The following is a 137,127-nucleotide window of genomic DNA, read 5'->3' as shown; positions in this document are numbered from 1 at the left end:
GGACGATCTAATAATACCTAGGGTTAGGGCTTCAGTCACCTATTCCTCCATGGCCTTCTGTTCTGGTAGGGAGAGCGGGTAAACTCGGCCCCTTGGAGGGGTGATTCCGGGCAGGAGATCAATGGCACAGTCCCATGGGTGGTGCGGAGGTAGGGCAGATGCATGCGATTTCTTAAAGACCTCAGCGAGGTCTGCATATTCCTTGGGCACCGTCAGAGGCTGCTGGGTCCATGTGTTTGGTGGAATCTTCTGTCACACAGAACTGAGGACGCCGGGACAGCTGGACCCAAGTGCAGGATTGCTCGTCTGGAATCAAAGGGTTAGGCTAATTCTCCTTGTGGGGGACAGGCGAAAGATCAGTCGATCGGCGGTCAGAGTGAGAGCGAGGATCCAAGGACGTGGTCAGGGGACGAAGCAAAGGGTCAAAAACCGGAGAACGGATACTAGAAACAAGGGATGAGGAAGAATATAAAGCAAGAGGACGGTTGTCTCAAATGAGATTCCGCAAGTTTACGGGAGCTAAGGAGGGTTTTTTAAAGGTGAGTGATCAGTCAGGTGCTTGACTGATGTCAGGTGCTGTCGACTGTGGTGCAGGTGTGGACGTGACACATTGGAGATTAACAACCTAAAAGACATTGAAATGGAGACAGTCCAATGGACAAGGGGGGGGAGAGAATTGTGGACGTACTCTGCCCAAGGCAGAAACCTCAACCACTGATCTTGATTCTGACTGTAGTAACTCTGTAAGAAGTGGCCCAGGTCCAAGTTCAGGCACTCCACCTGTCCATTAGCCTGGAGATAGTTGCTCGAGACTGGCAGAAACTCCCAATGTTCCCTGTTGAGAGAATGGCTACAGCCCCTACGACCAAAGCATCTACCTCCACTACAACGGGTAGAATTCAATACGAGTGTTGGAGCACCAAGGCTGTGGTGAACCATGTCTTTAACTCCCAGAAGGTGTCTAGGGCTTCTAGGGACTACACAAGCTGGATTCCCTTTCCCCGAAGCAGGGAGGTGAAGGAAGCTACTATGGAGCTGAAACCCAGAATGAAATAGCAGTAAAACTTGGCAACCCCCATAAACATCTGTAGCTTTCACCGATTTCTACCTAGGCCAGTGAAGCATAGCCTGAAGTAAAAGAGGCACTTTTCTCCTTTCACTAAGAGGTTGTTGTGCAGGAACCTCCACAGCCTCCACACCACGAGCTTGCACCACGACATGTGCACCACCTGCACGTGCTCCTCCACAGAGCCAGAGAAGATCAATATGTCATCTAGATATATGAGCACACATTTACCAGATCCTCCAGCAAATGATTACGAAAGGTCTGGAACACTGGGTTTTGCATTTGCTAATCTGAATGGCATCACCAAATACTCATAGTGACCCCGAGGCTGTGCTAAACGTGATCTTCCACTCATCATTCTCCCAAATCCGGGACAGGGTATATATATATATATATATATATATATATATGTATAATATATATACACACACACACACACACACACACACACACACACACGATCTGAAACCGCTTGTCCCAAACGGGGTCACAACAAACCAGAGCCTAATCCGGCAACACAGGGATACAGTGCTGGAGGGTATGCCAGTCTGTCACCAGGCATCCCAAGCAGGATTCGAACCCCAGACCCATCAGAGAGCAGTTCCTGGTCAAGCGCGCTGGAAAAGGCCTTTCTGAAGGACAGCACAGAGGCTCTGATCATGGCAGCACAAGAACAGGCTCTAAGCAACAGATCCATAGAGGTCAAGATTTACCATAGCAGACAGGACCCAAGGTGCAGGCTGTGCAAAGACTCCTCTGAAACAGTCCAGCACATACTAGCAGGGTGTAAGATGAAAGCTGGGACAGCATACACTGAGATGCATAACAAAGTGGCTGGGGTATTGTGCAGGAACATCTGTGGAGAGTACGGACTCGAAGTCCCCAAGTCCAAATAGGAGTCACCACTAAAGGTGGTTGAAAACAGCAGAGCTAAAGTCCTGTGGGACTTCAAGTTCCAGACTGACAAGCAGTTGCTGGCCAACCAACCAGAAACAGCAGTGGTCGAAAAGGAGAATAAGAGGGTAATTGTGATAGATGTGGCAATCCCAAGTGATAGCAATATCAGAAAGAAGGAGCATGAGAATATCGAGAAGTACCAAGGGCTGAAGGTAGCATTAGAATGGATGTGGAAGGTGAAGTCCAGAGTGGTCCCAGTTGTAATAGGAGTGCTCGGGGCTGTGACCCCCAAACTGGGAGAGTGGCTCCAGCAGATTCCGAGAACAACATCTGAAGTCTCTTTCCAGAAGAGCACAGTCCTGGGAACAGCTGAGATCATGCACAGAATCTTCAAATTTCAAGGCCTCTGTTACCTATTTTATAAGGTATTATATTTAAGCAATTATACATAAAATAATGGAAAAGAACCAGGAGCAACAATTGTGTTTGGCTATGTAGCAATGACTTCAAACTTAATGCTGACATAGCATAAGCATTTATTTAACATGTATGCATATTTCATCATTATTTTCATGGGTTTTCTCCCACAGTCCAAAGACATGTGTTTCAGGTGAAGTTGTGACTCAAAATGATCTGTCATGTGTGAGTGACTGTGTGTGATTTCCCTGCAATGAACTGATGTCTTCTAGTGTGTTCCTTGCTCTCTGTTTCTTGGAAAGGCTCTGAACCAAAAAATTTGGACATTTGGCGGTTATTGATAATTGTCACTCGGAACAGAGGATGCGAGGATGGCTGGATCCAAGTGCAGGATTGTTCATCAGGAACCGAGCGGTCTCATCGGGAATGCGCAAAGAGTCAGTCGATCAGCGGTCAGAGTGGGAATGAGGATCTGTGGGCGTAGGCATGAGATGAAGCGAATGGTCAGAAGCCAGGGACCAAAGAACTGGGACTAGGAATGAAGGTGATCGGGCCATGAGCGCAAAGGGGACGGTTGTCTCAGTGAGACTGGAGTGTCATTACACTACTGCTGACACGCAGCACACGTGGCAGGAATTACAGAATATCACAGACTATCAGAGCAGAAGCAGGTGTGAGATCACTGACAGCCGCATCACACCTGACAAACTCAGCGAATTCTTTGCCTGTTTCGAGGTCTTGAACAACAAACGACTGGGTGTTAAACTGACTGATGGGAACACACAGAACCCACCATTCACGGTCACATCTGAAGAAGTGGCAAAGACTTTTGGAAAAACAACAAACCCACGGAAATCAGCCGGACCAAACAACATCCCTGGACGCGTACTTAGAGCCTGCTCATCGGTGCCAGCTGATATCTTTACAGATATATTCAATTTGTCCCTTGCACAAGCTTCAATTCCCACCTGCATAAAGAGGACCACTATCCTGCTGCTGCCAAAAAACAATAAAGCATCCTGCCTCAATGACTACCGACCTGTTGCACTGACTCCAATAGTGATGAAGTGCTTCGAAAGAATCGTCATGAGGTACATCCAGACCATCACTCCGGATACTCTGGACCTTCTCCAGTTCGCATACAGATGGAACAGATCCACAGAGGACGCCATCAGCGCACACTGCCCTCACCCACCCGGAAAACAAGAACAGCTATGTTTGAATGTTGTTTATTGATAACAGGTCAGCATTCAACACAGTGATACCCTCAAAGCTCATCAACAAGCTTCACAATCTTGGTGTGCCACCCACCCTCTGCAACTGGGTTCTGGACTTTCTAACAGGCAGATCCCAGTCCGTTAGGAATTGGGAATCACACACACACGTTTTCAGAACTGCTTGTCCCATACAGGGTCGTGGGGAACCGGAGCCTACCTGGTAACACAGGGCATAATGGGAGGGGACACACCCAGGACGGGACACCAGTCCATCGCAAGGCACCCCCAGGGGGACTCGAACCCCAGACCCACTGGAAAGCAGGACTGTGGTCCAATCCACTGCGCCACCACACCCTCCCCCAGGATCCACACATCCAGGTCAATAACCATAAGCACAGGAACTCTGCAGGGCTGTGTGCTGAGCCCCATGCTCTATGCACTCTTCACCCATGATTGTGTGGCCTCCAAGAACAACACCAGCATCATCAAATTTGCCAATGACACGACAGTCATTGGACTGATAACGGGAGACGATGAGTTGGCATACAGGAAGGAAGTGGCTGACCTAGTGAAGTGGTTACACAATATCAATCTCTCCCTCAATGTCAACAAAAGAAAGGAGTTGATAATAGATCCACAGAGAAGGAGGGAGCGACACTCATCACTGCATATTGGTGAGGCAGCGGTGGAGAGGGTGAGCAGATTCCTGGGTGTTCACATTACTGAAGATCTCACCTGGTCTCACAACACTACACATCTGGTCAAGAAATCACGTCAGCATCTGCATTTCTTGAGAAGGTTGAGGAAATTTGGCATGCCAAGCCGAATCCTCAGAAGCTTCTATAGGTGTGCAATCGAGAGCATCCTCACCAGCTCTATCACAGTGTGGTTTGGAAGCTGCAAAGTACAGGACCGTAAGGCACTACAGCAAGTGGTGAAAGCTGCTCAAACCATCACTGGAACATCCTTACCATCATTGGAGAGCCTGTACCAGACCAGAACCATCAGGAGAGCCATTAACATCATCAAGGACAACAGTCATCCCCAGCACAGCCTTTTCACACCCTTACCATTAGGCAGACACTACACGAGTGTTAAAGCCAGAACCTCAAGGTTGAAAAACAGTTTTTACCCACAGGCCATCAGGCTTGTGAATGACACCCATCCACTGCCTCTCCACCCATCACAGCAGACACAGTTTACCCTCTGAGTCTGAGGGGTGTCAACTACCCCCCATCCCTCCTACACTCATGTACACATCCACAACTCCAATATCATCAGAGACCACACACTACCTCTGCATACCTTGAGTATACACACCCCCCCCAACTGTGAATAGACCCAATCTACCTCTGCAGGACTTTGCACATGTACGACTTCCATGTTTACATTGCGCACTGCACACTTTATATACATATATAACCTCGTTTCTTGGATTTTTGCACTAATACTTGTAGTAATCTTGGTAATTTTAGTAACTTGCGACCTTGCAGTAATAGTCATTTTTGTAGGTTTGTGATTTATGCCCTGTGCTTTCTTTGTTTTCCTTGTGTTTTTCATGTGTTTTTCTTTCCTTGTGTCCTTACAATTTATGTCATAGACTGCTGAGAGGATTCACAGAGTAAGAATCTCATTGTACGGTGTAACGAACTGTTTACTGTACACATGACAATAAACTCTTGAATTGAATTGAATTCCGCAAATGCGAAGTAGCTGAGGTGGGTCTTTTAAAGCTGGGTGCTCTATTTGTCATCAGGTGCTTCATCGGCATTAGGTGCTTTCGACTGCGGTGCAGGTGTGGACGTGACAATAATGAATGAATGACGAACCATATGCCAGATTATATCTCCAGTCTCCTCTCTAACTAGCGGATGAAAATTTAAACCTAAACAATACAACCATTCATTTGACAGTGATTTTTTTGCCTTTACTAGTATGCTACTGCAATAGGCAGACCAATGAGAGAGAAGACTTCTCCAAAAATTCTGTTTCCTCCCTTCATCTTTTTATAGCATGAAATGAGGCTATGTTGGGTCATCCTTTTCTTGACAGTTTATGTTTCTCAAGTATTTACTTCTGAGGAATGTGACCTGTATCCTTTTCTAGTTGGCAGTTAGGACACCTTGCAAAACAGCCATATGAAAAGAGGAACATCTGAGTGTTGAACAACCCTGAACTCAGATAATCTCAGCAGCCTATGAATAATGTTAAAGCACAATTTAGCAGAATAATTTCATCCGGCACAATCGGAACACTTTTTCCAATGACTACAAGCCAAGTACCGTTCTGTGTTCGCAGGATGCTGATTTAATCACATTTCAGTACGAAGAATGTGAGTGTTTATCCATCGGGCCCCTGAACTGTGCAACACTCTCTGCCTACAACAGTGAAGAATCTTTTTTTTGTCACTACCTTTAAAACTAGACACAAAACCTTTTTTTTAGTATTAATTTCAGTCACTGACCCCAACTGATGTATTCATGAGGTGTCATCTTTATTTCCTCTGGGGTTTCTTACTATCCAGGAACAACAGGGTCTTTTGAGGCTTACAGAGGTACTAGTGGCTCAACCACTTCAGTGCTGTGTGTCTCCCTGGTGAGAGCGCTCTACAAAATAAACTGTTGAATTTACACATTTACACGTCAAAGGAAGCAAAAGTATATAAACAACAGACAGAGGGCTTATATGACAATTATTAAATCACATTTTGTTTGTTTGATACTATCACTTTCCAAGTGCACATATTTAATAGCATTGAACAGCACATGAATATGAATATGAAAAAAATTGTTCAAATTCCATTCTATTGTCTAGAAGCGCTTTCTGTAACTGACACATTTGCTTGTCTTCTGCATTAAGTAGTTAGAGCGCAACTTCAGATGTTTTTTTAGAATATCAAGTAGAATATAGAAGGATATAATAAAATTATCTATTTGTTAGACAGGCGCAGTGGGTTGGACCACAGTCCTACTCTCCGGTGGGTCTGGAGTTCGAGTCCTGCTTGGGGTGCCTTGCGACGGACTGGCGTCCCGTCCTGGGTGTGTCCCCTCCCCCTCCGGCCTTACGCCCTGTGTTACCGGGTAGGCTCCGGTTCCCCGCAACCCCGTATGGGACAAGCGGTTCTGAAGATGTGTGTGTGTGTGTGTGTATTCATTAGACAAAACAAACTGTTGTGATCATAAACATGAAAGTGTTTGAGCTCAGTTAAACTGTTTATTTATAAACATCCATTGTCAGCCGCCCCTTGTCCCAAGTGGGGTCGCAGCGAGCCGGAGCCTTCCCAGCAACATCGGGTGCAAGGCTGAAGGGTACACCCTGGACAGGACGCCAGTCCATAGCAAGGCACCAAGCAGAACTCAAACCCCAGACCCACCAAACAGCAAGGTGCTGGACAAACCCGCTGCACCACCACACTCCTTTTTACAAAAGCTGCTCACAAATTTACTAGTGTAAATTGACAAATGTACTGCAAATACTAATGACTAATGCAAAGTGCAAAAGGCGATCAGTGCAGATTCTGTGCTGTTCACGAAGCATGTACATGAAGATCTGAGTGTGAATCAACAAGGTTCCTTGGAACAGGAGGCAGGAACAGTAGAACAAAAGAACCTGGAAGAAATGCACACAAGCACGGAGAGAACATATAAACTCCACATAGAATGAAGCAGGTACAAATCCACACACACACACACCCACAGACACAAGCTGAGGAACCAGTGCTGACTGCTGTGCCACCATGCTGCCATAGAACAACAGAATAAAATGACACAATGAAAAGAGAAGGAGTGGCATGGTGGCACAGCGGGTAGTGCTGCTGCCTGACAGCACCTTGGTAGTTCAGGCATAGGTTTGAGTCCAGCTCAGTCTGTGAAAGATTTTTGTGTTTTCCCCAGGTCTGTGGGTTTCCCCCAGCTGCTCCAGTTTCCTCCCACAGTCCAAAGCCATGTGTTTCAGCTGGATTGGTGATGTTAAGTTGTGTGCATCTCTGTGCAAACCCTGTGATGGACTGGTGTCCTGTCCAGAGTATATGCCACCTAGCCTTGTCCACAGTGATTCTGGGATAGGTTTGGTGCAAAATGGAACATGCAAACATATTGTAAATAAGTGATATTTAACATGCGGGTCCAAAGCCTCGATTTACAGGTAGCTCTAATATTCTGGACTTGGTTCCATGTTTGAAAAACAACAGTAATTTTGCATGGTTGAACATTTTGTGAATCAGGAACTAGTTTTCCAGTATACAGCATACAGTCTTATAATGTAAAAGCTGTTCGAATGAAGATGACACAAAACACGGACGCAAATCAGAACTGGCCTTGGACGAGGACTTTGACAAGTACTGTACTTGGGTCTAGACAAGGCTTTGGACAGGGTACAAACCATGAAAGGCATTGATCAGTGCACAGGGGTGGATCCTCTGAGGTGCTGGGTTTGCTTCCATTGTCTGTGGCACTGTGCTACACAGGGGTCCTCTGTGAGTAATGACATTACTATTTATAAACAAGAAATGGGGTTTCTATCACAGCAGAATAAAAATGATTTGTTTTCATTATATTTACATTGGTGAACATTTTGTTGAAAAGCCCATGTTCAGGCGAATATTTACTCAGTAAAGTCATGCAGCTTCCTTTCTCAGACTTTATTTTTTTTTTTTTATTATCATCACACTTTACTATATCATTCCTATTTGGCCCATTTTAAATAAATAATGATATCCAGCATCATAGCAACTTAATATCTGCAACATCAGAGCTCTTGCTCTTGGAGAGCAAACATTTTGGTGTTGCAGAGAAGTTGCAATACCTAATCAAGGATTGCAAAATTTTGTGGAATGTTTCTTAATATTTTTCTTCGTTACTTAAGCTTTAACTTGTGGTAAATATCTTTTCTATCAGAAACGTTTGCAAATTTTATGCAGAGGAGGTCATTCCATGTAGTATGTGACTGAAGCTCTCAGATACATTTATTAAATGGCTACATTGTTTTAGAGCAATATTATCAACAGGAAAGGGATTCAGAACATGTTCTTTAAATGCATGCTGTGTAAGTGAACAGCGTGAATATATTCATTTTATTGTACACAGATTGCATGCAATTACAATGTTGCATTATATGCTAAGAATTAAAATTATAGTCGATGCTGTTCAGTGGCATTAAGCATGAACACCATACATTTTGAGGACACAGAAAAACAGTAGCAGGTCCAACAGAGGGGGCAGCAGGGCAATTTATTATCTATATATTTACATGTGTACACACACATATCGACTGAAACTGCTTATCCCAAGCAGGGTCGCAGCAAACAGGAATCTAACCTGGCAACACAGGGCACAAGGATGAAGGGGGAGAGAACACACCCAGGATGGGACACCAATTTGTCGCAAGGCACCCTAAGCAGGGTTCGAACCCCAGACCCACCACAGAGCAGACACAGGCCAAACCTGCTCTGCCGCTGTAGCACCACACCCCCCTCTTGTACATGTGTTATGAGTCAAAATCTATTAGTCTCCAGGAAGCTCTGAACACTGTAGAGCAAAGGCTTCCAGCAACTACAGAAATAAAACTAAAAAAAATAAAAAAACAATTTAAACATATCGCTATAAATCCCCATTCACAAAATTACAATTCTGTGACAAGCTGGCTGCCAAAGTTGAAGACTGATATTCTACAAAAATTCAGTGTCTGAAGTTACACTGTAGACCTTAAAGTAAAACAAACCAAATGCACACCTACATGCAGGAAAGGTGTCACTACTGAAGAAAACCCTTCCAAACATTTCTTTAGTACAAAGAATGCATATATATTTGTATAACACTTTAATATGTAGTATTTGGTTTTTTTCTGGGTGTATGTCACTTTGGAGACAGTTTTCCACATGGGTTTGGGAGACTGAATACATATTTAAAAAACGTGAAACTGGCTTTGATGCCTCTGTGTTTGTGAGCAATGGCTTTGGTCTTCATACTGTTGCAGTGTAACTTTCATCTTCTTTTCTTTTTACTTTTTTTTACTGTTCTTTTACTGTTACTGGGAAGTGCATGCTGCAGAGAGTTCCAGAACATGAAATGCCTAAGCAACTTGGTTATTTTCTGCAGACCAGGAATAGAGGTTAAAAGACCTTGACCAGCGTTTTTGTTAAGAACACACTGATGTGTAAGTTTAGGGCTGTATTAAAAGATGCAACGGACATACGGCAAACAGGCGCATGAACATGAGCACGACCGTATATCCTTCCAGCTGTGTGCATATATGTGTGATGGACAACGGCTGGTGAAATTCTCTAGAATAGTACTAAAACCTTTATTAACTGTACTGTGACTGATCACAGAGACTTCAAAGAACCTTGAATTGTCTGAAAAGGATGAATTCTAACACCACCCTACCCCACAGGTCAGACTTATTCAAGAAACGGTTGTAATATGCAGGGAAAGGTCACTTACTGCCATAAATTCCTGCAGGTCCTTCAAGGTTGCCATTGGTATTTTTGTCACGCCCCCCAAACCGACAACTGCACCTGTGGGTAATTAAGGTGAACGGGCATAAAAACAGCAACGAGGAAACACCTGATTGCGGACTCTGCTACTAGTCTGCTCCTTAAAGGAACAAAGCAATCGTGCTTGAGTCCCTTCCTGAGCGCAGCATGACAATTTTGGTAGCCTTCTTGATGAGCTCTCTCCTCACCTGGTCATGAACTTTGAACTTCCCAGGTAGCTCCATACTTCCTCAGCTTCTTACTGATGGCCTTAACAGTGCACCATGGTACATTGAACTCCTTCACATCACTCTCCTGATTTGTACCTTTCAACAATGAGATCCATTCATCTCTTTGTGGACCACGATTATTCTTGCACTGTTTGAAGACACCGTTGCACTAAGTTCTCTAAGCTGCAACCCTAGTGGCGGCAGTGGAGGTGCCTGGGATTTGCCAGCACAAGCGGACTGCGGACAGAGCACCAACAGGATTTGTCATCATCCCTCCGCTCTCGCTGGATAGAGAGGATGTGAGAACAGGTTGCCGACTACTGTTTCCTGCATTACGCGGAACAGTGACTCAGTACCGACAGAGTACTTTTCTCATGGTGGACAAGTAAGCGCCAACAAACGCGCCAAAGAGATGGTAGACTGAGTAATGAAAGAAAACCCCAGGTATAAAGTGTTCATTTTCTGTAGCTGACAGTACTGTAATATTTAAAGGTGTGAATTATTAGTTTGTATATGAAATGTTCTTAGGTTTTATATTTAACTTGGATGTTGTGATATTCTGTGTGTTTGTAATGTTTTTTTGGGAAAGAAAAAATGGCTGTGGTTGCTAAGTGTGATGCATGGGAGGTCTAATCTCATGACATAACGGTATAGCTTTGCACTGTGCTAACTGGGCCTCTCCTCACCCTAGGAAGAGTCATATACCTCAGATTGGAAAGCAACACTAGAGACTTCCCAAAGTTATGTTGTCGTAGACACCGCCAATTCACCTCCCATGCTAATACTAAAAAACCAGAATTGAGTGGGCGGGCTACATATTTTCAATTATTCTTCCTTCTGTTTTTCACTACATTATTGTTTGTTTCAAGATCTTAATAAAGGTGAAAATGAGTCTGGCATCACTTGACTTGAGTTCAGTCATTACATCATCAAAACCTGAAATTTCAGTAGGGATGTGTAGACTTTTAATGTCCATCCAGTATATTTGTATAATCTCTCTAATGTGTGCTGAATCTGTCCTTGGTTACATGGCTCACGATGGGCTTGTGGTGCAAAGGGTGCATCTCTGTCCCAAACAACTGGTACACACTGTAGTACAGTATAAAATACTTGTTGTGGTAAAATGACCTGGTAGGAAAGCTGCTCTTGTATTGACTAATAAACCCACTGTATGAAGAAAAGATATATATTCATATGCCATTTTACAAGAGCTCCATTACACAAGGACCAAACATACATTTCAACATAGGTGTAACATTGCAGAAACCAGGGGTAGAATGTAAACTGACACACACACACATACATACACACCGGCTGAAGCCGCTTGTCCTAAGTGGGGTTGCGGTGAGCTGGAGTCTAGCCAGGCAACACAGGGTGTAGGGGCTGGAGGGGGAGGGAACACGCCCTGGACAGGACGCAAGTCCAACCCAAGGCATCCCAAGTGGGACTTGAACCCCAAACCCAGGGGTGAACAGGACACAAGTAAACCCACTGCACCACCGCACCCCCCAAGAATGTAGACTGAATAATGATTTTCAATTTTTTTCTTTTTTTTGCAGTTTACTCTTTGTAACTGGTCAACGTGCAAACAGGAGGAACCTCCCATTTTAAAGTGTTTCCAGACAAAACCTATATAAAGTTTACAGGACAATCATACTGTGATAGAGAGTAAAGAACGAAATCATTTCAGTGTCACAGAAAGGATCTGGTGAGAATCTATTTCTCTTTACTCCTTTTCTCTACTGTTTTTGTTTTCTGTAACTCACATTGGTACAGCTTCTAAAACTCAGTTCTTAACTGTCTTTCCCATTGTATTTTTTTTTAAAAATAAATTTTCCTATATACCTCCAGCACTGATTCGAGAACTGTAAGTTTTATTAGTCAACAGACTCAGTGGAAGAGAAACATTTTGCAAAAATAAAACATTTCACTCGTTTATTGAGAATGAGGAATTAGCTGAACAAAGGGTGATCATTACAGTTTGATGTTAAATAGCGTTCATGTGAGTATGGAAGTGTCGAACTGTGAAACTGCTCTATTGTAGGAGCTCGAAGAGTTTAATGTTCACTGTTTAATGTATTTAATGAGGAACATTAGAAGAGAAAGAGCAAGTGGCTTCAACATTCCTTCAGTAAAACCCCACACAGTGAAGGAACTTCTCCTCTGGACTGACCAGTGGGTCCAACTGTTTCCTGTCCCTCCAGGAGCCGCATCATGGGGCCACTGAGCATCTCTGTGTTGCTCTTCACTGCTCTTGTTCTCAGTGGTGCTTTCGCTGCACCCAGAGCTCAGGAACAGCGTGAGAAATCAGGTGACAGATATTTCACTCCTTTTAAATATGGACAGAGATTCAGCAGTTCTGAGTGATGGTGGAGATCGTCCCACCATGACTAAGCCAGAGCTTCTGTCACCTGATCTGTTCCTTCATCTATCTATCTATCTATCTATCTATCTATCTATCTATATTCCACTCATGCTTAATGAACTATTGCCTGTTTGGTATGCAAACACCCGCCATAACCCTATGATTTTATGTGGCAGACTGTACTACCCTAAGAGTTTAAACCTAGTTGGCAGTAGTTTTGGAATGCTACCTAGGCAGTAAGTAATAGTTGTTGTTTTGGAGAAAAGTGCCTGCTAAATGAATAAGTGAAAATGACAATTAAGGCTAAACAGAAATGTTCATCAAGTGAGGAAGAGCAAAAGTGCTACAAATAAGACAAGTCTTATATTTGTATAATTTACAATAACTTCAGTTTGAAGGTGGTGGGGATTGTCGGTGTACACAATGTATTCATCTTCTTCATTTATGCATCAGTGTTTGTTCCTCATGGGGGTGCGGTGGTGCAGTGGGTTTGACCGGGTCCTTCTCTCCAGTGGGTCTGGGCTTCAAGTCCTGCTTGAGGTGCCTTGTGACGGATTGGCATCCTGTCCTGGGTGTGCCCCCCGACTCCAGCCCTGCGCCTTGCGTTGCCGGGTTAGACTCCGGTTCACCGCGACCCCACTTGGGACAAGCTGCTTCAGACAACGTGTGTGTGTGTGTGTTTGTTCCTCTGCATAAATTCCCTGAAATCACATTTTATTGCCGTTTTTACATGCTCTCAGTCTGCGACTCTTGTGCTGCTACATCCTTTACTGCTGGAGGTCAAACAGGTCCTCAGTGCAGTTTTTGCAGGTTTTACCCCTTTGCAATTGGTCAAAGTGCTAACAGGAGGAACCTCCCATTTTAAAGTGTTTCTGACATCTATCGGTCTAATTTTTTAAGGGCTGTATACAAGTGTCATTATTTTATACCTTTCTCATTTTTGCAAAGGTATCATTGAAAACTCGTTCACTGAAATAGCTAGTTGATCTATAATATAACTGGCTAAGTGCCATCCAGGAAAATTGAACTCACTGGGTTGTGAACACGGTGAGAACATGCAAATTCCACACACCCTGAGCTGGATTCAGATCTACTGCGTAAGAAGCTGCTCAAGAGTTGTGAGGCTCCAGTTTCACCTGCTGTGCCACTACCTTTATATACTATAAAGCTGTTCTTTAGCCAGAATTCAGTTGAAACTTATGTGCTTTTTATTATTCAACTGAGTACATAACGGATCATTTTAAATGTAATTCAATATCATGAACAATTTTCTGATATACTGTCTACCATTATGTGCCTATTGTGACATTACAGTACAGTCCTTTCATATAGTCATCAGTCTGAATATCTGATATTCATCCTTCTGTCATGTTGTAGTCGCCGCCGGACGGAATTGAGCCACAGACTCAACTGTGTGCTCGTCTTCAGTGGTACACAGACAAAAGCCAAAGTGAAAAGCAAATAGGGACAGGGACAGGAACAGGAACAGGGACAGAAACAAGAACAGGGACAGGGTCAGGGACTGGGACAGGGACAGAAACAGGGAGATGGAAAAGGGACAGGAGCAGGGACAGGAACAGGTACAGGAATAGAGACAAGGACAGGAACACGGACTAGAATAGGGACAAGGACAGGTCAATCGCACAGCAAACGGCACCAGAGGAAAACTGCAGAACTGTAGTGAAAAGAAACGTGAAGCACAGTCAAAGCCAGGAAACCAGGAAAGATCATCAAGAGGCACCGGGGAATCGCTGCGGTTGCTCTGAGGAGGTTCCGCGCCGACTGGAATCAAGCACGCCTTCTTATACCGTGCTGGTGGCCCCCTTGACTGGTTCCAGGTGTCGTCAATGACCCAGCGGTGAGGACGTGACACCTGCCATATGGGCAAAACATACAACAGCTCATTAAGAATGAGCTGAATATCTTTGGTGGGTGCAAAAACAACATGGTATGTCCCTCACCAGACATAACACCATTTGATGATGCTAACACTATTAGTACTGTATTTCACAGTTATATATTAGTATAACGCCATTTAATGTGGATGGGGGGGTGCGGTGGCGCAGCGGGTTTGACCGGCTCGCTAGCGGGTCTGGGGTTCAAGTCCCGCCTGGGGTGCCCTGTGATAGACTGGCATCCCTTCCTGGGTGTGTCCCCTCCCCCTCAAACCTTGTGCCCTGCATTGCTGGGTTAGGCTCCGGTTTGCTGCGACCCCACTTGGGACAAGTAGTTTCAGACTGTGTGTGTATTTGATGTGGTGTACTGCAGTACTCCGCTTGGTGCTACTTTCATGTTATTACACAGGTACAGAATGCGAGCAAATACCCATTAGTGGTTCAGTCCAAAATGATATTAATCCACTTCACATGCTATGTCACCTGTGTTTTGTCACTTTGTGATTTTATATGGCATATTGTAGAACCCTAAGAGTTCAGCCTCTAGCGGGCGCTAGTACTGCGTTATTAGGCACCCACGAGTTGTATCGCAACGCTAGCTTGCGTCCACTCGTGGTTCAATCCAAAATGATCCTAATCTTGTTGCATTTGCAGTGGTTTCCGAGAGAGCCGCGGAAAACACCTCTGCTACAGCAAGGTGTGATTCTGGATGGAGTTTGTTTAAATCACACTGCTTCCACTTCATCAGCCAAAGTGCATCATGGGTGGATGCGCAGGTAATACTGTTACAGCTCTAAACTCTTTCTCAGATCTTATTCCAGGTCCTATTTTTAAAATTGAATGATGCTCTTTCGTGGGGTGCGGTGGCGCAGTGGGTTGGGCCACAGTCCTGCTCTTCGGTGGGTCTGGGGTTTGAGTCCCGCTTGGGGTGCCTTGTGATGGACTGGTGTCCCGTCCTGGGTGTGTGTCCCCTCCCCCTCCGGCCTTATGCCCTGTGTTGCCGGGTAGGCTCCGGTTCCCCGTGACCCTGTATGGGACAAGTGTGTGTGATGCTCTTTTTAAAAATACTCTCACAAAGATGTTTTATTAGGGGGAATCCTCTTGTGTCGTTTGCTTGCTACTTGTTACTTGGTTTGTACTTGGTTCTACATCAGCTGAATAGTGAATTAAGCCTTACATGGAGCTTCATGTTAATATTTTTATTATTTTTAATGGTTTTTGGCAGCTGAACAAAACTCAGATACAGATCCTGTCATTCATTTAAAGCAGAACACGTTATCCGATTTCCATTTGTTCACCTAGGTTTCCTCCTACAGTCCAAAGAAGAGCAGTAAATGAAAGTATATTCTAGATCTAGTTTTTATTCTTGAAAATACTGGAAGTAAGTATATGCATTGTGTGATGCTTTTTACACAGGTTCATTGTATCACTTTGGGTGGGTCCCTGGTGTCGGTACACAGCCTGGAGGAATACCGCTTTGTGCAAAAACTCACCCGAGGGGCAGACAACACTCTTCCTAAGACCTGGATTGGAGGAATAGATGCTGTTGAGGTAAAAAGTTTCCCAATACATTAACTCTTAATTGCGGCGAGAATCATGCAGCTTCTACCAGAGTGAACGATAGTTATATACAGTTTTAAACAAGCACGTTCTTGTTTTGTTATTATGCCGCAACGATGACACCGGCTCACATAGGTGACAGCAACATAATAAATGGAACGGCCGCTTGTTGTAGAAAGCGATACGTTACAAGTTGCTAAAGCTGGTTCTACAAGCTGCTGAATGACCTGGTGCACATAGTTTTTCACACATGGTTTCTGCAATGTGGCTTATTTTTAGTTAATAGTCAAGGAAATGGTGGAGGACATGGTGGAATTTGTTATGCGTTGTTAGTCAGCTGAGGCTTAGCTTTACCTCATTTAGGATGTGATCAGAACCACATGATTTTTGGTTGCTGCTTCCATTTCTTCCCCCAGATCCACCAGCAAAGAGAGAGAGACATTTACATTTATTCATTTAGCTGACACTTTTCTCCAGAGCAGCTTACAATGTCAAGGTTACAATTATTTATCCATTTATACAGCTGAGTAATTCTACTGGAGCAATTCAGGGTAAGTACCTTGCTCAAGGGTACTACAACTGAGGCTCAAACCTGCACCCTTTGGGTCTAAAGGCAGTTGCTCTAATCACTACGTTACCAACTGTCCAGAGACAGGCAACCAACTAGAGACCCCGACCGACACGGACCCTGTTCCCGAGCCCAATCACGCCCGTACCCTCGATCCCGAGCCCCGGACGACGGAGCCGTCCCCGAAACGCTGCCCCGACCCATCTGTTCCCGGTTCCCCCATTCCCCCCCCTTGCCGCGCTCCTGTAAATAAACACCGGCGATAGCCGTGCACCTACCTGGGTCCGCCTCCATCTGTTGCAGTAGTTCATCCTGCAGGAATTGTCTGAGACAAGTGCTTCCTCTAGTGTTCTCAGGCAATCCCACCTTGTCTTGTGATTTCTCATCTCCTCCGAAGCAGAGATCCTGTGTTCAGTGCTGGAAATGTCATTTTCAAAGCCGTTCACAGAGTCAATGAAGTTGGTCACTTTTGTTACGGCTGCATCGGAAGAGCACCGTGTCTTTGGTGCGGCATCTACATCATCCAGCTTTCAAAGAAAGGCTTCCACGCCTCTTAACTTGGCTTCCATGTGCCTCATTTGGTCAGTTTGAGAGCATGCGCATGGCTCTCTTCACCATTTACTTCTCTAACCGTATCGCTCATCACTTTTATCCAAGCTGCCAAACCTCTGAAGATGGACAAGTATGTCTGGCAGCAGAACCGGGGGCCAAGCCCCCACCTCTTCTTCATCACAGGGGCCAAATGTGTCCATAACCCTTGACTGCATGGTCTGTGTTGGTTGGTCTTTTCTGAACAGGCTCCGCTATAAAGAAAAAAAGATAAACATGCAAATAAAAACATTCTGAAGGACAGACCAAAACAAACAAGTTTGCTATTATAAAAACATGTTTATCTTGCATATTTATTGTATATTTTACTTGCAACAATATTGTTTAATATCGTTTTTAATGTATAAAACACTTAAAATCTACTTAAGTCAATTAAGATTTTTAAAGTTCATGGTTATTTCACTAGGAGTATAATTGTGCAGCAAAGTGAAATGATATGACAGCAAATTTATTCAATCTTGACAAATTTCTCAACAGAAAGTTGATCTGATTTGTGCTTCGGTGTACAGACGACATTTCCCCTCCCCAAAGATGAGCAACAGCCTCATGTGTCATACAGCCAAATTCCGTCCTTTTGCTTTTCTCTCACACTATAAATTATTACCCTGTTTCTACACTATAGGAGGGAAAGTGGCTCTGGATTGATGGGACTCCATTTGACTTCACCAATTGGGCCCCAGACCGACCCGATAACAAAGGACCTGAACACTGTCTTGAAATGAACTTTGGAGGTAATTTTTATTGCGCTATTATTCTTCTGTGTTTCTCTGACTATATACTGTGCCTGTGTTATATTTTCTATGTATGTAATTTGTATTCGTTATTACCGATGTCAAAGTGTCCAAATGCAGTGGTTCAGAACCCATCCCAGAAGCACAGGCAGGGCACACCCTGGACAGAACACCAGTCCATTGCAGGGAAATCCTACACAGTCACTCACACAGTAAAGGAAATTTACTCACCAGTTCACATAAAACGCACATCTTCGGACTGTAGGAAGAAACTCCACGTACGCTGATAGGGGTTTGAACCCAAAGTGAACCCAGAGCCCATATAATGTTAGTCACCAGCGCTACCTGCTGTGCAACCATTGCACACTTATTAACTGTAAAGATGAAATACTTTTAATGGTGTAAATAAATGTAAATGTAAATAAAATCTTCAGTTTAGCACAAAATCGATAAGGCTAAGTAACTTTTTCCACTACATTTATTCATTTTAGTGATGCTTTTCTCCAAAGTAACTTACAGTGTTGAGCTACTTACAATTATTTATCCATTTATACAGCTCTGTAACTTTATTTTACTGGAAAAATATAGCATAAGTATGTTGCTCAATGTGGGCTATGGTAGCACAGCAGGTTTGGTCCATGCCTGCTCCCTGGGAGGTCCAGGATTCAAGTCCTGCTGGGGGTACCTTGTGATAAATCAGTGTCCTATCTTGGGTGTGCCCTCTCCTCCTCCAGCCTTATGCTGCCCAGTTAAGCTCTGGCTTATTGCAACAGGCAGTTTTAGATAATGTGTGTGATGTTGCACAAGGATACTAACACTGGAAATAACACTTAAACCGCTGAGCTTGGGATCCAAAGGCAGGAGCTCTAACCACTATACTACCCACTGTACCCATTCTGAATGAAAACTGAGCTGAACTTCCTTGAAAACATCAGTTTTGTCTCTTTAATGACTTCACCTGTACAGACGCCCTTTGTAGCCTCTCCCTGCGGTGCAGGGATGTGTTTTCGGTCCTCTGACAGCTTCACTGTCTTCACCTGGTTTAATTGAAGGATTAACAGGGATTAACAAATCTGTCAGATTTGACAAACAAATAACCAGTGGCACTGATTCAGTGGAAAGGTCTCAAAACGCTCTACATGTGATATTTATTATTCGGAGACATTCAAAATCAGCAGATTGATTCACCTCAGTCATTTTCAGAATGACAGATTATTTTCATTCCACAGAGGTGCAGTCAGCTGTGAACAAATCAAGAACTAGTAGCACTGAGTCAAGTGGAGAAGTGTCAGAACTTTTGTCCATCATGTTCACTTTATGAATTTTGTTGTTGAAAATCAGCAGATTCTGCCTCGTAATTTTCATAAAGTCGTTGCGATAATCTTTTCACAGAGCGGCTGTCTCCTGCTTTCTATTTATTCACTGCAATATACAGAGCCGATGTGTCCAACCCTTCGCACTCGATTCTATATTATTTGTTAAAATTGTGAAACAAGATCTCTCATTATGACTGAATTGTTTCTTTCACAGGGAGAAAACAGTGGAATGATTTACCCTGTTCAAAGACCAAACCATTTGTTTGTGCCAAACAGGCTTCATAACTTCTAGCAAGGCAAGAATTTCCTTTCAATATCAATGTTCTCAGCGCTTCGCTCAGATTGGATTAAATACCCCAGTAATGAACAATGCATAAATGTTAAATAAAGGCTTCAGCTGTGTCAGCATTAAGTTTGGAGTCCTTACTGTGTAGTCAAACACAACAGTGGTTTTAAAAATCTGAGAAGTGCAGTTGGCTGATATTGTGGTACTGCTTTACCACATAATTACTTAAATGTAAATGGTTATAGGCCAACCACAGGTGTCATCATACTTTTGCCATGAAAAAATAATTTTTCTCCAACAATGAATTTCAAATGAAAATTACCATCCATCCATCCATCCATCCATCCTGCTTGTCCTAGTAGGGTCACGATAGCAGCAGGGAGAGCAGAGAGGCCCAGCCGCCCCATCGCCTGCAACTTCCTTGAGCTCAGCATGGAGGATCCCCAGCTGTTCCCAGGCCAACTGTGAGATATAATCCCTCCAGTGGGTCCCGGGCTGACCTCAGGGCCTCGTCCCAGTTGGACGTGCCTGGTATACCTCAAAGGGAGGCGCCCAGGGGGCATCCTTACCAGATGCTCGAACCGCCTCAACTGGCTCCTCTCGGTGTGGAGGAGTAGCGGCTCTACTCTGAGTTCCTCCCAGATGTCCGAACTCCTCATCCTGTCACGGAGAGTGAGTCCCAACACCCTGCAGATAAAACTCATTTGGCCGCTTGTATCCGCAATCTTATTCTTTCGGTCATTACCCAAAGTTCATGACCATAGGTGAGGGTAGGGACGTATTTCGACCGGTAAATGGAGAGTTTCACCTTATGGCTCAGCTCCCCCTTCACCACTACAGTCCGGTACAGCGACCTCATTACTGCTGCCGCTGCTCCCAGTCTGCGGCCGATCTCACGCTCCCTTCTCCCCTCACTCGTGAACAAGACCCCAAGATACTTGAACTCCTCCACCTGGGGCAAATTCTCTCCCCTTACCTGGAGGGAGCATGCCATCCTTTCCATGAAAGAACCACGGATTCAGATCCTCATCCCAACTGCTTCACACTCAGCTGCAAACCGTTCCAGTGCGTGTTGGAGGCAACCATGTGACGGTGCCAAAACAACAACATCATCCACAAAAAGCAGAGACGTCACCTTCCGACTCCCACACAGAATGCCCTCCTGACCTCGACTGCACCTTGATATCCTGTCCATGACAACCACAAACAGGAGTGGAGACAAGGCACAACCTTGGCGGAGTCCAACACCCACATTGAATAGGCTTGACTTCATGCCGAGTATACGGACACAGCTTTCGCTGCGTATGTACAGAGATCGAATGGCCCACAGTAGTGGCCCCGGTACCCCATACTCCCTAAGCACCTCCCACAGAATTTCTCGGGGAACACGATCATAGGCCTTCTCCAAGTCCACAAAACACACGTAGACTGGATTAGAGAACTCCCATCCCCCTTCAATTATCTGTGAGAGAGTAAAAAGCTGGTCCACCGTTCCACGGCCAGGGTGGAATCCGTATTGTTCCTCTTCAATCCGAGGTTCAACTGTCGGCCGGAGCCTCCTTTCCAGCACCCTGGCAGAGGCTTTCCCAGGGAGGCTGAGAAGTGCAATACCCCAATAGTTGGCACATACTCTCTGGTCCCCTTTCTTAAAAATAGGGATCACCACCCCAGTTTGCCAATCCAAAGGACAAATTAAAATGACATTTTGTTCAAATGACGTGCCATATTTGTGAAATTGTGGCAGATGTGTGTCTCTTTGGAGAAAAGCACCTGCTGAGTGAATAGCCGTAAACGTAAACAGGATGGAGGGCAGCCGTCAGCCTGAAGGAGCTGGGACGTCGAGGCTTTGCAGGACACCTAGCCAGTGTGGACTGACAGCAGTTGGAGCGACAGGTACAGAGGGGACGGTCACTGCAGGCGCTGGCCAAGAAGGCAGAAAAGGGAAGCTTCCTGCTCTGCTTAAGAAGGAAGACAAAAGCTGGAGAGCTCAATGGGTATGAGGCCAGGACTTTGCAGTTAGCAGTGAAAGGAGACATTTGCTGGGGTCATGGAGAAAGAATCACATGTGGGAATGGTAGATCCTGAGGTCATTCACAGGGAAATGTCCCTGACACCACCCCACCACCAGGAGATGTTCTGGCATTACATTTATTTACTTATTTATCAGACGCTTTTGTCCAAAGCGACTTCCAATGACTCCAATGAATGGAGTGTTACCAGCCCACAGACCTTATTCACCACGGTGACTTACACTGCTAGATACACTACTTACACTGGGTCACTCGTCCATACATCAGTGGAACACACACACTCTCTGGAGGAACCTGAACAGCATGTCTTTGAACTGTGGGAGGAAACCAGAGCACCCAGAGGAAACCCACGCAGACATGGGAAGAATGTGCAAACTCCACACAGACTGCACAGGGATTGAACCCATGTTCTCTTGCTACTTCCTATGCCGCCGTGCTGCCCTTTACGAGTTAAAACGGGGTGAGCAGTGGCTCCTGGCCAATGACCCTGCAGCTGGGCTGAAGGTACTGGCACAGGCGCAACTGGCATTAATGCCCAGCTGGTAATACCTGTTGGTTGGAAAGCTGGAATGTCATTAAAAAGATGTCAGAATCCAGTTATTTCAGAGACCACTTGGAGCTTGAGGACAAGGTGGACACAGCTGCAGTGTTTATCACAGAGAGTGATCTTACACTCAAACTTTTGATGAACTACAATGAAGAGAAATCTAACCTTTCACTGAGGTCTTTAAAAAAGTAAAAGTTTGTTCTCAGAACACACAAGTCACAGTTACTGGCACCGTTGCATTCAGTACTCCGTACACCCTCCGTGTGCCATGGTAACAGCTCTGAGTCTTTTCTGTTGACCCCCCTGAGGTGGGAGAACACAAATAGGATTCTAAAGAGAGACCCAAACAGAAGAGTGTGACGATGATCAACGTGATGATAATAATACAAAATCTGAGCTTGCGAGCAATCGGACTTTGTAAGAAAAACAAACACACATCAGCGGACTGTAATTCAGCTGTAAGACACATTTTGCATTCTGTGGCTCAGTCCAAAGTAATCAGAGGTATAAGGAACTCAGTGTGGTTCAGTCAGAATGTCATGAGATCCACTGACTTGTACGTTCATCATAGAGCATGGAATAAATGTATCAGAAATGCCAGAAATCACTTCAAGTCAAGTCGAGCTTTATCGTCATTCCACTACATGTGTGGACATACAGTGGGACGAAATGCCGTGTCTCGCAGGACCACGGTGTTGCGTAAATAAGCATAAATATAAAGATACAACACTAGACATAAGTACAGTTTTTAGACCTACATAGCTAACTTACTAAATCACTAATCTAAATATACATATACTATAAACAGTTAACTATACATACACATAACCTAAGACAGACTATACAAGTACTTACATAATAACTGTACATGATATTGTGCAATAGAGGTATTCTTGCAGTAAGATCTGAATATTACTAAAAATTAATTGATGAGAACAGAAACAATCTTCACATCCTTTCTGCAAGTTGCCAGTTTTCTCAGTGAAGAAGCAATAACTTTTAATCTCTAAACGGAATAAAAGCAGAAGTACTTGTGATGGGTAGAGATGCTCTAACACTTATCATTTACGTTGGAAATTCTCAAGGACTAAGTTTTAACTGCACCCATTTCGTTAGAAACTTGGGCGTTTAATGTGATATTAATCTTTTGTTTCTCATCTTGCTGCGTTATCTGGGTCTCGTTTCCTCTATTTGAGAAAAAAAGATGAACCGAAGTGTCTTTTGACTCAAGTTGCATGAAAGCTGGTTCATGCCTTTCTCTCTTCACCATGTCTTTTACTCTAATGCTGGTATCAGGCTGTCAGCTTCGGACCATGTTGAGCCTGCAGTTCACCCTGAACGCTGCTGCTAGGATTGTCACTGGAACTACTGAATATATAACCCTTTATATGGTCACATACTGCGGTGGACGAAATAATAGAAACTGTATGAAAATGAGTTTAAAGTAACCAAATCACAGTTAGAAATTCTGTGTGAGCTACAGAAGAGCTCTGACCGTTGATACTTTGTTATGTGAGTTGCCAAGGCAACACGAGGCAACAAACAAATTTCAAAAGAGGCCAAACGGTCTGTGCCCAAATTGTAGTGCATCGTTCACAAAAACCACAGAATTTTTTAACGTTAGGAGAAACAGTCTCAAAACGAAGAACAGCACATCCAACATGGACAAACTCCCTCGCCAAAGAAGAACAGTGGTTGCAAGTCAGAGTCCATCGATAGTGACAGACACGTTTCGCAGAATTAAAAGCTGACCCTCAGAAATCGGCACAGAACTGAACGAACACCTCTTCGATTCGGTCTCAACGAACATCGCGAACTTCACAAAGGTGGAATTTATAGAAGGGCTGATATTCGGAAAGCGCTTGGAAGACATGTAAACCCACAAAGATACATAGCCTGGTTCAAGGAGCACGGGACCCGGATCTATGAACAGTGGGAAAAAGCAATTTGCTCTGACAAGTCATCTTTCATCCCATTTTCTATGTTCTGATGAGTTTACGTTTGAAGAAAGTCAAAGGCATGATGGTATGGGTGTCCATCTCGTGGGAATCATTAGGTCTGATGATGACTCTGCAAGGTTATGTAACAGCTAAGAAATATGAGGCCGTTTCATCTGAGAAGGTGAACTCTGCGGTGCAAACACTGTTCCCTTGTGATGTTCCATATTCCAGGATGACAATACCCAACACGCACTGCTAAACAAATTGAAGAGTGGTTTCGTGAATATCGGGATGAAGAAAAATGCCTTCCATGGCCTCTCCAGTGACCAGATCTAAACATCATTGAAACTTTACAGTGAAGTTCTGTGAGACTTGAGGAGATAGAAGTGTTAAACTTGTGCATTTGGAGGGGTGCTTGGTGTGCTTTCTGCGTCGTCAGTTGTGCTTAGAGTCTTCTGGATGATCTGCAGGGTCGAGGTCCACAGTTCTGTCCAGAGTTCTGTCGAGGGGCAGGTCGAATCGTGGTCGACTCCGTTGTCCAAGGAAGAGCAGGTGTCGGGTTCAAATCGTTATCCAAATCAGAGTCGAGAGACCCAAGGTCAGCCACGCGGTTTACCGAGAGGTTCTGGGACTTGAAAAGATCGCAAGGGAGGTGTGTGTTCTCTAAGAGATTCCACACTATTTCTCTGGATCTTGGGCCTCTTTTATTCCTCCTCGTCGACTGTGTGCAGGTGAGGTGGGTGGATCTGCTGTGTTTGTTTGTCGGGGGGCATGACAAATATAGCTAATGTTGTTCTTTATGAATTACGAAGTAATCTGTCTATGTTCCAGAAACAGAACTTTTTAAAACATCATTTTAAACAAAGCCTATGTAGCACGCGGGGCAGTCTGAAGGGGGGGCGGAGCCGGGGACGGAACGACAGCAGCTGAACTTAATCGATGCCTCTATTTCTTTCCTCGCCTCGACCAGTGAGGGGAGAGAGCGACTGAGGAGCTGACGCTGGAGATGACCGGAGATGTCAGAGAGAGAGAGAGAGAGAGAGAGAGAGAGCGAGCACGACCCGATCACACCTCCCCGCTTCCGAGCACCCCCACGAGATACCAGTTCCCTGTGGCCCCGTTTCCCCCCCTCTCTTTTTGTCTGCTGACCCTCGGGACGTTGAATAAACCCCGCCCTCTCTAGCAACCCTGGTGACTGTGCCGGCGCTTCTTTCTTAAAGCGTGCTGCACAAGGACCACTTTAAAGTGCACTGTGAGTCCAAGACGGAGCTCACATAACTTATCAGTCAAATGTTCCCCGAAAACCACAGAGCAAAGGCTTCTACCGTCCCGACCCATAGGAGTAAAACCCCTAGCAACCACAGACCCCGCTCAACCCAGACACACACACCTGTTTGTAACGTAACAGCTGATAACCAACGGGTATAAGGAGCATCAGTATGAACAGAGGCAAGGTTCTTAAAAAGTCTTAGATTTAACATGCCTGAGTACAGCTTTATAATCCCCAGACCTGAGTAGCTTCCTCCTCATCTTGTTTCCAGTGTGTTCCAGAGTCTCAGTCTCCAGCTTCAAGCATTGCCTGTTCCCTGGACCGTCCCATCGTTTAGGTCTCCACTCTATTCCTCATAACGTGTCAGTGGGTCGCCGTGTTCATCAAAGCACCGCAACACCGTGTCTTCGACCAGCATCAGTAGCACTGCACACTTATAAATAAACTTTGCACTTGAGTTCACAGCAAATGTTTTCTGGTGTTTTCCAAAGTAACAAGTGCGAAAATAAATAAACACACACACACACACACACACACACACATTGTCTGAACCCGCTTGTCCCAAACAGGGTCACGCGAGCCGGAGCCTAACCCGGCAACACAGGGTGCAAGGCTGGAGGGGGAAGGGACACACCCAGGACGGGACACCAGTCCATCACAAGCGGCACTCAAACCCCAGACCGACCGGAAAGCAGGTCCTGGGCAAACCCACTGTGCTACCGCGCCCTCCAAAAAATAAATAAATAAATAAGACATTTTTTAAAACCTGAGTAGTGCTATAATTATGTAATGCTTTTTAAAAAAACTGATATACGGGGTCTGGTGCAACTAACGTCAACAGCCACTTCCCCCAGGCGGGGTCCCGTGGAGCTGGACCCTAACCTGGCAACACAGTGCTCAAGGGCAGAGGGACACACCCAGAACGGGATGCCAGTCTGTTGCAAGGCACCCCACACAGGATTCAAACCCCAGACCCGCCACACAGCGGGCACCGGCCAAATCCGCTGCACCGGGACCCGGTGCCCAAATCTGCACTTATGTGACAGCTGAATTTGTGATGTTCTACACAAATGCAGTGTCTGCAGTAGATGAGAAGTAAACATGTTCTTTTACCCAGGACGAGGGTTACCACTTCCAGATATTGGTTTAGTGCAAAATAATGCACTAATATTATTCATATGTCATTTCTACCGCTAGCTGCTTATATGTGTGCATGGAAATGGTGGAAGCAAACAGGCGAGCTCTGCTTTAATAATAACTGTTTTCTTGTTGTCTACACCCTCTGTCTGCTGTTGGTGCCCTTTTTGTTTACTGCTCTCTGCCAGTCACCTGTGAAATGCACACATGTAAAATATTTGCAAATTGAACAGCTGGGCAAGTGAGCCTTTAGTTTGTGAAGGCAGGATATAGTCAATGAGAGCTGTATGAAAAGGACGGAAAACACAAAGCTCATGATGAAACTACTCATGAGTCAAGATCTCGGTATCTCATGAGCAATTGTACTCTTCACACTGGGCCTTTAGAGGAAAGAAAGAAACACACACACACTTTCAGAACCACTTGTCCCATACAGGGTCACAGGGAACCGGAGCCTACCCGGCAACACAGGGCGTAAGGCCGGAGAGAGGGAGGGGACACACCCAGGACGGGACGCCAGTCCGTCACAAGGCACCCCAAGCGGGACTTGAACCCCAGACCCACCGGAGAGCAGGACTGCGGTCCAACCCACTGCGCCACCGCACCCCTCAAGAAAGAAACATTTAATGAAAAAGACAGAAGGAAGAATGTCTGGAATTTGTCAAAACCATGGATTGTGAGGGGCTGGAGGGGGCACACCAGTCCACTGCAAGGCACCCCGAACAGGACTCGAACCCCAGACCTACCGGAGAGCAAGACCCAGTTCGACCCAGTTCGACCCACTATGCCACCGTGCCCCCCCAGGATGAAACACTTGAAGAGAATTGTTCTTCTCATGAGGGAATGATCCACCGAGCTCATCTGAAGTGATACTGTAGTGCTGGGGGAGGAAACGCATCGATATCCAGGAACCTCCTGGCAGGTTGCTGAGCTTAGGCCACCTGATGTTAGTGGGGTCCAGCAAAAACATGGTAAATACCGATGTAACGAACAACCCATGATTTCAACATGATACAAAAACTTCCACTAACATTTATTCATTGAAGAGATGCTTTTCTCCAAAGCAAAGTACATCTCAGAAAACAATTTAAACAAGTGTATTACACAAAGACATGGAGAGATCTTGACGCCAGAACCTGAATCACTTCATGATTATCAAACACTTATAGAGGTCATGAATGGGTAGATTTCAAGGCAGTACATTTTGGAAACTAACAGTGTTTTATCCAGCAAACAACAACAAACAATCAACACTGAAATTAATGTTAAAAAATTAGTGCAGGCAACAATTTAAAAAAATTGTGAGTTGCAGTGGTGAAGGAGAGAAATGGCTTGCCAATCATTCTTGCACTGCTGCTGCACAAACAGAGTGAACATGAGATAGGAAACCAATAAGAACCAGCTGATGGTACACTAGTACCAACTACAGTACTTTACTGCACATCAGCTTCACTAGTGCAACTTTCACATTTTTTTTCGATACACCTGCAATATATGTTGTCATGGTGATTTTTTTTGTTTGGGAAACTAAGGACTTGGTTTGAAAATATATACTAAAATTTGAAACAAAGAGACTCCTGTAACTGATGACAAAATGGATACATTGTATTTTCTGTGAGATTTACATTGTTTTGGAGAAAAGCACCTGCTAAATGAATAAGTGAAAATTACCTGCCATGGAAGCTTACACTGTTAAAGGCTAAAAGGGAATGTTCATCAAGTGAGGAAGAGCAAAAGTGCTACAAATAAGACAAGTCTTATATTTGTATAATTTACAATAACTTCAGTTTGAAGGTGGTGGGGATTGTCGGTGTACACAATGTATTCATCTTCTTCATTTATGCATCAGTGTTTGTTCCTCTGCAGAAGTTCACTGAATTTCTGCTACGTGAGTCAATACTGTATGTATGGGATGAAAATCACATTTAATTGCCTTTCTTTTCATGCTCTCAGTCTGCGGCTCTTGTGCTGCTACATCCTCCACTGCTGGAGGTCAGACAAGTTCTCAGTCTAATTTTTGGCAATTACGCAGGTTCTACCTCTTTGTAATTGGTCAAAGTGCAAACAGGAGGAACCTCCCATTTTCAAGTCTTTCCAGACAAAACCTATATAAAGGTTTACAGGACACTCATATTATGTGATAGAGAGTAAAGAACGACATCATTTCAGTGTCACAGAAAAAATCTGGTGAGAATCTATTTCTCTTTACTCCTTTTCTCTACTGTTTTTGTTTTCTGTAACTTCCACTGGTACAGCTTCTAAAATTCAGTTCTTAACTGTCTTTCCCATTGTATTTTTTTTTAAATATATTTTCCTACATACCTCCAGCACTGTTTCGAGAACTGTAAGTTTTATTAGTCAACAGACTCAGCGGAAGAGAAACATTTTGCAAAAATAAAACATTTCACTCGTTTATTGAGAATGAGGAATTAGCTGAACAAAGGGTGATCATTACAGTTTGATGTTAAATAGCGTTCATGTGAGTATGAAAGTGTCGAACTGTGAAACTGTTCTATTGCAGCAACTCGAAGAGTTTAATGTTCACTGTTTAATGAGGAATGTTAGATGAGAAAGAGCAGGTGGCTTCAACATTCCTTCAGTAAAACCCCACACAGTGAAGGAACTTCTCCTCTGGACTGACCAGTGGGTCCAACTGTTTCCTGTCCCTCCAGGAGCCGCATCATGGGGCCACTGAGCATCTCTGTGTTGCTCTTCACTGCTCTTGTTCTCAGTGGTGGTTTCGCTGCACCCAGAGCTCAGGAACAGAGTGAGAAATCAGGTGACAGATACTTCACTCCTTTTAAATGTGGACAGAGATTCAGCAGTTCTTAGTGACGGGGGAGATCGTTCCACCACGACTAAGCCAGAGCTTCTGTCTCCTGATCTGTTCCTTCATGCAGCTATCTATCTATCTATATTCCACTCATGCTTAATGAACTATTGCCTGTTTGGTATGCAGACACCTCATCTTATGTCACCCACCCGCTGTAACCCTATGATTTTATGTGGCAGACTCTACTACCCTAAGAGTTTAGACCTAGTTGGCACTAGTTTTGGATTGTTACCCAGGCACTAAATACTAGTTAGTTCTTACTAGCGGTTTACTGTAAAATGATATTAATCCAGTTTAATTGCAGTGATTATTGAGAGATACATGGAAAACATCTCTGCTACACAAGGATGTCCTTCTGGATGGCGTAGGTTTAACTCACGCTGCTTCCACTATGTCAGCCAAAAAGCCACATGGGCAGATGCACAGGTAATACTGTTACAGCATTAAACGCTTCCTCAGCAATTGTTACAGCCTCCTCAGTTTTATTTATACTTTATTATTTGTTACTTGGCCGTGACTTTTATCAAAAGTGAGTCATTGTTTGGGGCACATTATACAAGCAACTGAGACAAAGTATTTCCATGAGTTTATGAACACAGTCAAGTATAGCTTCAGAGGGTAAAACCTGGTAACTTGTATATGTATCTGCACTGGGCACCTTTAATGTTTCTCACCATAAAATTAAATATAACAAAGATGTCTTAGTAGGGAAACCTGTTATGATGAAAAAATTAGAGATCAATATAGAATAATTACTTTACAGCAAACATCCACTGAGCAGTTAATTATGCTCCTCAGATTTTTAATGCAACACACTTGGTTTGACAAAATGCTTCCATTCCTGTTCATTTCAGTGTGTAACATGTCTGTAACTGTTTCATGGCAAATAAACTAAACTCAAATTTAAAGGATGAAAATGAAAAATGCTTAATTATAATACAAAATGACAGAAATGATTGTCCTTTGTAAACTGCAGTGTTTTCTACGCAGATTCATTGTACCCGCTTCAGTGCGTCCCTCGCATCTATACACAGCCTACAGGAATACCGCTTTGTGCAAAATGTCACACGGGGGTTCGGCAACAACTTTCCTTTGGCCTGGATGGGAGGAACAGATGCCCCTCAGGTGAAATGTCTCCCATGGAATAATTCATTCATCATTCTGGTGAATATAATGTGTGTGATATAGGTGTAAAGTAATAGTTATGTACATTAATAAATAAGTTCTATTATAATGAAAACAACAAAGGGACAAATAAGTAGATTTTCAAGAGCTGACATAAAAACACGTGTATCTTGCATATTTATTTTGTACATTTGCTTACATTACATTTATTCATTTAGTTTACATTTTTTTCCAGAGCAACTTTCAAGCTTAAGGTACCAAGAGCTATTTACCCATTTATACAGCTGGGTAATTGTATCAAATCAAATCACTTTATTGTCACTTCACCATAAGCACAAGTGTGCAGGTGGTGAAAATCATTGATACATTCTCTGCAGCTGTTTGGCATAAGTTACAAATATATAGAGCACAAAAATATACACAATAAACACCTGTACAGTATGTACAATATACACAATATACATGTAGGACTCAAGATGTACACATGCAACACACATGGGAGGCAGAGTGGATTGTGCATATCGTGGCGTTAGAGAGCAGTCTGCGGCTTAGGTGGCTGGAGTCTCCGATGATCCTCTGTGTTTTCCTCACACACTGTTTAGTGCAGATGTCCTGGAGGGTGGGATGCTCACCTCCAATGACATGTTGGGCTGTCCACACCATTCTCTGCAGAGCTTTACGGTTGAGGGCAGTGCTGTTGCCATACAAGGTGGTGATGCACCCGGTCAGGATGCTCGCCACGGTGTAGACGTAAAGTGACTTGAGGATGTTGGGGTTCATACCGAACTTCCTCAACCGTCTCAGGAAGAAGAGGCGTTGGTGAGCTTTCTTCACCACTGCCTCAAGTGTTAGACCATGTGAGGTCCTTAGTGATATGAACACCAAGGAACTTGAAGCTGTTGACCTGCTCTACTGGCATCCAGTCAATGCTGAGGGGGGGTGTGCTCCCTGTGTCTCCTGAAGTCCACTACAAGCTTACTGGAGCTATTTAGAGCTCAAGCGTTATTTGGGTCAGAAGGCAGCACCTCTAAGTACTATGCTCCCAACTGCCCCAGGTAGGTTGTGGAATACAGTTTTAATATACGCACATGCACACACACACACACACACGCGCACATTTTCTGAACCGCTTGGCCCATACAGGGTCATGGGGAACCAGAGCCTACCTGGTAACACAGGGCATAAGGCCAGAGGGGGAGGGGACACACCCAGGACGGGACGCCAGTCCGCCACAAGGCACCCCAAGCGGGACTCAAACCCCAGACCCACCAGCGAGCAGGACCCGGTCCAACCTACTGCGCCATCACGCACCCCCTATACGATATACGGAATTCTTAAACTTTAATTCCGATGTAGTTTTTTAAGTTTATGGTTTTCTAGTGAGTAATGTAATAGTGCTGTGAACTGATATAACACATAGCATATTTGTCATTTACAGTTTTTAGTTTTCAACAGAAAGTTATAAAAAATAAAATAATATAAAATAATAATAAAAGTTGTTTTATTTTGCCCCTATTTTAACTTTTCATTTCTCTTTCACACTACAAATTACCCTGTTTTTACAATACAGGAGGGAAAGTGGATCTGGGTTGATGGGACTCCATTTGACTTCACCAAGTGGGCCCCCGGAGAACCTAACAATGTTAGAGGTGAACACTGCCTTGAAATGAACTTTGGAGGTAATTTTTATTGCACTATTATTCTTTTAAGTTTGGGTTTCTCTGACTACATATATGAAATTTGTATGTGGTCTCACTGCTGTTGTTACTTTGGAAAATGAAAAATAATATAGAAAGCACCCAAAGTCAGACAAGGATTATTTAAAGTATTATATTTTTACTTATTCTGTTTCATTTCTGAAGGAAGCTGCCTCCTTATGATTCACTATGATTTATCTTTTGACAGATCAAAAATTGTGGAATGATATCCTCTGCAAGAAGCACAATCCATCTGTTTGTGCCAGACGGGCTTCCTAACTCCTGCCAAAGCAAGACTTTTCTTTCAATATCAATGTACTCAGCGTTTTGCTCAGACTGGATTAAACATCCCAGTGATGAAAAATGCATAAATCTTAAATAAAGGCTTCAGCTGTGTCAGTATTAAGTTTGGAGTCATTACTACCATATATAGCTAAGTAGTTCAGGGCTTTAAAAAGGTGTTAGAGCTGTTATTGCTGGTATTGAAACAGAATCAGAATCAGAATGAGCTTTATTGCCAAGTATGTTCACACAGACAAGGAATTTGTCTTGGTGACAGGAACTTCCACAGCACAGACAGAATGACAGTGACAAGACAGATGAGAAAACAGAGTATGTGAATAAGGGATAAAAAATATATAAAAATATAAAGTACCCAATATACAATATATATTGTGGTTCTATTTCATAGCATAATTAAATATAATGATGTAAAATGTGCTGCAACTTTTAATGTGCTGCAATCACACACACACACACACACTTTAACTATTAAAAATAAAATTTTTATAACCATTGCACGCAAACCAATTATGAATATAAATAGAAAATGTATTTTTCTAAATGACATATACGATATCTGCGATTTGTTTCACTGAGGGGTCAGTAGAAGGCAGTCAACAACAACAGTGTACAAACAGGTTTTACTGTACCTCCCAACCCCCTCACATGATCTTCTCCAGCTGATGATGTAGGGCCTGCTCTCTTCTGAATCATGCAACACAAATCAAATCAAATGCGCTGTCATATAATACACTTCACTGAGTACTTTGACATGGAAAGTTTCGCTCATCCATACAAGCCAGCACTCACTGTAACTGCAGTTCACAAAAACGGTTCAAGGTAGAAATTATATAGTATAATACACAACACATCTCAGTCGTTACAGACACTACAATGAAGATCCTCAGAGAGGATCCAAGCAGGAGCAGCACAGCTGAGCTGCCAGGACGACATCTTTTTACCTTCTATCTATGTATGTGTCACATTTTGCACTCATTTCCTCCATCCACTCGCCCAAAAACTCCTGCTGGGCTTTTCATTCATTCACCTCAACACACACTGTATCTTCTCGATGCTTTCTTCCCGTACTTTGTAGTTTGTCCGCCTTACCTTTCCAATACTGTACTGGCCAAGGCAGGAGGGCGCAGTTTTGGCGGGGCGCGCGCGCTTCGTTCGGGATTTTCGGCTCGAGGAGCCTCTTCCGCTACACAGTGAGTGAAGTTCCGCTTTCAGACACTTAGCTGTTCGTAGCTGTGCGTCGCCTGCCGCGCTTCACTGTTGGGTTCCGTTTCACACTCAGTCTGCAGAGGTCATGTTAACACTAATAGCTGGTAAAACCACCGACTAAACGCGGCTAGAAAGAAAGAAAGAAAGAAAAAAAAACTTTTACAAGTTTGCCGCGTTTAGCACCCGAGCAAAAAAGACCGCTGCTGAACGGAGATAAAAATCCGTGGGCATTATTTCCAAATACCTGTCAAGTTTAGATCTACTGCATTTGATTTCTCTAGTTTTCCCCGTCAATAAATAATGATGTTGTCTGCCACCCACCATTAAATTTGCTACATCATCATCATCACCACGTCAGTGTTGCAATACTCTGAAGTAAAGTTTTCTCAATTAGTTTCAGAAGCAGAAAATTACACATTTGAGTTTAGCAAAGCGGGGGGATGCGGTAGTGCAGTGGGTTGGACCGGGTCCTGCTCTCTGGTGGGTCTGTGGTTCGAGTCCCGCTTGGGGTGCCTTGCGACGGACTGGCATCCCGTCCTGGGTGTGTCCCCTCCCCCTTCGGCCTTACGCCCTGTGTTGCCGGGTAGGCTCCGGTTCCCCGCAACCCCTTCTGGGACAAGCGGTTCTGAAAATGTGTGTGTGTGTGTGTGTTTAGCAAAGCAAAGCAAATTTCTGGGCGCATCAATGTATTACAGCGCTCAACAGCATCATGATGATCTCGGTTCGTCACATTAGGAACCGTCATTTCACCTCCAAGCCGCAGGCAGCGCTGTTGAAAATGCAGAAGCGCTTTTATTCCCTGCCGACCGGAAGAGGCCGTTCGGTGGTTTTTTTTTTTGCCTTGTCTCTTGTAGAAAAAGCGGCGTTGCTGCATTTCAGATGTTTCTTTAATTAAATTGCTGTAAGAACTATAGAAGTGCACCCGTGAAAATGAGTTGTCTGTGGATGGGGAACGTAAGTGTGTCCTGTTTCTCTTCACGGAGTTTTACTGCTCTTTTTCCCAGCTTCTCGCACACTCTCACACACGACCGACGACACACAGCGCTGTGTGTGTTTCTTTCTTTTCGAGAATGATCTGCGATCGATTCGCGGTTTGGGTTTCACTCGAATCTTTTACTCGCACATTTACACGTGTATTTCTGTAATACCTGCCGTTTGTGCGTCACTCACTGGTGTTTTTTCACTGGACAGAGTGGCGGTAAATAGGAGATGAAACAGAGTAAATAAAAGAAAAAGGGACGGTGACGGTGTGCTCGTGCTGCCGACCGACCGGCTGCTCGTGTTGTACTCTGTTGAACTTTTACTCTGTTTGCCACTGGAATTCGTCTGCGCAGTCTTTCTCTTTTGGTTCGAATGTGGGGGTAACTGGTTGCATACGTAGACCTGCTGCTTTAACCAGAGGTTGTAGGTTCGAATCCCACCCACACCGCCACCACTACGGTTGCAGCACGTGCTCATCTGCTGTAGTAAAACTGCCTGCTGTGGATAAATACTAGTGAGCATCAACTGAGTAACTGTATATGTAAATATTTAATAAACTGAAATGGTTAAGAAAGATCATTGGGCGGTACAGCAAGTATCGCTGCTGTCTCACAGCGCCTGGGAGGTGCGAGAGGACATGGGTTCGACCCCCGCTCAGTCGATGTGTGGAGTTGGGTGTCCTCCCTGTGTTTGCATGGGTTTCCTTTGGGTGCTCTGGTTTCCTCCCACAGTCCAAAGACATGCTGATGTATGGATGAGTGACCCAGTGTATGCAGCAGTGTAAGTCACCGCGGTGAATAAGCCAGTGCGTGGGCTGATAATATAGAGTTCATTGGGAGCTGCTTTGGTGAAAAGCGTCTGCTAAATAAATAAATGTAAATGTTTTTATTCCAGTTTCAATCTTAGTAATGGTGCTAAATGTGTGAAAACACAGTTCCTTAATGCTGTTTTACCATGCCAGTAACCTCCCCCAGCCCTGTTTTGAGTCAACAACATTCTCTTAAGATAATGAATTTTTTCACAATTTGCACTGACTTGTCAAAGGTGCAGGTCTCAGGTACCCTGGTACACCGTCAGTGCTGTGCGGACTGGTGTTCCTGAGCGTGGCGTTGGGTAAAAACACACGCGTGTTTGCTCTATGATCTCTCTGTGAGTGTTGAGTGTGTCAGAGTCTCCTTTGTCGTATATTACGTTGCATATATTCATACAGCAGATGCTTTTCTCCAAAGTGACAAACATCTCATGTTTTTCTGCTCTGCATTTGAAAGATGATGTTTCACGTCTCTCCCGACAGCTGGAGCCCTATATGGATGAGAAGTTCATCTCGAGAGCCTTTGCCACCATGGGGGAGCTGGTCGTGGGGGTCAGGATCATCCGCAACAAGACAACGTGGTATGCCTGGGGACGAGGGACGGGCCTGTGGGGCACGGGAGGGGGTTCCGCACTGCCGTCGGATCCCCTGTTGGCTGAGAATGAGACGGATCACAGTTTCTGCCTTCTGCCCCCTTCCTCCTCCTCCCTGTCTCCCTAGGGGTGCAGCGGGCTACTGCTTTGTGGAGCTCGCAGACGAAGCCACAGCTGAACGCTGCCTTCGAAAGATCAACGGGAAGCCGCTGCCCGGGGCCACACCGGTGAGGAGCCCCACATGGGGCCAGTGGGGCAGACACACCTACACTTAGTGTTTGTGTTGCCAACTGCCTTATTTTACATTGCTTCACTTAGTGGTACCTAAAGGTGCACAGTCACTAATATGACAGTGTTTTAACTTGCATGTAGTTTGTAAATGTCGGGATGAAAACTAATTCATCAACATTAATTGCTTAAAATGAGCATTATAAAAATTTAACCCTCGATGAGCATTTAAAACGGGAGTTTTTTTGTATACCGTAAAATCCCTATTTAACGCCCCCACCCATTTTTGAAAATACCCAGTATATTTTTTTTTTCGAGTAATCGGAAAAGATGGGGGAGAACTTACCGGTACCAAGTTTTAAATCCCATTCTCTTCTGCAGTCTGTAACATGAAACAATCCACGAACACATTAATAACTATGTGAGCACCTCAGACTTACGTGAAAAACAGATATTGACAACTGTTAAACTCTATTAACACATTTACACACTGTAAACAACAGATATTCCACTGGTTTATTAATGTCCGGGACTACCATAATCCAACGCTTCCCCGACGTCTGTCACATGTGAGTGGTCAGATTCAGAGTCCGAAATTTCACACCCAGCAAGGCCAGTACTACCCCCGGCAACATTCTCAAGCACATTTTCACTCACATGAAGTTCATCTGGGTCAAAACCATCGAAGTCCAGGATGCTAGGGGGTAATAGCCAATGTAATTGTGGTATTTGCATTAACTTTTTAAGGAGAGAAATGATCGATTTCACTACCATATGAGCTCTAATAAACGCCCCCTTTTTGGAAAATGTAACGCCCCCGGGGGTGTTAAATAGGGATTTTACGGTATTTCATTGTATTCCCTCTTGGTTGGGGAATGTAATTCTGTGTTGCTGACATGTTTTGTTGTTCTCTTGGCAGCCAAAGAGGTTCAAGTTGAACAGAGCCACCTATGGCAGACAGGGAGAGACAAGGTACGTGTCCGTGGACATTTTCTCTAGAATTCCAGGAGTCCGATTGCTTTATCACTTTCACATGATGTTTATATTTATTCATTTAACTGATCCTTTTTTTCAGAGCAATTTACTGTCAAGCTACCTAGAATATTTACCTATTTATACAGCTGGGTAATACTACTGGAGCTATTTAGTGTAGGTACCTTGCTCAGTGATACAGCTAGAGGTGAGATTTGAACCTGCAATTTTCTGGCTCAAAAGGCTACTAGTTGTCCCAAACGTGGATGTTTTAATGCATTTCAATATAGCACAGTATGTTCAAGATTTATTAGGAAATGTTGTTAATGAGAGTGGATACTGCTGTGCTCTGACCTGAAAGTTTCTAGCGTGATCTGCGGGAGGGTCTTTACTGTGGTTATCTGCATTGTTCCACTGAAATATCCAACTGTAGAAATGGTAAGAAGTTCAGTCCTGCTGTGGATCATTGTGTCAGATTAGCAACTTAACTACAGTTATTTGAAAACGCCCACATGGTGGTGCAGCAGGTAACAGCAGTATCGGTGTCTGAGCTGTTCAGGTGTATGTTCAGGTCCAGCTTGGTGTTTCTTTGCGCAAACACAGGGAGTAAATGCAGGTTTTCTCCCATGGTCCACAGATGTGTGTTTTGGGTGAATTGGTGAATTACCGTGTGTGTGTCTACTTTGTACGGTGACTAGCCTAGAGCCTGGTATTTCAGATAGTCTCCTCACCTGGACAAGCAGTTACAGTAATGGCTGAGTACTGAGTGCAAGTGCTTGAAGTACTAATGAAATTAATCTGTCCAGAAACAGAGGTGGTTATGCAGACAACAGATACTCCCAGCCCTACCCTTACAGCCACAACCAGTACTACCCACACTACCCCAACTACTACTCCAACTGGGGTTATGACCAGAACTCGCCCAACTATGGCTACAACTACAACCAGTATGACTACTCCTCACAGGTATGACCGTACCAGTGGTTCTTATATCGTCTTCTGTCGCAGTATAATTTTTTTTTCCCTATTCCTTTGAATGTGTATATATTGCATTTTATTACCAGAAACAAAATGTATCTTTTTTTTTTTCTTTGTTTTAGATGTATGATGAGGTAGAAGATGATGGGCTGGAAGGTAAGTTACACTGGTTTGCCCTAATGTTGTGTCAGAGAATGAGTGAGTATTGATCAGTATGAAATGTTTGGATGGGTTTTGTGTGTCTATAATTAGGCTGTGCTTGTTGTATTCACCCTGATTTGCAGACCCCAACGTTGAGCTGGATGTTATGGAGGCCAACCGGCAGTTCATGGAGGACAGCGAGGAGCTGTATGATGCCCTGATGGATTGCCACTGGCCTCCCCAGGATTACCCAGGAGTCCCTGTGACTGCCTAGGACCCCCCTACATACCATAAAGGGTTTTCAGTTGTGTGACTCCTGTCCATAGGGACCACTCTGACTGTTTGGATTATAGCAACCCTGTGCAGGATGGGCAGCAGTTTGTTTGAAGTACAATAGTCTTTTACGTCTTCCCCCAGAGGATGTAGGAAACAAGTTTTCTTTTTTTCTTAAAGCCAATAAACCCCTTTGCTGGGTGGCTTGTTTGTCTTTTTTTTTGTTTCCCACTTTTATGACACATTATTATAGTGCTGAGACTTGCCTCGTATCGGGAGTCCTCACTATGATTCCCTCTCATTTGATGTATAATTGAACTGAAAAGTACTGTCGTTTGATGTATAACTGAAGTGAAAAATACTATGTATTAAAGGTTAAAGTCAGTATTAAGTAGATATTTTGAATATTAGTGCAAGTAATAATCCATACCTTCTTACTTATTTCTCTTTCAGTTTATGCAACACGGAATGTACTATATTTCTGACCCAGCTCCTTTGTGGAATTTGTGATGGATTGAGCTCAGTGTGCCCTGTGACATGATTGACCACATTTTGAATTTGTGCTGCTTGAACATATCTCCAAATGTAGTGAAATAATATATTTTTTTTTTATCTGCAGAAAAATTACAAATGCAGAACTAAACAAGCTGAATCACAAAGGCACCTCAGCCATTTTCCTAAAATACCCATTTAGAAGTACTTTATCCTAGGACAAGGTAGTTAATTTGTAAAAATGAATAAAGTGTATTTTCATGTCTCTGGCCTGCCTTCTACAGTATGAATTCCTGGTGAGAGTTAACGTGGATCAGGGCAAGACATGAATCAGAACAAGCTTTATTGCCAAGTATGTTCACACATACAAGGAATTTGTCTTGGTGACAGAAACTTCCACAGCACAGACAGAATGACAGTGACAAGATACAGATGGGAAGATAAAATATGTGAATAAAAGATAAAAATACTTAAGAATAAAAAGTACACAATATACAAAAAATAATCACTAGTGTATGTACAGGTATGTTCTACAAAAATGCAAGGGAATGTGAGTAAGGCATATGATGTGATAAATAGATATAAATGTACATAGTGTTGTGTATTGCACTAGTTTACTCGGCAGGGGGGATTTAGCTGTTCATGAGGTAGACGGCTTGAGGAAAGAAACTTTTCTTGTGCCTGTCTGTCCTGGCGCTCAGTGCTCTGTAGCGCGGGCTGCATGGCAAAGGTTCGAAGAGGAAGTGGCCTGGATGTGAAGGGTCTAGAATGATTTTGCTAGCTCTTTTACTGACTCTGGACGAGTGCAGTTCTCTGAGAGCTGGAGGGGATGTGCCGATGATTCTTCCAGGAGTCCAAACTATCTGCTGTAATCTTCTGATGTCTGATTTCGTAGCTGAGCCGAACCAGACAGTTATAGAAGTGCAGAGGACAGACTCGATGACTGCAGAGTAGAATTGCATCAGTAGCTTCTGTGGCAGGTTGAACTTCCTCAGCTGACGAAAGAAGTACAACCTCTGCTGGGCCTTCTTCACAATGGAGTCTATGTGGGGCTCCCACTTCAGGTCCTGTGAGATGATGGTGCCCAGGAACCTGAATGACTCCACTGTTGCCACAGCGCTGTTCATGATGGCGAGTGGGGATAGTGCTGAGGTGTTTCTCCTGAAGTCCACAGTCATCTCCACTGTTTTGAGGGTGTTCAGCTCCAGGTTGTGATGACTGCACCAGACAGCCAGCTCTTGGACCTCCTGTCTGTAAGCAGACTCGTCACCATCCCGGATGAGGCCGACGAGTGTGGTGTCGTCTGCAAACTTCAGGAGTTTGACAGAGGGGTCTTTTGCGGTGCAGTCGTTGGTGTACAGGGAGAAGAGCAGTGGGGAGAGCACACATCCCTGGGGGGCGCCAGTACTGATCGTGCGAGTATTGGATGAGAATTTTCCCAGCCTCACTATCTGCTGCCTGTCTGTCAGAAAGTTGGTGATCCACCAACAGATGGAGGTGGGCACAGAGAGTTGGGTTAATTTGGACAGGAGGAGGTGTGGGATGATGGTGTTGAAGGCTGAGCTGAAGTCCACGAACAGGATTCTTGCATAAGTCCCTGGTTTGTCCAGATGTTGTAGAATGTAGTGCAGTCCCATGTTGACTGCATCATCCACAGACCTGTTTGCTCGGTAAGCAAACCGCAGGGGGTCCAGCAAGGGTCCAGTGATGTCTTTCAGGTAGTCCAACACCAGTTTTTCAAGTGACTTCATGACCACAGATGTTAAGGCGACAGGTCTGTAGTCGTTAAGTCCTGTGATTTTGGGTTTCTTCGGAATGGGGATGATGGTGGAGCGTTTGAAGGAGGAAGGAACTTCGCACAGCTCCAGTGATCTGTTGAAGATCTTTGTGAAGAGGGGCCAGCTGACAAACTCCTTTTGCACCACCAAGTTCTTCAGCTGCTGGGCTGTGGATGTCCAATTTGAAGACTAAATGCCCATGAGGGGAAAAAAGGTACAAAATGTTTTAACTTGGGTATAAATTCCCCAGCAACTATGCTACATCCATCCCCTGTGTCCCTTGAGTATGTCCTGCCCGGCTGTTACAAAGGTTCCTTATGCCCGGTTGGGCTCGCTGGTGCTGCTCACCACGTGAGGAGCAGTGTGGAAGTCATGGGACAGCAGCCTAACATGTTTCTGTGTCCCACATTCCTCAAGGGTTGGAGATGCTGTTTGAGGGGGGCGGGGCCTGCAGACAGACATTGTGCTTTATTAGTGCAGACAACTCACCATGGCATGGACAAGACTCGCAGTGCCTGTCAAACAATAAATGTAAAAATACTGCGGATAGTACTTCATGTTCAGAAACAATGAAAACTCAAAAACCTTTTGTACCTGGTAAAGTTTAATAAATAAAAAAAAAATAATAAGCATGCGATTAATAACGTTACATAGTCGGGTGGCTTAAAACTACAGTAACGGACAGTTTATTGCCGCCGAACAACGAAGTTCAGATGTTCTGCGTCTTACGTCACTTGAAAACGTGCGGCGTCCTGCGTCCTGCGTCATTGCGTCACTTGGGCCAGGCCTGTGACGTAGCTCCTGTATCTGTGGAACGGCTTCCAGAAGAAATAACGGAGGACTCTTCGTGCTGTTTTCGCGTCCGCTTCCCCGGAAAAGTAAGAATTGCGGCCATAAAAGGGATCTGGTGTAGCTCGAACGCAGATCTGGCGGGCGAGTGGTGCCGTCAGACGGGTGTGGTGGGAGGAGAACGGTGTGTGGAGAGAAGTCAGCCTCAGTGTGTGTAGCAGAGTGACTGAGGAAATGGCTGTGTGGTACAAAATAACAAGTAACTACATAACAAGCATAGAATTAATAACAGCGCGCTTTGTTACACGTGACGGCATAATAATGTGTTACTCGTAATTTTGTAAACGATGAATGATTCGATATGATTACTGGTCGAAAAGGTTTGGTTTGGTTTGGTTAGACCACCGGATGTGAACATCATCATATGATAGAGTCTGAGCGAGGAGCGCTGGCGCGAGCGCTGATCCAAAGCGCGCGCGCGCGGACGACGTCTGTGTTTATTCTGGGAGCCGCTAGATGGCAGCAAAACGCACTCAACCCGGATCGCAGTGTGGATGAGGACCCCCCTCATTCATCTCGCTCCCAGTGTTTACAGCTCGTGTGTCCCGGTCCTGAGTGTCGCTGGGTGATGAGGAACACCGAGTCTGTCAAGGGTCTGTGCAGAATAGGCGTTTTTGCAGCCCTGTTCTTGTTCTGTGTCTATCTTTAAGTAACTTAGTGGTTAGAGCTGCTGCCTTTTGGTCCTAAGGTTGCAGGTTCGAATCTCACCTCTGCTGTCGTACCCTTGAGCAAGGTGCTTTCCCTAAAAAATTGCTCCAGTAAAATTACTCAGCTGCATAAATGGGTAAATAATTGTATGTAGCTTAATGCTGTAAGCCACTTTGAAGGAAAGCATTAGCTGAATGAATAAATATAAAATGTAAATACTTTCAGTGTGGGGGGCGCAGTGGCGCAGTGGGTTGGACCAGGTCCTGCTTTCTGGTGGGTCTGGGGTTCAAGTCCTGCTTGGGGTGCCTTGCGTCCCGTCCTGGGCGTGTCCCCTCCCCCTCCAGCCCTACGCCCTGTGTTGCCGGGTAGGCTCCGGTTCCCCGCGACCCTGTATGGAACAAGTGGTTCAGATGATGTGTGTACTTGCAATGTCTTTGTAGCTTAGACTGAATAAAAACGGTAAAAAGTCTTAGAATATTTATATGTTATAGCAATGTCCAAGATTTTTACCGACCCTAACGTGGATCAGTGGTGGGAAATCTGTTTTATTTAGTTTTTACTGTTGTTCACGTAGTGTGGCAGGGGGCTCAGTGGTGCAGCAGGTTTGGCCTGTGCCTGCTCTCTGGTGGGTCTGGGGTTCACGTCCCGTTTGGGGTGCCTTGCAACAACCTGGCGTCCCATCTTGGGTGTGTCCCCTCCCCCTTGGCCCTACACCCTGTGTTGCTGGGCTAGGCCTTGGCTTGCGACAACCCCACTCGGGGCAAGCGTCTTCAGCCAGTGTGTGTGTGCGTGTGAGAGAGTGTGTTGTCCACCTTGGAGTAAAACTTCAACTGCAATGGATGGCTGAAAAAGTATGTCGCAGCTGGGTTCCAAAACGAGGGAAAAACTTTGTATAAGCAGGACAGCACTCACAACTGTAGATGTATTCATTATGATTTGAGGCTATAACACAGGTGCTTTTTGGCCCAAATCCTTCTTCAGTGTGTTTTGGAAGATGGAGATGGATACGTGGATATTGAGGAAACAATGTTATTTGACTCCACTGAGGTCTCGCATCAAAGAACGTCACTGGACAGGGATCACGATGTATCAAAACATGTGACCGGACAGGAGATGTTATATGTAAAAGGAAATTGTTGGTCAGTGTAACAGTACAGTATGAGCAGTAGGGTTAAAAAAAAAAATGGCACCACTGCAGTACAAGCACGGTACTGAAACATAGCCTTATGTAAGATATAATAATTAGTAACACATGATGGAGATTGATACTTTTTTGGTCCTGGAGGAAATTGCTTAGGCATTGATGGGTAACAGAGATGCATTCATCCTTCGCATGACACCGATAATTCAGTAAAACCGCCCATTGTCAGAGGGTCCAACTGCTGTTATTTCTTGTGTGGGAAAAGCAGTTAGTTCCTAGACCAGCTCATCTAAAATAATTTCAAATACCAATGTAAAAGTTATGCATGGCACTGATAACACTGACACATTTTATAATATTTGAGCAGAAATTCTTGTTTCTTGCTTTTCCTTTATCCATTTTCAGTAATCCTGTGTCCAGTGGTGAGCCAGGAAGGGCTGTAGACAGTGCAGCAAGGGTGCGCTTTTATTGGAAACACTGTGATTGCTTTGCTCACAGATATTTGTTTTCCATGTGAAGAAATAAAGTTCACAAGATCACTGCCAGTTTCTTCCACTGTGCAAAGCTCCAGAATACTATGTTTTTAGAGGCGTTTGTGGCAGCAGCAGCTGGCGTAGTGGCTCGGGCTGTGTGGCTGTGTTTGGCTGACACCGTCAGTGTGATAGGACCCCTCAGTACTGTACAGTACAGTATGGGTTTTGTGATGGAAGAAGTGCGACTGTGTTGTTACCCTGCTGGATGGACTATGTGTCTCCACCCAGGACTTACTGCCCATACTGAGAGAGGAGCCCATCCAGCACCATTCGAACCTTACTGGCACAGCAGCAGTCACCGTTTCCAGGGTGGAGTAGAGGTTCATACAGTAAATTTAGCTGTGTTTCAGGACATCTGACACAGACTGGTCTTTGGTGCTCACATGCTCATTTTTTACGCTTCTCCTTAGTGTCCTTGATAAAAAAATACCATTCTCATTGTAATAAGAATGAGGCCTAAAAGTAGCAGTGAGTAAATATTGAAACACTGTATGCTCTTACCCCAGCTGGGCCCACAAAGCACTTTGTCCTACTGTAATTTTGTAATGGAACCCATGATAAGAAGATTTTATGTGTATTACATTTTACAAGCATTCCAGAGCTGTCATGTGACTGAAATTACACTCACACACTCACAAATGTAGAAAGTGTGTCTTCTCTTATAATGTGTCCATTTACAAGGTTAAAATTAATCTATGAGCTGTAGTGGCTAATGCCTGTTGATTTTGTAGATGCTATATTCAAAATTGTACTTCCATGTAGTAAATGTAAATAGTCCAGAATGTTCATGCTTGGGTGTGGATATTATATTTTGTGATTATTAACTGTAATATCCTCATTGTCAAGTAGTCAGTGGCAGATCCTCTACAGGGTCCACGACATTTTGCTCAGTCAATAAGTTGCTGTGCCTCTTATTTTCGGCTTTACAGGAGTGATTTGAGGACCCTGCCCACACTGACCATCCGCCCCCCCCAGTGTCTGTTCAATTGGAGGGTGATTGACAGTGGACCAGCAGCCATGTCTTACGGGAAGGCGGGTGGCTCTTACTTGCAGCCGCGGGATTTCGGCTCCCTCATACAGACATGCAGCACCAACGTACAGAAGATCACGCAGAACAGTGAGTTCCTGCTGCTGTAGGATCTGTGTGGCATCAAAAACCGTTCATTCTTATTGTCCAGCTACATTTTCCAGACAAAGAAGACTAATCTGCATGAATACATAATTTTTGTAGGTGGACATATCGTTTGTTTAGGCGCTATGACTTCAGTCCTGCCAGTGGCTTACCTGGTTTTCCAGTTACTCTACCAGTTAAAGGTGGTTCTGCATTTACTCTTTAGATGGATAGTCGGTGGTTGTCTTTGAAGTTTGATGTTCCATTTGCTCTTTACCTAAAGCCCTCCTGTGTGCTCACATTTTGCCATGTCTCTGTCCACAGCTGCGCAGATGAAGACTATGCTGTACCAGCTAGGAACGAAGCAGGACACCATGGAGCTCCATGACAAACTGTGAGTGTGGGAAGCCGCACCCCCAGTGTGACTGCTCAGTCACTTCTAACGGGCAGCACAGTTCAGCTTCTTGTCCTGTTCATTGCGCAGCGAGACATGAGTACGGTGGTGTCGTCAGGTCCACGTGACCTGTGCCACGCTGCAAGCTTGGATATAAACGGACTGTTTAATCCTGTATTTGTGGTCCTTAAATTCACTGACTTTTCATTGGCATTGGATGAGAAAAGTGTAATTTTTGTGTGTACTGGAGTAATGTTCAAGAGTGGCCAGAAACACTTTTTGGTGAGAGACTTTTCCGCCAGTAAATCACATTTTAACTTCTATTTTGATTACTTTGAGAAGAGATTTGTTTAAAATCTGCATCCTGCATTTTATTTGGTTAATTAAATGAGATTTGGTTAAATTGCATGAAGCATGTCTCCATGGTCACAGGCAGCAAGCACAGCACTCTACCAACCAGCTGGCCAAGGAGACCAACAGATACCTGAAGGACCTGGGCTCACTGCCACTGCCCCCATCGCCCTCTGAGCAGGTGAGTAACGCATCCGCTGCAGCACTACATGGTGGACAAAACAGCTTTGCAGCAAGACAGGACAGTTTGGCCAGTTTGTGGCAGCTTTATTTACCAACAGGAACCTGTATCTGTTTTGATTAAATCTATTTTTTATGAGGTAAGAGTTTGCAGCTGTCAGAATAATACAATAAGGAAGCTGTTATGGAGGAACTGAGTTGAAAACCATGACTTCCACCCAGTGTCTTTTTGTACTTCTGTCCCCAGCGCCAGCAGAAGATCCAGAAGGAGCGCCTAATGAACGACTTCTCGGCTGCACTCAACAACTTCCAGGTGGTGCAGCGGCGGGCAGCTGAGAAGGAGAAGGAGTCAGTGGCCCGTGCCCGAGCTGGTTCCCGACTTTCCGTAAGTGTCATTGAACCACTTTCTGCTCTTTAGTCACCTCCCATTGCAGCTTGCTTTTGTCACTGATCAACCATCTACAGGCAGTACTCATCTGGACCAATGCATAAACTGTACTTTGTTGATTTTTTTTTTTTTTTTTTTTTTTTCCTCCCCCCCCCCCATAGGCCGAAGACAGCCGCGATGAGCAGCTTGTGTCCTTTGAAAAGTGAGTTCATTAACAGACAGTAATGTTATTAGGAAAAGTGCACAGCAGGACAGACTGATGAACAAAAAAAATGAACCTCTAGATGCCAAACTCCATGTACAGAAGTGTTTCTGCATTAAGACATTCAGAACACATGAAGGATCGCTGAGAATTTAATTAGTCAAGACATTTGTGAAAGGGTGTGAGATGTGAGCCCTGCAGTTTTCCACGTATGCCGGTACAGTTATGTATGTAGCCATCCAGGAGGGCTGTCACAACCAGATGCTATGTCTGATAAAAATGCCACTTTCTAGTCCTGGTTGTTTTACTGAAATGCACTTTTTTATTACGGTAAACTCAAAGTAGAGGGCTCAGTTACCTTACTGTCACAGTATTTACATTTATTCATTTATATTTACCTACATTTACAGTTATTTATTTAGCAGACGCTTTTCTCCAAAGCGACTTCCAATGGATACTATGTAGTGTTATCAGCCCAAACCTCTTATTCACCACAGTGACTTACACTGCTAGATACACTACTTAGGGGTCACTCATCCATACATCAGTGGAACAAACACACACACTCTCTGTCACTCACATACTATGGTTGAACCTGAACAGCATTTGTTTGGACTGTGGGGGGGAAACCAGAGCACCCGGAGGAAACCCACACAGACATGGGGAGAACATGCAAACCCCGCACAGACTGGGTGGGGATTGAATCCATGTCTTCTCGCACCACCCAGGCGCTGTGAGACAGCAGTGCTACTCGCTGCTCCATCATGCCATAATTTGTTAATCAGTGAAATTCTTAGCATGTAAGCTTGAAGTAAGATCTATACATGTATCATCAATATGATGATTCTCTTAAATGTACTGTAACAGACTTTGCAGCTGTTTGTACTCTTCTCCATTACTCAAGTGTCCACTAGAGGACACTGTTTCCCCTGTCCTCAAGTTCTCTAATGTGCTCTGTGATTGTACTGTCCACTAGAGGGCACTGTGCCCATGTGTACAGGCAGTCCCCGGGTTACGAACGCCTGACTTGCATACAAGCCATAGTCACAAACCACCCCCTTACTGACTGGAGGTTATTTTTTTTTTTTTTTGTCACCCTTAAGTAACAATCACATGAAAACTTAATTTAGCCTATCCATCCATCCATCTTCCTCCGCTTATCCGGGACCGGGTCGCGGGGGCAGTAGTCTAAGCAGAGCCCCCCAGACTTCCCTCTCCTCGCAAACCTCCTCCAGTTCCTCTGGGGGAACCCCAAGGCGTTCCCAGGCCAGCCGGGAGACATAGTCTCTCCAACGTGTCCTGGGTCTGCCCCGAGGCCTCCTCCCAGTGGGACATGCCCGGAACACCTCCCCAGGGAGGCGTCCAGGAGGCATCCGGAACAGATGCCCGAGCCACCTCAATTGGCTCCTCTCGATGCGGAGGAGCAGCGGCTCTACTCCGAGCTCCTCCCGGGTGACTGAGCTCCTCACCCTATCCCTAAGGGTGCGCCCAGCCACTCTGCGGAGGAAACTCATTTCTGCCGCTTGTATCCGCAGTCTCATTCTTTCGGTCATGATCCAGAGTTCATGACCATAGGTGAGGGTAGGAACGTAGATCGACCGGTAAATTGAGAGCTTCGCCTTACGACTCAGCTCCTTCTTCACCACAACAGACCGGTACAATGACCGCATTAATGCGGACGCCGCACCGATCTGTCCGTCAACCTGCCGCTCCATTTTTCCCTCACTCGTGAACAAGACCCCGAGATACTTAAACTCCACCACTTGAGGGAGGAGCTCCCCCCCTAACCCGGAGGGGGCAATCCACCTTTTTCCGACTGAGGACCATGGCCTCGGATTTGGAGGTGCTGACTCTCATCCCCGCCGCTTCGCACTCGGCTGCAAACCTCCCCAGTGCACGCTGCAAGTCTTGACTTGATGAAGCCAACAGGACCACATCGTCCGCAAAAAGCAGAGACGAGATCTCGCGGCCACCAAAACAGACACCCTCCGTTCCCTGACTGCGCCTAGAAATTCTGTCCATAAAAATAATGAACAGAATCGGTGACAAAGGGCAGCCCTGGCGGAGTCCAACATGCACCGGGAACAGGTCTGACTTACTGCCGGCAATGCGAACCAAGCTCCTGCTCCGGTCATACAGGGAACGAACAGCCCGTAGCAACGAGCCCCGAACCCCATAATCCCGAAGCACCCCCCACAGGATGCCACGAGGGACACGGTCGAATGCCTTCTCCAAGTCCACAAAACACAGATGGACTGGTTGGGCAAACTCCCATGAACCCTCCAACACCCTAGTGAGGGTATAGAGCTGGTCCAGTGTTCCACGGCCTCTGTTACTGGTTTATGTATTTACTGTACAGTAGTTTTTATTGTCATTTTAGTCTCCTCTTTTTAAAGTTCCGTAATGTAAGAGAGTACTGTACACTCCATGGTGTTTGCTCAACGACGAAGTCGAACTGTGACTGGTTTCACAGAACGTAACCCCGTCGTTAAGTGACGCTTACTTGTATTATTATTACTGTTATTATTGTATCATTACATTGCATTATTATTAGTATTATTATTACTCTATTGTTTTGTTAAAGGTGTTTTAGTGTATCCAGAAGTGTTTCTTTAATGTTTTTCATGCATAGAAAGGTACATACAAGTAGTAGTAGTAGTTTTTGTCATTCCTCCATACACCTTGTGTACAGTGGAACGAAATGTCGTTTCTTCAGAGATCATGATGCAAGACAGAACATAGCATAAGGCAATGAATAAGTAAATAAATAAATACACAGGATAGGACACGGGTATGGCTGTGAGCTGCAGGCAGTTGTGGAGTAGTGTAGTACTGAGTTAATTGGTCAACGGAACCAGTTGAATGTTGGGAGGTAGCTGGGTGTTGAGAAGTCTAACTGCCTCAGGGAAGAAACTGTTGCGGAGTCTGCTGGTGGTGGCGTGGATGCTCCTGTACCTCCTGCCAGATGGCAACAGGGCGAAGAGTCCATGAGAGGGGTGAGAGAGGTCATCTACAATGCTGTTGGCCTTGTGGATGCAACAGTTTTTGTATATGGAGTCGATGGAGAGAAGAGGAACTCCGATGATCTTTTCAGCTGTTCTTACCACTCGCTGTAGGGTCTTGCGGTCGGAGGCTGTGCAGTTCCCGTACAATGCGGTGAGACAGCTGGTCAAGACGCTCTCTGTCCCTCTTTAGAACGTAGTGAGGATGGGAGATGCTGAAGGAAGAAATGGAGATGCTGCTGGGCCTTCTTGGCTAGGCAGGTAGTGTTCAGGATCCAGGAGAGGTCCTCTGTCATGTGCACACCAAGAAACTTGGAGCTTTTGACTCTCCACAGCTGTTCCATTGATGTGCAGAGGTGAGTGGTCTACTTGGGCCCTCCTGAAATCAATAGTTATCTCTTTAGTCTTGTCAACATTTAGAGATAGATTGTTGTCTTTACACCATTCTGCGAAGGTGGGTCATCCCCTCTCTGTATGCTGACTCATCATCGTTGCTGATGAGGTCCACAACTGTAGTGTCGTCAGCAAACTTGATGATATGATTTGAACTGAACTTTGCAGCACAGTCATAAATCAGTAGGGTAAACAGCAGTGGACTGAGCACGCAGCCCTGGGGAGCACCAGTGTTCAGTGTTATGGTGCTGGAGGTGGTGTTGCCGATCCTGACAGACTGAGGTCTCCCAGTCAAGAAGTTCAGGATCCAGTTGCAGAGGGAGGTAGTCAGAACCAGCAGGCTCAGTTTTGTAATCAGTTTCTGAGGGATGATTGTGCTGAATGCTGAACTGAAGTCAATGAACAGCATCCTTATATAGTGATGTACTATTACTATATACTAAGACAAATATTTGACTAACTGACGTTAGATACCCACCATACCTCACTGCTCCAACTGAAGACACGGAACTTGTTCGTTACCCGGGGACTGCCTGTACTCCAGCATTTAGTGATATGCTTTGTTACTGGGCTTTACACTAGAGGCCAGTGTTTTACTCTTTTAACGATGCCCTATACAGCTCTATAGCTGGAGAGTCTGCTTAAAATACCTTTGTTTTCCCTGTGACTGATGCATTTTGCTTTGTTCCCTGCAGTGATGACTGGGGACTGCAGCGTCAGACCCAGACGGAGGAAGCCCCCATCACTGAGGAGGACATGGAGCTGATCAAGGAGAGAGAGATCAGCCTGCGGCAGCTAGAGGTACAGCTCCACTTCCTGTCTGGAGGATTCATGGAAGGAAGTACAGTGAATTTCTCTGAGATGTATTTGTGTGAAAACGCGATGAAATGGAGAACAATCAGGATCTGTTTGACTTCTGAGTTCCATCCAGTGTGGTTTGTACCTGTATGCTGATGAGCTTTGTGTGAGACAGGACGTTCACCCTGGGTCTTTATGGTGTTTGCAGTCTGACATCATGGACGTGAACCAGATTTTCAAGGACCTGGCAGTGATGATTCACGACCAGGGAGAAATGATTGGTGAGTGGAGCAGTAGAAACTGGGGTGGGGCTCTAGTTGATGGGACTCTGCCAACATAGTCGTACCCTCGCCAAACAACTGCTTCAGGTAGCTCTCCTGTTTCTGCAGACAGCATCGAGGCGAACGTGGAGAGTGCCGAGGTCCACGTGGAAAGGGGTGCGGAGCAGCTGCAGAGGGCTGCCTACTACCAGGTGAGAGGGTCTTTGCATCTTTTTGACCACACTTTAGGGGTGGGGGTTTGTGGAAATGGCAAGTTGGATGAAAAATTAAAATTAATAAACGTAAAATCGAAGGGAAGGGGGCAGTCCAGCAGGACCCCCAGCTGTCACCCACTCATATCTTCCTCCCTCCCGTAGAAAAAGTCCCGTAAGAAGATGTGCATCCTGGCTTTGGTGCTGGTGGTGGTGGGCACCATCCTGGGCATCATCATCTGGTATGCAGACAAATGAGCCGGAGTCCTACCTCTGTCTCTGAGCCTGGAAGCCATGCAAGTGAAGGGGGGGATTGTGTGGGTTTATGGGGCCTGTCTAAAAGGTGACCTCACTGGAGATGGGGGTGGAGTCAGAGGCGGGGCATAAGAAGGCTCTGCCTTGGGGATGCTTCCCATATAGAAACATTTGTAGACGTTTCCACTGCAGCAGTAAAGCCCAGTGTTTTTCTGTTCCTCAGATCATATTTATGACCCAGTGAAGGAGATGAAGTGAGAAAAAGATTGTAATTAATATTTCAATAATTCCCATAATGTTTACTGCACTAACACTAAACTGTATCTTTGTATTGTGATGAACATAAATGATTGTCAGTATATTTATTCTGTGTGTATGTATGTCTATGATTTATTGGGGAACGCTGCAGTGTCCAACCAAGTTTACATTTTTTGAAATTAGTCTTTATTCATGCATTTTGGGCCCCTGCAGCTCTGAGCACAACTCATGAACTTTCCCATCCTTTGTGATGTTATGTGTTTTTGAGGGTAAAATTAAAAATTCCATGAAAATGGCAACATGAATGGATAGGATGACAAGAGTAGTACTCCACTGCACAAGTTGTTGTGAATCAAATCAAATTATCCTTCAAGAACATCATAATCTCAATTTTCTTTTAATATTTTCCTTTATTTTGTGTTTATTATAAATGAAGATTGACTGTGTGTACAGTATACATGTGTATATATATCACACATACAATATATAAACTGTGTGAAAGTAAATTGTCTCAAAAATGTTATGGTACTATTATTTATATTTTTTGCAACATTCATCCTACTTCGTTCATAAAACATGTACAGTTACTAAGCACTCAAACAATAGTGTCCGTTAGAGGAGAACATCTGCTGGTGGCTGAAAGGAGCTGCTTGCAGTGACACACTCACCCATCACTGTCACACTGTAAACCGTTTTTTTAATAAATTATGGTCTTCCTTGTAAAGTCATCACGTTGGATCTCTGAAATCTCTGTCTGACGGTGATCTGCTTTCACTGATACTCTCCACCTTCCGATCTCAGGAGGCACGGCAGGTGGTGATGTCGTGATCGTCATAGGGACATAATGAGCCACAGGTATTTTTGACTTCAGAACAAGCTAAACAAAAGGAACAGTCCTGACACTCGAGTGGGATTCAGAGAGGGTGAAACTGGGATCAGGGGGATTCTAGATAATCTCACAGTTGACCACACTCCTCTTTTGGCTCCATGCAGGACTCTATACCTGATGCTCATCAGGTTCTTCAGTCACCTCAAGTGAAAAAGAAGATGCTCTTGTCCAGGTGTTGTGCATGCTCTTGTGCAGCTCGCGCAACGTCCAGCAGGTGTCGGTGTTGCATGTTAAGCACAGCTTTGTTGGCACTCTTAAGCACTGGACCAAGATCCCTTTTTTCCAACTTAATGCTGAAAAAGTGACCAAGTTAGGAATTTGAAGTGATTATAGAATGGAGCCTGTTTTTCTCCTGCCTTTCTGTCTTTTCCCCTATTTTTATTTTCTCTTTCTCCATTTTTCTGTTTTTTGGCCTTATAAAATTTAAATTCCAACATCCATGGCCATTCCTACATTTCACAACTTTTTATGAGCGAAGGGGCCTCGGCTCAGCCCGTCCTTCCTGTGCAGAGCGATACCCGTAGAGCTGTGTGAACGAAGAGCAACTTCAGGTTGTGGTGAAAACAGTCCTCTGTGGTGGTTGTGCTACCGTCCCCTTCAGCCAAGGTTCGAGTGGCTTTGTGATCAACGATGACCAATGAAACGTGCAGATCCCGTTCCTGCTCCTACTCAGATCAAGGCCAGTCCACCACAGAGCACAGTCTAACAGCACTGATTCTTTCTGCTTTATTTGCCCTGAAGCCATGAGCCGTTCCTGGTTTAACGAAGCCTGTCGATGCATTGGCTGAAGCCGGTGATGCAGATTGATACAGTGATTCTCCTGGGTGTGTGTCTGTGTGCTGGATTTCCTTTCACACACCTTGTCAGTGCTGCTGTCATCTTGTTTGATGCTTCCTGCAAAGTTCAGCTCCAGGAACAGGTGCTTTTTTTCCCAACCATACTGTTTTTCTGCGGTACCATATATCTTGTAACTTTTATTTCACATTGATATTTTAATCTTGTTTCACAAAAGGCCACTTTGTACCATTAATTTTGCCTTTAACAGTGAACTGAGTTTCACCCTTCTTTTTTCATTTCCCCAGAACTACGGTGTGCCGGGAAACCCTGATCTCTGGCAAAGCGATGGACCGCTGCCCAGTCCCCGTGTGGCGTGCGCATGAATGCCTTGGCCACAGGGGCCACAGGGGCCACCCGAGCGTGTGGTCGGAAGCAGGAAAGACTCGCGTTCTCTTTGAGCTCCTCGGGTCGTGCGGGTCACTGACCTCCCAGACAACCTTGTGGTTGGCCTTGTGTAAGAGGAAGGACCTGGGCTGCTGGCGTGAGAACCTGCCAAGACGTCCAGGCAGAGAAGCTCCTCTTGTTAGATTGTTCTCAGCTCAGCCTGCAATGCCGGTGAAAGAAGATGGCGACACCCCGTTTCCCTGTCAAACTGCCCTGTTATTTTTTCCCTCCCTGTGAAATGTAGTCGTGGGCCCCTTTCTGAGCGATCACGCAATCCCTGGCCCCCAGACTCGCCGTACCGCCACTGCTCGGGAATGTGCATCTGAGCCCTGTTTGTCCTCATTGAGGGGAGATCTCACTCTCCTTCCTCTTCAAAGAGGACGTGTTATAGTTTCCCGCGGTAGAAGCCGACCAGTGCTGCCACGAGACGCTAAGGAATTTGGGCATTGCCAGAAACCCCATCTGGCAGCCATTTAGCCGCCTGTTCAGGGTCGCAATTCACGTGGGGTTAACGGCAAACCAGTGCTTTGTTATTGGTGCTGTGTGAAGCGCCCCCTTCAGGGAGAAAACTGTAGCACAGCGAGGCAGAAGCTGCAGCCGAGGGCCACGTTTGGCACGCCGCTTCAGCGCTTCACCATTTGCATCTGCACTCATAGTCACATTCCTCCTCTAACATGTGAACGTCTGCATTTATTCATTCATGAAGCGCTTTTCAGCACCGTGGCTCGTCTAGCTCAGAGCCATAACAGACGGGAGCTACAGGTAGAGACAAACAGAACCTCGCAGCTGTGTAGAACTGTCTAGAAACAAACAGGTGGTGTATATCTGTATGCCTGTTTAACTGTGTACTTGTCCTCTGTCACCCAAAGACTGCTCTCCTGTTTCACCAAAGCTCAGTTTTCTGTGGTTTTTGTGACAGGTGCAGTATTCTGTGTCATTCCATCGCTGTGGAAACTCACACACACATTGACTGAAACAGCTTGTCCCAAGCGGGGTTGCGGTGAGCTGGAGCCTAACCCGGCAACACAGGGCACACGGCAGGAAGGGGAGGGGACACACCCAGGACGCCAGTCTGTTGTAAGGCACCCCAAGCAGGACTCGAACCCCAGACCCACCAGAGAGCAGGTGCTGGTCAAGCCCGCTGCGCTACCATACCCCCCCCCCGCCCGTGGAAACCCTGCCTTGTTTTTAGAACGGTCCTGGTGAGACACGGAAGAGAGCAGAGCTCCCAGGTGCTCACGAGGCAGCCGGGACGTGCTTCCGTGCACTTCTGGTTCTCATCGTGGTTCTTGTGGGGTTTTGGAAGACGGCTCGCAGCTGGGCGCCTGGCCGTAACGTTTACTTCATGGGCTTCTTCAGTAGGTCCAGCCCTCTTAGCACTTCAGGAGGACATTGTCGCATTCTTGTTATTTAAAGCTCAGCACAGTAAATAAAAAAACACCACTGTATTTATATTTGTCCACTCAGCAGACATTTTTCTACAAAGCATTCAACTGAGCGTAAACAAAGTGCATCAACAGACAGGGCTTTAGACACACTGAGGACGATGGACACAGCTTGTGTGTCTGAAACCACCGTGTTGCTGGTTCACATCCCTCCAGTAGCTCCCATAGAAGTGATATTCAAATAGCAAATACATGGATAATCACAGCTGATGTATTGGACTCGCTGAGTCTTTCTGTAGCTCAGGAGAGAAGTGGTTCTCAAACAGATGGGTTTGAGCCCCTTCATTATGGGAGGGATTCAGCAGCTCTGAGGGACACAGAGCTCATTCCGGCACAATGGGGAAAAGTGAGAACCTGCAGGCTTTTGAGTTTGGACCCTTGTGAGTGGCACCACCAAGCAGCCATATCGGTCCCTGTAGGTTTCGCCATGCAGATCCTTTGAACATCTTATAGGCCATAAGCAGAGTGTTGAACTTACAGGAAGTCGCTGGAGACGGTGGAAGGGCAATTCTGCGGAGGTTCTGCTGAATGTTCAGTCAAGAAAGCTATTGGCCATGTTGCACTGGTGAGGGGTGGGGGGGGGGGAGTCAGTCGTTCCACTGAGCACCAACCTTCAGTGTCCTGCTGTGACGTTGCCTTTAAACGGTTCAATATGTACGGCAGTTAAGGAGCTGCTCTCGCAATCAGCAGCAGGAATCTGGAGCTGCACTTCAGCAAAGTGTTTCACCTGAGAGGAAATGAAAACATCCAGCTGTATAAATAGACAAAATGTTACATCTGAAACTATGCAAGATTGTTTGCATAAATGTCCCTGTTGGATTCATTGGAATAAATTTTCCTTTCTTCTCTCCCTTCTTCCATTGCTTGTGAAACTCAACGTGCGGCTTAACTTGTCGCCAGCAAAGCTTTCCGAGTCTTTCTGTGTTCAGGGAACCTGGCGAAGGCGTCGTTCCTCCGTTGCCACCCCCCCGCAATCGGAGGAGCCCTGGGGCACGTGATGCAGCAGGCTGGGGGCCACACCTCGCAGCCCTGGGGTCAAACACTTGTCCCTCTGCATTGTGGGCGGTCAGACTGAGGACACATCTGGTCTTTTGTAAATGACTTCAACAAGGAAGGTATGCAAATTTGGTCAGAGGATCCCCTGGCGGACGGAGACCGCGTTTTACCACCAGCAGTGCAGAGCAGCAGCACGAAAGCAAACCAGTAAAACAATTGGCTTTTACGTCGAATGCTTCTTGGGTCGCCTTGAACTACTGCGGTCACGTCAAACTTCTGGGGTCCTGTTGACGCTCCTCCGCCTTGTGTTGTAATTCCTACTCAGATTCACCAGAGAACGTTTCTTGTTGAATGGGTTACAGGTCTCGGTCCAGACTGGGGCTCTGTGGCAGTCATGTGGTACATACAGTATTCGAGGGCCCCTGAGCAGTACCTGCAGAAGCGACCACTAGACTTTTGAGAACCACAATTTTCAGGGGCTCCCAGTCTGGCCAGGACCTCGAGCAGGTGGCACAAAGCAGGATCTGGGAGGCTGGATGCTGCAGCCCTAGAATGTGCCGAAAATAGGCCGTGTGCGGCACCCAGCAGATCGTGGGTTCGCATGGAGTTCTCAAACGCTGGGAAAGAGATCGATTCATATCCCTCCTCGTGCTTCAAGGTCTTGATACAAGACGTGTTTAGCTTTAGTGTACGACATACACCTCGTTGAACGATGCTGTAAAACGCGATGTCTGGTGGTACTTTAGATGGCCATGTGCTACAGCGGTTCATTTTCCCATGATTCCCAGCACTGAATAAAAGAACCAGCGAGGAGGAGTAGAGTTTTGTCTACAAGCACTTTGAAGAAGAAGGCCAGTAGATGTCCACTGCTGCACCAAGCTCTGCTCTGGTCAAGTCCCACCGTCGTTCCACTTGGTCCAAATGTGGTCTCCTGTCATATTCTTTTGTCCACTCACACTGGCAATCTGGGACTTTGCTGAGGACTTTGCCACGTATGAAACCATCCTCTTCTCCCTGCTGAACTGCTATTATGTCTCTGACTTGCTTAGCTGATGTCTTGGTCTTGATGGACTGACTCACTTAGATTCCATTTTACTATGGTACTAATTTATTGAGCTCCTAAAGGGCATTTCTCAAGGGTACAACGGAGCTCCTTAACGTCACATGCAGCAGACCTGTGACACATTTGTCCTCAACCTCACGGTCTCCTACTGGAACTCGGAGGCTTCCGAACCGTGAGTGGGTCTCATCAGGCTGGACATCCTGGATGTCCACGCTCCCCCTGGTCGGTGGGGACGTCGCTTCAGGTCAGGTTCCGGGTGCTCTCGCATGACCAGGTTGGTCCACCGAATCTCCAGATGGACGGTGGTGTCTCACGCAGGAGCCCTGCTGCTCGACACTCTCTCTCTCTCTTTCTCTCTCTCTCTCAGGATGTGCTTTCGAACCCCAGCCAGAGCTGAGAGCCCCACCCTGCGCTTCCATCCCCGCATTCCCAGTTACTGACACAAGGCTGGAAAAATGTAGGGCTAATAACATTTGGCCGGGAGCACTGGGAGCGAGGGGGGGGGGCGTTGGGGGGGTTGGTACAGCGACCGTGTGTCAGCGCCGGCTTTTCCACAACACTTTCCATGGCAGACAAGTAGAGACGCCTCCTGATGGGCTGCAGATGGCAGGATTCCCCTGTTAAGTGGTGTGTGATGACCAGGCGAGGGGGGGGCAGCTGGAAGGATCTCCAGTGTCATACTGGGTGTTGTGCTCCACACGCGCTGTGAAAACACACTAATGGAGCCCTTCAAACACCGCGTGTGTTGAGCAGCGTATTCCCTCAGTCTTCCTTCCGAGGCGCAATGAGGACTGAGGCCTTCGTCGGCCGCACAGATGTCTGGTCGTCATCTTCGCTGGGGCGGGGGGCTTAACATGCTGATTGAACTGCAGCACAGTGGCACAGCGAGTAGCGCTGCTGTATCACAGCGCCTGGGTGGTGCAAAAGGATGTGGGTTCAATCCCCGTTTAGTCTCTGTGGGGTCTGCATGTTCTCCCTGTGTCTGCGTGGGTTTCTGCCGGGTGCTCTGGTTTCCTCCCACAGTCCACAGACATGCTGTTCAGATTCACCCATAGTGTGTGAGTGATAGCGGGAGCGTGTGTGTTCCACTGATGTGCAGATGAGTGACCCAGTGTAAGTAGTCTATCTAGCAGTGTAAGTCACCGCAGTGAATAAGGTGTGTGGGCTGATAACACTACATAGAGTTCACTGGGAGCTGCTTTGGAGAAAAGTGTCTCATAAATGTAAATGTAACTGATCTTCCTGCTCCGCTTAGTGTCACTTCATTCAGGGGACATAGAAGGTCTTGCAGGAGGAGGAGAAAAGGAGCAGGAAGGCATAAACACACACACGGAAACATAAAGACTGTTCTCTATAACACTCACTGGTTCCTGCTTGAGAAGCACATTGACACACGTGTGTGAACCCAGTCCAGGGGGGGTGCAGGTGTTCTGGTGTCCAGACAGCATCCCAAACACCGTACCCGTAAGACGCAGGACTCCACAAACACGGATTCTCAGAGTCGCTGCGCTTGTGCACTTTGTTCACGGGACGTCTTTCAAATGGAGACAAGTGCGGTGAAACTGGGACTTTTGTCAGAGTTCTGGGAGCTTCGCTTCGTCCCGTTACTTGGCATCCAGCTGGACCCGGTGCTTATTAAGCCCACCCCAACACACCCCCAGAAGGGGCCCGGTGGGGAGCGGCGCTTGGTGGCGCTGTCTGCCAGCCAGAGCGATCGAGGCACCTGGAGACGTCGGCCGAGGGGCGGCCGCGGAGGCCCTTCCTGGGCACGTCCCTCCCGGTGCTGGGGACGCCTGTCCAAGCAGCCCCGTCCACCCACCTCCATTTCCCCTTGTCGACCCCTCCCAGACAAGAGAAATATTGAATCTGGAGGAGCTTCAAAGACAGCGGCCGCCTGGGCGTGTGAGGTGTTTCGCGGAAACCACGAGGGCCGTGGCCACACGAAACATGATACGCTTGCGGGAACCGGGCTCCGGGGTGTGTGCCGGGTTAGGGGCCATCATCGCTGCACGTGGGCACAGAGTCAGAGCAGGTGGGGACACAGTGAGACGAGAGAACCCAGGATGGCGCCCCCTACCTGCCTGCCTGTGAGCGTCAGCCCCATGGCGTCACGGAGAGTTTCGGGTCAGAAGCAGCCCAGGACGAGTTCGGTAAGAGCCGAACAAAAGGTTCTTCTCTACGGTCAAAACGAAAACAAGCCCCGGTCCACATCGAAGGCGTTCCCTTGGAGCCCCCCCCCCCCCCCGGCTCCGTCTGCGCCTCTACAAGTCACCGGTCGCCCGTCAGGGAAATGGGAGCCAGCTGGGGCTAATTGGCGTTCTGTGTGCGGCTTTTCGGACGCGGTGTTCTGCCACAGGTCGCATTCCACAACCCCCCCCACCCCTCACCCCTCCCCCTGCTGCAGAAACTCCAGAACCAAAATCCCAGGGTAGCTTTGCACCAACACTCATTCACAGCACAGAGTTTGTAGCTTCTGGCCTCCAAACCCACCGTCCTGCTGCTCCTCACGTCCACGAGTATTAACTAGAAGGGCAATTATGAGCTGCAGCTCTCAAACGGCTGTTCGCTCCACTGGAGCACGAAGCGTCGCTGGAAAAACGCTCCATTTACACCTTAATAACAACTAGCGCTCCAATGAAAGGTCCCATTAATGGGGTCTGTGGCTCTTCTCTCTAACTCCTGGAGTTACTCGCTCTAGCCGGTGTTGAAAGGACCCAAGTTCCGACAAGCTCTGCTCTCCGAAGCACACCGCGTCTCCACATGGTCACCCTCAAGCAAGTGGCCCCTGGACCGTTTATAGCCCGGAATGTTCTTCAGGCCATTCAGCACCTTTTATACGAGGGTCAGAAGAACGTCAGTGAACATCATTCAGCAAGATAAACCAGTTTTCCAAAGGGCTCTCAGCTCCTCGCCTCTCCTGCCCACCAGCTCTCACCTCTGGATGTTCTAAGGTGCTGCAGCTCCCCTTCTGTCCACTTCAGTCCAAAGGTGTGGAAGCTGTGTGTCCAGTCTGAGCTGGTTCTGGACAGGGTCCCAATGGAATAGAAGGTATTAGCCGGTTGTTCTCACTTCACACGTCAATAAGACTAGAAAGGTTGTTCCTTGTGCAGCTCAAGCCCTTGGCCAGGACCCTCTTCAGTATGCTTTCCAGGCCCAGACTGGATTGGACAGTGCAGCCATCTGCCTGCTCAAGGGAGCCTACTGGCACTTGGTTCTTGACTTCTCCAGGTCATCCAATGTGGGATGCTGGAGCTGAAGCTCTAGTCAACGTCTTCCAGATACATCCGTTGCGTCCTGCATTACAGACTAGCTGAATGGTGCACTACAGTTTGGTCTGCGTCTGCAGGGCTGCTTGTCCTTCAAGGGACCATGTTGGCCTTGGTCCTGTTCCTTCTGCACACCTCAGTCTTCAGACTCCTCAGAGTCACTTCATCTGCAGAAGTTCTCATCTGATACAGCAATAGCCAAGTGCAAACAGAACCGAAAACAGCCCAGACGTGGAAAGGTTAAGGAGATGAAGACTGCAGGAGCTCCAAGGCTTCTGTGTGCTCAGTGATAACTGACGGAGAAGAGTGGCTCAAGGTACAACATGTTCTCCTGCCCTGGAGCACCGGGAACACAGGAGCCACGGGGACACTTTGCTGGTTCTCAGTGAGAGTCTCTGCCACTTTGTTTTTATTAAAACACTGATCTCTCCTGTCCCTCAGAGACCTGCTGTCTCCGCTGATCCCTCCCTCCTGCTCACACTGGCTCTTCCTGGTGGAAAACAGAGTCTGCTGCAGCGATCCGCATTCCTGCGGTTCCCGCTGGCACTTCCTGCTGCGAACGAGACGCGCGGCTCGAGGGGAGAACCGTTTCACATGACTGGAAGTCCTTTTTCTCCTGTTCATTTTCCATTTCTGTTGTTCTGCATCTGTGTTTGTTACATACGGGGAAGCGGGACCGTTGCGGGACAAGGTGTTCGACCGAACCGAGCCCCGGGGCCCTCCTCCTAACCTGCAGCTGACGATTCCCTTTGGAGGGAAAGATCCCGCCCATTGTACATCGGGCTTGCATGCTTATGACACAGCACAGAGGGGTGAAGAAAGAAACGCGGACAGAAACGCATGGACACGCGTCACCTGTTCTGCGTCTCTCCCAATCTGCCTTCCGAAGGTCCGCGACGCCTCCGTCCTCCTAGTGCTCTGGGGACTTATATCCACTGCGCAGTTTCTGCTGTAGAGCTAGAAATGTCCATAAGGTGGTGTCAGAAACACATGTCCATTTCCACATGTCCATTCTCCCTTGGACAGATAAGCACCTCCTGCCCATCTACGATTTGATTTGGCCCCAGGAGCTTGCTGTTACACCCGTTAATTTTAGTCACCAGCATCAGTGAGTTCACGCCAGTCAACAGCACACAAAGAGCAGAAAAAAAGCCTCCCTGGTGGTCTCTGCCTTGACCGCAGGAAGTCCATCCCTACATTGCGGCGGCTCCATGTCACGGAGCCGTTATAGCGCTCCGACAGGCCAACTGGTGCACTGCTGTGCTCTGGTTGCTCTCCATCATTCGCTGCTGTGTAGAAGTGTGGAGCTCAAAGGGCTTTCGAGGAAGAGGGCGAAGGGGGTGGGGGAAGGGCCTGGGGGGCCGTGCCTGGACAGTAGGTGGACAGAGCCGCCGCTCTGCATGGATCCGAAGTGATCCGTTTGGCCGATCAAAGGACGAAAAGATGAGACGAGCTCTCTTCCTGATCGCTGGTAATTGCCCTTCTTCTGCCTCGTGTGTTGTTTGATCTTCACAAACAGGTCATTTCCTGCCCCCCGAAATGTTGTGGCTGAGAATTAATTATGTGCCCACTGAGTTCCTATACTATATTCGCGCTGTAATTAATGCCCCTTGGCCTGGCGCCGCATGCAGCCGCTTCCCCGTGACCCATGACCCTTGGATTGGCCAGTCACAAGATACTTGTGTGTGTGTGTGTGTGTGTGTGTGTGTGTAGTGTTTTTCGGAAGCCAGCACTTGCTGAGCTCCACAGTAACTCCCTCGCCCTCTCCCATAAGGCTCTGCCGCTCCCCAGTCCGACTCTTCTGAGGACTTCCTTGACTACTGGGGGTCTCTCTCACCATGTGCCCCCCCAGACCCTTTAGCGTGAGGAAAGCAGCTGCACGTGGTCGGCGGTGCCTCCCCGGTGGGACGACCTGCTGTTACGGGGGAACTCTCCACGCTTTCGCAATGCCGCCACGGGCCGACTGACCGAAACGCGGTAAACGTCCCGGGAGCCGTCTCGTGGCTGCCGCGCAACCGGCGGATGGAAACTCGTCTCCGGCACACGGTCAGCTGTGAGTGCGGCGCAGGCTGCTGAGCTGAGGCACGAGACTCTGATCTCCTGCGCGGCCGTTTCCCGTGGAAGAGAACAAAAGTTATTCTTTATCTTTTCTTCTTTCTTCCCCGTTTCCGTCACTCGTCACGTCAGTCACCATGTGGCCCAAGTGCTGAGCAGAACCTGCAGCAGCGTTTCCACCTGGTGCCAACAGCAGGTTCATCACGTCACACTCTTCTTCTTCTGCTGCCTGACCTTCCTCCGAGCGCTGGAGAGGAGCACAGATACTGCAGTAGAGACACACTCACACACACACACACACATAAACACAAATACCACAGTACACACACATGCAATTTGCACCGCACCCATGTCGGAAGACAGATACAAAGCGTGATGAGCCTAAAAGCAGCCTGTCACACACTACAGCCTCACACACGTCTGATGGAAAGAGTTGTAATCGCGCTCGGGGGGCGTCGACCCTCACATGTGCGTCACCCTGGGGAAACAGGAGAGAAGAGTGGCCTCCTGGCTCCTGTCCCTCTTGTTCTCGATGTCCGCGTGTCTTCGTGGGAATGGCCTGATCGTCGTCCAGCAGCTGTGGACAATTAAGAAGGCTGTCAGTGCTAAACGGTCGTCAGTCATTTTTATGACAATATCACTTTTTCCCTCATTTTCACCTCCGCTGGTGTGGGATTGATATCGGCTCGAGAATAGTCGAGTAACGCAGAGCTCGACGAGTGTGTGCTGCATTGACACGCACTTCTGCTTCCAGCATGGAGAGGTGTTTAGCCGAACCTGGCGTCCTTGTTGTCCCTGCCACCCTCGAACCCGATGCCGAGATGCAGCAGAGCCTTTCGGGCGAACGACGGCCTTCCGGGTCAAGGCGCTCGGGAAACCGACAAAACGAGGAGAAAGGCCCAGTTGAGCACTGATTCCAGTCGGTCCCTTTGCTTCACGTTCATGTCAAGTTACAGTGTCCAACCCTGCTTCTCTATGAATAGGTGTACACAGACGCACGCACACACACACACACAGACAGACAGGTGACATGTTCACTTTTATTGCTGGAAAAACATCTATCTGTGAGTCTGGGCTCCATCCTTCTCAACGACTCTTCAGGTTTTATTTCTTCACTGACTCCATATTGACAGGAAACTGGTTCCTAATACACACAGACACACACACACACACTGGTGTTTGCACTAATCACATGGTAACTTTGCAGTAAATGATCAGGCCAGGTGAGAAAAATAGTTTATCTTCAACCAGTTGTTTTCGAACCTGGAGACTCGGCTGCCTTGGAGACACTCGGACACTTTGCCTGCCGTAAAATAAGGGGTCATTGTTAAATACGGGTCTTATCTGAGTGGTAGAGCAGGTTCGCCATGACCTTGGTAAGGATAGGGCCTTTTGAAACGAGGGTCTGTGTTTCCACTGAAGATTGAAGTCGTCTCCTCCGGAAGGTCAGACAGGTGTGCGTCTCAAACGCAAAGAGAAACTGTGCTTTGGACCACCTGAGTGAGGAGCATCTGGAGCCCATTCCATCTCTCGGAGACCAGGTGGACCCTGTGCGGAGTGGGCACGTGTGAGGAATAAACAGCCAGCTGGGAAGGAGGAAAGAACACTCTAAATGTCCTCACCCATCTCCACCAGTGAAGCAAGCTTCATCGTGATGGACCACATGTGCTTCAAAATGGACCGTGTTGAGTCACCTTGACTAGAAGTCCTTCTATGGCAGTACATGTCAGACAAGGGAACTTTTTATCAGTACAAACAGCACAACGAAGCAATTTGAACGTGAGAGTTTCACATTCAACATTCAACCAACCTCAGCCTGGTCTTCTAGTGTTGGGTTTTCATGATCTTCCAGGTTAATACTGCCCCAGGAAACCATTACTACTGGTGCAGTGTTCCACCTGCTGTAGGAAGACCAGACGGGTGACAGGGCACAGGCAACTTTTCAAATGTCTGTCTGCTTTAGTAGACGGAGGCCGACAGACTCAGGCTCTTTGGAATGAAGAACTTGTGGAGAAGCACTGCTCAGCCTTGGTAAGGGTGCAGTTTGAGGGAACTGAGTTTGAAAAGACTCAAGACGAAAGAGCTCTATTTTTAGAGTCGCTTTTCACCCCATTACAAGGAGTGTTTTGGCTGCCCGAGCACAGACCCACTGCCAAGACGGAGACAAAACAAGGGGGGAAGAGCAGCTCCAACAGCGAATGTTTCGTCCATCTTAATTTTCGCACCGCGGGGGTCCGCCAACTTACACGCATTATGTAACAAAGCATCGGAACGTGTGTTTCTGCCCCATTAGGTGAGTTATGTAACGAGAGCATTTGAGGCGGCGCCTCTTGAGCACTTGGGAGTCTTCGCGGCTCATACGATGCAACTCGGCTACAGCCAACATCTCGCTCTTTGTGGACACCGGCAGATGACACAGTCTGAATATCAGCACAGCGACGTCACTCCAGCAGTTGCCTCTTAAATCCTCTCAGGCTTTTGTGAAGGAAAATAGCGAATTTAGACATTGTTGAGAAACATTCGCCCTTCACCGCATCTTCTTTGGGCACACGGACGAGAGCGTGCGGTACGTCACTGTTCTCACACTTTTATGAGGCTCAAAGTCATTCAAACTCGGCACGTGAGACTCGTCAAGTGGCGCAGGGCTCTTCGGCTCTCAGAAATCGCACTTGCGTGGACAAGTCTCCAGAGTGACCGCAAAGGACTCCAAGTGCCTTTGGAAAGAGTGAAGCTGCGCTGTCAAAGCGCCACAGAGACGGTCGCAGCTGAATGTCGTCCCGGAGGAAACACCAGGATCGTCCACCTGGACGTGGAGCTTGAGGTGGCCACGTCCACCCACCTGCTCCAACATCTCATGTCCTGCGTTTCCCTATCCACTGGTGCCAAGCAGAGGTCACACTGCTACTGGACCTCTGCAGATGTGTCACTGTTGCAGTGGTGGGATGAGGGGAACCTTCCCATCAGCTCTTGCCACATAGTGCATGTGTTACATTTATTCATTTAGCTGACACTTTTCTCCAAAGCAGCTTACAATGTTAAGCTATTTAGAGTTTCTTACCCGTTTATACAGCTGGGTCATTTTACTGGAGTAACAGAGTAAGTATCATGTACTCTAGGGGACTGCAGCTGGAGGTGGGTTTCGAACCTGTAATCTTTAGGTCCAAAGGCAGAAGCTCTAAACACTGCTACCAGCTGCTCCGTGTGTTTTAAAATTGAGTTTCCGAAGCGTTAACGCTTTAGGGTTAAATTACTTATATCGGTGAGGGGCGAGTTGTGTGTGCCACTGCAAGCATTCGTGTTGTGGCACTTTGTCGCGGGCAGCGCTGGATCCATCGGGGCAAAAACGGCTGCGCTTCACACCAAGATTTGAGGAGTGTCGCGGGGTGCCGATCTGGTCGTGGCGCCAAGGTGCCTGGAGCACCTCCTGCACGAGAGGCAGAGTTTGTGCAAAGATAAGCAGTGACAGGTGGCTCCTTAGCAGCTGGGTTTACATGCAGCAAACGAAGAGGTGTTGAGCGTGAAGGTGCCCGGTTCACACACACGCACACACACATCAGAAAGAGCGGCGGCTCTCTGGCACGGCTACAAGGCCACGAACCGCTCCACGGTGCTGAGTCGTGATCAGCGACATCGTGAGAAACGCTGGGGATAATGCGGCGGTTAAGGAACCGGGTTTCCGACCAAAGGCTTTGCTTGAGTCTCAGGAGCAGCCGTGCCATTTGAGCCGTGAGCAGAGCCATTCGCCACAAAACACAGTGAAATGTGCAGCTGCCTGGGTGAAAGCAGCCAAACAATGTGGTAATACACCGGCTTAATGTGAAGCACATGTGTTATCTGCAGTCTAATTAGTGCTGGAGCATTAATTTCAAATCAGGGTCTAAGGGCTCTACTCTACCTGCACGGCATTGTGGGACTTGACCTCTCTGACACGCTTCAGCCGGAGTGTTGGCCTACAGTCATTTCCCCTACAATTTTCCACAGAAATGTGCACAGAGAGACAATCTGCTGAATTCACCTCACATTTTCTACACTGAGAGCCTGTGCTGAAGCTCTTAAAGTGTGTGTACTTGGGGTAAAACGGACCCTGGAAAAAGCCGCTCGGAGCCCGTGTCTGCTACCGCTGCTGGCGCTCGCTCTCTGATGCGAGGAACAAAAGGACAGGAGTCTTCGGACGAGAAACACCGAGCGTCACAAACAGAGAACCGCCTGTTTGTTTGGAGGAAATGACACATGTGGGGACTTCGCGGTGTGAGACGCAGGAGGGATGGAGACGGAGCCTCGCGTGAGACAGACCAGTGAACAGCGTCACCGGCAGCAGAACTTCTGCTTATTGAACATTTTTCTTCCTTTTCTTTCACTGTTCTTTCAGTCGTCTTGTCCGGCAGCCCCATGCTTTCTCAGCTCTGTTCCGTTGCTGCGTTGACATACAGCAGCGCCGATTCTCCCGGAGCCCAACCCGAGCCACTTGAATGTGCTCTCTGGATTTCAGCAGAATTTTAATGGCGATATCAAGTGGTGCATGGAGCTGCTGAGGATGCTGAGCTGCTGTTGAATATCGGTGATTCTCCTGGACGTTGGAGACTCCGTTGGATGTTGAAGCTCTGGATGCGGACGACTTGCCCCCTCTCGGTCAGCGATGTTGACGTTGTGACACAGGTTCAGATGCCATGAGAGCCTGACCGGCGAATCCCGATCCACCCGTGGTGCGAACTGGGTGTAGCCGCTGCTGACTCGGGCTCGTAAAGCTGCTGATGGTGCCGGTGGATTTCCCACGCGATGTTTGCTCAGTTGTCAATCCGACCTGCTTGCTCAGCAGCTACGGGCCATCCGGCTCGTCTGAGCCACCCGCCCGGGACTCAGAAAGAGAATAAAGTCATTAAAGCTGAAGCTATCAGGTGGTACCCAATGTGCACCTCTCTCTGTGAGTCAGCAGTGAGTCAGCATATGTACTCAACTCCTTTCCCGACCTCACGGTGAACCAGTGAACCCCCAAACCCAGCACATTCGTATACCTGCCTCTGTAATGTTCTGTAAAAAGAGCTCACGCCATCAACTGGCATCCCGTTCGTAGCCCTGGAGGGTTCATACTGTACGTGTCCCTTACAAGAAACATCACACACGGTAAACTATGAACAGATGATGAGCAAAGCTGTGGACGTGTGACGCTGGTTCCAGCAGTGCGCTTACTGGAGGAGAAGAGTGTTACATCAGCAGTTTACCGAGTTAAAGCCTCAAGTAATTTTTCTAAAGGCCTCAGAGGACAAGTGCTGCATGTTTTCTGTATGATGGCAGCAGGTGTGTCGTGTGTGTGTGTGTATTGACAGTCAGAGCGGGCCTCCCCCTCCCCTTGCCCTGTAGACATTACTAGTGATGCCATATACTGAGAAGCAGTATTTCCACGCGTGTGTAACTCTGATGCACCTCCATTCGCTTGTTTACATTGCTTTTTGCGTGTTGGGTCAAACCCTGGTGGCTGAGACACAAGGTAGAGGGAGATGATGTCATATGTGTCCCGGGGAGCAGTGACTTGGCAGATTTGACCACAGACCACCGGTGAATGTTGAGGAGATGGTGCGTGCCATGTTAACCTTACACAGTACCTGGTGTACAGGGTCGCGGTGACCACACCACACCACACCAGCATCTGGACCACGGTTGCCCTCCTCAGCTGAGCCAGGAACACGGTCATACGAGCCACAGCTGCTTTGTTCTGGGTCAAACGAGTTGACAGATGACTCTCCGGGTGGGATCCGTCCTGCAGGGCAGACCAGAAATACACACACACACACACACATTTTCGGAACCGCTTGTCCCATACGGGATCGCGGGGAACCGGATCCTACCCGGCAACACAGGGCGTAAGGCTGGAGAGGGAGGGGACACACCCAGGACGGGACGCCAGTCCATCGCAAGGCACCCCAAGCGGGACTCGAACCCCAGACCCACTGGAGAGTAGGACCTGGTCCAACCCACTGCGCCACCGCACCGGAAACACATCTAAAATCAAATCTAAAAACTGGCAAAACATACACATTTTTTTCTAACCTGTTTATGTAACAAAACATGAAAACAACAGGAACCTGGTAACATTTTTCTGGATTAAGAATGTTTACAGGCAGCTGTGAGCACATTGTTATTGTTTCTCAGACCGAGGAGCTGTTTTTTCACCCTGATCCGGCTCAGAGCCCCCCGGTGGATGCAGACTGCGTTGCCGCAGAAACGACACAACGCACACAGCAGTGTGTGCGTGCCAACTGATGCGCGACGTATTACATGGGACACACGCATCCGGGGATGTGCGGGTCGAGGTGGTCACAGGATCGAGACCGGCGTGTCTAAGGACCCTTCCCTGCTCACGTTTCCTCGTGTCCGGCAAACGAACACAAAGCCGCAGCTTCGTTTACTGCGGCCACTTTCTGCTAACGAGTCAGTAACGGTGCTCTTACCGTTGCCCTGGGGTGTGTTTAACAGGGGTGAATCTGGCTCACGTCCGCAGAGCGTACCCGTGAGGGTCACGTCCAGGGCGGTTCCGTGCAGTTCGCAGGCGTGCCGTTCGGAATGTACGGGTCCCCGTGGTTACAGCTCTGTTGCGAAGAGCCGCTCAGCCTGCTGTTGGATTGCGCTTCCTCCAACCCTGGGCTAAGGTGATGCAGAAAAAGACAATGTCAACATTTACAAAAATGTTTTTAAAGTATTAAAAGGAAAAAAAGCACACAGTCCCACGGCTCAGCATCCATCTGACTACTATGCTTTCACCACAGTGACTCCAGCCATCTGAGCTGCTTTACTAAACTAATAAACCTAATGGAAGAAATCAATTGCAGCTACAGCTGAGCTCATGTAACGTGTGTGTTATCCTTTTATTAGCACATTGATAGCAAAAAGAAGTGGGGTAACAGTTTTAACTGAACAGTGACTCACAATGTCTGGCTTGGCTTTGAAACAAAAAAAATCGATTCTTATTTTAAGAGTGTTTGAAGGAGTAACCAAACAGTTATAAACTGAAATAAACTGGTGAAACGTGGTCTTCCAGTTAACGTCGTCTCCCATTATCCCGCGGTCTCTTTCGCGCACGCGTTTATTTGCCCGAGCGTGTTCCCGCTGATGAGCGAGCGTTAACGAGACTCCGTCACAACATCCGCGAGGGAGACGTGGTGACGGCGGCCGAGGCTGGAGGAACAGCCCACATTCTTCACGTCCTCCTCAAGTCTGGGAAAAGGGCTCCCGTAAAAAGCAGGTAAGAAAACAGCTGCTGCTCGGGGTGAGGTGGGGTGAGGTGGAGTGCGGTGGATTCTGTTTCTAAAAGAGGAATATGAAACAGCACCACATCTAACTGGGCACTCCACATCTGGAATATGAATATTTTCACCCCTCCAGGCCGCACGGCATGTCATTCGTTTCCTGGGCAACACCCCTCAGCAGGGTATTTAAAGCAGGGTCTCTGCCTCTGGTCCCAAACAAGGCGTGGAGCTCGGGACAGCGAGCGAGAGCAGCCCGTGGGAACGTCCTCCAGCAGAAGCTCGTGGAGCCAAGGAGCAGAAAGGAGCTCAGCATGTGGCCGACGGTCAGGGTCAGCGTGTGCCTTCTGCTCTGCTTCCTTCGCACGGTGAGAAGTTCGCTCACGCCGTTCCTGTTAGCGGAACATCGCCGCCGGCTTTTCGTCGACATCTCCGTCCGTTCACTTCCGCCAGTTTTATCGCTCGTCAATAGCGTCCGTTGATGCACGCCTCGGTCTCCTTCCGCTGCGAAGAGGCCGTCACTAATTTCACGGGTTTGCGCATCATCTCTGTAACGCCCTCACTATACAAACGCACGGTGCATCATCATCACTGCACTTTACACATATAACAAGGAAGTGCAAAACGTAACGAGACACAATGACGAAAGAGAGCGTTACGGACGTTTAACGAGACGCTGTCCTGCTTCGCTTTTTTGGCCGTCCTTACCGAAACCTCGGTGAAAAAGCTCACGGGGATTATCCGACGAGCTGTTTTTGCCCACAAAGCGGTCTCCAGGTTTCACTCGGAGAGCTGTGCCCTCACCGCAGCACCGCCGTCTGCTTTCACGCGTGATAACAGATGAGAGCAGTGCAAGAAAGTGCCACCCTCATGTGACTAAATGGTGTTTCGGACACGAAGCGTCAGCTTTAAGCTTATGAAGTGATGACGCCTCAGCTGTGCTCACAGCCAGGACTTCTGATCTGGCTTTCCTTACAGTTTTACCTTGTAGTGCACCTTGTGCGACATTTATTTTTAAATTTATTTAAAATACAAAGACAACAGAAAGTAACCCCGAGTACAGCAACAGCACCTGAAGGCTCTATGTATAAATAAATGTTTCCAATTTCCAAATGTTTAATGACACCACCTGGAGGAGATGTTTGATATTGCACTCTACAATGAAAAGGGCGCGTGTGAGCGTGTGCGCGTGTGCGTGTCCCCGCAGGCGGTGGCTCAAGACTGCTCCCAGCCCTGTGACTGTCCCTCAGAAGCCCCGCTTTGCGCCGTGGGCACCAGCCTGGTCCCGGACGAGTGCGGCTGTTGCAAGGTGTGCGCCGGGCAGGCGGGCGACCGCTGCTCCCTCCTGGAGCCCTGCGACCACCACAAGCAACTGTACTGCCATTACGGCGCCGAGCCTGGCGCAAACACCGGCACCTGCATGGGTGAGTACGTGCAACGCGGCCGCAAAAAGAGCCGAACCCTGCAGGTCTGGACCGGCGACAGAAGGGGGGACGGAATCCGTGTATTAAAATCGGTTTTTGCTGTATGATTCGCTCCTCCGAACCCGTCGCTTTCCGACAATATCAGCGTAGTGTACGTGTGGCACGAGGAGAATCTCACGGTGGCCCTCCCCCACGCCGCAGCCCGCGAGGGTCAGACCTGTGACCTGGGAGGGGTCGTCTACCGCAGCGGAGAGAGCTTCCAGCCCAGCTGCCGACACCAGTGCGTCTGCATGGACGGCGAGATCGGCTGCGTGCCCACGTGCGGGGGGGTCGCGCGCCTGCCCTCCCCCGACTGCCCGTACCCGCGCCGCATCCACATCCCCGGGCGCTGCTGCGAGGAGTGGGCGTGCGAGCAGGTGCCCGAGGCCGGCCACTTCCAGTCTGCAGCGGGCACCACCTCGACAGGCAGTACGTGAACCCGCCTCCACGACCACGCGGTGCCGGAGCTTTAACCGCATCCGGAGGCCTCCGGTCTGCAGCTCCTGCACCGTTACAGTTGCAGGTCAACTGGAAAAGTGTGCAGCTCTGAAGCAATTGTAAAGTAGTAGTGGTCCAGTGGTGCACAGTTAGAATGAACTCTGACAATAGCGTCTCAAGATGTTGGAGACGTCTTTTCTCAGTACCCCCTGATTTCCCACCTTCAGCTTACAGAGAGGCCCCGGATTACGACCTGTCTCCAGAGAGTGCGCGGGACAACTGCGTCGTCCAGACCACGGCGTGGAGCGAGTGCTCCACCACCTGCGGCATGGGCATCTCCACACGCGTCACCAACGACAACGAGCGCTGCCAGCTGGAGAAGCAGAGCCGCGTGTGCATGGTGCGGCCTTGCCGAGCACTTCCGGACATAGCCATGAAGGTGCGCGCCGCCCCGTGTGTCAAAGCAGCCACGTGGACACGTGTACTAGGGACACATTCTGAGTAACTATAAATGATTACGGAGTGGCTAGAAGACTAGTATGAGCGTCGGGGGAATTCTTGATCTTCGTCCATTTTGGATTTGAGCGTTGGGAAACGATGCCCCCCACTGTGACACCACTCACAGAAGACACAAGGTGACGGGGGTTACTGGGGTGTCGTAAGAAGCAGCACTGTGGAGGTTTCTGGGAGATTGCCGGCGATGGACAGGTTATTGCTCAGACTGGGGGGCCAAATACTCTCCCATAGCGCTGGAGAAAAATGGGGGGTCAAATATTCTTCCAAATTTCTGTAGCAAAATCTCAGGTTACTCCCTAGAAGGCAGATCTTGCTTATCCAAAGCGTCTTAGTTGTATACTATAGCATACAAACTCCTCCTCTTGTAATTTTCTACAGAGCTCAGTGTTCTGGTGCAGCAGGTGAATGGATGTATGTCATCTGTGTTCTTCTCCCAGAGGTACAACAGATTTCCCCTCCCTTCCGCTCTCTCAAGCCTCCGTGTTGCCACTGGTTGATCATGCTGACTCTAAGATTCTGGTGCCTGACTCCACTAACCTTCTCAGACAACCATGAGACCGTCAGCTGATGACGCTCTCTCACGGTCCACCGAGACACCGTTGGCTGATGACATTTGCTCTCTCGATTCACAGAAAGGGAAGAAGTGCCTGCGGACCCCAAGGGCTGAGCAAGGCTTGCACTTTGAGCTGTCGGGCTGCTCCAGCGTGCGCCTCTACAAGCCCCGGTTCTGCGGGACCTGCACGGACGGACGCTGCTGCACCCCACAGAGCAGCATCACCGTAGATGTGGAGTTCAGGTGCCCCGAAGGTGACAGCTTCCACCGAAAGATGATGCTCATCAAGACGTGCACCTGCCACCGCGACTGCCCCCGCGACAACGACATCTTCCTCTCCACATCCCGCCGCTGGATGAGCGGGGACTATGACAACGATAACGACATGTGAAGCCGGAGGAAGCCGGATCTTCCATGCGACAAAGATAAAAAACACAAGATGAACTGATTATGTCTGCAAGTATTTCTGCTCACTGACAGTTTATCGCCACGGCATCAGATGAACTCCTCTCACTCCCGTCTCAAGGAGGTGCTTAATCATTCACACTATAGTAAGAAAAACACTGAGAACAGAGCAAAAACGCACTTAGCAGTCCACGAGCCTCTAAATTCTAAATAATGTACAATTAATAATAAGTGTAATGATTGGTGCTTTACCACTAGAACAGCCACCCGGAGACGCAGGGGCTGCGTGTTTGCTAAGGCAGTAGACGATATTCAAAGGACTCGCACCGGAAGCACACGTTGTCCTTCACAGTGCGACGCTTGACAAGCCCCCTCTACATGCCTCAGGGGAGCTCTTTTAATTTATGCTACAAACAACACATTTCAAATGTGGCTTCGTTGGCAAAATACTGCCTTATGTCACTTAGTGCATTTATATTCTGAATGAAAAGTTACATCTTGTGTAAATAGTGTAAATAAGCAGTGTACAGTTTTGTACCATAATTTAAGTGGTTGAGTTCTGTCACTTGGTGACGTTGTACTGTATTAATGTACTCACTGCAACGCCTCGCCATCCTTTGGGAGACACGCGACTTCACATCTATTGCACTTTTGTCCCTTCAATAAAAGGCTATATTTTTATACAAACTCTCACTTTGGATTTGTGCCTTTTTGTTCTGTGTTCTGATTATGTGGAAAGTAAATTATTCAGCATGAAAAGTTAAGATTTAACCTAATAACAAATAAGAACTCAAATTTGCAGCCAGCAAGATCCATAAAGATTACTTAATATAGCTTTGAAAAATACTGTAAATTATTAAATGTTAAAATTGTACTTTGCAAATTTATATAGACATAATTATACAAGTTTTTATAGACTTGTAGAGACCAAGAGAAGAAGTTGTGATCATGAACCTGTGATCAATAAGACCTCAGTAGGAGGTCGCGCCTTTAGTTATAGAGCACCTAAACTGTGGAATAGTCTAGCAGTTACTGTCAGAAATGCCCCGTCTCTCTCAGCCTTTAAATCCAGGCTTAAGACTTATATGTTCACTCAGGCATTCCACCTCGTAATGTAATTCAACCTGCCTTGGTTGTTTAGCACCTTAATAAAAATGCATATTAAATTTACTTAAGTAACAAATGACTAACTCTGTCCTATCTTCTCGTTGAGCACTACCTCGCTACATAAGACCTGAGGAGGCTGGCCAGCGGTGACAGACGAATCCCGTGCTGACAGAGGATGATGTCCATCTGCCGTGACGATCGAGACGTTCCATGCCGAGTCGGGGATCCAAGATGCCATTTACCAACATTATCATTATTACTTGTTACACACTGGCTTACAAATTGTTACTTTCTAGAATGCCCAGGGGGGTGGGCTACCACTGGCCCATGGACCCCCAGAGGTTTTTTTTTTTCCTCCCTCAACCTCCAGTTGGGAGTTTTTGTTCCTTTCCCCGGTGGCCAGTAGGTATACTTATGGCTCTATAAAAGTACTTTATTATAGTAGCCATTACTCGACTGTCTTTGTTTGTATCTGTTTTTCTTGCTTTATGCCTGTGTTAAAGCGTTCTGTGTCACTGCGTGAGAAGAGCGCTCTAGAAAAAATAAATTGAATTGAACTGAACTGAATGTCAATCACAAGATGCAACCTGAGGTGTCACGCAAACTGTGATATATTCGCATTACAATACTCGTGTGATAGTAAGTCTTTCATTGTAAAAATGAAGCACCGTCTGTCACGCACTCCACCTCAGCGCAATGACGGACACCTGCAGCTGATTAGGGGATGAATGCATAAAAGGAAAGCAAGGAACGCACACAAATTCAGAACCTTGTTCAGCATCGCTATTCGCTCGTGCTTCTTGTAGTAGATCTCCTGACCTCCCTGATTCCCAGTCCTGCTCCTCATCCTGCTCCTCTCCCACAACTTCCTGGTTTACCACGACTTCTCCCCCCTCTACTGGATTACGGTTCTTGGATTTGACCTTCGGATTTCGTTTGCCCATCGGTGACCATTTTGCCTGTTTCCCTGACCATGTCTCTTGGATTGCCCCATGAGTATTCTTCCTGTGCTCCTCACTTGGGTCCAACGCATCCGCCCCGGGGGAACACTGTGACACCGTTGCTGATTTTTATTCAGATGTTTGCTTTTACAATACAGCAAAAAGCTCATTTATTTTATTAAGTCATTGGAAGAAAAGCAAAAAAAAAAACTGGTGCCTAGAAAACAACCAGACAGTAAAATTATTCACACTTGTCACTCCTCCAACCGTGTGCCCAAGCACCACACCTGCACCAAATCACGAAAGCCGGGTATAAAGATATTGCCCGGACAACCTCAGCCTGCGGAATCGTGTTTGAGCAAACTGCAACTCCAAGTGATATCTCCATGGTCTCCCTTGTGCTCCTCCCTTGCCCTTGGACACGACTCCCCCGGTTCCTTGACTCCTTGCTCCCATCCTCTTGACTCCGAACGAAGGCCAGTCGACCGACCCTCGCCTGTCCCTGACTATTCTCTTACCAAGCCCTCAATAAAGAAACACCTGCATTTGAGTCCTATCCATTGGCTCCTTGTTGGACCATGACAACACCTGGGAAAACTGGTAACAAGGAAAAGTTTTTAAAATCCATCCCAACACAGACCTTACATATCTTTTGCCAGTATCAACTTACACATTTTAACACTATTGTATGCAGGATTTCTCTTAATGTGGAAACTGCAAAAAATGAATGTAGTAAAAGTTACTCCTCACCGGAGTTTGCATGATGGGTACAATTTCCTGTTTTACATTTCATTAATTCTTCTCAGCTGGGTGGGAAGATCAGTGTGTCTGACAGTTGTATAACATTGGCTGCAAGGTGTCTTAGCCTCATGTTGAGGTTATATATATATACTGTATACTATGGGGTGCGAGGTGGTGCAGCGGGTTTGGCCGGGTCCTGCTCTCTAGCTGGTCTGGGGTTGGAGTCCTGCTTGAGGTGCCTTGTGACGGACTGGCGTCCCATCCTGGGTGTGTCCCCTCCCCATCCAACCTTGCGCCCTGTGTTGTCGGGTTAGGGTCCGGTTCACCGCAACCCCACTTGGGACAAGTGGTTTCAGACTGTGTGTGTGTGTGTGTAAGTACAGGACTACTGGCTGTTAAGTAGTCTGATGGTTCAGGAAGCTCAGAGAAGCCCAGAAGTAGTTTATAATCCACAGACATCGGTGAGGCCTGTAATGGTGGAAGACCGAGAGAGCTCAGGCCTCCTGGGAGTGCAGAGGGACCTGCTGGGTCCTGGCCGTCTAATCCATTCCTCTGAGATCAAACTGGGAGGCTGTGTTTCAACTGGGCAGGACAGATGTGCTGTTTTTTGAAACAAAACTACAGGGATGTGGCAGCTCAATGATGGTAAGCTTGTTTCCCTCAAGCACAGTAAATATTCTTTCACTATTTAAATATTCTAGTGGAGACTTGGCTCTACTATAATGTTCGATAACAGATTACTGATGAAGCGCCAGTCTACACCTTCACCCTGGCCTACATACCCCAAGACATTAGTACTGCTCCCATTCTGAGGACCAACAGCGCTGTTGTCAACATTGAGTGCCACTATTTGAGGTAAGAAACAAATCTTTTGCATTTCAAACTAGGGAAAAAATGTAGCCCATTGTTTACTGCACTAACTTGGAATGGGGCTTCTTAACTGCATTAGGAAGCACAATGTGAGCAGCAGTACTTTGAAGCCAGTGTGGATCCCTTTTCAGTCAACAGTATCAGATGAACAACTCATGATGTTCTCCCTCAGGCAAATGACCGGTAGGCAATGCAAACCATATTACCACAGTTCTCAGTGGCTTTGTATTCAACACCTGTGTGTTCCCCTCTGCAGATGACTGACAACAAGAGAGACCTTCCCATATTTACACACTAGAAGAATACCACTGCTATGCCGATGATACCCAGCTCTTCCTCTCCTTTCCACCTGGTGCGTCAGACATCTCCGCACGCATTGCTGCCTGCCTGTCGGACATCTCTTCACGTATGTATGATCACCACCTCCAACTCAACCTCTCCAAAACAGAGATTCTTTACCTCCCAGCTGGCCTGTCCTCCTGTCACGACCTCTCGGTCAAACTGGACAACTCACTCATTTCACCTAGCTCCTTTGCTAAGAGTCTGGGAGTAACGATTGATGCGAGTCTGACATTCTCTCAAAATATTGAAGCCACAACCCGGTCCTGCAGATACATCCTGCATAATATTCATAGGATCCGATTCAAACGATACCACTGTCTCCTGCTCTTCGTAGCTCCGAAGTAGAAGGGTGAAGCCACAATTGGCCCCATTTTCATCAAGGAGAAGCTGAAGTTCAACCATCAATTGCAGGACTTCAGTCCCCAGCTTGCCGCAAAGACACAAGACAACAGACTAGCCACTGTAACCTAGGCCTGACCTAAATGTAAGAGCGAAATATGAAATATCTTCCCTTACAGCTTTCTCATCCAAAATGGTTCTTGTTGGAGTGTTGGTGACAGTGGGCCTGCTCCGCACAATTGTGCTTGTTGCTCTCTTGTAGACGATCAGATCGGAGAAGGTTTTACAGTGAAAATGTGTTAATGCCCAGGCGTGTGGCCTCTTGCTGCAATGGCTTCCTATGAAGTGTCAGTATTTGAAACTCATGGTTTAACCATTTCAGTCTTTGACAGCAGTTCAGATGAAGACACTGATTAAATACAAGGTCCTCTCTTCTACAAGACAAAGGCAAAGGACTAAACTCTTTTGCGCTGCAGGGGTTCCTCACCCTGCTTTGCTGGTGAACTGAATTCATCTCTGCTTCGATTAGTCTGCCTTCCTTACGAGTGACCAAAATGTGAATTATCAGACAATGCCTCATATTAATGTGGCAGCTTCTGCTTTCTGCAAAGGTTTCAAATACCACCTGCTTCAGCAGAGCAGCGCTGGTCAGTGACGCACTTCGCTTCACAACATGCTGCAGGTGTAGCTACTAGCACATGATGGTCTGTGTACTGACTCACTCACTGTACTTCAGTTTGTAGGGAATACAGGAATTGTATGCAAATCAATCATCAGTCTACACCAAGGTACACAACCTTTAACTTTGAGCTGCTGCTTTGCTTTGCTCGAATGCTTCGTTTTTAGAAGTCGCAACCTAGACTAGTAGTATAACGTCAGTCAGCTTATTTCTCTTATTTTCGACATAAAATGAGCAGCGGGTTAAGCATTGCTGGGAATTCAGCTGCAGTTTGCGTAACTGAACGTTCAAGCGCGATTATAAATGCAAAGCAAATTAATTATGTGGCGTTAACGATACACAGCAAACTTCCGGTTTGCGTCAGAGGTCAAAGGTCGCGAGTCCCGCACACTGTCTGTTTATTGCACATTTCTCAGACGGAACAGTTACTTTATATTACGTGCGTTCGTGTTAATGTACGTCTTTTTGTACCTTATAGCAATAGAGTTGATGACGGGAAAAACACGTTAAAACATTGAAGTGCGTTGAAAGAGCAAGACATCACACTCCAAAACTAACGTGTCAGTTAACAGTTTTCCATGTCACACATCTCTGACGTACTCGAGAAATGTGAAAGAAGCATTTTTCATACTTTATTTCTGGCAAAATACAGAATAAAGTGTTCTGGGATTTACTGGAGGTTTGGTTTACTTAATTTCTTGGAGAATGGCGTCAGTTGAATACTTCACTGAGCGGCTGGTAGCCTAAACACCACCAGGGCTGTGTATTCCACTTTGCTTTTAGAACACGTTTGTGGCTACGCGCAGTCCCGCAGTGCCCTAAAATGAAATAATCTGCTTTATGGAAGACTTCTTTGAAATAAACCGGACTTAACAATTGCGGGGTGTGTAGAGGAACTGGCCCTTTAAGATGTTTTGATGACGCATTTTATGTGCGTCCTACACGATGAAGCTTCTAAGCCGTGTAGTTTCGTGGTCTTGCCGACTTCTGTGAATTATGTGTTCTACAGCAAGAAACCACAACACATTTATTCTTTGATTGTATTTACAGCAAAATGTTCTGGTGTGAAATGTAAAATTTGCTATCAAGGTTCCTGAAAGTAAACCTAAATTTCACCGATAGATATTTTTCTTGTGTTTAAGAGTAACGACAATCAAAACGAGTTTTTGTGTGTATAATCTTCGGCAAATGTCACATTCACAACCAAGAATGGTGAAATGCCAAACCTAACATGACCTAACTGAAAACCGAATTGGAGCAATACGTTTAGACTTGACAACAAACTGTAACGACCAGCGGTACTGCGTTTGAGCGGGAAATGTGTATATTATAATTGGCTGGATTTGCGTGACGTAAGAGGAACATAAGTGGCTGATTTAAGGGGCTATAAGCGGCGGCAGGAGGAGAAAGGCTGACGAGAGGCGCAGGTCCTGGAGGAACCGGGGTCCTCGGACCGAGAGTATTAGTTCCCTGTGTCCTAATAAAACGTTCATAATGAACGCTGCCTGTGCCTCCTTCTTCGCCCCGTCCGAACTCAGAGCGCCGCGATATAAGAATAAGAAAGCAAGATGCACAGTAAAGTTGTTTGCGTAGTATAAAATGTACGGAACAAGGGTAAACCCTGAGGAAAAAAAAGCTAAGTAGAAAGTATACATATTTGTTTACAATATTGTTCATTCTTGTTGTAATTGCTTATGGTTGACGGGCCGCCTGTGATGACGTGTCTGCCTCCCAACAGGAAGTGCTCCGTTACCAATGGAAACGGGGATAAACAGAAGTGCCAGCGCTGGAGCGGGCTGTCTGTGTCTGTGTCTGTGTCTGTGTGTGCGCGCGCGCGCGCCCGCGCTGGTATTAGTCCGGCACTTTGACTCTTCTGTCGTTGTCCGGACGCTTCGATATTATGTCAGCGAATGTGCACGATACGCGCGCACGTTGGGGTGTGTGAGAGCCGCTCGGCCCGGGCCGCAGGGCATCTGTGTGTGTGTGTGTGTGTGTGTGTGTGTGTGGGTGGGAGCCCAGTAATGAGCACTGCTCTGACACGAGGGACTGGAGTCGTGTGTGACTGGACTCGGCTGGATGAGCTGTCCACTGTCCACCCTGGGGAAGCACAGAAGAGCCCCCCTGCCGGGATGGCAGCACGCGCCCAGGAGGAGAGATCTGCCGCCCGCTAGTGAGGGGACTCGCGCGCGCACACACACACACACTCCACTGAGCGATTACACACACATATTCCGGCTATAACTGTGGTTTAATCCAGTAGAGGATCAGATCTGAGAACACCCCCCCATAGAGCAGATTAATTTTCTAACCTGTAAATATGTTAATGTACTTTTTCCAGATGTTTTTTCCTCCGTATGGATCCTTTTTGGGTGTTGTATGAATTGCAGTGACAAGGCTCTGTGTGTGTGTCTTTAGAGCACCAGGCTGCATGGCTGAATGAGTTCCTGTCCCCACAAGCGAAGGACCCCCTCGCTGCAGATGGACGTCCCACCTCCAGGTCAAAGGCCACGCAGAAAATGAGCCCCAACAGCGGTAACGTCCGTCCCGCCAGTCAACCCGAGGGACGGGGGGGACGGGACACAGGAACGGTGCTGTCGATGCGCAGGGAGTTGCCTGAACGACAGTCACCTCGTACCTGGTTCCCAGCCTGATTACCGCAGTAAATATCTGGCTGCTGGCTGAAACGGTCCGTCATTTTTCCACCTGCGTGAGTCAGTTTCTCTGAAGGCGTCTGACGGAGGCGGTCGAGCCGACGATGCTCCGCCTGACGTGTCCTCCTCTGCTCCAGGTTCCGACCTCAGCGACTCGGCCTTCGTGTCCAGCATGATGCAGCGAGTGGGGCTGCTGGAGCGCACGGTGCACCGCCAGGCCCTGGACATCCAGCAGAAGGTGTGGGTTCCATGTGGAGGCGGAGGTGCAGTGTCCGCAGAGTGAGACGAGGTGTCCCAACGGTCCTCTCCGCAGGACTGAGCATCACGAGGGACTGATTCAACTGTTTATTGGATGAGCGCTGTTTTCAGTCTTCTCTGTGATGCTGACTCCTGTGTGTGTGCGCGTGTGTGTGCGCGTGTGTGTCTATGCGCGCCCGCAATGTGCTGCTTCTTGTCTTCAGGACAAGAAGATTGCCGTCCTGGAGGAGCAGCTGAAGCTCCTGCGTAGCCCCACAGGTACTCCCTCAAACCTGAGCCCCAGGTTATTCCAGGAAGACTGGAAAACACTGCAGTTAACATGAGCTGCACGGCTGTGTCACACTTTTCTCCAAAGATACTTACGCTGATTTACCCATTTCTTCAGCAGGGTAACTTTTACTGGAGCAATTCAGGGAAAGTACCTTGATCCTCGGTGCTACAGCAGGAGATGGGACTTCAGCCTGTTGCCTCTGAGTCTAAAGGCAACAGCTTTAACCACAGCGCCACCTGCTGCCCCAAGTGGTTCACTGGACTGTTCTTCTTCAAAGGGGTTGCGTGAGGAACCTCTCTTTTACCCTGTAGATCCAGTGAACTTTAGAAATAGCAACAATAAAGCAGCGTTTAATTTCTGCATTATTTATGATTTAGTGTAGAATGAAGAGAAGGTAGATGTGATGGAATGAAAGGAGAAGTTGCCAGAACCTTCTTGTCTGGAGGTCCATATTCGCTGCTGTAACCAGGTGTGCGATTCAGAAAGACTTTGCAGAAGCGACAGATTTTTTTTTTAAGGGGTGGGCTGAAAAACTGATGTTGCGTTTAAAAAAAAGCCACAATTAAGGGTTGAGAGTGATGAGAAGCTGCAGAAGAAGAAGCAGCTTCTCAGTGTCCTCATGGTCCAGCTGCTCTTCCAGTGGGTTCGAGACCGGGACTTGGTGCAGTCATTCCAGTTCCCGCCTCCTGCTCTCGTACCCTTCTTCAAGTTACCTTAGTTTTGGGGGGGTAGGCCGCCAACAATAGTTTGCTGAAGACTCAGTGGTCAAGGTACTTACCATGAACTGATAACTGAGTGAAAGTTACCGCGCTGTATAAAGGGGGTGTTATTGAGCTGATCGCTGTTGACCGTGCGCCGACCGCACTCCACTCCCTGCGTGCTCTAGAGGAGGCCGGCGCACCGCAGCGGGTGCAGGAGCTCGAGAGGTCGTGCCGCACACTGCAGGAGCAGGTGTGGGAGATGGAGGTGAGAAAGTGGCATCGTGGTCCACGTGACCACAGCGACCGCACTAGGGGTTGGAGATGACCCCCAGAGGAAGGTGGCGGTCTTTCTTATCGACTGCCGTTCTGCCCGGTTCCGCAGCGGTTCCTCAGCGACTACGGCATGGTATGGGTGGGCAGCGCTGGGGACAGTGGCCCCGCCTCTCCACAGGAAGAGGAAGAAGAAGTGAGCCACGGGTCAGGTAGGGATCTGCCTTAGTCCCGGGTTCCCGCTTCCATTCTGCGGTCCTTCGGTGCCTCTGTGGGGTGTGTGTGGGTCGAGCGAGTGTGTGACCGGTGCTCCTCCCCACTGCAGGGGCCTCTGTGAACACACTCTTCTGCGTGGACTTTGACCTGGTGCTGCACAGGGTTCGGGAACTGAACGCCCTGGTGGGGGAGGGGGAGTGTCACGTGGAGGTGACACAGGGCGGAGCCCGATTGGCCCGTCGCTCCCCCGTCCCCCTGGCGCTCTACAGCAATGGCATCGTCATGTTTGAGGGTCCCTTCCGGCCCTACGAGGAGCCCGGCACCCAGGTAGCGTATAGGAGCAGCTAAGGCGTGTGTGTGTGTGTGTGTGTGTGTTTGTGAGTGTGTGAGACTGCTGGCTCTCCACTCGACGACACATTTGAGGCTCATGCCATTTCAGCAATGCATCCTGGACCTGATGGATGGCTACTTCCCCTCGGAGCTACAGGGCAGGTTCCCCGATGGAGTCGCTTTCCAGGTGGGCGCACCTGTCTCACACCGTGTGGGTGTGTGTATGGGTGTGCTTAAATGACATCAGAACCTCTGGCCCAGTTGCCTCAAGTCTGACCCCAGTGTGATGAGCCCCTCCTCCCTGTTTTTTACACACGTGTGCAGGTGTTTGACAGGCGACACGAAGCGTTCCAGGAGAGGCCACGATGGGCCGCGTTTCCCGGGAAGGGGCAGGTTGTGGGCGGAGCCAAGGAGCGCTCCCCTGACGCCATTGGACCCGTCGTGGAGACCCACCCACAGCAAGGTATGCTGCACTTCCTGTGCCTGCTGGTGCGTTGGGACAGACAGCAGTGCTCCGACTGACCTGTGTGTGTGTGCGCACGTGCAGGGTGTGGCCGGCAGACAGAGCACTTCCTGAACAGGTTGCCAGAGAGGGTTGTGAAAGCAGGATTGGTGGTGGAGGTGCGGGATGCACTGCGGTCCATGCTGCAGGTGAGATGGCGCTGACCCTCAGCTCTCATCCTGCTTTGTTGCCTGTTTCCATGGCAGCCATGCACTGCTGATGGTTAGGAAGGTGGAAATGTCTTCATTGCTGCCTCCCCCTCTCTGCCAGCAGGGCTCCTCTGCTGCATCCTGGAACTCCGCGGTTACAGTCGTAGACACACCCACTCGGCAGGCCTCCGATAACAGGTACCAGCTGCCGTGGTTCACGGTTTGAGCACCGTGTGTCACTGTGGTTAAGAGGCAGTGGGTTCCAGACTTTAATTACTGTCGCGAAATGCTATGTAGCTCCCTGTGAAGGTGAGCAAAATACATAATACATATGGTGACTCCATGGTGGCTGAGTGTGAGGTTTGTACAGTAAGTTACACTGATTTACACTTTATACAGCAAGGTCATTTTTACCGTGTCAGTTCAGGGTAAGTACATAGATCGAGGGCACGATAGCAGGAGGTGGGGCTTGCGCCTCGGACCCGTGAATGCAAGCTGACAGCTTTAACCATTACGCCACCTGCTGCCAGTCCAAAGTACCAGAGACGAGTGGAAATTTTAATAATGAAAAAGTGACCAAGACTGAGCCCCCTGTAGGACAGCGCTGTCCCGTGACGTCACCACACTGCGTCTTCGCTCAGAGGATGGACAGAACATCTTTGTCCTGCAGATGCTTCCTTCTGACACCATTGGTCAGGTGCGCCGCTACCTGGACGCTCACAGGTAAGAGACACGCAGTGTTTGTCGTCTCTCTCCGGCACCTTTAAACGTACAGGTGGTGTCCCAATTGTTTCAGTTGTTTTCCAAATATGGCTGCAGCCTCGGTTATGAACGGGACCATTTCTTCATGGTTACGTCATTCCGCAAATCATAAGGGACATGAATACGAACATGAATATGAATGCGGGAGAAGAACCTGTCGTGCGTGTCCATGGCCACAGGGGGCAGCAAGGAGCCCGTAGGCCTTGCTGCTGGACGACGGCACCTTTTGTCCTCTGTACCTGAGCAGACCTTACTTCCGCACCGTCGCTCTTCTGCTTGCAGGGGGCAGCGCGACACCTCCTATGACATAATGAGCGCCTTCCCTCAGCGTCGCTATGACGACGACAACGAGACACTTGCCGCCTGCGGCCTGACGCAAAACACGACACTGCTGCTGCGAACGCGGCCCCACCAGCGGTGACCTCCGCTGCTGACCTTTCACGCCTGTCCTCGAGGACACCCTTTCACTTATTGTTTTAATAAATAATAATAATAATACTTTAATGTATTATTCTGTATTCTGTATGTATTCTTTAATGTATTTTAAAGAAATGCTTTGTACATGATGTTACTTTTAGGTCCCTAGAACAGAAAGTACTGAACTGATGGGCTTCCCTCTGCACCCTCTCACTGGATGCAGCTGTAATTACTGTCATCATAATCATCATTAATAAATAATGACTGTGACTTTTGCACAGGAAACAGGCGGGGTTTACATTATTTAATGTTTCTGTCATTTCGTACCAGTGTGTCTCCCTCCAGGTGCGGTTATGAAAAAGAAGCTGCTGCTACTGTCTGCGTGTGTGTGTGTATGAGGCCCCTGTGAGACATTCCTGAGGGAACTGTGAGGAACTTCTCACCACGGACTCATCGTTGTGTGGGGAACGTCCGCTTTAGCTGACCACACCTACAGAATTCTTCCGGAAAGTTCTGTGCTGCACTGGGGCCCTCAGCCTTGAAGGGCTGTGTCCACCGTCACTGTGCTTGAGTCCAGCCGTCTGGTTGCTGTTCATCTTCTCCTTGGCTTACGTACCGTTCGTCCATCATCAGCGTCTCTGAGAATCCAGAGGCCCGACGGCGAGTCTCAAGTGTGAAAACCTGCGTCTGTCGTCTGAGCTTCTGCTGTTTTCACTTCTCAACTCGCTGAACCTCTGCCTTTTGCTCCTTGGGAAACACGATTATTGTGTCACGCTGAAGAAGGAAATAAGTCACGTGACAGAACACTGCGTTTGTGCACTTTATTACCCTGTTTTTGACCACCTTCCTGGAAGACGAGACAGGGCTGTAACAATGTGGTACGGGGGGGCGGGCCTAAGGGGACCATTTAAAAGGGCAATATTTAAATGAGGGAGGATCAGCACTGACTGCAGGTGGCTGAACCTTCCTGACACAAAGGGAGGAGAAGCAGGAACTCGTTTTCACGGGAGGAACACAATTTGGACACGTGTGTGTGAGAGAGCGAGAGAGCGGTCTGGGCTCGGAGAGCAGCGAGTCGAAGGATAATCAGTAATTGTGACACCGATCAAGTGAACACGTTGAACAAGAGCCGTTACGACGACGGAGCAAGAAAAGTGGGAACAAAGACTGCTGCGCCCATCATGTCGATGCTACATTCGCACTATTTTTATTAAACAAAGCTCTCAAAAGTGGCCAACAACATTCTCCTGGGTTAGGGGAGGGGGGGGTCCTCAGTTGATTGGTCAGTTTGGGGGGGGGGGGGGGGGGGGGGGGCAATACTCATTGGCACTAAATTAAATACACAAATGTTATGCTCTATCCTGGTCCCAGATCAGCCTGCGAATGGCACCCGGTGTTTCACCCAAACGGTCCACAGGAACGTCAGGAGTTCGCCGACCGGGTTGCGCTGCAGGTTCGATTCTCTTCCCAGTTGTCCCAGCTGGGTGTTGGCATCCCTGCGGACAGGGACAGTAACTGGTCCGTCGCTCCATCGGGGGCTTGGGGCCCTCGGGTTCCTCTTCTTCACGTAAACAGCTGATTGTTTGACTCGTTTGGTTCTGATCCTGTCGACTCGCTCTGGGAATGAAGAGCTGGGTGAGTCGCAGGTGGGTGTGTGGTCCCGTCCCACCGGCGACACCACGCTGGCTGGTAGCAGACTCGGACAGATTAAGACATACTAGCGCAAGATTAAGACAGGTGCGGACACTGGGGTGGGCTGGAGGGGGATTCGATGTGACTCAGAAGATGGGATGTGTGTGTGCTTATCGATTGCTCTCTTGTTTTTTGGCATTTGTTCTGATGGGGGGGTGCGGGGTCCTCATGCCATCTTCAGAAACTTCAACACTTTGTCCTCTTCTACGGCTGCTGAGAAACTCTGGTAATCCTGCGAGTGAAGCAGAGGGACGAGCGTCACAAACACAGCCGGCACCAGCAGCGTGTTCTCGACTCAGTTTGACCGCACCTCCAGGGTGACGCGTCCGCTAACGGACACCCCGCAAACTGCTGCTCGGTATGACTGATGACCCGCCGATTCATTCCAAACGCAAACACCCTCCCGCCACCGATGAGCGACAGCAGCTGTATACACCATGGAGGCGAGTCGAGCGGCGGCGGCGTCCCCCCGATCCCCTCACCCCACAGTACTGGTCGTCGTTGAAGATCTGGGGCGGCACGGCGCTCGGGTTGCCCGCCTTGCTCCTCATCTCTTCCCGGACCTCGTTGCCCACGGAGATATCGATCATCTCGAACACGATGTTCTTGCTCTCCAGGATGCGCATCACCTCTGCTTGCTGAGACTTCACCTGCAGCAGGAGGGCAGTGGGTCAGATCCCGGGTGGGCGGCGACCACAATGAGGGAGAAGAGTACGCAGCCTGGCGTCTGCCACAGGGGCTCAGCGGAGGGTCGTGAGCTCAACGCCCAGATTACCCCATTACTGAAGTGTTTTTTTTTTATGTTGTGACCTGAGCTATTTTTGAAATTAGTGAAAATTGAGTGCAGTACCGCTGTGGCATGGTATTACCGTAGTATTGTCCTGGTGTAGCATTACTGTACTTCAACACAGAGTGGGAGAGATCAGAACACACAGGGTTCCGGCTCGGCCTGGTCAGCAGCTACGTACGTGTGTGTGTGTGTGTGTGTGTGTGTGTTCGTGTTCCTCTGTACACCAGGGAGAGCGTAATGCAGAAGTCAGCAGCTACCAACAGTGCAGCTCTCGTAGGGAGAGGAACCTGTGGATCCCCCCCCCCCCCCCCACTCACACACACACACACACACACACACACAGAAGTTACGTACATCCCATGCGTGTGTGTCGAGACATTAAATCGAGTCAATGATTCCTCCTGTTTGTCACACTACTCCCCACCCCCACCAGCCTCAGTCATCTCCCTGCTCCCCGTCTGGGTGCTGAGGACTGTGCTCCACCCCCGTGACGAGTTGTCCTGACGATGACTGACCCACCGCTGTACTTGACGACACGATCAATAGCTCCTCTAATGTATTATTACTCATTTCTAACGGTCTTCGCTCCTCTCACACGTTTCCCCCACTGACTGATGCTGTAGAGCCACTTACACTGATTTACCCTTCTATACAGCAGGGTCATTATCATTGTACTAGTTCGGGGTCAAGGATACTGCAGCAGGAGTGGGACTCGAACCCGGGACCGCGAGACTACAAATTAACAGGACTAAAGTACACCAGGGGCCGGCTCAAGGGACAAAGGAAGCGCCCTGCATCTCAGCGGGATGACTGACACCGGTGACTGAGTGAAGAAGCCTGTGCAGATGTGGTGTCAGTGGAGCCCCACTGGGAGCAGTTCCATTACATGTGGGGTCGATGCCCTCGAGGGGCCTCCTCATCCAGCCACAGTCAGTAAACAAGTGTGACGTCCAGACGTGCTGAGACTCAACAAACAATGATTATCATCATGTTGACAAACAGAGATTTCTGCTTTTGCTCAAGTGCGTTTACTGTGTTTTTACTACAGCGGTTCTATACACAACCGGGCGGGAGTCTCTCGGGAACAGAGTAACAGCGTAACAATCAATGTATCAGAACCTGTAGAACAGTGTAACAATGTATCAATGTTCCAGTAAAACGGCGCGAGGGAGGAGGCCGCACTCACTCGGGCTCGCGGAGCTCAGACAAACAGGAGCGCGCGCAGGACCAGATAGGGAGGGGGAACTGGGTGGTGACCTGGTGGTTAATCCGCAGTCTGATGGACGCGGGTTCGAATCCCAGGCTTCGTCGCGCTTCTTCTTCTTCGCGGGAAACACTGATCGGTCATGTCGGGCCAGTCAGCGCGTGTGTGTGTGTGTAAAAGCCCGGTATGGGATATTCGCGGGTACAGGGAGGGAGTGTGTGTGTGAGCGTGTGAGAGACGCGAGCCACATCCGCCCCGGATTGTGAGCGGTCGCTCCAACGCGGAAACGGACAAAAAACACACCGATCTCACACACACTAACCTCTAGTCCAGACACATCACTCCGATATCTCGCGAACAGTGTGTGTGTGTGTGTGTGTCGCCGATCTGGGTGTGTCTCCGCTGTCAGTCTGTTCGACACACTGTCAGAATCTCTCTCTCTCTCTGTCAGGAACTACAGCGAAACCTCGAGAAACCGGATAAACGAGGTAAACGGGAGCGCGGATGCGGCGCGAGACCCGTACCTCCCGCGAGGCAGTCACCGTGGTGTAGTAGAGCTTCACACCCATGATGGAGAATCCCTTTGTCACAGGAAACACGGTAAAAGCAGAGTAAAGAGAGCGCAGAGCAAGGGGAGGGGCGGTAATGGTACAGTCCGGGTACACCGAACACGGGGGGAGGGGTGATGGTACAGTCCGTTTAAAGACACACACACACACACACACACACACACACACACACACACACACGCTGCACTAAGATGAAAAACAGCTTCTTCTCCAGAGCTGAACATTGCCTCACCTTTACCACACATAATACATACAACTATTGTCTGTCCTGCTCTTTTACTCACCTAATGTGTTCTTTAAATTGTTTGATCTTCTATTTTTATAGAGGTGTTGGTGCTATATTGTTGTTTCATGTGGCTGCGTAAAAAAACTCAGGGATACTACTGTGATTTCGTTGTATTGGGGTTGTACTTCCTTCGCCAGCTGAGGAAGTTCAAGCTGCCACAGGAGCTACTGATGCAATTCTACTCTGCAGTCATCGAGCCCGTCCTCTGCATCTCTATAACTGTCTGGTTCAGCTCAGCTACGAAATGCTTTTCTTCTTATCACTAACTGCAGGCATACTTTTATAGAAAATACAGTTCTGCTGCAGCACTGCATAAACATTATAGACAGTCACCAGCTGCAAAGCACCACTGGGGGCACTTGGAACCCCATGAACAGACCGGCAAAGAGCCACAAATGAGAGCGAAACGTTTCCAAAAACAAACTTTATTATTTCCAAAGTGCAGAAGAAAGTTCGGGAAAAACAGCTGGAATAAAAACGCCACCGCGCATCCCCAGGCGTGGGCGGACGTGCGGTAAATCAGTGTAAAACGTCCCTGACGAGCGAGGAGCGGAAGGGAAGCGCAAACGTGAGGCCGAGGAGCTCGGGTTCGAGCGTCCGGGCCGCTGCACGAGGCCCGTGTGGGACGCAGTGACTGGGACCTGTTCTCTCTGTAAGATCTACGAGTTCATAACAGGAATGTGTGGCTGCGCGCGCTGAGCACCTCGTGCCGTGTCACCGGTTACAGGAAGTCCCTGTTGTTCTCGTTGAGAATAATGAGCACAACAACGAGGAGGACAGGAGCAGGAACTTCAGTTGCAGCAGTTTCAAGGCACAACAGAAATGACTTGATTACGGCTTACTTTACCCTGCAAAAAGGGTTTACCGGGGTAACGGTACCAGTTGGACAGCAACTCCAAAGCGGTCGGTGTCATGAGGACCACAGGGTGTTCGACCGGGTCCGTCCGCTGAAAAGACAACTGCTGCTCTGGGACACCTTCCTGGTCCCAGGTTCGAGAAGCTGTTTACTCTTTACCTTGTCCAGGGTTAGAGCATTCTGCATCCCCCCCCGCCCCCCCCCCCCCCGCTCACATCAGACCATTCATGACCGTCCTGTCGCTCACAAGGAGGAACAGGGGACATTTTTCAGTTGATTATCAACCATGAGAGAAGGACACCCCAGTGAACGAGGTGTGTTCACACACACGGCACTGTGGCCTCCGGGTCGCAGCCCCCCTGCCTCAGCTTGGGGGTCATGTCAGGTCAAGCAAACGAAGTTCTGTTCCACAGGGGCTGTTTTCAGCATCTTCTTCACAGAAGTGCCCATGGACACCCTAGGAAACCCCATCCCTTTTGTAAGGCTCCTCCCACAGGTCCTGGTAAAGAGGTGCACTGCCACTCCAACACCAGGGCTATTGCGTAATGCAACTATCGCCCATGTCCTGCGCGTAGCGGTCAGACACCAGGGTGCGCAGGTCCTCCACATCGCGTCGCAGCTGCTGCACCTCCACCAGCTTCCTGCCGAGGACCTCGGGGCTGCTGCACTCCTGGGACTGGTCAGCGGAGGCTGCCGAAGCTGCATTGGTTCGACACGCACGCAGAGACCGTTAGCACACAAAGGGCCACTCGGTCACCCAACTCAGCCCACACGCTCCAGCAGCATTCTGGCTTGGGAACCACTAGAACAGCTGCAGTGAGGAAACATCACTCAGGAGGTAACAAAAGCATTCCAGGCTGCGTATTGACCAGCGAATGACAGAGATATCCTTGTTGTGGTCATTGGTCGACGGCCCCTGCCACACAGCGCACACTTGACACTGTACTCATTAACTCCGCTTTAGCACCGTTCCTTAACCACAAGGCCACTGCAAAACAGGTACTGCACACATGGACCACACCCCGAGTAAGGATCTGCTTACGGGTGACGCCGAGCAGCAGGGAGAGGTTGGGGTCGCGGCCCTGGGCACGCTGGGTCAGCACACTGCAGAGGGAGCGCAGGTCACCCAAACAGGCTGCCATCTCGGCGTGCAGCCTACGGGAGAGACGCGCCTCTTCCTGGGACGCTGGGCTCCGGTCCCGGTCGCACTCGGCCAGCTTCTCCTGCAGGGTCAGAGTGCGCTCCACCAGCTCCTGGTTCTGATCCGACAGCTTCAACAACAGAGGACACAGGACGCATTTGTTCTCAGGTCCCGATGGCCTACAGTGAGGCCAGCAGGTGGCAGCACAGAGCCTCTGGGCCAATGGCAGCGAGGCGCACCGAGTAACACACCACCGACCTCCTTGACTGCGCTGCGCAGCTGCTGTAGACTCCTGTCCTTTGCCAAGAGCTCTTCCCGCAGTGCCTGGCTCGCACCCTCCTCCTGGGCCTGCTGCTTCTCCAGGGCCTGCAGGGGACATGCAGACACAAAGAACACGAGAGGAAAATTACACTGTGGCCACCTGCTGTCCTGTGAGGTCATGAGGTCAAGCAGAGGTTTTCAGTTCTAGTCCTGGAGACCCCGTGGACTTTCCACCTACTGTCCCACTGCAGCCCCGACTTACCCCGGTGGACAGGCCCCACTCAAGGTGCGCCACCTACCCGAATCTGCGTTCCCAGTTGGTCCAGCAGCCGCTGGTCTTCATCAGTGACCTGTGGAGGTGGACATTCACACATGAGCTGCCTGTATGTGAGAGGACAGCCTGAGGGACAAAGACAACTCACACATTCCCTGACGAACTCTGCATGGGGCCATCATGTGTTTCCGCTCATCTTCAGCAATGTACTCCTCATTCAAGGCACACGTTTTAGAAGATAGAGACGTTTTCCAAGTTATTTTATTTGCATTTTCTTCACTGGTTTATTTTCTACAGCGCACCTGTGTGAGAGCAAATGTGACGTATGTTCACCAAGTGAGCCAGTATGTAGCAGTGAAGAGCGCAGCAGCACAGGAGGCCACTTTACACCAGCTCACTTCACCGTGTTCACAGCCGCCCCCCACCCGAGAGATCAGTAACAGGATGAGGAACACTGTAGATGTTCATGGGATGAGTTGGTCAACAACCAGCACTGAAGAAGAATTTCAACAAGTTTCAGAGAGAATGTCTCCATTTCCAGTCATTTTAAACAGATTTAATGCAGCATGTGGGGGGATGCAGTGGCACGGTGGGTTTGGCCAGGGCCTGCACTGTGGTGGGGGTTCGAGTCCTGCTTGGAGTGCCTTGGGGAGGACTGGTGTCCCATCTTGAGTGCATCCCCTCCCCCCTTAGCCTTGCGCCCTGTGTTACTGGATTCGGCTCGCCGCGACCCCGCTTGGGACAAGTGGTTTCTGACTCTCTCTCTCTCTGTGTGTGTGTGTGTGTGTGTGTGTGTACTTTTTATTTACCATAACTTTAACTGAGGTTTTTACCAAACCTAACCGGAAAGTGAACGGAGGGACATTATTGGTCCTTTATTGATTGAGAGTCGTACGAGGAACTGTGCAGCTACGAACAAGTAGTCCCAGTGTGTCTGTCCAGTGAGGAGTCTGTTCTCCAAGAGCGCCTGTGGGAAACTCAGAGCACCCCGTGATGCTCTAAGAACTGTTCTTTGTTCCTGTCCACTGTGAAAAGCTACAGTGCACCCTGCCTGGATGCGACAGGCGAGTGCGGAGGAGGTGACACACGGTACCTTGCGGAGCCTCTGTAGCTCCTCCCTCAACACTGCGTTCTCCTCCCGCAGCGTCTCAGCATCCAGGGAGGGCAGTCGGGCCCCGTCCTCCAGCCCCTGCTGCACGCGCTCCTGCAGGCTGACAGCCAGGACTCCGTTGACACACACACACACACACACACATTCCTCCTGCAGAAGTTTCAGAAACCCACACTGACAGCTACACCTTGAGTCACCTTGTTAAAGGGGGACATGAATGCCAGGTGTGACCAATTCGCCAACTGAGAAGGACAATATGAAGGAGTGGACTCGGGACAGTTCAGTGTTTAGGGTTTGCAGCAAAGTGTGGGGTGTGTGTGTGTGTGTGTGTGTATGTTCACGTGTGTGTGTATTTGGTGTACCTGGTGACCGTGGCCAGGAGCTCCTTCTCCCGCTGCTTTTGCTCCTCTAGCTGGGACTCCTGGACCCGGAGGACTGCCCGTGCCTCTGCCAGGTGGGTCTCCAGACCCCCCACAGCCTCCTGCAGCTGCTGAACCCTCTGGTGCGCCTCTTCCAGCTGAAACACACACACACACACACACACACACACACACACACACACACACACACACACACACGGTTATAGATCTGTAGTCACACTGTAGGAGCTGAATCACTGGGCAGTAAGGCCTACAACACGACAAGATGCACACACACACAGACACACACACCTCCTTGCTCTGGGCCCTGTGGTCCTCCTGTGTTGGCAGGTCGCCCAGGTAACGCTCCAGCGTCTCGATGCGCTGCTGCCGCTCGCGGCTCAATTCGCTCTCTTTGTGGCACTTCTTCTTCAGGCTGCTGATGTGTTTGTCACGGCTGCGGATCTACGCACGCACACGCACGCACACACATGGATACACATGGACACAGTGAGGCCACAGCGCCACTAGCTCCGCCCCGTCTCAAATCCCAGTTTCGGGGGTGTAGAGGTGATGCGCTCACCCGCTCCTCCTGCTTTTTCTTCTCTTCAGCATGCTTCCGGGCGACTTCTCGCAGCTCATCGCTCAGCCTGCCTGACTCCGCTTCTGCCACCGCGAGGCGCCGCTCGGCCTGCGCTGCATCCTTGGCGACGCTCTCGTTGCGCTCGGCGAACTGCGCACGCAGGAATGCGTTCTCGCGCTGTGCCTCCTGGATGTGCAGGACGGGGGGCACAGTGAGCAGGCGAGTGGATGCGGCACAGGTGTTAACAGGACGCAACACGCGGCGACGCAGCTCACCTGCAGCCTCAGTAGACAGACGTCAGGATAGGGAGCGTTGTGCCCTAGCAGGGCACTGTGCACCTGCAGCTCACTCTCCCGCAGCCGCTGCTTCAGCTGCAGCATCTGCTGGTTCTGCCTGCACAGCACAGAGCTCAGGGTTCAGTCATGAGCACATGCATGAGAGCTACGTTCACAGCAACAAAGCCATAGCCATTATTAAACCTTGTATGAGGTGCCGGAATGGTTGGGGTCGCTTACTTCTAACCTGCAGGTCACAGGTTCAAATCCCCGCTCCCACCATAGCGCCCTTCACGAAGGTGCTACATTACCCACTAATGGGTAAGCCCTTGTAAGTAGCTTAGTGTACAAAGCTCAGTTTGGACCAAGGTGTCAGGTAGATGAAGAAAGGGCAACAACGGCACTGCATGCGAAAAGGCAAAGACCGCTGTGCTGTTACACTAGAAACACATAGCGTTGCCATTAGCAGCGAGCACACGTGTAGCTGTATTGACCTCTCGATGAGCAGGTCCTTCTCCTTCAGCAGGCTCTCACTGGCCTTGATGATGGCATCCCACGTGGTGCCGCTGGTCAGCAGGCTGGGGGGGCACACAGGGGACACCTGTCCCGTACCTGCAGCCAGCAACTGGGAAGGAGAAAGAAAAACCGATGGAGAAGCGTCACTCTCCACGCCCTCCAGTCTGACTCCACCCACAGAGGAGCCCCGCCTCCCACCTTCATGTGCTCCACCTGCAGTCGCAGGCTCTCCAGCTGGTGTTGCTGCTGCCTCCAGGCAGCCTCATCGCACACCCTGTCCTGACTCTGGGCCTCACACCCCTGGCTGGTCCGTAGCATGGCCTGCTGGGAGGGCCTCTGGGGTGCACCGTGGAGCCCAGGCTTGGCCTCTGGAAGGAGCTTGTAAGTCGACTCCGCCCCAGTCCCCACCCGCACCTCAGGAGTCCCGCCCAGACCACTCATCTGCAGCCGGTAACGGGGATCTGGGCAGAAGGTGGTCAGCAGAACCGACTGGTTGAGCGTGGGCTCCATGGTGGGCACCTCGAACCCCTGGCCATCGTCAAGGCGCGACCGCTCCCCCCCTGGCGGAAACAGGGAGTGGTCGAGCCCATTCACCAAGCTTCTGTAGCGGCTCAGGCAGTCCGGCTTGGTGGCGGGCCCCCCGTCTGCGTGCGTCTGGCCCTCCAGGTTCGGGGACGACGCCGACTTGGCCAGGGAGCAGGACTTGGAGGAGCTGGATGAGCTAGACTCCCGGGAGCCTGAGGGAGCCGTGGCCGAAGCCTGGCACTTGGGGGCCAGAGGGCCAGCTGTGGAGGGCATCACATGGGCAGTCGGGATGGGAATCTGGCTACGGATTGGCTGGAAGGAAGGGCTGCTGCTGGAGCTACGGAAATCTGCAAAGACATTTTGGTGGGGGAGGGACAGCTACCTCTGGTGCCAACTGACAGCAGACTCTTAATAAAGCAACACAGCATTAGCTGGACTGATGTAGACAGGAGCAACTGTAAAGTCATTCTGGACAATCACTTGTTTACAACTTGTCTTTGCACTAACTCAAGCAGCGGAAGAGAGAAGAGAAACATTACTGTGCCACAGGAAAAAGGGACTGAAAGAGAGGTTACAATTAAATTGAAAGAAACGGCATCATGTCGAGAGAGAAGCACATTTAAGACCAACTTCCAATTCGAGCAGCTTGCTGTGCCCTGAAAGGAGCAGGGACCGTGTTTCAGTACCGGCGTCTCCACTGCACAAGCTGACCGACATCCAGCCACTGAGGCCAAAGCAGCGAGAAGGTCGGCGAGACACACGAGCGAGAAGCTCCAAGAGCCACTACTGCAGCAGGAAGGAGGAGCCGGGGCCCACCCTGCGGACGGGACCACCCAACCGGCCAACCCCAGTCACCTCCAGCGCAGGAGGCATCAGCGAGGATGGTTCTGCCTGCCAGTCCATCTCGCGCCGAGCTCAGGTCCCGTCCTGCAGCGTTGCATGACCGCAAGCTCCAAAAGCGGTTAATTCCAGAGAGAAGTAGCGGGGGACAATGTCAACAGCAGCGGTCGCTCTTCCCTGCCAACACCCCGGTACACAAATGAACCTGTCTTGGTTATTTATAGCGTGAGCTCTCAGGTTACAGAGAACCTCAATCTGCTCGGCCTCCCGTTTAAACCCCACTCACCTCCCCAAGACCACAGCTAAACGTGGGGGGGTGAGTGGGGTCTGATCCCGATTTTTCCCACCCGGCTTCAATCGACCGTTGTCAACGAGGGGCGGGTGACCGCTGGGTGAAACGGAGGAGGGGGAAGGGAGGACAGCGCCCTATGGCACGCAGCTCTCAGGGCTCCTCCTGCAAATCCCTCCTGTGTGAGTCACAGACAAGACACAGCAGGTCAACGTGCCTGACAGTAAAAACACGGTAAAAGTCCACAGTCATATTTAGCTATATTCTGGCACTGTTTAAAAAATAAAAAACACCAAGTCTCTGCAGCAAAAGAGAAATCTTCCTCAAGGGCCAAGTGAGTCTGGAGCCCTGAGCTGCTTGGAGCTTTTCAGTGAACATACACAATAAATATCAATAAATACACAACAACATCTGCGTGTGACCCCAGTCATATGTACATTCTAGTGACCACTGGTATAAAAAGAGAGGGGAGGGGGGACTGCCCTAAGAACTGACAAGCAGTGAGGAGGAGGCAGCAGAGCACGTCCAGACTCTACCCAGGTGCTCCAGCCCTATGGTACTGAGATCCAGCTTCGTTCCCCCCGCCTCAACTTTACTGAAGCAATGAAGTACTTAAAAACATACCACGTGTAACCTTTTTCTTTGTTTTGAAATGTTACCCATCATAATAGAAATTCAAAACTAAACCAGCTGTAAATCATCAATTAAATCACCAATGCAACCAGATCAAAAATACCTGTCCAAAAACCCTAACGAAATGAGGATGACCGCTCGGCCCAAACAGGGCTCATCCCCACCCCAGCAGGAGGGGTTCGAGGGAGGAGGGCCCTCCCGCAGCCCGACGGATCAGAGTTTCCACCGCTCCAGCCAAAGTGACATTAATGACGGCAGCTCCCTGACCGCGGTATTCTTGGCCATGAACATAATCCCACTGGCCAGATCTGCGGGCTCTTCCGGAACATTTATAAATACACGGCAGCGTTAGGACATCTCTCGCCTCCCAAATGCGGCACGGAAGTTGCCCCTGGTTCTCCCTGGTTCTCCCGAGCACCATGGCAACAGGCCTCTCACTCTAACTGCACGTGGGAGAGAAGGTCAAAGCCCAGGCCACCTATACAGGCCCCTCTGAGGCCGGAGACGGTCAAAGTGTGGAGCGACCGCAGAGCCTCCCTCTCTGCAGGCACCTGGTCGCTACGGTGGCGCTCTCACCTTCGGTGCTGTCTGACGGAGTTGTGCCCAGACCGGTGTCCCCACTGTCCACCTCGCTCGCCTGGTGGCGCAAGCGGCTCTGGAACTTCTCTGACAGGGCCGGGGTCTGCCACTCCATGTCAGGGGGCTCGGCTCGGCGATCCGACTCTGCTGAGAACACGGAGCGCGGCCATGTGACCGCACACACACACAAAGGACATTTGATGGTCTCAAAGACAGTCCCTCAGGTGGGAGGAGGCGGTTAACCGAAGAGCATCGGACCCTAACCTCAAATCACGTATTTTAAAGTAAAACAGATGATCTGCTTTGCTCATTTACCAGACGCTTTTCTCCAAAGCGATGTACATCTCAGAGAAAATACAATGTGTTCATTACATTAGGAGAAAGACAACTTAGCTGCAGATGTGTGATTCTTAAGTAAAGTTTCCTTCATCATATTAAACCGACATTCATCACACAAGTAGCTGCATAAAACCTTACCATACCATACCTGTATGCTTATACATCCTCCTCTTCCAGAAGCTTAAAACTTTCAGCAACACACAAAGCTTGTAGTTACTGATGTAGGTGGCACATTTTCAAAGGTGAAAATATTTCCCAGTTTATGTACTTTAAACTGGGAAATTTTATTTTCCAACATTTCAGTGTGCACCACAACGAGCACAAGGTGTGTTTACTCTCCATGCCAATAACTGGCAGTAAAAGAGCGCGAATACCTTATTTCAACTAACTTCCGTGGTGTTTACAGCTCATTCCGGTGCCAGTGACAGTGAATTGTGACTCGGCACACCGCATGCGTTTGGTGGATGAATGAGTGAAGAGGGAGCGAACCTGGAGCGAACAGGGAGCGAACCCTAACCCACCCAGTCGCAGTGCCACTGAGCTGCAACAGAGGCATGCTGTGGCCCTCTGAATAGGGCTCAGAGACAACATTTTGATCTTTTCTCATTTAAAAAAAATTTTTTACGTGGCTCAAAGTTCATAGAATTGGTAAAATCTTAAGGAATTTATTTAAAAAGGATGTTTTTTCCCCCCTGACCTGTTAACACACGGCGGTATGTGTATCATTAATCTTTTATTAACTGTGCGGACCTTGTATCTCGATTTGTTCAAAACCCCACACACACTTCCTGTCCCAGTTGTTGTGTATATAACAGAAAGTGTAGCTGCAGTATGAGAAACTTGTGTGCGCTGGAGCTGCGCTTGCATGGTAATAGGATAAAGCAGTTGTGAACCCAGTCTCTGTCTGTCTCATCCTGACTTCCAAAGAACCAGGATTCACCACACAGACTGCGACAGACAGACAGCGAGTGCTGATGTTCCACGGCCTGCTCGACACCACCACACCCAGGAAGTTTACCTGTGAGCCTGGGTCGGTCCAGGTGGAGCTGTGAGGCGCTCATGTGACTCGCTGGCACCTGCAAGTGACGAAACGTTCAGTCTGTTACCATCAGTCACCCAGAACAGCTCTCATGCAGAGAGCACAGAGGTTAGAGCTGCCACCCTTGGACTCAAAGGTCACAAGTTCAAATCCCAGCTGTAGCACCCTTGAGAAAGGTACTTATCCCAATTTGCTCCAGTAAAAGTTACTGAGCTGCAGAAATCGGTGAATAACTGTAAGAAGCTTCACACTGTAAGTCACTTTAGAGAAAAGCATCAGCCAAGTGTGTCCATGCAAGTACCTTTGTACAGTGTACTGCAGCAGGAGGTGGGATCCAAACCTGGGGCCTCTGAATGGCAGCTCTAACCACTAGGCCACTTGTCACCCCTGATCACCCATCACAGACACCTTTGTGCTGATGTTCTGACACAGTGACACCTCATTTAAAACCACCTGATGACCAGGTCTAAACCTGAACCACAGCTCCCCCTGCTGGACTGTGGTAAAGCACTCTGCCACATGGCGAGAGATCCTGTGCCCTCCTGCTGCTGGGCAAAGAAAACTTGGTCACAGAACACTGTCAGCAGAAGGAGATCCAATCACAGCATCCTGCCCTGCTCCTCAGGGGCTGGGGTCTCAGGTGTGCTGCACAGGTGCTTCAAGACAGACCCACTAGAAGGTGGGCCAGAGGCAGACTGGGCTTTCATAGCAAAATACCACAGTACACGTCGAGCTGTAGGGTCCTGCCTTGACGAATGAGCCGTTTGAGGAGGACGTGTTCCTTCCACATGTTACTGTCACCACACCCTTGGACGTTTCACATGTGAACCGCTGATCCTCTTCGGAGCTTCAGAACACTGACGGTTTCACCTTCCTGATATTTTCTGAGGTTCCATTGCACACCGAGCTGAAATAAAAGCCCTCGATGAAAGGGCAAGTGCCACCAGCAATCCAGTGAGGGGGACACCTGCTCTCAGGTATGACACAGCGAGATTGCAGAGTCTCTCCCGAGGGGCACTTAAAGGACCACTGTACCCCTCATGTGAATCTCCTGGCCCCTCTGTGAAAATCCAGGTGAAACAAGTGAACAACATGGGAACTGCTCACCTGTCTAGCATCTCAGCAGAGCACCTTCCCCCTGTCCTGTCAAAACAAACCAACAGCTCCTTGGGACACAAATCGTTTTGTGTGTCATTCACAGTAACCACATCAGCCTCACCAAGGACAAAGGTCAAAAAACACTGTAAATCTGTGTACTTTCGTCACACTGAGTCTCACAATTACACTGAACGTATAACACAAAATGAAAGTGAAGCTATGAGAGATCTATGAAAAAAGTGTGCTGTAAAAAGAGAGTAAATTCTATGTGACACAGGTAAACATGGTCGCCCGTCTGCTGGACTCTCATCAATCACCTTATTGATAATGTCACAAATACCCTACAGGTGATCAATCCCCACCCCCGACACACAATAAGCAAGTGGATGTAGGATGAGTACTTTATCAGACGCATCCGTCTCCTAATAACTTATTTAATAATAAGTGCGCGCGAGGAGCACTATTCATCATCCACCGCAGAAACACAAAAGGACAAAACTACACTTTCAGTATGACAAGTGAACTCTTCTTTACCATCGTGACCTGGCCAATGGGTGGTGCACCCTGACACTGGCCCAAGTATATTTAACGTGGTGAAGAGAGACACTCGTCGCCGGACAGGCAGGAGACCAGTGAGGAGCAGGTTGTCATGGAAACAACAATAACAACAACAACCGCCGCCACCGCCGCGCGCCAGCCGTCACGTCACGTCACGATTTCACCGTACTCTCACCTCCCGGAACGAGACGAGTTTCACCCGTGATTTATTTATTTCGCATCGTGTTTAACTCGTTTGATCATTTATTATTTTGCTGCTGTTTGTTTCACAACCGGCTGTGATTCAACTCGTTCAGATACAACCGCGTAGACTAGTAGTACTAGCGTAAAACACACGGCAACCCAGTGAGTGAAGGAAACCTTTTCTAGACTAAGTATCCCAATGACGAATGAATCACGAAGTTGGTGCCGTACGAAAAACCCTGTAATTAAACTAACTTATCTCGTCTGTCACGTCTTAACTCTCGGAGAGTCTCTGCTGCTGCTGCTGCTGCTCTCTCTGTCTGTCTCTCTCTCTCTCTCTCTCTCTCTCTCTCTCTCCCCCTCGGCCTAAAGTAACAACACAGTTAACACGAAACAACTTAGTACCGCAAAATTAGCTTAAGAACAAACTTTAAGTCACCTTTTATGAAGTCGACTGAAGGAAAAACGTTTACAATTATCCACAGAGACAAACGTTAACAACTTCCCCAAATAGGCGAGTTCAACACACTTCGCCACAGTTCGGCGCAGCTGCGATCTAACCGTTAAAAAACGAAGTCCCTCCCCCCTTTTCACTCCTATAGGCTGAAAGGACTACATATCACGCGAGAGAGTTTTAACATCCCTTACATGATTGGATAAAATGGCTTTCATTTCTAGCGAAATTTTCGTTATCTTAAAATCCATTGGCTGCCTACACCATGTGTGAGTGTCTTTGCTTACGTTGTAAAAGTGGACTTTCCGTACAACAACATGGACGCCGTCTGCGCCCTCGTGTCGTTATGTGAAAAACTGGGCTTTTCGTACAACAAAATGGACGCTTTTTTCCTCGCGCGTAAAGTGAGAAAGGACAAACTTAATTTTAGCCGGCACATGTCATCAATTTATTAACCACATTAGCTAAATATCATACACACAGGTCCAAATTTGTTAATAAAAAAATCAATATTTCTGTTTTCCTTCTTTCAACAGCATAAAGACTGCTGATGAATTTAATAACCATTAATTACTGTAATATTTTTGAGGTTTTGGTGTTATTTTTAGTTATTGGAGTGTTTTCTAATTTATTTTGTGTATTTATTTGTATATATTTATTTAGGCTGCCCCTGTCTGTCTGGGTTTGATTGTTCTGTATTAATGTTCTTGTATTATATAATAAAAAAAAAAAAAATCTTAGGTGGAAGTTGTCTTACTGTATCGATAATAAGACTATAAGAATTTAAAGGCAAGTGGCACACCGAAACTAAACAGGAATATTTATTTCCAACACTGTATAGCAGGATACTTATGTACTATAGAAAATATATTTCTGACACTGTACAATTAATGTCCACATTGATTTAATAAAAAAAGACTGTAAAAAGAAAACAGAAAGCATTTTAACACAATCAAACCAAACCCTGTGTTCACAGCCTATTTCTTAATTACACTTAGACATTGGCCAACAGTCAAAGGTCAACAACAGCCCAGCATGGTGAATACAGTACAACTGGTTCTAGGGACACAAATGGCTTTTATTCAAAACTGGGGAGGAGAACTGATTTACGCTGAACTCTCAAGGAAAACATTTGGCCTGATCGCTTCGGTAAATGTGACAACACTTTTCCTCACAAAATATGTGTTTGTCCACAGTCAGTCTGGATTGTCCTCTAGGACGTGTCCCTCCGAGTGCTCTACAGGACGAGCTCCGACTGGACCTGCCGGACACCACCCTTCTTCACTATGGCATACACGGGGAAGTCCTGCTCTCCAGCTGGGTTCTGGACATCGCCGGACGCATCTCCCACAGCTCCCGTCCCACAGCTCTTCTCGTCCATCTCCCGCAGATCAGCGTACACGGTACCATAGCTGGAGGTCTTCCCGAGGGCTGTTCTGGGCTCTGCAGGAGGCCGCCCGTCCCTCATGTCCTCCACGATGTCGTACACGGCAGAGCTTACGCTGGGCCTGGGTAGAGAGGGCAGCCGCCTGGCTGCCAGGGCCACAGATCTCTGCAGCTCCTCTCCTGTACCAATCACACACACACACACACACACACACACACACACACACACACACACAAAAAATGGTACACACCTGACCGGGCTGCACTTATTCTGGTTAATCTGCTCACTTCACCACATTCTGCAGGTATGCTGTGGTTTAACCCAAGCAGACAGAGACCTCACCTTGCTGCACTCCCAGCAGATCCATTTGTTGACACTGTAGCTTGGTTGCCGTGACGCCCTCGTCTTCCCCGGACCCCTCGGCTTCTGCTGAGTCTGCCGACTGAAAGAGAGGAGCAGTGTCCATTTTATTTATTTTTCTCACAAAAGATGCATTTCTCCATAGTGAGTCCAGCCATAATATACACACACACACACACACACACACACACACACACATTTTCAGAACCGCTCATCCCATATGGGGTCGCGGGGAGCCGGAGCCTACCCGGCAACACAGGGCGTAAGGCCGGAGGGGGAGGGGACACACCCAGGACGGGACGCCAGTCCGTCGCAAGGCACCCCAAGCGGGACTCAAACCCCAGACCCACCGGACAGCAGGACTGTGGTCCAACCCACTGCGCCACCGCACCCCCACTCCAGCCATAATACTCTATTTAAATTGAAATGAACACATTGTATTTTCTGTGAGATGCACGTTGCTTTGGAGAAAAGCGTCTGCTAAATGAATAAATGTATACGTAAATTTAGCCATCGGTAACATTGTTTTCAAAAAGAACTGAAAACTATATACTGTATTTTACACACACACACACACACACACACACAGTCTGAACCGCTTGTCCCATAGGGGGTCGCGGGGAGCCAGAGCCTAACCCGGCAACACAGGGCGGGGGGCTGGAGGGGGAGGGGACACACCCAGGACGGGACGCCAGTCTGTTGTAAGGCACCCAAACGGGACTTGAACCTCAGACCCACCAGAGAGCAGGACCCGCTCCAACCCACTGCTCCACTGCGCCCCCGTGCCCCCCTGTTAAATATTTTACAATAAGTGGAAAAGATATTTTGAGGGCAAAAATAAGTATGTTATGGGATTAACAGCACAATCAGTCAACAGGGTTCTCCAAATTCTGCATTAAGCAGTTTCATGGCAAGTGCCTCACTGCTCCACTTGGGGGCATAGTGGAGGTTGCCACTGCCATCTCCTACATGCTATTATATTCCAGAGAGCTGAGGGGGCTCTGAGGGAGGGGTCACGAACTACACAGCTGCTGGCTTTGGACCCAAAAATTACAGGTTTGAATGCCAGCTCCAGCCGTTGTACCCTTGAACCAGGTACTCACCCTAAGTTGCTCCAGTAAAATCACCCAGCTGTATAAATTGTAAATAACAGCAAGTTGCTTAAAATTGTAAGTCGCATTGGAGAAAAGTATCATGTAAATGTTTGTTTCACTTCAGTGAGGAAAAACGAACAGACACTCATTTACTTGCATACTTATAGTTTTGTGAAACATTGCATCTCATTTTAGGGCCAGCAGGTGGCGAAGTGGTTATAACTGACCCTGTCAATGCGAGTTGATACAGTATAACTGGGTAAATCAGTGAAAGTAGATTAACATTGTAAATCACTCTAGAGAAAAGTGTGAGCTGAATTAATAAATAATAAAAATAATAATATCTTTACGACGGTGAAGCCTCTGATGTACCTGTAAGATGTGCTGTGCATGCGGCACCTGCTTCGTGTCAACAGCTGAACTTCTGGACTTTCTGCAAGCAAAGGCAACACATGGAAACATCTGTGCTCTTAACACCATAGCTTTATTACATGGAGAGACAGATTCAAAGAGGCCAAACTGGAACACATTAATTTCTGAAATTCTGCATCTCTATTTCAACAATGTGTGTATGCGGGGGGGCTCATGTGCTTCAGGTGCTCTGGTTACATTTACATTTATTTATTTAGCAGAGGCTTTTCTCCAAAGCGACTTCCAATGAACTCTGCGTAGTGTTATCATCAGCCCACACATCTTTTTCACCACAGTAACTTACACTGCTAGATACACTACTTACAATGGGTCACTCATCCATACACGAGTGGAACACACACACACTCTCTGTCACTCACACACTATGGGTGAGCCTGAACAGCATGTCTTTGGACTGTGGGAGGAAACCAGAGCACCCGGAGGAAACCCACGTAGACACGGGGAGGACATGCAAACTCCACACAGGCTGAGTGGGGATCGAACCCATGTCCTCTCACACCACCCAGGCGCTGTGAGGTACCAACGCTACTCGCTGCGTCACCGTGCTACTCAAGGTTACCTGCTGCTGCAGCAGGTGCACGCCAGCAAGACCAACGGCAGCAGGAGGAAGGAGATGGCGAACACAGAGACACCCCCCATTGGCTGGGCCACGTCTGCAGCTGCGAACACACAACAGTCTCATGAACACACACACACACACACACACACACACAGCCATACTGCAGTACATGCCAGGTGGGCCACACGCTTTACGATGCTTAACATTAGTCTACACCAGTGCGGTGGGGTGTCAGAAGCCCTGTGTTCTTGAGAGCATTGGACAGTCGAACATCTGAGTGAGCACTCAGGTCCCCGTGGTGTCCCCACCCTGCCGAGGTCTCCCCGTCGTCATACACAGGTGAATCATCGTAGTCATCCACAGCTCTAAGGTTAAAGGTGAATCCTGCAGGTGAGATATAAATTAGCCACCGGGCAAGAGAGCTGTGCGTCATTTCTGTGAGCTCAGGCTGGACACATCGTTATGGACACGAATGAGTGATGAAGATGAAGATGAGGCCCTGGACCTTTACAAAATGCGAAAAGTGGAGAGTATGAGGTGCACTCCATTAGCTCAGCTCCTCGCACACCTGCGAGTGACAGGTGTGGCAGTAAGAGGAACAGGTGAGACAAAGCAGGGTACATGTGGAAGGAGACTGCTCTTACCGCGTTCAGGTATGGAGCTCAGAGCCGACATGTTTGGAGAGAGAGAGAGAGAGAGAGAGAGAGAGAGAGAGAGAGAGAGAGAGAGGGATCGCCACGGTGTCGTGCTGCTTTACCTGCCTAGTCCTTCTGCTGCTTACGGTGGACCTGCGGCTCCAATCTGAGTGCCTACTTCCTTATGGCTCCAGGTGCCACCCAACAGAAGCCAGGTATGGTGGTAACCACAGTAACCATGGTAACGGGACCATGAGTCACAGAAACCACTTCCCTCTGTCCATGTGACCCACTAACTGGCTCTACTATGGAGTCATCTCACACACATTCCTGTGTAGTGCCATAAATGTGAACCTGCAGAGCCACACACATGTACACAGACACACACACACACACACACACACACACACACACACAGGCTGCATCAGGAGCTATAGGAATGCCAGTGGCTGAATGTTTACCACAGTACTCCATCACTGCACTGTACTTTTGTTTCACTGTGTGAAAAAGGAACTCGTCTGCAGTTCCTGACCTTCTTCACTTCCTCCCTGCTGTGTTTCTAAGGCCTCCTGCTCAGGTATTAATATCATAATTCCTACAGTGCCGTAAAAAGTTGCATGTCCAGAAACACAGGACACACAGTCTTAATTGCTGCAGGAAAACACTCATCTTACATTTATTTACATTTACATTTATTCATTTAGCAGATGCTTTTGTCCAAAGAGACGTGCACCTCAACGAAAATACAATGTGTTCATTACATTAACAGAAAGCGACATAGCCGCACACGTGATTCTTAAGTAAAACTAGTTTGTTACTTTCCTTTCGATGCTGATCACCTTCCTACAATTATTTTTAAGATACACAAACATTTACATACAATGCAGGAGTAGCTGTGTAAAGGCTTATCTGGGGATGATCATGAAGTCACGGTGCATGAACATTTACACCTTACATGAGCTGGAGATCTTGGGCGAAATGGGTCCGGAAAAGGTGAGTTTTCGGACCCTTCTTAAATGTAGACAGAGTTTCAGCAGTTCTGAGTGAGAGGGGGAGGTCGTTTCACCACAAAGGAGCTAGAACTAAGAACCTCCGTGCTTTACTTTTCGTGTGCGGGACCACCAAGCGAGCAGAAGTAGATGAGTGAAGGGGTCTGGCTGGGGTGCAGCGGTTGATCTTTGTACACAAGAGTACGGCTGTAGGAAGTCTGGGCTGAAGTGCTGCCTAAAGTGCTAAAGTATGAAATATCATATATAAATATCTTTGAATCAATATGTAACTATATGAATAATTCATACTGAAATACTAATGGCCTTCATAATGCCACCAAACACTACTACTACTGTATATATGTATACATACATACTACTAGTAGTAATAATAATAATAATAATAATAATAATAATAATAAGTAAACTTTGTGACCCACCCTGACAGGTAAACACACGACCTGCCCCCCCCCCGAATTGAGGAGTCACGTATTCAGGAAACGCTTCTCATTGGCTCAGACAGATGTCCATCACCGCGTAGCGTCGCACAACCTGCGTTGCAATTCAACTTCGTTCTTACGCTGTATTTTTTGCGTAGAAGCCAGTGACAGCCAAAGGGAGTTTACGTACAAAACCTTGCGTACGGCTGGGAGGCGGGACGAACGCTGTTGCGGCGGAATGAGGAATGTGGAGCCAGAGAACCGCCTGGGTGACCGAGCTGCGCTGTCGCCGCTCACCATGAGGGTGTGATACTGTGTGTGTGTGCGTGTGGGGTCCCGCGGCCCGGTACCGCTTAGTTATCGTCCGCTCTTTACCTGGTTCGGTAGTGAACGGCCGCCGAGTGTCGGCGAGTGGAGGCCCGACAGGTAGGAGCGCCGCTGCTCTCTCGACTCGCCTGGCTACTAACTAAGTAACACGCTTCTACACACTCTTTACACACTCTGCTCGTGTGCAGCGTTTCGCTACACTGTTTTTCTGTCGCAGAGCGTGTGTGCGGCTGCTGCAGGCAGCGGACGGACGCGCGTCTGTTCAGTATTACCTCATGTTTTTGTTGCACTCGGCTAGGCTAAGCTAACCGGCTAACCGTGTGTCGTCATGACCCGGGCCGGGCGGCCGCGTGAAGGGAGCGCGCGCAGCTCCGTTGGTTCCGCTTCCTCGCTCTCTGAGTCTGAGCGGGTCGCTTAGTTACCTCGGCACGAGCGCGGAGTGGACGTGGTGGAGTTACCTGTTTCAACTTGTTAGTAAAGTCGGTGTGTCCAGTGTGTGACACGTAAACTGGTCGTACTGTCTTACTAAATAGACACAGAGTTAGTTAGTCAGTCAGTTGTGTGTGTGTCCAGTAACACAGGTATAACTAGTCTAACTAAGCACTGTATAATTAACAGGTGTGTGTCCGTCCAGTACATAAGTGTATTCCTGTAGGTTGTGTGTGTGTGTGTGTGTGTGTGTCTCTCTCTCTCTCTCTCTCTCTCTCTCTCTCTCTCTCTGTCTCTGTCTCTGTACCCGTCCAGTAAGTCTAGTATTCCTGTAAGGTTGTGTGTGTGTGTCCAGTATTATAACTAACGAGGTTGTCAGCGCATAGCGAGCTGCTGTGACAGTAAACAACATAACTAAAAAGTGTTGTCGAGCGAAATATATAACTCATCAGTCCATGTAACTGAAGAGGTTTGTCGTGGTGCCGCTGTGACTCTCTCCTCAGTGAACATCTCTCCGATCGGCAGCGCTTTCTGGGTCAGGTGTGTGTCTCTGGAGTGTGCCTGACATCCGTTAACTGATTTTCCTCCTGTGTCTGGGGCTTCCATTGTACCGTCACTCTGACAATGTTCGTAAAGTGCTCTTTTGTTTTAAAAAAACCATTTGCTGTCTCCCGCTGTCCTTGGTAGCCCGTGAGGCGGCTGCGTCTCATACCGACGTACGCGTTCCATCGCCTTTATCGTTAATGCGTGTCTTCATCTCCAGGCTGGTACAGTGCACCCTTCGGGGGGGGCGCCCATGCACGCCGATGTCCTTTCCCCCGGACCTCTGACCCGAGCCCCGAAGCGCCGTCCACGTGACCTATGATTTGCTGCGAGGCCATGACTGCCGTGAACATCGCCAGTGACATTTTACACCGTCAGATCAGAGTAAATGTACTTCATTGCTGGCTGCTTGTGGACATTTGGGGTTTGTCTGTAACGGGAGAGACTCACGACACTGTGTCCACCTGTGTGACCACCAGGAAAAGCGAGCTCTGGGCTTCCAGAGGACGTACCATGTGACGGACCCCTTCATCAAGAGGCTTGGCCTGGAGGCGGAGTTACAGGTGACCTCACCGTTTTTCATCGCTGCGTAGGGTTTGAACAGCAGGTGTTCGTAGTCATGGCGATTTGACTGATAACAGAGGTTAAAGGTCAGGTGTGGCCACCTGTGCGTGCGGCGTATTCATCATTTCATCTTTTCCAGGGCCACTCTGGGTGTGTCAATTGTCTGGAATGGAACGAGAGGGGAGAGTAAGTGCTCTTACTGATCTGTGCTTTAAAAGAATGCTGTATCGTGGTGCGTCACAGGTGTTGTGGGAAGGCCCGTGGACTTCCTGCTTGCTTCTCACTGCTGACCTGTGTCCATTACCCCGCCAGCTTACTCGCCTCGGGTTCGGACGACCAACACGCCATTGTGTGGGACCCGCTCCGCCATCGCAAGCTCATCACCATGCACACGGGGCACGCTGCCAACATCTTCTCCGTCAAGGTGAGATTGCTGCGAGGCATGGGGAGGGGGTCACACGGCACCTCCTACACCTAAGAAATTGGGTTTTTTAAAAAAAATTTTGGGGTATTTCTGACATACATCCCCTCCCCCAACAGTTCCTGCCTCACACAGGCGACCGTATCCTGGTGACGGGAGCAGCGGACACCAAGGTGCACGTGCACGACCTGACAGCCAAGGAGACCATCCACATGTTCTCTGACCACACCAACCGGGTCAAGCGTATTGCCACGGCACCCATGTGGCCCAATACCTTCTGGAGTGCTGCTGAGGACGGCATCATCAGGTGAGGTGCTGCGGGGGGCTCAGGCTGGACCCCAAGTGCTCCACGGTCACATAGTTGCTCTCAAGAAGATCACTTTTCTTCAACTTTCGCTTGTTTAAAACACTCAGTGATGGGATTGTCCCACAGAGGGTAGCTCAGGGGTCACTATCCCTTTGTGGACATGGTCCTCTGTATCTTGAGAGCCTCTCCGCTGGTGGGGTGGGTGAGGAAGTGAGAGAGACAGAAGGTTTCCCTTTCCCAGACCGCTGTGGGGGAGAGACATGATTAATTTTTTTTCCCAACAGGAAAACTGCAGGTTAAGTGCAAACCCTAGTAACCCCTCTCCCAGTAAGATGTGCGCACACACTCCCATAGACACACTCCTCGCATTAGCTTGTTGAACCGTGTGCCTCTCCCCCCAGGCAGTACGACCTGAGAGAGAGCAGTCGGCGCTCTGAGGTGCTCATCGACCTGACCGAGTACTGCGGCCAGCTGGTGGAGGCCAAGTGCCTGGCTGTGAACCCGCGCGACAACAACTACCTGGCGGTGGGCGCTAACGGGCCCTTTGTGCGCCTCTACGACATCCGCATGATCCACAACCACAGGTGAACCCGTCCCCACCGCTGCTGCCCGTTAGGACAGTGCGTACCTGGACCGCTGCTGGCTCTCCCCTTCTCACGACTGTGTGCGTTTGCTGGTTGGGTGGGGCTTTCACAGCCACATGGTGAGCTTTGTTTCTTTCTTTCTTGCAGGAAGGCGATGAGCCAGCGGGTGACGGCTGGCGTTCACACTTTCTGTGAGAAGCAGAAGCCCATTCCTGATGGGGCGGGGCAGTACTATGTAGCAGGTCTGTGGCTGCAGCTCTGATCTGATCCTGAGAGGGAGATCTGAGAGTGGAAGCAAAGAGTTCACTCCGACACCGCAGTGCACATGTGGATTGACTGACCTCCCTAAGGCTTTGCTAGTTTGCTGTACTGAGGGTGCCCACTAGGTGGCAGTATTGTGCTGTTTCAGCTTTCATTGGCATACTTTGTGGCAGCCAGTGGACTCCTGCCTGCTGACCGCAGCTCCTTTTGCAGGTCATCTCCCAGTGAAGCTACCCGACTACAACAACCGGCTGCGGGTTCTGGTTGCGACCTATGTGACCTTCAGCCCGGACGGAACGGAGCTGCTTGTCAACATGGGAGGGGAGCAGGTACTTCCCAGTGGGAGGCCTCAGTGCAGGGCCTGCTTATAGTGATTCACTGAACAGAACTCTTCTTCAAAGGGTACTTCTTCAAAGTATTCTAACTTGTTCCTGTCATCTGTTTCAGGTATATTTATTTGATCTGACTTTCAAGCAGAGGCCGTACACCTTTCTGCTGCCCAAAAAGTGCCACTCGGCAGGAGGTATGCCCCCCGGTCCCCATCTAGAGTCATAGGGTTACCGTGTCAACCCCCGCTAGGTTGACGGTGCCATATCCCCCCCACAGAGGTGCAGAACGGGAAAACCTCCACCAACGGTGTGTCCAATGGCATCCACCTCCCCACCAGTCGCCTCCAGTGGTCTGGCAGGTCCAACAGCAAGCTGTACAGCAGGTACTCGCCTGTAGCCTCGCACGTAGCCTCACCCGTAGCCATGCCCTTATCCGCATCCCTAGCAGCATCCAGTGAGTTTTCCTCATGAAACGGCCGATACGCATCTTGTACGCAACCCGGTGCTCTTTCTTTAACTCCGCCTCATTTCTGTGGTGATGCTGCAGTAACTCAAACGAGCTGCCGCCCCACCTGGAACGCATCAAGCAGAAGGCCAATGAGGCATTTGCGCGGCAGCAGTGGACCCAGGCCATCCAGCTGTACAGCCTGGGGATCCACGAGGCGGGCCGCAACGCCATGCTGTATGGCAACCGCGCCGCTGCCTACATGAAGCGCAAGTGGGACGGCGACCACTACGATGCGCTGCGTGACTGCCTCAAGGCCCTGGCGTTGAACCCGGGCCACTTGAAGGCACATTTCCGGCTCGCGCGCTGCCTCTTCGAGCTCAAGTATGTGGCCGAGGCGCTCGAGTGCCTAAACGACTTCAAAGGCAAGTTTCCCGAGCAGGCCCACAGCAGCGCCTGCGACGCGCTCGACAAGGACATCAAGGCAGCGCTCTTCGCCAAGGCCGATGCCTGTGAGTGTGTCTTTCTGTCTCTGTGTGAGAGGGACTGGCTCCATCTGAGTTTCAGCTCATTTGCGTATCCCTGTGCGCCTCAGCGGATGACAAGAAGGGCGGCGGCTCACTGCGCTTCCACACGTTCAGCAGGAAGCCGTCCATCCCGGAGGACGAGGCCGTGCTGAGGGAGCGCAGCTACGACTACAAGCACCGCTACTGCGGCCACTGCAACACCACCACAGACATCAAGGAAGCCAACTTCTTTGGCAGGTTAGGAAGCTCACCTGGGTGTACACTTTGGGTTCATTTTGGCACAGTGATATTGGTGGAAGCAGGGAGACGGCAAACATGGATGCCACAGCAGGAGGTGGGATTCAGACCTGTGAGCTCCGAGTCCGAAGGCAGCAGCTCTGAGCACTGCCCCACATACAGAATACAGTGTACTTTGTTACTCTTATTAGAGTAATGTCATTTGGTCCTACACATGGGTCCTACAGTCCCATTCTGTCCTCCATCTGTCTTTGTCTTTGGGAAACATCACCTCAACCCCCCCGTGTCTGCAGCAAAGGGCAGTACATAGTGAGCGGCTCAGATGACGGCTCCTTCTTCATTTGGGAGAAGGAGACGACCAACCTGGTGCGGATCCTCCAGGGGGACGAGTCCATCGTCAACTGCCTGCAGCCGCACCCCAGTTACTGCTTCTTGGCCACCAGTGGCATCGACCCAGTCGTGCGCCTCTGGAACCCCAGGCCTGAGGTAATGTCCCTTGAACCCTGCTACTTTATGCAGGCGCAGTTACTTCCCAGGTGCTCTCGCACTCCTCTTTGGTTTGGGTGCTCTTTGCTGGCACCTCTTGATTCAGAGGGTGAACGCAGGTTGTGCGCTTTCCCCAACACGTAGAAATGATAGAGAAGTGAAGAAAATATGCAGCTATAAATAGAAGAAATCACCTGGGGAATGTCTAAATCTTTGTTTAATGTGTTTGTAACCATTTGCAAAAGTGATCGCCTTGTGAAATACTCGGCTCGCACCACCGATACAACCGAATGACTCGGACGTTCCTCCGGCAACGTGCATCATTTGACAGTTGGGCGTTTGGTTCTGTAAAGAAGCTGGAATAGCGAGTCGCCTTGCTGTGAGTGACGGCACTGCTCTCCCTGCAGACGGAGAGTGAGAATGGCCGTGTGGTGGAGGACATGGACGGCGCCTCCCAGGCCAACCAGCGGCGCATGAACGCTGACCCACTGGAGGTGATGTTGCTCAACATGGGCTACCGCATCACGGGCCTCAGCAGCAGTGGGGGGCCCGAAGGCTCCGATGACGAAGACACCTCTGAGGGCCAGGTGCAGTGCCGTCCCAGCTAAAGCGGCTGTCCCTCTCCCTGGATCCAAGACGGCGCGTGCGACTCCTCCACCGGGACTCTGTGTGCGTGCGTGTGTTTTTATGTGTGAATGAGATTGAGTGAGTGAGTGAGCGAAGGAGGAGGGAGAGAAAGGGCAGTATCCCCCACTGACACACACACACACACACACACACACACACACACACACACACAGTTGTAGTGTCCAGTGAATGTCTCAGCTTTACACTATGCACAAAGCCATGGGAGGACAGGGGCCCAAGCACAGGACTACGGAGGGTGGTGACACAATCGATGGGCCATGAAAGTTCTGCCCAAGTAGGATGCTTCACCCATGGATGCGGGGACACAGGGACATGTCACGGTCCTCTGGTGAAACAGAGAAGAACGTTCAAACCAAACGAGATGCGCGTCCCTGTCCTCCCTCCTTTGCCCGTGCGCAGAAGCTGTTGCTGTTCCAAAGACGTCCAGCTGTGCTGCAGACAGCGGCTCCTCTTCAAGGGCCAATTTCTCCTTTCACCTGTTTGTTTGCTTTGTGTGTGTTGAAGAGGTGGGGTCACTTCATTGCTCTGCCCGCAGCTTCATCACGGCACACCTTTTGGGCGTATCGCCGGTTCTCCAGTTTTGGGATTTGAGGCGTCGCGCACATGGATGTCCTCGTCTTTGGGGCCAGGGTGGTGGGACCTGTGACCTGAATGGGCTTCGTGTCTAAGACTGTATGTTCCGGTGTGTGAATTCTCTAGGCAGAAAGGAAAAAAAAAAAAAAACTTGCAGAACATTTATTAGCTTAACTGCTTGAGGTACCTGGTGAAAAGTGCTACATAGAAGGGAAGAGACACGAGGAGTCAAGTCTTTGTGATGCATCGTGACCCAGGCGTGTGGCGCATAACATCACGCTGCTTCACTGAGGGAAGGTGGCTAGGGATGTGCGGTCGAGGAGCGCTGCAGCTCTCGTGGGGCATGGGGTCGCATTCTGCTCGATGGCACAACCTGCCCAGGTTCCACATGAGCAGCACGAAGTGTCTGAGCACCTCTTATCTGATGTTTTATTTCAGTCTGCATACTTTGTGTGTGTCCACTTGGGTTGGAGAGCGTCTGGTGGCACTGGGAACCGCTGGGTAGTTGTGGCTGAGTCCTTTGTGCTTCTCAGGCTGCTCTTAGAAGGTTCAGAATTCTGCTTCTTTCTGGATCTCAAGCCCGTGGACTGCAGAGGTCAGGCCGCAGAGAGCTGTCGGCAGGGACTGTAGAACAGACCGTAGAACCATTCAGGGCGCCGGATCCTGACCCCCTGCATCTATGCTTTTAAGAGGCAGTCGGAGAACGTTTGTGGCCATGTTGTATTCTGCTTGTGGTCGTTAGTCCTTCTCATTCATAGAATGTGTTGTTGAAGTCGCATCCCGAGCAGCTTTCCCATGTTACTGGGCTGTTGCGAGGAGCTAACAGGCAAGTCAGACAGGGCAGGAGACAGGTGGGTGTGAATGCTGTGGGTCCTGGAGCAGGTTTCCCATTGCAAACTTGTGGCTCTTCCTTTGTTACCGCGTGAGTTCAGAGCGCAGTAATGGCACCTCTTTGCCCTTGGTTCTTCACAAATGGGAAGTGACTCAGTACTTCTGGGTCACAGTCAGAACCTGGCCGATTCACGTGTCTCTGTCGTGTGCTCAAGGTCCGCCGTAGGCCCAGAACATTGAAAAAAGTAGAGTGCGAAAGACTGGTTATCTAACACTAGACTTCCATGTGATATATTTTTGTTAAAATATTCTGTTTTTCAATGTTTTCTTTGTTCCCTTGGCTCTTCAATCAGTTTGTTGCAAGAAAAAAATAAATGAGAACTAATATTGTCAGACTTTGTGTTTGCTTCGCCACTTGAGTGTAAAATATGAGCCTTAGTGGTGTTTTGGGTCACATAAGGTGAGCACCCCCCGACCCTCCACCGGTACAGGGTGGGAGCCCAGTGCATCACTAGCCAGTCTCTGTAACGCACGCACGCACGCACGCACTCTCGACACCATTCAGAATCTCCAATTACCATGACACGTGAGAGGAAACCCACACAAACACAGGGAAAACACGCAAACCCTCAACAGAGTGCGGTACTGAAAGGCAGAGCTCAGTATGTGAGGCACCAGTCCTACCTGCTGTGCCACCCAACAGCAACCGTAGAAAAGCAGGGAAGAAAATGACACCGAGATCGACGATATGAGGGAACGGAAGCAGACAGCGAGTGTGTGTACGCGTGTATTAACGCTTCGTATTCAAGGGAAGCCTCCGAGTCCACCGAAGCGCTGGATCTCCTGCGAAATGTATGTAAAAGGTGTGGGCAGAGCCTGCTGAGCAAGTGCTGCCCCCCCCTGCCCCCGATGTGAAATAGTGCGCTGATTAATTTAAATTCTCACTCAAGTTGAGCACCTTCACTGGAGGCTCTGACACTCGCCTCGTGGGAGAGAACCTGCACACACAGGCTGACCTAGAAGGAGCGGCCAACATTTACCACAATATTAGGTCATCAGAAGCCACCTGGGATCTTGGGCTTCGTGCAAGAATGATAAATAATTGTTTTTATTTTACCTGCCCTGGTCATATTAGCTCGCTGTGACATCAGATTAATCATCCTAACACCATTAGTTCCTGAGATGAAGAAGTCTGCGGTTTTCTAGGCCATGGTTTTGATGCGGCTTTTACCGCGTTTTCCTTCTGCGGTTTTAGAAGCGTTTGGCTCTTTAGTAGGAGACTTATGTAGAACACAAAGCACGCGGCACAGCTCGGATTCTGGACACGCGACAAGTTTCCTTCTCACCTTGTCAACACGTCACGTCTCTCACATCTCTGAGCTCTGGGGCGCAACCCTCAACGTGTGTGTGTGTGCGTGCGTGCGCACGCTGGTCCCCGTGCCGTGCATCACGCACTCTGGGCGAAGAGGCCTCGGCGTGCAGCCCGCGAGGTGAACGTGCGGTCCGGACGAGCCACGTGGGAGCCCCCCCAGCAGCGACGCTTCGCAGGTGCAGCCGCTCTCCTGCTCATCGTCGCTGTTCCATTTTTGTCCGTCGCCTTTGCTCAAGAGAACTTGGATTATTAATCATCGTCACACTGGTTTACCCATTTATACAGTAACGTAACTTTTACTGTATCGCTTCAGGGTAAGTACCTTGACCAAGGTTACTACAGCAGGAGTGGGATACGATGCAGTAACCTTTGTTTTGTCGTGTGCTGACTAGTCAGCAGTGTTTCAGCAGGTGGCACTCTGCTCTTCCCCCACCCCCCGTGGGCTCTGTCACTGACAGTGACCCCCAGGAGCCCACCTGAGACCAAGCTGTAATTCCCCCCGCGCTCCACAGAGGGCAGTGCGTGTGTGCGTGCGTGCATGTGTGTGTGCGTCCTCAAGTGTTACACTCAGGGTTGCGTGGTGTGCAGCCTGTGCTGTGAAAGTTTACATTTATTCATTGCCTGATGCTTTTCTCCAAAGCGACTTAAAATAAGTTTACAGTTATTTACCCATTTTACAGCTGGGTAATTTTACTAGAGTAACTTAGGGTAAGTACCTTGCTCAAGGGTATAGCAGCTAGAGGGGGGAATTGAACCTGTGATCTTGGGGTCCAAAGGGAGTAGCTCTAACCATTACACTACCACCTGTCCCATTTTATCAATATGGACTCATATTGTATCAGTATAGATTATTGTATCAATACAGATTCTCACACACAAACATATTGGACTAAAACATTAATTCATAGCACATATTTTTACTGGACATGATTATTCATTATTTGGTTCCGGGTGTGTGTTCGTGTTGGACTCAACACTAACTTTATTTGATTTTACCAGTACTGGTGTGACTGAGAAGCACAACCGAAGGTTCCCTCCTGGGACTTGAACCAACTGCCTTCTGCTTTAAAGCACATCTTGATGATTAGGAACCATGTTCTCAGGTGAGTTACAGTGTGAAGCCTGGACACTGAGCTGCTCACGGGGATTTTGACCTGATTATACAACAGGGTCGTCGTTACTATATTATTTCACAATATGTTCTTTGACCACATACTACAGCAGGAGGAGAGATTTGAAGCCAGAACCTTCAGGTCCCAAAAGTAACAGCCAATATATAAATACGACTCCACCTGCCGTCTGCTTGTCTGTACACCAGAGAGGAAAAGCCTCCTACTGTGAAGCCGTGTGTGAACCCAGGTGTTACCGCGCTGTGAAGTACTGCAGGTGTTGCGAGTTTGTCTTCAGACCAGAATGATCCATAAGTACAAAGTGTGCCGTGTTGTGTTGTGTTGTGTTGAACAATTTCGATATGAAAAACATCGTCTGCTCGACAAAAGAGCTGTAAAACGCACACGTTGAAGAACGGAACGCCCATGAGCACAGATTAGGGCTGCAGCACTTCCTGTCTGCAGGGGGCACTCCACACACTCCGTGGTCCTGTGCAGCTGTAGACACACACACTCTGTTCACCACCAGCGAGCAGCGATGGCGGATGTGTGTGAAGTGGACTCTCTGAGCAGTCTGACCAGAGGCCTGGAGAAGATCGACCCCTCGGCGAGCCGCTACCCCTTCTGCGTCGTGTGGACGCCCATCCCCCTGCTCTCGTGAGTTCTGCCGAACGTGGCTTCTTCAGGCACCGTTCTGCTCCATCTCGATGTGCTCTTGGTTTTTTTGCATCTGCTTTTGGTTTGGTCCAAACAGCTCTTTGGTTGGTTGGATGTTCTTGGTTTGTTTGGATCTGCTCATGGTTTGGTTGGATGTTCTAGGTTTGTTTGGGTCTGCTCTTGGTTTTTTTGGATCTCTTCTTGGTTTTTTGCATCTGCTTTTGGTTTGGTCCAAACAGCTCTTTGGTCGGATGTTCTTGGTTTGTTTCGATCTGCTCTTGGTTTGATTGGATGGTCTTGGTTTTTTGGATCTGTTTATGGATTGGTCGGACCTGCTCTTTGCGTGGTGCTTTTGTTTCTCCTGGGAGTTCCACATACAGCGCATTATACCTCAAATGATTCCTCAAATGGACGTGGTTCCTCAGATGGACCCAGTTCTTGAGGTTCCTGGATGGCCACGGTGCAGAAGGAACGAGAAGCCAGTGAGATGCTCTTCAACAAAGAGCTGCTTTTTTGCAGGCATTCCGTGTTTCCGTGTCCCGCTGAAAGCCCGCATTGTGTCCGTGTCGTATGCTCCCCTGCGCGGTCTGGCACGGGGGGTCTCCCCTGGGACGTCTCGCTGTGGACGCATTCACTCAGAGCCTGCTCTATCACAGTGTGGTTTGGAAGCTGCACAGTACAGGATCATAAGGCACGACAGCAAGTGGTGAAAGCTGCTCAAACCATCACTGGAACATCCTTACCATCAGGAGAGCCATTAACATCATCAAGGACAACAGTCATCCCCAGCTCAGCCTTTTCACACCCTTACCATCAGGCGGACGCTGCAGGAGTGTTAGAGCCAGAACCTCAAGGTCGAAAAACAGTTTTTACCCACAGGCCATTAGGCTTGTGAACGACACTCATCCACTGCCTCTCCACCCATCACGGCAGACACAGTTCACCCTCTGAGCCTGAGAGGTCTCAACTACCCCCCCCATCCCTCCTACACACACATCCACATCCACAACGCCAGTAACATCAGAGACCACAGACTACCTCCGCATATCTTGCGTACACAAATACACACCCCCACCCCTCAACTGCGAATAGACACAATCTACCTCTGCAGGACTTTGCACATGTATGATTACATTACGCACTGCGCACTTTATATACGTATAGAACTTTGTTTCTTTGATTTTTGCACTAATAGTCATTTTTGTAAATTTGTGATTTATGCCTTGTGTTTTTCTTTCCTTATGTCCTTACAATTTATGTCATAGGCTGCTGAGAGGATTCAGAGTAAGAATTTCATTGCACGATGTAACAAACTGTTTACACATGACAAACTCTTGAAGACTGTACACTTTTTACACTAAAATACCACATTTACAGAAAGCTTAATTGGAGCAGATATAAGCCCCGCCCACAATGCCAGACAGTCCTTGTCTAGATCAGGTAATGTCCGCTGTTTGCGGTTCAGTGGACCGTCCCAGATCGGCACTCCTGGGTCACGTCCAGGACCTGACCCTTCTCCACTTTACTCTGTTTTACACCTGACAACACAGTACTCACACTGCTCTGAACAAGGACACCGGTGAGATTCATTCGCACTCATCGATTATCACGTCTGACAGATTCTTGTGTGACCCACTTAAAGGAGCTCGTCTGGGTAATGATCTGAGGGCATTGAAACACACACACACACACACACACACACACACACACACCCTCTCTCTCCTGGCACAAGCTGTGTGCAATTCTGCGCTGTAATGCAGGCTGGGCTGAACGGTCCGATGGTCTGCGATGTGCGTTCATTGAAGCGTTGCAGACGCAGTTATGAATGAAGGAAAATTCACACACCGAGGGACACAATAAATGAGTAAAACGCCAGAACTGAATGTTCCCTCTGTGTGAAAATGTGTTTGGTCAAATAAGTACAAATGACTGTTTCTTCCACGTGCGGCATCTTCCCTGTCGTAGCACACGTATGAGCTGTGCGACGGACGCACGCTCCTGGTGGAACAGGAGGCCGCTCCCCGTCTTCTCGGCCTCCCCGCCGACGTCCCGTGTCCGCAAGTCCTCGGGACAGCGGAGACGCCACGACGGGCTTGCGGCACTTTGTGCGTCTCGTGACCTTCCCTGATTCTGTGAAAATGGTTCATAACCGCCGTCTCAGTGTAGCGGAGATGTGACGCATGAACACGCGGAGGACAGGACTCAACGCTCGCTGTCCCCCGCTCTCTACCCACTGTCCTCTCCTCTGTGCAGGTGGCTCTTCCCCTTCATTGGACACATGGGCATCTGCACGTCCTCGGGGGTGATCCGGGACTTCGCCGGGCCCTACCTGGTGTCTGTGAGTGTGCCCCCCCCGGCCCACTTCCACAAACGCTTCTGCGGTGAAGGAACTCCCCCGGACCCCTCAAGGTCCACCCAGTTCATGGCAGATTGCTGGTGCTGGACACTTGAGCTCCAGCAGGTGGCGGTAAAGAGCAGCAGTGTGGCACCACCTGAGTCCAACTCACTTCCGCACTGTTACAGCTCCCGTCTGCTCTTCCTGGGGGGTCGGCGATCAGTAACACGAGAGGCGCTGCCGCGCGTGTTTATGGGATCGGCAGAACAGCAGGCGACATTTCAGAAGAGTCTTAATTGTAAAGTAGCTCACAGGTAATAGAAATATTACCGCAAAGTGCTTTCTTTACTGCGGCTCTGTGCACAGTTTTCGAATGCTGCCGGTTGAAGCCCCCCCTCGTACCCTTGACCGAGGTCCTCCCCGCAGCGGTGAAATTGTCCCAGACGCTCCGAGCGACTTCGGAGGATCGGCGACTCGCCGAGAGTTCATAAAAGTTTCTCTCGGTCAGGAGTGTGTGGAGGCGCTGAGTCCACAGATGCGCTCGCGGTGTGTGTGCTGCGCGGTGTGTGTGCGCCGTGCACTAATATATACCCTAGAGGACGGGACGCATCGATGTGGAGACGCACGCGGCTCAGGCCCACGGCTCTAACGGCCGTCCCCTGTGGGCGCCGTGTCCCCCGCCCTCCTCCGCGCGGCTCTCCGTCTGCCGTGACCCGCAGCCGCAATTCCCACGAGCCCCCGCTCCGGCGCGGCGCTGCTACCGACCGGCTGCTTCCTGACATTTCAGTGGGAAATTTACTGTAACTGTTCTGTTTCGTTTCCGTTATGAGTCCAAAGAGAAGCGTCAAAGCGTGAGGTGAAGACAGGCGCAATCCAGCAGGACTCTCCCTCCCGAAAGACAGTCGCACGTTAATGGCGATGAGTCGAACCCGAGACCCTCGGTCCACATCCACTCAACACACACTAGCATTGCAATTACACGCACACGCACGCACACACACACACACACACACACACACACACACACACGTTGTGCTGTGAAATCTGACCCTCATCGAGAAGCCAGAGGACACCTCTCATACTGTGAAACACACGACACTCTCAGTTCATTGACATTGACACACGTACGCACACACGCGAAAAACACACAGCTGGTTAGCTGTCCTGCTGTTGCCTGATGCCTTGGCCGCCGTGTTACTCTAAAGAACACGTAAACACATGAAGGAGCCGCTGACCCACATTTGTCTTACAGGAGGATGATATGGCCTTTGGGAAGCCCACCAGGTAGGTCCGCCAGCTCACCGCGCACACACACACACACACACACACACACACACACACACACACACACACACTGCTACACTGTTGCCACCGTCTCCTTTCTGCAACTCACAGGTACTGGAAGCTGGACGTGTCCAAGGTGGACAGCAGCAGCTCGGACGTGTGGGACGCGGCCGTGTTCGACGCCTCGGAGGAGTACAAGCGCAGGATGGTGCGGCGCGGCGTTGGGTTGGGTGGGGTGGGGTGGGCTGGGGGGGGGGGAGTTGGGGGTCACTTTTAATTCAGAGGAAGGAAAAGCTCAGAGTGAACGAAAGCGCATCAAGAGCAGAGCAGGACCTTAGACCATCGACGTGACTTTTGAAGCCCAAGTTGTGTCCGTGTTTCACACGCTGCTGCCACAACGCACAGGACAATAGGGAGAGAGGGACTCGCAGGTGCCGAAGGACAAGCTCTGTGGGATGGTTTCTGAGGGGTCAGGAGAAAAGTGACTCTGAAAGAGATGGGTTCGAGACCTTTTTTGGAAGTGTGAGGGATTCAGCAGCTCTGAGGGATGCAGGGAGCTCATTGGATCACATTCTGACAGACCTTTGATTTTTTTAACCCTGTGAGTGGGACCAGTGTCCAGAGTGCAGGAGCGCAGCCCTCTTGCTGGTCTGTAGGGGGACCAGGTCCTTTGACCATCTTCTGCGTTAAACATTGACATCTCTGTGTCCCTCCCTCTGTCCTGCTCTGTCCATCACTCCTCTTTAGCACAACCTGTGCTGTGACAACTGCCACTCCCACGTTGCCATGGCGCTCAATCTGATGCACTATGACAGCAGCACCTCGTGGAACATGGTGAACCTTTGTCTGCTCTCCTTCATCCACAGCAAACACATCAGGTGAGAGCAAGTGCTGGTGGTTCCGCCTCCCTCTTCATGTCCACAGGGTGTGTGTGTCCCAGCTCAGGACTATCTCTTGTGTGTGACGAATGGATTAGGGTTGTTTCCACAATCATCTTCTCCAGCTCCCTCTCCACCCCTTCTGCAACCTGATTTACCCTCCTAACCCATCTTCTCCCCTCCTCCCCCCTTCCTCCATCCCCGTCCCACAGCTGGGTCGCTCTTCTGAAAACTTGGCTGCCCTTCGTGCTGCTCTGCGTGGTCATCGTCACGGCAACTGTGGTCCTCAGCGTGAGGTAACGGTTCGAGGCCTTTACAGAAGGCCCTGGATGGCATCGTCAGTTAGAACCTTGGATCTTAGTCACAGAAAAAAGAGGGTCTGGAACCACAGAAGTTCCCCAACAGCAGCCTCTGCACATCAGTATCTCTGTTTCTGCACCTGAGCTTCACACTGCAGCAGCAGCATTTGAACGATGTTCTCTGGATGGATCTTCTCCGGAAACTTCACTGAGAACCTGGGTTCTGGGTCCAGTGATGCACTTTGTTTCTGGCTCTTTCTGCAAAATGATCTCAGGGTCTGAAAAAGGTCTTTTCCCTTCTCCTACACATCAGAGTATACTCCGTTTTTACTTTGCTCTTCTCTGTTCACTTCAGCATCTGAGCTCAAGAGCAGTGTGTGTCCTGCCTGTTTTCCGATGGAGGAAACGTTGGAGACGCATTGGCCCTTGACCACACCCGGTTACACCACAACGTGCCGCCCCTGCTGGGCCGCTGTGGAAGTCAGAACCGGGGCCTTTTTGGACCGGTGCCCCCCTGGACTCACAGGAACTCCCCTTCCAAGGCGAGACCCCACTGAGAGATGAGTTGTCAAGGTGTCTGTGCAGGAATCGCCCCCCTCCATGCTGGAGATGAAACCCCCCACCCCCTGCTGTGGGGCGCATTGTCCCGACGCCTGGCCTCGGCGCCCATCAAAGGCCCTCCGGTGCCGGTGGGGGGCTCCAATCCTCTTACAGGGTTGCTCTGGAGATAAGCTGCAAACATGTGAGATGGAAAAGTCCTCCGCGGGGGGCGGCAACTTGGAGGCCCTATTCTCTGGAATTCCAGCTCAGGAGACGGATGTCGAAAAAGTAGTGGAACAAAACGCAAAATGAGAGCATAGGTTTGAGTCCATGTGGGCAAATACTGCGCTTCGTCGTCAGACCAACGAGACACATGTGAATTAGTGGAGAAAGTGACTGAAACGTGGGGAAGGGGCAGAACGTCGGGACAAAGTGATGCTGCAGCTACACTCTGAATATTATCTTTACCACACGGCATTATCAGATACTGTGGTGTTTCCAAGTAAAAATGGTTCCTCAGCTGATGAACACAAGTAGGAGCGCAAATCTGTTTGTAACTTGTTTTGTTTGTAACTCCAGAGCTGCTTCTACCACCAAGTAGCGATCAATAATACACACGTCCCTCGACTGACTCTCTGTGTAGTGTCTGTGAAAATCCCAGATACAGCTCATATAAATAAAAATACCCTTTGGAATTTAAACATATATTTTCAGGTTCCTTGTTCGCTAAATAAAAGTTTTAAACGGCATAAATAGAAAACACACACACGTTGTCTGAACCGCTTGCCCCATATGGGGTTGCGGGAGCCGGAGCCTAACCCGGGAACGCAGGGCACAAGGCTGGAGGGGACACACCCAGGACAGGACGGCAGTCTGTCACAAGGCACCCCAGGCGGGACTCAAACCCCAGACCCACCGGAGAGTAGGACCCAGGCTAACCCACTGCGCCACCGCACCCCCCGAATAGAAAATACTTAAACACATTTACTTAATGCCAGAGGAAACATGGCAGCAGGTCCTGTAGCTGTTGGAGCTGCTGTCTTCCACCTGAAGGAGCCGAGTTCAAATCCCACGCCCTGCTGTAGTACCCTTGGTCAAGGTCTTTACCCTGAAGCGACACAGTAAAAATGACCCTGTTGTATAACTGGGTAAATCGGTGTAATGATCTAAATCTCTGCATCAACATCACACTGCGACTCTTTTTCATACACGTGTTCAGTTATTTTAAAATGAAGTAGTGGTAAGTATTATAAAAGCTGCTGTTATCCTCATGTCATTGGTGTATTAAATAAAATATTAAAATATTTATATTCACTGTACCTTGTCCTGCTGTTGGTGTCATTAAGTAAATAATGTGCTGATGAATCATTATTTTTATTCCATTGAAAGATATTTAGGTTAATCTAAGAAAACCTAGAATACTGAGAAGGGTCAGCAAAGTTGTTAAGGGATGATAATTATTATTATTATTTAGCTGATGCCTGTGTCCTAGGTGACTTACCATGGTGTAATAACTGTATTGCTGTTCTTATTTCTGTGAGAAGGTTATTTCACTGCTTTTGTAAAGAGTTTTTCTAATGAAATTACATGAGGAGTGACATCCAGTCCAGGGTGTACCCGCTCTCCAGACTTGCCCCCAGTGATTGTGGTATAGGCTCCAGACCCTTGCAACCCTCATCAGGTCTAGTAATTAATGAAGATGGATGGATGGATGGATGGATGGATTTAATGGAGGTTCAAATGCACAAATAGTCTGGTTTCACTGCGATTCACCTGTAGTGTCCGGTCATTTACAGCCAGGTGTGCACCTGACCTCCACACACACGCGCTCTCACACGTACACCTGGTTGAGCAATGCCACTGCGTTGACCCAGCTACTGGTGTTTATAAATGATGCACTGCAGAGGGGTTCGAGTCCTGCGCTGCTGCTACGAGGGCTTATTAGACGAGACACAAAGAGACAAGTCACACCTGAGTTCGGGGGGGGGGGAGTTACGCATCCATTGAGCTGCTATTTCTGTTCCTCCTAGATAGATCACAACAATGTGTGTGGATGACAATGTGTGTGTGTGTGTTCATGTTGGTTATTATAGAGCTGCTGTCTGAGGATCCATAGTTCCAGGTTAGAGATGATGTTTGTTGTGCTGCTTTGCTCCAAGGGGTGGGGGGTTGAGATCCTCCAACGTCTTTCCCAAGAGGCATTGCCATGTGTTCGCATGCGCACGTGCGTCCGACCCCCTCGGGCTTGGAGGCCTGGGTGCGACCCGCCGCCCACAACCCGCTCATCCGAATGCTGTTGTGCTTCTTAGCACGTTCCTCAGGACCAAAGCACACTCATGTACCGTGGTGAACCCCGTTTAACCACAGTGCAGGTCTTCACCAACCACGAACTTCCCGCTCAGGATATCTTGTATTGCGTGTGTATGTGTGTACCGTATCTTCATTTGTACATGGTGTTGCATGAACCATACAGTCGCTCCTAAGATTATTGCACTTGTGAAAATCCACGGACGGACGACGCTGCACGATAGTGAATAATCCGGCTCTGACACAAGTGTGTACATTGTAATAATTAGCTAAAATTAAAATAGTTGTTTTTGCATCTGCTGAGATCATACTCTTCATTACTTGTCCATAAATGAAGCCACCACACAACAGGCAGGTCTTTGTGACCAGGCACCCCTCCACCATCCTCATTTGCATCGTCAGACAGGAAGAGGGGCGAGGGGGTTAATTACAGCAGGTCTTTCCAGTTGTCTCTGTCTCTCTGACCCTCCAGCTTTACACATCGTTGTCACATCTCTGAGCTGTTTGACCACTTTCCTCTTCTTCTGCGGCTCCCCGGGGAGAGCAAAGGCTGTGTGTGAGAGGCGGGAGTGTGTGACTCTGTGGGTGCATGTGTGCGTATGGGCGTGACGGATTGTACCTGAACTCTGAACGTCTTTTATAAGGTAGTAAAAGTGGAGGGTTTGAGGGGGAACGGGGGCAATAATGGGAGAGGAGGCAGGGAAGGGGGTAGTAAAACAGGGTACAAGTCAAGGAAGGGCACAGTAAAGGAGTAATAAAAGGGGGCTGAGAAAGGGTTGAATTTTGAACAGACTGGTTTCAGACATGTGGACCAATATGAAGAGCCCGAAGTGCAGGAAAAACAGCGTGAAGAGCTGTAAAATTGCAGTATCCCTGTGGCTGTGCAGCTCACCCGACTGTTACCTTCTCGTGAAGGTCCACCATCCTTTGCCACGTGACCACATGGGAACCTGTGTCTTATAATTCATCCTGGATACGGAGATGTCACTTCCCTTTGATCTCTTCAACACTCACTGATACATACACTGTATCAATGATGTTCAATAAAAGTATTTGTGTAACAGTGTATCGATGTATCAGTGTTCTGAGTGTGTAACAGGTACGTAAACGCTTTTTGCCTCTGCTGTACTGCTTCTTCAGTTCAGGGCGGGGTGCGCTGGTCACTCGTGCTCCTTTAAGAAAGGTGGTCCTCGTTGAACACGCCCCCCCTCCCCCACCCCACCCTTCCCGATCGGGCGGCTCTCGGCTCTCATTCCATTGTCTCACGCGTGGGACCCGCGAGCGGAGGGGCGAGTGGCTTTCGCGCGTGTAAAATACGGAGACGGAGACGGAGCGTGAGCAGCAGCCACGGAGGAGAACATTGACCGATTGAGGAGGAGCGAGGAAACCACCGAAGAGCCCAGAGAGAGAGAGAGAGGAGACCAACAGGACACCAGGTGCGGACAACTTGTTCCATCCGGAGGGAGCGAAAGAAAGTTCGCCGCGCGAAGCCAGGAGGAGGAGACCTCGACGACGACTCGAGGTTCGCCTGGACTCTCAGTGTGTCCGCTGTGACAGAGTCACACACGGTGCGTGGAAAACTCTGGCCTCCCTGTCCTACACACAGTGACTCTTGATTTTCTTTTCATCAGCCAGCTCTCCCTCTCTCTCTCTCCTCCTCCTGCTGGATTATTTCTCACCCCCGGCCGGCGTCTGACGTCTGCCCTCCTCTGCCGCGCACCCAGCTGGACACTTGGCTGAGCGCGCGTCTCACTCCGCTCCGGACCTGCTGGATCCACGTGGAGCTCGTGCTCTTCTTCTTCTGCTCCTCCTCCTCCTCCTCCACCACCACCACGATGCTCCGCGTCCCGGTTCTGGCGCTGTCTGTGGCCGCGGTGCTGATGCGCGCTCCCGGGCTGCGCGCCTCCTCCTGCCCCCCCGGGTGCGAGTGCTCGGAAGCCGCGCTCACCGTGAAATGCCTGTCCAAGGAGCTGCGGGAGGTGCCCGCGGGGGTCCCCGGCTACACGAGGAACCTCTTCATCACGGGCAACTCGATCCGCAGAGTCGGACCCGAGTCCTTCAGGGGCCTCGAGAACGTGAGCACGCTGTCCCTGAGCAACAACAGGTGAGACACCTGAGACACGTGACGCTCGGGGGCGCGCCTGCGCTCAGCGCTGCGGGCTGCTCCGTGGTGTCCCTGCGCTGAAGCCACCCCCCAGCCCCCACGAGCACGCGCTGGGGTGGTAAGCCTTAGGGCCCTTCGGTGACCCGAACGTTAGTCCTGGGTTCAAAAGAGCCGCCCTGGCTCTGCTTTGGTGCCCTGAACGAATACAGTAGTACAGCGATGTGGTAAAATTACCCAGCTGTATAATGTTGATAACTAGTCTGACTGTCAACACTGGCGTGTAGCCAGAGGAGCTCCGTACTCGGTAGGTACTCTACTCAGGAGTTACTGGTAACTTTACAGTGATTTACTCGTTCACCTTGACTCAGGAACGGGTATTTTCGCCGTGTTTTGGCATTTAAGCCGTTTCCATTTCGGTGACAAAGTGGCTCAGTGGGTTTGCTGGGGGGGGGTGTGGAGGACCGGCTACACTGTTACCGAATGTACAGTATGTATATTATTACATGTGACATACGTATAATAGTGTAGCCATTTATAATTAATAATGTGTAACTAAAGAATCTAAAATCGCTCCAGTGCAAAAAAGTGTGTAAATTTAGTGTAAAACAGTGTAAAAGTAGCTCCATAACAAATCTTACAGTGACAAACATTCACTCAGTAACTGGAAAAATGAGCGACACTGAGCTGGGCCCATGTGCCATAATACACATTACAATAAGGAAGTGTGAACTTGTACAATATAGTATTGGAATGGGAGAAATACCGCAGTGTACAGAGTGAACTGGGAATCTGGGGGGGGGGGTCTTATTGTGGCATCTATTTCTGTTTTCAGTATTGTCCCTTGAGGAAAAATGAATGCATAAACTAAGACATAAATAAGAAAATACCATGGGAAATAAATAAATAAATGAATCAATAAAAATTGGGGGTCGTGGGAAAACAGAGTAAACAGAGTAAGGAGTCCATGAGCTGAGAGACAAACTGTGATACAGTTTGCACCTGGAGCCACAGCATTCATTCCTTTCCTCAGAGGGCATTTCAGTGAAAAATAACTCGGTGCCCTGGAAGGTATGGAACCTGCAGTCTGTGGGGTCCAATCCCGCCCTCTGGCTGCAGAGCGACACGAGCTTCGCGTGTAACCGCTTATCGTGCGTGTGTGTGTCGGTGCCCCCCCCCCCCCCCAGGATCGCCGAGGTGCAGTCGCAGGCCTTCTCCCCGCTGCGCAGCCTCCGATCCCTGGACCTGAGCCACAACGAGCTGGCGCTGATCCACCCGGAGGCGCTGTCCGTGCCCGGCGGGTCGCTGCGCGAGCTCAACCTGAGCCGGGCGCTCTACAACCACTCGGCCGTCGTGGACCTGGCCACGGCGCTGCGCTGGGGGGGCCTGGGGGGCCTCCTCGGCCTCGACCTCTCGTCCAACCGCCTGGTGCTCCTGCCCCCCGGCATGTTCGCGCACCTGCCCGGCCTGCGGCGCCTCCTGCTGGCCAACAACTCTCTGGTGGCGCTGCACAACGGCACGTTCGCGGGCCCCGAGCGCCTCGAGAAACTGGACCTGACCCTGAACGCGTTCCGGACGTTTCGGGAGGAGGGCCTGCAGGAGTTGGAACGGCCGGCCGCGGTGCGCCTCCTGCTGGCCGGGAACCCGTACGCCTGTTCCTGCGAGCTGGAGGACTTCGCCGCCTGGCTCAACAGCTCGCGCGCCCGCGTGGACGACTCCGAGCTGCTGACCTGCGCCTCGCCCCCGGCGCTGCGCGACGCCTCCGTGCGGGCCCTGGGGGGACGGAGCCTGGCGTGCCACGACGGCCCGGTGGGGGAGGGCACCGCCCTGGCGCTGCAGACCTCCTACGCCTTCCTGGGCGTGGTGCTGGGCTTCGTGGGCGTGGTCTTCCTCTTTGTGCTCTACCTCAACCGCAGGGGTATCAAGAAGTGGATCGTGGACACGCGAGACGCCTGCAGGGACGTGCTCGAGGGCTACCACTACCGCTACGAGATGGACTCGGACCCGCGCCTCGGCCACGTCTCCACGTCCGGAGATCTGTGATGGCCCCACGCTCGGCATGACGGTCCTCCTTCTCTTTGTGGGCGATTTCCTGCCGCGAGACAAACCTGCCACACGCTGTATAAGTATTCATACCCATAACCTCCTGTAGATGCATGCTGCCTGCCCTTTGCCTGCTAGTCGCCTTGTTTTCCAGTGACGCTCCGGACACGTTCCGGCTTTACCGCGGACTTACCGCGTTCTCCTCCTTGGTGGCGTTTGAGCTTCTCCAGATGCTCCCGCACCGTGCCTTGGTCTCGCTCTCCTTCCCACCAGGGGACGAGCGACTGCTCCAGTCTGCTGGGGGCCCTGCTGTTGTACCCTTGCGTGGGGTAAATATCGAGTTATTGCCAAGGAGATGTAGGCATGCGTACTGTGGTTGTTCTGCTGGTGTGTGAGGAAACGCACACACACACACACACACACACACAGAGCTCTGGAGGCTGCAGAAACATGTCTGGCCAGTGTTTGTGGTGTTTGGGCAGAAACACCTTGCACAGCTTTGCCTCACCCTGTTCCTGGGACTTAAGGACCCCCCCCCGAGCAGGACCATCCTACAGATGTTTCACTTCTCCTGTTTCACACTCGACTGTCGCTGAAGCTCTTCCATCCTGAGGGACCTGAGTGATGGTGAAGTGCGCTTTGTGTCAGCACTTCCTACAACGTGAGTCGAACCCAGGCTCTGTGTCAAACTTCCTGTGGTTCCCAGTGTTTTGTCAGCATCTTCGCAGTTCCTGATGGAGATCTTTTGCGCGCTGCTTGTAAGCGGGAATAAAAATGAACGCGTACCACGGTAAACTTGCGAGGAACGGCTGCCATGGAAACGGTTGTTCCCTGATTTATGGTTCTCGCCAAAAGAGGAGCACCGGAGATCTAGGTGCCGCGTTGGGACAAAGGGGGTGATTTGTCTCGGCGAGATCAGCTCCCGTCCCTCTCGCTGTCGGGAAGATGGAAGATGCCGGAGGGAGGAGACGGAGGAGACCATGAGACCGTCTCTCAGTCCCTTCGTGTTGAACCTCACTGGGGTTCTGGGACGCTGCGCCATGATGATTCCCACTGTGTGTCGCGAAACACCTGTATTGCACAGGATGGCAACATGCGTAGGAGACAAGAAGGGAAAACTTATTAAAACATGGTAAAAAAGCTCCATGTATACACTGCTGGAGAAGGGTGTGAACAAAGCAGACAGACTGTATGCAGAGATGTGTGTGTGTGTGTGTGTGTGTCCTGTGTGTCCTGTGTGTTGTGACAGTAAGAGGTCCTCAGTGTCCACTGTCTCCACATCAAGTCCTCCGCCCCTCAACATCTCAGGAGTGAAAGGCCACGGCGACGGGAACGAGGGACCCCCGGGGGCCCAGAGGCCTCGTCCCTCCCAGTCGGAGGAGGTCGATCCTTGTGCTTCGGGACGTTCTGACGCTCTGGCTCAAGGAACCACATCGGGCTCCAAAGTCCTCGTCCAGCTGGACCTTCTGCAGCTTCCCACGTCTCCAAGGACCGCTGTCCTTTGCCCACTGGGGCTGGTCGCTGGTTTGCGGCCCACGGTCACGGTGGCATCGCTGCAGCGGGGCTTCATGGGAACTTTGTAGCGTTGCATTGCAGAGGTCGTGTTTGCATGCTGGAATGCGACAAACAAAATGCATTTTTGAATGTAGCAAATAATGTAGTTATTTTCTAGTCACTAAAGGTGCATTTTTATGAACATCTTCTGTGTTGCAATTTTTTTTACTATGTTTTTAAAGAGAAGAATATGTAAGGAATGTATATGATGTGTGATCAACAGTGTAGCTTTGAACATTGCTAGTGCTTGCTCTAGGAAGTGGCGTCACGGGTCAGTCAGTCAGTCGACTGAGCAATCAATCAATCAGTCAATCAATCAATCAATGAGTGAGTGAGTCAAGGAATAAGTCAGTCAGCAGGTTTTGACACACACAACTCTCAGCGAAACACTTTAAAAGACCCCGTCGGTTTGCTTTGTTTTAAAACAATGTCCAGGGAACAAATGTGTGTTGTCTGTCCAGAAAACTCCGGAAAGAGTCGGCAGCTCCGCCCTCAGCGCAGAATGAAGGACGGAAACAGTTTGCATCCTTTCGCTTTTCTCCATCTTATGTGCAGTTCAGTGACTCGGCCACAGCTGGACGTTTCTTGCACAGCTGTTTATGCAGCCCTGCTGATGCGAGACGTGTGGGGACAACATCTTTGTCTCAAGGACAGAGGCTCCTGCGTCCAAGAGTTTGATGCGTCCAAAGGCAAACACAAACACGCTCATCACACACGTGTCTGCACTCCGACAGACTGCCTGCATCATGATGAATATTCACTCCGATTGGCCGTCCTCCAATTCAGACACAGCTGTCCCTCGGCGTAGTGACACGAGTCCCGTAAACAGACACAGTGGAGGACAGGTTTGCACATGAGACCAATGAACTCCAGGCCACAAGGACAACATGAGCTCTGTAGTTCTGTAAACGCTTTCTTCTGTAGATCTTTGTCTACATTTATCTGACACTTTTCTCCAGAGTAACTTGCCATTATTCACCATTTATACAGCTGGGTTATTTTACTGGAGCAATTTGCGGTTCGGACGGACGGACGGACCTTGCTCAAGGGTACCGCGGCTAGAGGTGGGAGTCGAACCTTTGACTTTGGGGTCCAAAGGCAGTAGCGCTAAGCACAATGTTACCAGCTGATGGTACCAGGTCTCGCAGTTCTCGCAGTTCTTGCCCCCCTGGTTCTCTGCACCGTGTTTTTGTGGCACTCCCTTTGCTCTGGGTCTGGAGGGTGGTTAAGGAATGGGAGCTTTGTAGTGCCCTTGAGCACAGCTCTCAGATTAAACTCCTCGGGAAACTTTGGGACAAGAACTGCGAGGTTTTGTCTCTTCTGAGCAGTTGTGGCCGAATGAAACTTCCTAAAGCTCGCAGAGTAAGGAAGAGGGGAAGGTACAAGGACTGTCGGTACGTGACACTTTGGGGTGATGTCCTCTGGAGGTCGTTCGGTGTCCTGTTTGGATCATTCCTGTCTGAAGTCGCCCCGGGGCTGTTTACAGTGTTGACAGCTCATCACTTACCTGTAAATGTGCTGAGAACATCTCCTGTGGTCTAAATCACGTCCCTTTGGCGGCTTCTGTCCGTCAGCAAACGTCCGAGTCTGAGGAAAACAGCTTCGGCGTCTAAAGAGACTAGTGGTGATCGGCAGATGCTCCGATTCCAAAAAACGTTCCGACTTTGCACACTTATTGTTATGAATCACATCTGAATTTCTCCTTCCTCTGGTTTCACTGAGTGATGAAGTTCTTGGGGCTCAGCAACCTTCTCATCAAGACCCGAGACCTTCGGGAACCTCAGAGCAGGACAGCAGCATGTGGCCAGGGCCGACTCTGTAACAGCTCCCTTTGACGACAACTGCATGGTAACTAACGAGTCGCATTTACCCCATTACTTGCACTTAAGTACATTTCTGCAGAAATTGTACTTTTCACACTATTTGGAATTTTTACTTATACTCAAGCACGTTTGTAAAAAATAAAAAAAATACTGTGGCATTTCCGTCGCTCTGTTCTTGTTACTTTTAAAATGTTTCACATTTTTCAGTTCACTTTATTTTCAGAGCTCTTCTCACACAGAGCGCTGAACAAAGGATCAGACACATAATACAGATAAAAGCTTGGCTATACAATAAAATGACTACAGTAAGTCTGTAATTATTAAAGGTGTGAATAAGCCAACTGCCCACAGAGGAAAAGAACAAAAAATACCCAATCGAAGTCAAGAGAGAAAAAAACTCTGTTTTTTGTACTTTTCACATTTCCTCATGCTTCCAGTGCCCCCCCCCCCCCCCAAGGAAGGGTCTGTAACTCATGAGAAAATGAGACTAGAGATTTTTACACAGAATTAAAAAAAACAGGAATTACATTATTCACTGATACATCAGAATAAACATATAAGTCTTAAGCCTGGATTTAAAGGCTGTTACAGACGGGGCATTTCTGACAGTAACTGGTAGACTATTCCACAGTTTAGGTGCTCTATAACTGAAGATGCGAACTCCTACTGAGGTCTTATTGATCACAGGTAATTTAAGGTAACCTGCACCTAATGAACGGAGATATCGTCCTGGGATATAAGAATCAATAATCTCACAAAAGTAAACTGGAGCAATGCCATGTACTGCCTTATAGGTCAGAAGTAACATTTTAACTTTCCTTAAAACCCATCAAGACAGACATAGCAGTTTAAAGGTACACTGGTCACACATCCCAGTACTTAATACTATTTATTAAACTGTGCTCTTTCTTTTGTACCTCTGCTATTATCCCAACTGAGAATAATTTCACTGGTGCAGCATATTTTATTTACTGGAAAAAAAAAACTTTTTCACAAGTAAAACTACACTGAAGCTGCTAAAATTGCTGGTGGTTACATTGAAAAGCATGAATTAAATCAATGTAACTTGATACTTTTTGCTTTTTTCACTGTCACCCAAAGACATGTCTGGATGAATATTTTTACTGTGTTCTTTAAAGCGTTTTCCCTGCCTGTGATGTTCTCTCCTCTTCCACGAAGCCCCTCCCATGTTTGTGCTCCATCATCCTCTAGATCCCGACGAGCATCTCCACACTCATTGCTCACTACATTCCTCACCGTGTCTCTGTGAGGATCGCTGAGTTCCACACATCCACTGGACGCCATTCACATGACCACAATGAGGGATCGCAACCCCCCTGCTTATCAGAACGATAGCTCCTTACCGGAGTGTTCCGGAACCCGGTCCTCTGACTGTAACACTCACTGATGGCAGTGGAAGACAGGAGCCTTCATGTGCAGGACATGAGGGTCAGAGGTAGAGCGGGGGGTTGCGAACGAGGGAAACGGGACCGTCGCACCGCGTGTGAAAGGGCGCAGGGGTCAGCGGAGGTCATTAAAGGGCCATTGAAACGGCACACAGCAGCAGGGGGCAGGGGGTGGAGTCACTGGGGATTTAGGGCTGCGAGTACCAGTGAGGAGTCATTGATGACACAAGGTCTTTGCGGGCGAGGGAGTCTTTCTTTGATCTTTAGGGTCCGGAACCCACACGATGAGCTGGGCTGAGTGGTTGACCGTTCGGCCTGCTCTGCTCTCCCTTCACAGCACGAAGATGGAAGAGTGGAAGAGGAGGAAGACGTTCCCCACTCTCGCGCTCCATAATTGAATAGAGGTGCTGCGCTGGCGGTCCGGTTCTCGGCTCAGGGTGTAAATGGGCTCTTTGCTGTAACTGGAACTCAGCCCTCAGACGTACGAAGACGATGCTCTTTTTCCATTAGAGCAGCGCCGCTGGAGGAGCACCGAGGCCTCGTTGCATCTCGACTGGAGGATTGTGGGAAGCCCCACAAGGGTCTTCTTCTCATTCGTGAAGGTGTATCGGATGTCCTGGTCTGCAATGCGCCAGAGGAACACGGCGTCCAGCTGGCAGTAATGGGCGTGGCACCCCGTGATGCCCCAAGAGGGCAGTGCATTGTGGGCCGCTGATCGCAGTGAGCCCTGGTCATTTCCATGCCCGTCCTCCCCATCATGCTCCGCACTTTGACACCTTCCTGCTGAGCCGAGGAGCGGCAGGACGCGACCTGTAGATGACCCCTTACGAACTCTGCAGGCACTGCCTCCTGCTGGCTCCGCCCCCACATCCTTCTTCTACTTTCTTCGTTTTCCATCAAGAACATTGGCTCGCTCTTAAAGCAAAGGATCATGTGACTCGTTCATGACAGGCCAGACAAGGGGACCGGTACTTGTGGGAAAAGCTCCAGTGCTCTAGGGTCCAAACCCCAGGATGGGAGTCATTGCCAGACCCTCGAGGGCTCTGGGGAGTCACAGCCCCCAGCGGAGCTGACATTGTTGCCCTTGCAGGACGGCGCGCTCCGAAGTGAACTCCTCACGACTCCGCTTGCTCAGGAATGGCCAGATGTCTGAGCCGAAGGGGGCCTGACTGGAACCCGGAGCCTGATTGGTTGGCATAGCAAAGTCACACTGGGGGTCAAGGGCCAGCATGCCTTCAGAGGGCGCCACCATCTGCCGGCAACAGAGCGCACGCCGTTTCTTCCTGGTCTCGCCCATGATCGATGTTCCCCATGGAGGTAAGGGACGGCGGTGCTAGTGAAGGCACCTCCCTCGCTCACCTCATCGCTCAGATCCTCAACCGCACCACGAGTCCCTCAGCACAGAGATGCTAACATGTCACCTCTTAGACTTTCTCATGTGGAGCACAGGGGCAGCAGGAGGATGGTGAGCGCAGTCAGTGATGTGGTGAAGAACAGAGAATGGGGGAGGGAATTCTGCACAGGGGGTTACATTTATTCATTTAGCAGACACTTTTCTCCAATTTCCAGTGTAAGGTTACAGTTATTTACACATTCATACAGCTGGGTAATTTTACTGGAACAATTTAGGGTAAGTACCTTGCTCAAGGGTACTGGAGCCACAGGTGGGGTTCAAATCTGCAACCTTTGGATGCAAAGGCAGGAGCTCTAACCACTATGCTACCAGCTGTCCAGGGTTTGGCTCAAAGCCTCACCTGTCACACCTCGAGCGAGAAACCTGGCGTGGAGCCTGCTGTGTGAACGCAGAGCCCCGAAAGGGACACACCGACTCTGGAGCGCATCGGTGCCGACTCGGTGTTGCCATGACAACAGTGTTTCCTCCGCTCGTTTCACCTCATGCACCTGATACAGGTGTCTGACACAAGACAGGCTGTTCGGATGTGCGACACAATTCCAGCTCAACTAGTGAAGAAACTAGTAAAGATGTGTTGAGCTCTACCTGCCAGCTGGCAACTAATTAAAATGAACTGTGATGCGTCGCTGTAGTCCTTGGTTTTTACCTCTTTGGATATCAGTATGTCTTTGTATCAGGTTAAGTGGCAGCCTCCTGTGTGTGTGTGTGTGGAGGATCTCTGCGAACATACTCCCCGGCACTCCTGCTCCAGCAGGCCACAAAGAGCGCCTCTCCCCCCCCCCCCCCACTGCCCTATGGTGGGTTCGACAGCACGTGACAGAATCACCAATGTAAACGGCAGCTCCATCACAAGAGCTGTTGCAGTCGACTCCATTTGTCCAGGACTCCTGAGCGCCTGCGGGCTGTGATGAAGTGACGCAGCCAGGCGGGGGGCGAGGGGGGGGGGAAAGTGGGGCAAGGTGACGGATTTCCGCGGCGCTCCGGGTTCTGGGTGCAGCTGGTTCTGTCTGCTGAAACGCAGCCTAATGATCCCATAGATCAACAGCAGATTGACAGCAGACATCGGTCTCTGTCCCGGAGCCCAGAGACGAGGAGCGCGAGAGGGAGAAA

At 49.1% G+C, this 137,127-nt stretch overlaps 12 protein-coding genes and 1 long non-coding RNA gene across 28 annotated transcripts; 9 read left to right on the top strand and 4 right to left on the bottom strand.

Annotated features, from left to right (window-relative positions):
* Window positions 1–11,940: 11,940 nt before the first annotated feature.
* Window positions 11,941–19,712, top strand: LOC108923640 (ladderlectin-like). The gene is made up of 6 exons (XM_018734535.2): window positions 11,941–12,007; window positions 12,504–12,610; window positions 15,214–15,335; window positions 15,976–16,110; window positions 17,919–18,027; window positions 19,558–19,712. The coding sequence occupies exons 2-6, from the start codon at window positions 12,514–12,516 to the stop codon at window positions 19,626–19,628; spliced, it is 534 nt and encodes a 177-aa protein (XP_018590051.2). The 5' UTR covers window positions 11,941–12,007; window positions 12,504–12,513; the 3' UTR covers window positions 19,629–19,712.
* An 8,994-nt stretch (window positions 19,713–28,706) lies between these two features.
* On the top strand, window positions 28,707–32,352 carry LOC114912562 (galactose-specific lectin nattectin-like). The gene is made up of 5 exons (XM_029260052.1): window positions 28,707–28,740; window positions 29,226–29,332; window positions 29,691–29,812; window positions 30,377–30,511; window positions 32,028–32,352. The coding sequence occupies exons 2-5, from the start codon at window positions 29,236–29,238 to the stop codon at window positions 32,289–32,291; spliced, it is 618 nt and encodes a 205-aa protein (XP_029115885.1). The 5' UTR covers window positions 28,707–28,740; window positions 29,226–29,235; the 3' UTR covers window positions 32,292–32,352.
* Window positions 32,353–34,493: 2,141 nt separating this feature from the next.
* LOC108923665 (tRNA selenocysteine 1-associated protein 1-like) lies at window positions 34,494–39,476 on the top strand. Of its 2 annotated transcripts, none has more exons than XM_018734564.2 (7): window positions 34,494–34,671; window positions 35,993–36,090; window positions 36,230–36,329; window positions 37,250–37,302; window positions 38,115–38,268; window positions 38,403–38,436; window positions 38,565–39,476. In XM_018734564.2, the coding sequence occupies exons 1-7, from the start codon at window positions 34,648–34,650 to the stop codon at window positions 38,693–38,695; spliced, it is 594 nt and encodes a 197-aa protein (XP_018590080.1). In that variant the 5' UTR covers window positions 34,494–34,647; the 3' UTR covers window positions 38,696–39,476. The 2 variants fall into 2 exon arrangements, with proteins under 2 accessions (XP_018590080.1, XP_018590079.1); XM_018734563.2 differs by having other exon boundaries at window positions 38,109–38,268; window positions 38,565–39,475.
* Window positions 39,477–41,726: 2,250 nt separating this feature from the next.
* Window positions 41,727–55,059, top strand: LOC108923635 (syntaxin-12-like). The gene is made up of 10 exons (XM_018734530.2): window positions 41,727–41,842; window positions 45,065–45,252; window positions 45,571–45,640; window positions 46,073–46,172; window positions 46,419–46,556; window positions 46,721–46,761; window positions 50,852–50,957; window positions 51,163–51,235; window positions 51,344–51,426; window positions 51,592–55,059. Exons 2-10 carry the CDS (start codon window positions 45,153–45,155, stop codon window positions 51,682–51,684), a joined length of 804 nt encoding a protein of 267 aa, XP_018590046.1. The 5' UTR covers window positions 41,727–41,842; window positions 45,065–45,152; the 3' UTR covers window positions 51,685–55,059.
* Window positions 55,060–62,884: 7,825 nt separating this feature from the next.
* Window positions 62,885–63,784, bottom strand: LOC108923673 (uncharacterized). Its single transcript, XR_001965241.2, has 3 exons — window positions 63,534–63,784; window positions 63,341–63,451; window positions 62,885–63,121 (listed from the first exon to the last, which is right to left on the bottom strand). It is a non-coding gene; the product is annotated as an uncharacterized LOC108923673 (long non-coding RNA).
* A 6,287-nt stretch (window positions 63,785–70,071) lies between these two features.
* ccn2b (cellular communication network factor 2b) lies at window positions 70,072–74,116 on the top strand. The gene is made up of 6 exons (XM_029259877.1): window positions 70,072–70,111; window positions 70,337–70,480; window positions 71,320–71,536; window positions 71,738–72,004; window positions 72,241–72,452; window positions 73,162–74,116. The coding sequence occupies exons 2-6, from the start codon at window positions 70,427–70,429 to the stop codon at window positions 73,471–73,473; spliced, it is 1,062 nt and encodes a 353-aa protein (XP_029115710.1). The 5' UTR covers window positions 70,072–70,111; window positions 70,337–70,426; the 3' UTR covers window positions 73,474–74,116.
* Window positions 74,117–79,608: 5,492 nt separating this feature from the next.
* ubxn11 (UBX domain protein 11) lies at window positions 79,609–85,336 on the top strand. Of its 3 annotated transcripts, none has more exons than XM_018734557.2 (13): window positions 79,609–80,676; window positions 80,922–81,038; window positions 81,295–81,395; window positions 81,619–81,673; window positions 82,573–82,652; window positions 82,770–82,869; window positions 82,983–83,200; window positions 83,313–83,390; window positions 83,528–83,666; window positions 83,751–83,854; window positions 83,979–84,052; window positions 84,452–84,577; window positions 84,899–85,336. In XM_018734557.2, the coding sequence occupies exons 1-13, from the start codon at window positions 80,583–80,585 to the stop codon at window positions 85,035–85,037; spliced, it is 1,425 nt and encodes a 474-aa protein (XP_018590073.1). In that variant the 5' UTR covers window positions 79,609–80,582; the 3' UTR covers window positions 85,038–85,336. The 3 variants fall into 3 exon arrangements, with proteins under 3 accessions (XP_018590073.1, XP_018590072.1, XP_018590074.1); XM_018734556.2 differs by having other exon boundaries at window positions 83,976–84,052; XM_018734558.1 differs by lacking the exons at window positions 79,609–80,676; window positions 80,922–81,038 and adding an exon at window positions 81,069–81,213 and having other exon boundaries at window positions 83,976–84,052.
* Window positions 85,337–86,629: 1,293 nt separating this feature from the next.
* On the bottom strand, window positions 86,630–89,348 carry sh3bgrl3 (SH3 domain binding glutamate-rich protein like 3). The gene is made up of 3 exons (XM_018734559.1): window positions 89,244–89,348; window positions 87,208–87,375; window positions 86,630–86,957 (listed from the first exon to the last, which is right to left on the bottom strand). The coding sequence occupies exons 1-3, from the start codon at window positions 89,286–89,288 to the stop codon at window positions 86,892–86,894; spliced, it is 279 nt and encodes a 92-aa protein (XP_018590075.1). The 5' UTR covers window positions 89,289–89,348; the 3' UTR covers window positions 86,630–86,891.
* A 635-nt stretch (window positions 89,349–89,983) lies between these two features.
* On the bottom strand, window positions 89,984–101,584 carry cep85 (centrosomal protein 85). Of its 10 annotated transcripts, none has more exons than XM_018734615.2 (15): window positions 101,473–101,584; window positions 100,302–100,360; window positions 99,174–99,231; window positions 97,814–97,963; window positions 95,149–95,822; window positions 94,929–95,059; window positions 94,435–94,552; window positions 94,160–94,345; window positions 93,889–94,041; window positions 93,580–93,734; window positions 93,200–93,317; window positions 92,132–92,182; window positions 91,830–91,937; window positions 91,473–91,701; window positions 89,984–91,129 (listed from the first exon to the last, which is right to left on the bottom strand). In XM_018734615.2, exons 3-15 carry the CDS (start codon window positions 99,214–99,216, stop codon window positions 90,966–90,968), a joined length of 2,280 nt encoding a protein of 759 aa, XP_018590131.1. In that variant the 5' UTR covers window positions 99,217–99,231; window positions 100,302–100,360; window positions 101,473–101,584; the 3' UTR covers window positions 89,984–90,965. The 10 variants fall into 10 exon arrangements, with proteins under 10 accessions (XP_018590131.1, XP_018590130.1, XP_018590137.1 ...); XM_018734614.2 differs by having other exon boundaries at window positions 100,302–100,337; XM_018734621.2 differs by having other exon boundaries at window positions 95,164–95,822; window positions 100,302–100,337.
* Window positions 101,585–102,496: 912 nt separating this feature from the next.
* On the bottom strand, window positions 102,497–106,334 carry LOC108923671 (uncharacterized). 3 transcript variants are annotated; one of them, XM_018734573.1, is made up of 6 exons: window positions 106,077–106,334; window positions 105,524–105,703; window positions 105,320–105,419; window positions 104,701–104,761; window positions 103,217–103,316; window positions 102,497–103,053 (listed from the first exon to the last, which is right to left on the bottom strand). In XM_018734573.1, exons 3-6 carry the CDS (start codon window positions 105,397–105,399, stop codon window positions 102,725–102,727), a joined length of 570 nt encoding a protein of 189 aa, XP_018590089.1. In that variant the 5' UTR covers window positions 105,400–105,419; window positions 105,524–105,703; window positions 106,077–106,334; the 3' UTR covers window positions 102,497–102,724. The 3 variants fall into 3 exon arrangements, with proteins under 3 accessions (XP_018590089.1, XP_018590087.1, XP_018590088.1); XM_018734571.1 differs by having other exon boundaries at window positions 105,628–105,703; XM_018734572.1 differs by lacking the exon at window positions 106,077–106,334 and having other exon boundaries at window positions 105,628–106,030.
* A 1,262-nt stretch (window positions 106,335–107,596) lies between these two features.
* wdtc1 (WD and tetratricopeptide repeats 1) lies at window positions 107,597–115,276 on the top strand. Its single transcript, XM_018734555.2, has 15 exons — window positions 107,597–107,809; window positions 108,903–109,066; window positions 109,162–109,245; window positions 109,386–109,432; window positions 109,559–109,670; window positions 109,787–109,974; window positions 110,376–110,558; window positions 110,706–110,800; window positions 111,033–111,148; window positions 111,267–111,342; window positions 111,426–111,531; window positions 111,696–112,105; window positions 112,189–112,357; window positions 112,651–112,843; window positions 113,251–115,276. The coding sequence occupies exons 2-15, from the start codon at window positions 109,001–109,003 to the stop codon at window positions 113,449–113,451; spliced, it is 2,046 nt and encodes a 681-aa protein (XP_018590071.1). The 5' UTR covers window positions 107,597–107,809; window positions 108,903–109,000; the 3' UTR covers window positions 113,452–115,276.
* A 2,638-nt stretch (window positions 115,277–117,914) lies between these two features.
* On the top strand, window positions 117,915–124,025 carry LOC108923655 (transmembrane protein 222-like). Its single transcript, XM_029259878.1, has 6 exons — window positions 117,915–118,033; window positions 120,287–120,371; window positions 121,621–121,652; window positions 121,764–121,860; window positions 122,400–122,530; window positions 122,743–124,025. Exons 1-6 carry the CDS (start codon window positions 117,915–117,917, stop codon window positions 122,828–122,830), a joined length of 552 nt encoding a protein of 183 aa, XP_029115711.1. The 3' UTR covers window positions 122,831–124,025.
* Window positions 124,026–126,911: 2,886 nt separating this feature from the next.
* Window positions 126,912–132,294, top strand: LOC108923668 (trophoblast glycoprotein). 2 transcript variants are annotated; one of them, XM_029259876.1, is made up of 3 exons: window positions 126,912–127,198; window positions 127,308–127,780; window positions 128,965–132,294. In XM_029259876.1, the coding sequence occupies exons 2-3, from the start codon at window positions 127,512–127,514 to the stop codon at window positions 129,818–129,820; spliced, it is 1,125 nt and encodes a 374-aa protein (XP_029115709.1). In that variant the 5' UTR covers window positions 126,912–127,198; window positions 127,308–127,511; the 3' UTR covers window positions 129,821–132,294. The 2 variants fall into 2 exon arrangements, with proteins under 2 accessions (XP_029115709.1, XP_029115708.1); XM_029259875.1 differs by having other exon boundaries at window positions 126,948–127,780.
* Window positions 132,295–137,127: the final 4,833 nt, after the last annotated feature.

The sequence above is a fragment of the Scleropages formosus genome, chromosome 18 (genome assembly GCF_900964775.1).
Source record: "Scleropages formosus chromosome 18, fSclFor1.1, whole genome shotgun sequence".
NCBI lineage: Eukaryota > Metazoa > Chordata > Actinopteri > Osteoglossiformes > Osteoglossidae > Scleropages > Scleropages formosus.
The sequence above is the reverse complement of the archived record's forward strand: the minus strand, read 5'-3'. Positions and strand labels throughout refer to the sequence as shown.

What these genes read in the sequence shown, in the direction of transcription:
- LOC108923640 (XM_018734535.2), top strand. Translation starts at nt 12,514, where the DNA reads ATGGGGCCACTGAGCATCTCTGTGTTGCTCTTCACTGCTCTTGTTCTC. An exon ending in GGAACAGCGTGAGAAATCAG is followed by an intron (nt 12,611 to 15,213) that starts GTGACAGATATT and finishes TTGCATTTGCAG; the next exon opens with TGGTTTCCGAGAGAGCCGCG. An exon ending in GAGGAATAGATGCTGTTGAG is followed by an intron (nt 16,111 to 17,918) that starts GTAAAAAGTTTC and finishes TCTACACTATAG; the next exon opens with GAGGGAAAGTGGCTCTGGAT.
- LOC114912562 (XM_029260052.1), top strand. Translation starts at nt 29,236, where the DNA reads ATGGGGCCACTGAGCATCTCTGTGTTGCTCTTCACTGCTCTTGTTCTC. An exon ending in GGAACAGAGTGAGAAATCAG is followed by an intron (nt 29,333 to 29,690) that starts GTGACAGATACT and finishes GTTTAATTGCAG; the next exon opens with TGATTATTGAGAGATACATG. An exon ending in CCACATGGGCAGATGCACAG is followed by an intron (nt 29,813 to 30,376) that starts GTAATACTGTTA and finishes TTTTCTACGCAG; the next exon opens with ATTCATTGTACCCGCTTCAG.
- LOC108923665 (XM_018734563.2), top strand. Translation starts at nt 34,648, where the DNA reads ATGAGTTGTCTGTGGATGGGGAAC. An exon ending in ATCCGCAACAAGACAACGTG is followed by an intron (nt 36,091 to 36,229) that starts GTATGCCTGGGG and finishes CTGTCTCCCTAG; the next exon opens with GGGTGCAGCGGGCTACTGCT. An exon ending in AGAAGATGATGGGCTGGAAG is followed by an intron (nt 38,437 to 38,564) that starts GTAAGTTACACT and finishes CCTGATTTGCAG; the next exon opens with ACCCCAACGTTGAGCTGGAT.
- LOC108923635 (XM_018734530.2), top strand. Translation starts at nt 45,153, where the DNA reads ATGTCTTACGGGAAGGCGGGTGGCTCTTACTTGCAGCCGCGGGATTTC. An exon ending in CAGCTTGTGTCCTTTGAAAA is followed by an intron (nt 46,762 to 50,851) that starts GTGAGTTCATTA and finishes TGTTCCCTGCAG; the next exon opens with TGATGACTGGGGACTGCAGC. An exon ending in TCAGCCTGCGGCAGCTAGAG is followed by an intron (nt 50,958 to 51,162) that starts GTACAGCTCCAC and finishes TGGTGTTTGCAG; the next exon opens with TCTGACATCATGGACGTGAA.
- ccn2b (XM_029259877.1), top strand. Translation starts at nt 70,427, where the DNA reads ATGTGGCCGACGGTCAGGGTCAGCGTGTGCCTTCTGCTCTGCTTCCTT. An exon ending in TGCTCTGCTTCCTTCGCACG is followed by an intron (nt 70,481 to 71,319) that starts GTGAGAAGTTCG and finishes GTGTCCCCGCAG; the next exon opens with GCGGTGGCTCAAGACTGCTC. An exon ending in AAACACCGGCACCTGCATGG is followed by an intron (nt 71,537 to 71,737) that starts GTGAGTACGTGC and finishes CCCACGCCGCAG; the next exon opens with CCCGCGAGGGTCAGACCTGT.
- ubxn11 (XM_018734556.2), top strand. Translation starts at nt 80,583, where the DNA reads ATGAGCTGTCCACTGTCCACCCTGGGGAAGCACAGAAGAGCCCCCCTG. An exon ending in GAAAATGAGCCCCAACAGCG is followed by an intron (nt 81,039 to 81,294) that starts GTAACGTCCGTC and finishes CCTCTGCTCCAG; the next exon opens with GTTCCGACCTCAGCGACTCG. An exon ending in CGGCAGGCCTCCGATAACAG is followed by an intron (nt 84,053 to 84,451) that starts GTACCAGCTGCC and finishes AGCCCCCTGTAG; the next exon opens with GACAGCGCTGTCCCGTGACG.
- sh3bgrl3 (XM_018734559.1), bottom strand. Translation starts at nt 89,288, where the DNA reads ATGGGTGTGAAGCTCTACTACACCACGGTGACTGCCTCGCGGGAG. An exon ending in CGGTGACTGCCTCGCGGGAG is followed by an intron (nt 87,376 to 89,243) that starts GTACGGGTCTCG and finishes CTCCTGCTGCAG; the next exon opens with GTGAAGTCTCAGCAAGCAGA. An exon ending in ACGACGACCAGTACTGTGGG is followed by an intron (nt 86,958 to 87,207) that starts GTGAGGGGATCG and finishes CTTCACTCGCAG; the next exon opens with GATTACCAGAGTTTCTCAGC.
- cep85 (XM_018734615.2), bottom strand. Translation starts at nt 99,216, where the DNA reads ATGAGCGCCTCACAGCTCCACCTGGACCGACCCAGGCTCACAG. An exon ending in TGCAGGTGGAGCACATGAAG is followed by an intron (nt 95,060 to 95,148) that starts GTGGGAGGCGGG and finishes TCTCCTTCCCAG; the next exon opens with TTGCTGGCTGCAGGTACGGG. An exon ending in CCTGCTGCTCGGCGTCACCC is followed by an intron (nt 91,130 to 91,472) that starts GTAAGCAGATCC and finishes GAACCAATGCAG; the next exon opens with CTTCGGCAGCCTCCGCTGAC.
- LOC108923671 (XM_018734571.1), bottom strand. Translation starts at nt 105,676, where the DNA reads ATGACTACGATGATTCACCTGTGTATGACGACGGGGAGACCTCGGCAG. An exon ending in GACGGGGAGACCTCGGCAGG is followed by an intron (nt 105,420 to 105,627) that starts GTGGGGACACCA and finishes GTGTGTTCGCAG; the next exon opens with CTGCAGACGTGGCCCAGCCA. An exon ending in TGCACCTGCTGCAGCAGCAG is followed by an intron (nt 104,762 to 105,319) that starts GTAACCTTGAGT and finishes CTTTGCTTGCAG; the next exon opens with AAAGTCCAGAAGTTCAGCTG.
- wdtc1 (XM_018734555.2), top strand. Translation starts at nt 109,001, where the DNA reads ATGATTTGCTGCGAGGCCATGACTGCCGTGAACATCGCCAGTGACATT. An exon ending in GCCTGGAGGCGGAGTTACAG is followed by an intron (nt 109,246 to 109,385) that starts GTGACCTCACCG and finishes CATCTTTTCCAG; the next exon opens with GGCCACTCTGGGTGTGTCAA. An exon ending in TCAACATGGGAGGGGAGCAG is followed by an intron (nt 111,149 to 111,266) that starts GTACTTCCCAGT and finishes CATCTGTTTCAG; the next exon opens with GTATATTTATTTGATCTGAC.
- LOC108923655 (XM_029259878.1), top strand. Translation starts at nt 117,915, where the DNA reads ATGGCGGATGTGTGTGAAGTGGACTCTCTGAGCAGTCTGACCAGAGGC. An exon ending in GCCTTTGGGAAGCCCACCAG is followed by an intron (nt 121,653 to 121,763) that starts GTAGGTCCGCCA and finishes TGCAACTCACAG; the next exon opens with GTACTGGAAGCTGGACGTGT. An exon ending in AGGAGTACAAGCGCAGGATG is followed by an intron (nt 121,861 to 122,399) that starts GTGCGGCGCGGC and finishes ACTCCTCTTTAG; the next exon opens with CACAACCTGTGCTGTGACAA.
- LOC108923668 (XM_029259876.1), top strand. Translation starts at nt 127,512, where the DNA reads ATGCTCCGCGTCCCGGTTCTGGCGCTGTCTGTGGCCGCGGTGCTGATG. An exon ending in CTGTCCCTGAGCAACAACAG is followed by an intron (nt 127,781 to 128,964) that starts GTGAGACACCTG and finishes CCCCCCCCCCAG; the next exon opens with GATCGCCGAGGTGCAGTCGC.